This window comes from Rhizophagus irregularis, chromosome 3 (genome assembly GCF_026210795.1).
Source record: "Rhizophagus irregularis chromosome 3, complete sequence".
NCBI classification, from domain to species: Eukaryota; Fungi; Glomeromycota; class Glomeromycetes; order Glomerales; family Glomeraceae; genus Rhizophagus; species Rhizophagus irregularis.
The window spans coordinates 2,331,010-2,439,316 of NC_089431.1; the positions used below are offsets into that span (position 1 = coordinate 2,331,010).

Here is a 108,307-nt window from a genome sequence, read left to right on the forward strand (position 1 = left end):
ATGCTTTCTTAAGAAACGCAATTTTCTGCGTTCGGAAACGACACTCTTTTTATTTTTATGTAAAGAGGGCATTATGTAAGAGTGTTTTTTATAATTTTTTATAACAAAAAATTATAAAGTATACGAAGAAAGATAAAAATCGAGGGTATTTATATTAAATATCGACCCTGTTATTAGATATTTAGTTGGTATCATAATTTATTATTGAATTGATGAACCAATGGATTATTAAGCGCTAAGCTAATTACGTTCTTTTAGATTTGACATACTTGTATTAATCAAATTAATAAAATGCAAGGGTTTTATTTGTTTATACATTATAATTTAAGTAAATGGTTTAAATGAATTAAACCATTTTTTCCTATTTTTTCTATAAAAAGTGCTAATGTCAAATATCCATATTAAGGTCTTCAGGTTACATTTTAATTTATTTCAATTTTTGTTTGAATGAAGATTTAGTGCGCGTGTTAAAATCATGATTTCTTAGAATCTTGCATTTGATGTCAATCAAAGTTTGTGTAACATAATTATGATGTTTAAATACATAAATATAATAATACTTATAATACCAGATTTAAACGAAAAATCATCAATAATCAAATAATTGACCACTGTCTCTATAAAAATGCTAATATACATTTGAAAGCGTTACATATTATTGTATAAAACGCACAAATTTAATATATTGAAAGGAAATTAAATTAACTGTGTGACAGATCACAGTAAACCAAGCTAAAAATGTTCTTATACAAGAAAAAAACCTGTTTCTTTTACCCCTAAAAAATAAATTACCTAATTTGTTATCAACGTGCTCATATAAGTACCTCTAGATTTCGTATATTTGAAACGGGGGAGAAAATTAATAAAAATCAAATAAAATTTGTGTACTTTTTATGATTGTAATGTTTAAACTTAAATGAAAAATTCTTCGTTAAATGATAAATTCGTGCGGAATAAAGTAATTTCATCTATTTTTAAAATGAACATGTTGAATCATATTACGTAAATATTTTAAACAAACGATAATAGAATAATAGATGTACATTGCATCTGACATCGGAGAAAAATGTTTATGCATTTTAAAAAATTATTTATTGCACTTTACGCCCAGACCCTTACCGTTAAGTGGTGCTTTTTTAAATTATTGTATTACAAATTATAAATAATTACCAAAAAAAAAAATTTATATCCAAGAATGCAAATTTTGGATAATTTTTATGTGACATTCAAAATTATTCTTTTAATTTAATTATAATAATATTACATTCTCATTCTCCGTTAAACAAGAAATCAACAATTTTTTTATGATTTCTTATTTAATATTGAAATCTAAATTTACTTTATTTCATTGGACCACATGGATTTTTATTTCTATAGAAAATTCCTTTTTTTTTTTACAAATTTTAAGATTCCCGAAAAATAAAAATAAAAAAAAATATATAATATATACTATACACCATACACCAACGCCAAGAAAAATTGTACAACGATGATTGTATTACTTTCGACTTTCAAGATGCTTTAATATACAGCGCATACAAATTCGGTGAGTAAACCGATTGGTTTACAAAATAAATCATTCACTAATTTTATTTTCATTGAAGTTTAAAAAACGAAAATATAACAAAATTTTTATTAGCCTAAAGAATTAATATTCTATTTCGAGTGTCAGGGTCTTTACACAAAATTAGTGATGAAATTATTATTTTACATAAATGAACATGTTTTTCTCCTTAAAATTAATTGGTTAATTCAGCTCAAACAATAATGCGGTATTATTATTATTATTATTATTATATCTGTAAATCCTAGATTTATCTCTATAGAACTTTAAGCATTTTGTAAGCATTTTTTGTTATGCTTATTGATTTGTGTGACACCTGTCAAACTGCTGTCAAATACTGTACATTATACTGCATATCTCTTACATAAATTTTTGATTTTTTTTTAAAAAAAAATCTATTATAGAAATAATAGAATCTTGAGTTATACTAAAAATTCATTACACGAAGAATCAAAACAGTTCCTTTAAAAAATTTACAAAACTGAATATAGCACTTATACATAAAAATAGAAAATGTACAAACATTTAAAACTATGATAAAGATAGGTGTTAATATTGTTCCTATTCCTAATAGTAAATATTTCATTATTGCCAATATAAAAACATTAGTATATATGATTCATTAATCTTATATTATTGCTCGGTTTAATTTGCGTAAGCTTTTAAAATGAATTTATAAAATTTATTCCCTTATTTTCAAAAAAAACAAAAAATCTTTCATTTATAATTCACAATAAATATATTTGTTTCTTAATGATATTGTTTGAATATTTATAACAACATTACCATAACCAGAATTTATACCTTACAATAATAGTTTTTTTTTAAATGTTTGGAAAGCTTCAAACTAGGAAATTTCGATCCAAATTTTGATATAAGTAAAATATGTTTAAGGATATATATATCATATGCTATTACAATAAATCGTTTCAATCAACAATTTATATGATAAATATAGTTAGATTATGAGGTTTTATAGAATATGAATTCTGGTCGATGATAATTATGTTTCAGATCCAAAGATGCTTATGAAAATACCTCAAAAATGAAAACCCTGTAAAAAAAAGGTCGATCCGTTTTTTTATATTTCATCCTTTTTTCCGTAAAAGGCTCATATATCCGGAATTAATAACCTTATATCACGGAATTTTTCGAGTTATTTTCATTTTCCGTGGGTGGATCCATTTTTACGGAAATTACGGATAAGATTTTTTATAGCAATCTTTTATCCTTTTTCTTCTTCCAAGCGTCAATTACGACACCTTTAACTTTTTCTTCAACTTCTAACCAATTTTGCTTAGCCAATCTAACCATTAAATCAATTTGATCAGGAGTGTAAATAAAATTAGCGAAAGAAGCAAATTTAGCGGTACTAGGTACAAATTTTTATCAACTTTGTCTATGATAAACTGCAGGAGTCGTGTATCTATCAGTAATCATAAACTTGCGAAGTGATGATTATTTGAACTAATGAACATTTGGACTATTGGACTATTGTTATTATTCAACTCAAGTCCAAATTTCTAATTGGATAATATCTCTCTATTACAATGATAATGTCGCAAAATGGTTGACTCCGTTTTGGTGGATTTCTAACAAAATTCTAAAATTTATTGTATTTTGATATATGAAGTTTCGAAATGTTTGAAAATTATAAGAAGGAAGCTTGGAATTCAGAATGTAAATTGGATCGAAATTGAATTCCTTTTTTTAAAAAAGTGTAAAACATAAATTTATAATTCCAGCTAAAAATTATGCATAATGCAGGCCAATATGTGCTGATATTTGGATATTTGAGCTTATATGCCGATTATCCAAAATTCCAAATGTCACAATAGTGCGATTGCAGGAATTAGACAATGTCAATACAGTATCATCAATTGTAAATGCATGGATAATATATTGATTAATTTTACGAATGATTTTTATCATACTATTTAAAAGTAAGGAAAAAGAAAAAAATAATAATACAAAAATTTTCTCAAAACTAGAATTAAAACACGATTTAAACAGATTAAATGCTATTATAATATTATTATAATCTAGTTAATACTGACATACAAATATTATAAAGGAATTCTAATTGATATTCAAAATGTAAATAACTTGATTTGAAATAATATATATATAGTTAATAAAGAAATCGAAAACTGAAAGAAATATTCAATATATAGTCATATGCCGATCATCGATGAAGCTTTGGGCTAAGCCACAGATGTTCGGGTGAAACTTGAAACTTTTATAATATATTATTTAAGTATTCAAGAATTTATGACTAAAATAAACCAGGATAATTTTTAATAAACCAGTAGTTATCATTAAATAAATACTTGCAATTATTATAAGATAATAAAGCTAATTTTTGGCAACATTTTGAACTGTTTTAAGAATTAATTCATTAACAATAAAAAAATAAATAATCAATATGAAACTCAATACAACATATGGTTAAACTATAATAATATGTAACTAATAGATAAAGTCCTTTATTTTATATAAAAATGCTTAATTTTTTATTAAATTATAAAAAGTATCATTAGTAAAGTTGGTTAATAATATTCCGATTTAAGGTAAAAATTAATATACTATAATTCCGAAGTTAAATGAAGCTATTATTAAAATTTTAGTATACGTTAATATGTAAATTTTGCAAAAAAATCACTGATAACGGTATTTTTCTTATGTGATAAGATTGACAAAAATGATTGGAAAATCGTGATAAAATAGCGTTATCCAAATTTAGCTATGAATCGGTCATCTTCCGATAAAGTAGACTAGTAGTAGTAATTTATTATCCAATAGATATTCACACAAAACAATTCTTGTATCCAACTATAACTAAGTTTCTTCCAGAGAACTATTTTATTTTATTAAAGTACCAATTAGAGTCAAAGAGTTGTAAATTCATGAAATAAGTAATCAGCGATCAGATATAATAAGGTTTTTTTTTGTCTTGTGTATTTTATTATACACATTTAAATATGAAACATGGTTTATTAAAATTTTTAAATTTAAGATATCTATTATAATCGGTATAAATCCGATAAAATAAAAGTTTCTTTATTATAAAAATAAATTGGGTTAACAAAAGAATAGAAAATTTAGGCTTTGAAATTTTTTTTTTTTCTTTCATTTTAAATTTAATGCATTCAGTTATTTAGTTTATACCTTTTATGCATTGTTTTGAACTCATTCATATAATGAATAAAATGTAGAAACAGAACTTGACCACAAAAAAAAACAATGACTTCACAAAAAATAAAAATGGTAATAAAGAAAAAAGTTTAATTATTAAATATCACTGCTGGTGATTGTCACCACCTTACCAGAATTAGAGTAGAATTTTGGGCAGAATTAAAAATGACATGAAACTCTGCCCGTTAACATTTGTTAATGCTGGATCACCTGCAGTGATACCCTTAATTATTAAAATTGATATACTAATATTTGTTAAAACGATGCTTTTATGACACTAATATAAATGTTATTTATATTATCGACTTATATAATTTATTAATAAAAAGTTAATGTAAAATTTATTTGTAATAAATAAAAGTTTCTTAGTTTATTGGTTCATAGGTTCGTAATATCTTTACTTATTATGAAACATTTACTTACAATGGGGGGAAAATTTTACTTACAAAATGTCAAAGGTAACCAATAATAGGAATAAATAAATATAAAATTCGAAGATCTTTAAAATGTACACGTTAATTGGGTGTAATATCAGGGTATATTTTTTAAAAAAAGGAAGAGAATCAACGAAAAAAAGAATTTTATGATTAGAAAAGTAGTCCTATGCGAATAAACGAGATTCGAACTTAAATAAATGAAGAACATTGTAAAGCGGAAAGTAAATTTTAGTTTTAAAATGATTAAATCTGAAGAAAAAGTGCGAAATTTTGCAAAAAAAATAACCATTAAAAGTATTGTTTTCCTAATAAAAGGAAGAGCCACAAAATAATTGGATTACAAATTCATCTTGTGAATTTTGTGGAGCCATTTGACGAATTCTCCTCAATGTGTCGATATGAGGTGATAATCGAATATTTCGAAATTGTCGTCTTCTGTTACGTTGAATTAATCGTCTCCTATTAATATTTTGATTGAACATTTGTATAACTTTTTTTTTTTAATACAAAATTATGTCGAATTTAAAAAAAAAATTAACGAATATTTATAGTGTTGACGACTAAAGTATTCGCTTCTTTCACATGCCCAAAATAATCAGTTCTTACAAATAAAAAATTGTTTTCATTCATTTTAAGATTTTCTTAGTACAACAATCAATATGTAAACATTGTTCTCTAAAAATTTTTGTACTAATAATCGAAAAACGGTTACTTATTATAAATCCAATATCCTATTTGTAGTTAGGAAGCAGGTCGGATGATATTTTAACCCCCCTGCCCAATAGACAGTCACTTGATTTTACCACTTAATATATCTAATATATCAATATTTTTCCACCTACGGTTAGCATAGTAATAATTGTATTTTATTCCTCTTTCGTTTGTTGATAGTTCTGTGATTTATTTATTTGATCGTTCTAGAAATGAATTTTGCAAATCAGTAAATCCAGTGCTTATAAGGCATACAAGGAATTACAAATAAAGTAATTTATGAAAGTAACAAATTTTTTCGGTAGCATATTTGTGATAGTAATGATAGTAATACTAAATAATTCACTTTGAAAGTAAGCTGTCGGATTCTATAGTTCATTCAAGTATTGAATTTTGTCGGCCGTAAACCTTTTTTTAAAAAATCGGGTTTGTCGGCCGAAATGTATCAATCTAACATTTTTTCCGATTAAAGAGGCAAATATTTTGTTTCAATACCTTTCTTAAAAAGATTAATTCACATAACAATTAATACACAACAATTAATAACAATGTTAATTGACTAATTCCTTTACTTCCGGAAACCGTGATTGTTTTTTTTCATTCTTAAACAAATTTATTTCGCTAAATATATTTATTTCAATGAAAAATAATAAAAATGGGAGCATCCTTAACTTACGCATCATGTGTACGATATTAACGTACGCACTGGCCGGAGTTAAGTTTAACACTATCATCTGCAAGTGCATAACTCCTAAACTCTGTTAGGATATACGTACGCACGGTGCGTACGTTAAGGAACTTCAATAAAATGGTGAGTTTGATATTTAAAAATATTATTAAATCATAGTATTGTTAAAAACATACTCTTCAGCTGCAGTCTTACTTAATCTTATAATTTGATCAGTACAGCATAATCTTGCATAATTCCATCAGACCGAATTATTTCAATAACTCAGTTAAAAACAGGGGGGAGTTATTCAATGATTACATAAGAATGTAATACCAATTTAAATAATGTAATAAAAATACTGTACTAAAGAAAGGTATAATTAACTATTATAAAATTAATTTTAAAAATAATTACTATATTCAATTTTGAAAAAGGTTTCCGCGATAATGAATAACCGCCGGTACAATAAGTCAATAACTCAATAACTTCCAAATTAGAATCGCGTGAATCAAATGAAAAGGATAGATTGGTAAAACAATTGTTAAATAACAAAAATTATTACCAATCATTATTCTAAATGGTGAAAATGGTGATAAACGAGTTAAATGACAGATTTGGCGATATGGCGAAATACATATGATACAATATAATCATCGTACGACATCGAGTAACTGTTACCAAAACAAAAATAAATAAGTAAATAAATATTCGGTAACGTGACTTTGTATTCACAAAGGTATTCGATAAAAATAGTAACAATAGTTCGCAATAAAATAATATTTTTTTTAACAAATTCTTTATTTCAGTAGTATTTTTTTTTTTTGAAAAGTACATTATTGTTGTGTTCTAATTTGTTTTGAAAATGAAAACGCGTTTTTTTCTATAATAAACATAAATATAATGAAAGTTTTCTTTTTATAAATCTAGGAGTTTTAAAGGTGAACTATCAAGTTTTGAAAAGACTTTTTTTTATTTAATATAGCATAATAGTTATTATCATTCTAATACAATTAATTATTCATAATTTATTCAACACAATAAAAGAATCATGAAAAATATTAGAAATATTTATATAAATACTTCTTTGCATTTTTTATACTAAAACTACAAATATTTTTAGTATAAAATGTTCCTTCTCTTTAGAAAAAAAAACCAACTAGTTCAATTCACGTGATTGAAACAACTGTGCAGTTCCGGACTGCATCGGAACGCCCGTTTGATCAATAATTACACAAATCGTCGATCATCGGCATCAAATCGTAACTACTTTTATACATGAATATATTATACATGAATATATAAACATGAATATAATATACGTAATGTATCACTCTTTCACATATTGCTTTTACTGTAATAAGTAAGATATATGTAAAAATATAGACATATCTATTGTCGTTTTTAAACCAATCGAAATTCGTCAAAACGGAGATGTAAAATCTCGAATATAATTTAAAATTCTTCGATAATGTTGATAACGATGATCGGGTATCGACGCTTTTTTACTTGTTATTTCGACTATTTTCCTTTTTCGACGTAAAAAAATAAACCGATTTTTTTTTTTAAATATATTTCTTCGGAGATACGATTTTTAAGATTTGCCAATTTTTTTTCTTTTTTTTTTGTCCCGATTTTTAAACCGAAAATGCCAATATTTCTTTTACTTTCCACAAATACGAGTCATGAACCAAAAAGTAACTTTTCATCATTTGAACAATTATCCTATCACCCAAAAACACTCCACAACACCGAAAAGGTCATAAATAATAATTTTTTAATTTAATAAAAAGAAGAACCTCCAAACAGCTGAGTTGCAAAAGTTCCTTGAGCATTTTGCAGTGGTAACTGTCTCATAGATGCAACAAAACTTAAGTGGCTCCTATCATACTGAGCCTTCAAGGACCTTCTTCTTCTTCTCTTAGACACAATATTATTTTTGTTATGAACCATCATGGACAAAAAACAATATAATATAGAAGTGTGGAAATAAAAGATAAGAATAAAATTATTTTTTTTTTGAGGGGGGGGAAGACTGTATTTATTACTTTTTTTTAGATTACATAAATTCGGGTATCAATATTTTTTTTTCAGAATCTAACAACCGTTAATTTAATTGTTGTCTAATTATCTTTTTAATATTTTCTTTAAAGAACAGATAATTATAGATCAAAATGAAGTTCTTAGTGGAAAAATACACAGAATAGTCTTTTTTTTCTTCACAGAAACTCGTCCTTAAATAACAAATTATATGATAATAATCAAAACTAGTTAGTTATTTAATCGTAATTGTAACTGTAACTCTAACCGATAAATCAAACAGATAAAATAGAAAAAACGCATAGAATTTACTATAAATAAACATAAGAATCAAAAGAAGTATTTGTTTGTCCTTATTTAACAAATAAATTAAACAGCATATTAACCGACAAACAGATAATTTCAACAGTTAAGGAGGTTACATCACAGCGCAGTGTTACACAAAAGTCATTAGTCTATCTGTAATTTGGCCCACTTTAGTAACACATTATTATGATTTCATTGTTTTCATCCCTGTTGATCAAAAAAAAAACGAACGGTCATTCCCGGTTAATAACGGATAAAATGATTTCACTATATTCATGGTTTGCAAGGATATTTAAATTTTTTTTTTTTCATTATTAACCGTAAAACAAACGTAAAAAAAATTTTTTAGAAGTGATTAATAATAATGATAAAAAAAAACACAAAATGATGTACCAAAAATTTAATAATTAAATACATTTGGATAACTATAGCATATAAACTGAGTAATTGAAATTTTTATCAAAATACAATTAAGGGACTTACTGATAAAAAAAAAAAAAGATTGACATTATGCAATACCAAATTTTTTTTTTTTCACACGTACAAAGAAAAAAGTCGGATTGTACATATCAGTTTATCAGCTTATCATCTAATCACATGCAGTTACAAGCTACAACGCGGGTCTTACAAATAAAATAATAATCTTGCATTTTTTCAAGAAACCTACTACTACATATTTTATTGTATTATAATATTGTACTTCAATGCGTATTCTTTAGACTTCTCACGTGGAAATATTGATTTATTATATAAAAAAACATTTATGTAAAGAAAAATAAAAAAGAAAATTCCACCAAACATTTTTTATCCATTTTTATATAACTTATAGAAAAACTGATTGTTAAATATTAATAGAAAATGGAAAATATAACGAATAAATCAAGTAAAAAATGAATTAAACATAATCATAGTACTTGTGACGTAAATTCTATTGCGATTATTGCGATTTAAATGATAAAAATTATTGATCCAAGAAAATGGGTAAAGAAATAAACGAATTTAAATAATATTTCATAATAGAAATAATAAAAGGATGGGAATGGGAATTGAAAATTTTTTATCTATAGTAGAAATCGATTAATAAAAACCCGTTATTTTATGAAAATGCTAATAATTACTAAACTACCTTAAATAAAAGGAAATAGGTATTTATGCTTATAATGCTTACATAATTAACTTATTATAAATTTTAGAAATATTGCCGTATTTACAGATTACAGTATTTTATTTGTAAATCGAAAAAGTGATTGACGGTTATATACTGTATATATATATATAGGCGCTGACGATAAAGGATTTGCCGAATGATTTTACCAATTTAAAGTTCTCATGATAGAAGATGAAGGATAATTTAATAAAAAGAAGAACCATTTATGATAAAGTTCATAAATTCTTCTTGTGAATTTTGCGGCAATCGTTGCCTTCTTCTTGGTGAATTGTTACTATTGCATTGTGCCAATAGAAATCTTTTGTTCCTCCTTCGGGTAATAATATTATTCTTGCGATCTGATATCATTTCTTTAATCATTAAACGTTTGAAAACCGGGAATAAAGGATTAAAGATGAGATTTTTGATTTGAATCGGAGCTTTGGTTGAAAACTGCATATTTATAAATAAAAAATTTAACCGTAGTTTTTTTATCAGATATTTATTTCGGAGTTTAAGTGCAATAATATCTTCTTTATGGAACGTCACAACAAAATTAATTTTCCAAAGGTCATTGTAATTTCTTTAACGTGTAAAATACAAATAAAGGCATACAATTATTACTGTGCCCCTCGAAGTTATGCATTAAAAATGTTTATCTAGTTAGGAAGTTTTAATTATAATTTCGCTTTATATGTAAATATAAAATAGTAATGTTATCAAGATAACGAAGATTCGGTTATTCCAATAAAAGAACGGTGAAATACTAGAATCTCATGACCATATTATTTGTTTCCCTTGATCCCCATTTTTGATTATATACCTTTGTATTGAAATAAATAAACAATTAATTTTTTTTATCTTTAAAAACAATTCTTTAATCGCATATTTTATTTTTAATAATTTTATTTTATGTATATTATAAATTTTTATATGCTCTTGAATTTTATTTTAGTAAAATGTTAACATAATTATAATAAGTAAGAAGACAGTTATAAAAAAAGTTGTGTAAATTATGATTTTTTTACCTAGGGTAAAAAAATATTTTTTTTTTAGTTTTTAGTCAAAATTCAAAATTTGTATTTTTAGAAAAAAGGAATTTTTTTCTAGTGTTTTTAGTATTTTTAGTATTTTTTACTTTTTAGAAATCTTTTTTTGTATTTTTTACTTTTTAGGAAAAAAAAAGAAAAATCTTTTGTTACATTTTTTACTTTCTAGAAAAAAAAGAAAAAAAAAGAATTTTTTTTTTTTGCTTTTCGTTTTGCTAGTGGTGATTAACAATCGAAACCTTTCACAATCATTTTATTTATATGATTGATTACCGAAATAGGAAACCGTTAAAAAGAGGATTTTCAATTTGCTGTGATTTGAATGTATAAATATTTTTTTAATCTTTATAATCGGTAATATATATAATCTTAATAATCAGGATATAATCTTTATAATCTTTGTTGTTATCCGCAAATATCAGAAGTGATTATATTTATGCTATATCTGAAGTTTCTTTTCTTGTTTTCCTTTTTTTTTAATCATTGCAATTTTTCAATGTAATAAACAATTATAAATCTTTCTTAAAAAAAAGATAATTGGTATAAACAAGAATTTAAAGTGATTTTACATGAGATTTAAACAAGAATTTAAAATTATAAAATAATAATAATAATAATAATAAGCGAAACATATTAGTTGTATTACAAAGATATTCAATTGTTCATTGTTCGATTTCCAATATGAGAGCATAAAAAAAAAATTTTGGTTGGTCAATAATTATGAAATTATCAATTGACAATTCCAAGTAGTACTAGCATGATTCTAGTACAATAATGATTAATTCAATAACCAAATGCGTGTGGCTGAATTGCACACACGAAAAACTTGTTTTTAATTAATGTACATTTTAATTAATGTACATTTTCATTAAAAAAAAAAAGATTGATAATAAATTTATAATAAATTTCAGAAAAGACGTATTTCTATAAGCGAATATCTTAAAGTAACTTTTATCATGGATAAAATTTATATATTTATAATTATAATTATAGAGATAATAACTAGTAACTGTTACCTGTTTAAATTAATTTACCTTTTTTACCTTTTTTTTCCTTTTTCAATTTCATTATTTAATAACCAATGAATGAATAATTTATATAAAACGCCACATTTCTTGATTGTTTATCTGTATTGACGGATATGCACAGACAGATAATTGATGTTTATCTTTTATCTGTCTCATGTATTCATTTAGACAGATAAAATCATCCCGTACCTGTCCGTATGTTTAATCTGATAATCTGAATTTACCCATACGTTAAAAGAGAACAATATAAATAAAACCCAGAAATTACGTCAACATTTTAATACCAAATTTTCGAGTTTTCTTATTTTCGATATTTACTTGATAAAATTATTATTATTATTACATATATATATACATATATTTACATATATGTATGTATTTTTTTTATTTAAGAAATTTTTTACCTTTTTTTACCTCTTTACCTTTTTCAAAAAATTTTTGTTAATTTAACCATTAAAATATGTAGTGTTATTGTATGACAATATGTAGACCCCTGACTGGTGCTTAAGTCATCCGATCACAGTAACGATAAGCCTTGGCATGAACCCTCACCAACTTTTCTTTTTGTATTCCGGAATAATTAAGTTACAAAGTCGATGTTATTCAACAAAACATGAACATGATCTTTTTCTTTTTGAATTCATTGGTTTAAAATTTAATGTTGAAATCTTGATATTCAGCCTGAACATTTGAAATGGAAGAAAGAAAAAAAGCATTTATTTTCTCTCATGAAATTTATGGAATTTGTTTCACAGACTTATAGTATTGATGAAAGTACGATAATCGATAACAGTTGAAAGAAAAAAGTTGTTGTTGTTGATAAGGTTGATTGACTGAGTTGAGAAAAAAAATTTTTTTTTTTTCCTACCGTTGAAATAAATGCGTTGTCGTGCGTTAAAAAAAAAGATAATGCATTTATTATATTAAGTCATTTTTTATTTTTACTTTTTATTAAGTCATTTTTTAAAAAATACAAGTTACTTATCAGATTTGAAATTAGGTCATATGCCGAAAATTACCGAATCACATGATACATAATTTCGTTATTTTCAAAGGATTTTCATTAAATGAATAAACCGAAAAAATCTTTAGTAGACTACAAAATGATTCAGTAATAATATTATTTAATAAATTCAAAATGGTAACAACCGAAAGAAGAATAATAATAATAAAAAAAATAATAATAATAAATCTAACCAAAAAATCATTTAAATATAAATTTTAAATGATTTTTTAATTCAAAGGAAATTTGTTTACATTCTGATAAATGGAAATTTTCGATAGAAATTAAAAATTTGATCTACAATAATAGAGTTATCAAGGTTCTTTGATCTAATCCTTGATTAATTTTCGAAACTGCATGTAAAAAATTTCCTTTCTTGATTTAACATTTGGTTTCTATAACTGTATATAATATACTATATATGTATTTACTTTAATATTTCTCTTTCAAAAAAATAAATATATTTGATGCCTGAAATCTTGATAAGTTTGTTCAGCCCTAACATTTAGAATGAAAATTAAAGTTCTTTTTATTTGAAAAAAAAGGAAAGAAAGACAATCGGTTAAACAATTGCTTTTTTCTCATGAAATGATTGATGTTTGTTTCACAAACTTATTATGTACATCTTCCCAGCAATCATAATTTTATCGATAAACGTATCATATCGATAATGTTTGAAAGAAAAAATATTACCGTTGATTGTGCGGAATTAAAATCCCACGCACCAATATCGTAATTTATTAATTCATTTAAGTCATTTTAAAGTATTAGATTGTATCACAGATTTTTCGAAATTCCATATTCAAATTTATACGTTATTATGTTGTTATATATAAAAAATACGTATTTGAAACTTGAATTCAATGAAAATGATTTTATTTATTAATATAAAAAATTTACAATAAAAATGAAAAAAATACTTAATTATAATTAAAAAAAAAAAGGATCATTTTTATCTTGATAATCTTTATAGAAAATGAATTTGAGATAAAAAGATCTATAGATAACAATGTTAAAATGAATAAACTGAAAATTCTTTGATTCATTAAATTTTATTAAATGAATCAAAAGATATTAATAGAAATTTCTAAAAGAAATAAAAAAGAATATTTCATCATGATTATCAGAAATACATCGAATTTATTGATTGTGATACATCAAAAGGGAAGGGAACCATTGAAAAATTGGTCTACAATAGGGTTTTCCGATATTTGTAGTGGAAATTCCGTTAAAGAATCGAACATTTGTTGTGATCCATAATACTTATCATTATTATCGATTAATAATTTCGTATTACGTCGTCTTCGACGGCCTTTATTTCGACTTAAAGTATCGCGTGTAGTAAGATTTAATGTAGTTTCCCTTCCTCGATTAATTCTTGAATTTGAAACCATAATATCTGAAATTTATTTATTTTTTATTTATTTTACTTATTTAATTATTTATTTAATTTCTAAAAAACGATATTTTGAAGAATATAATAAAATAGTTATTATGAAAGAATTTTTTGAGAAGTTGATAATATTCTTTATTAATAGTATATTTATTTTTGAGAAGTCGATAATATTATTTATTAGTTGTATATTTATAAATTTCATTTTCTTTGTTTTAAATTTTTAAATTCAAAAATTTAAAAAAATTTTTTTTTAAAAAAAAAATAATTAAACTTTAAATTCTTCATTGCAATATTTATAAAAAAAGTCCCTTTGTTTATAATGAGGAAAAAATAAAAATTTATCAAAGTGATCGACTATAATGTAACGTAATAAATAATGAGCATATATTTCACTGTATTAAATCGTATTGATTTTTATCACAGATTAATTACACAAAGTTTAGTACATATAAATAAATATAAAGTTTTAACCACGGACATTAAAAAAATTTTTATCTGATTTCATCAAATCTATACATAATTTCAAAATATTTTTTTTTCTTATTAAAAACTATTCGAATATTTATTTTAATTTTTAAAGTATACTTAATTTTAACAAACTATATAAGTGATAATCAAAGTGATCATCACTCATCAGTTGATTGATAATTTTAATGTTATCATCTCCATAAATGCTGCTTAATAACATTCAGGAAGTATAAATATTGTGTGATGGGGGAATATCGTGAATTATTAGGTGTAAGCAACATTATACGGTAGCGGAAATTTCGAAATAGGTGAATTTATTAGATATTTTCGACTAATGTGAAACGAGGTTATATTCTATCTCAAGTAGACTCAATGCAATGAAATATGTGTATGTAATAATTAAATTAACTAAAGCAATTAGATAATATCCAGAATATGAATTATTTCTAAAAAAAACAATATCTTAAAAAGATATTGTGAAAGAATTTTTGGAGAATTTGACAAATTCGAAAATATTCATTATATTTATAGATTTCATCTTTTGTTAAAAAAAAAAAATTATCAAAGTGATCATCTATAATAATATACATCTCACTAATTTTAAACGTATTGATTTGTTGATTATTTGTTATCCCTAATTTATTACACAAAAGTACATATAAATAAATATAAAGCACATCAAAGGTTAGATACGAACATTAAAAAAAATTTTTATATGATTTTGTCAAGTCCAATAATTTCAAATATTTTTTATTAAACTTATACGAATATTTATTTTTTTTTAATAATACATAACAAAAATTACTACTATATAGTAGGTGATAATCAAGTGTCCATCACCCAGTTTATCGTCATCCTTGCGAAGACAAAACAGAGCACCCTTCGTCAGATGTTTTCTTGATATTACTTAATATTACGAGAATTTTGAGTAATATATCATTTATTATTTTAAGAGGATTCGATCTCCGTATAACGCTGCATAACAACATTCAGGAAGTAAAAATATTGTATGATGAGGGAATATTGTGAGTTATTAGGTATTGTTCTTAGATAAGAGATTACTGTAAGTACGATGTTAAGCAGCATTATACGGCAGCGGAAATTTTGAAATAGATGAATTTATTAGATATACTTAACAAATGGTTATGTTCTATTTCAATGCAATGAAATATGTATACTTAATAAATAAATTAACTAAAGTAATTAGATAATTCTCAGAACATGAATCATTTCTAAAAAATAATATCTTGAAGAATATAAAAAAAAAGGTATTGTGAAAGAATTTTTGGAGAATTTGACAAATGTCGATAATATATATATTCTTTAATATATTTATAAATTTTCATCTTTTTATTTAAAAAAGTTTCATGTGAGAAAAAAATTATTAATTTGAATAAAGTTCAAAATTTTAAAAGATCAAAATTTTAATTCTTCATGCATTCATATTTATAAGAAAATAAAATGTTTAAAAATAAAAAAAAAAGTCCCTTTGTTTTGTAATGAGAAGAAAAATTATCAAAGTGATCAACTATAATAATGATTTATTTATACATTCGAGTACATTTATTTCACTAGTTTTAAACATATTGATTTGTTGATTATTTGTTATCACTAATTTATTAATTTATTACACAAGAGTGCATATAAATAAATATAAAGCACATCAAATATTATATACGAACATTAAAAAAATTTTTATATGATTTTGTCAAGTCCATACATAATTTCAAATATTTTTTATTAAAACTTATATGAATATTTATTTTAATTTTAAACATACTAATTTTCTAATAATACATAAAAATTACTACTATATAGGTGATAATCAATGATCATCACTCACAGATGATATAATATACCATGTAAAGTTTTTTTTAAAGAGAATTTGATCTCCGTATAGCGCTGCTTAACAGATAAGAGACTACTGTAAGTACGATGTTAAGCAGTATTATACGGTAGCGGAAATTTTGAAATAGATGAATTTATTAGATATACTTAACTAATGCGAAACGAGGTTATGTTCTATCTCAAGTGGATTCAATGCAATGGATTATGTGTACGTAATAAATAAATTAACTAAAGCAATTAGACAATTCCCAGAACATGAATCAAGTGGTTGTAAATCAAATTAAAAATAAAATATTTTTGTTTTTGTCTTGACAACATGTAAATGATGATAGTATTTTCCCTGCATTCAACATTCGAGAAAATAAGTTTCAAAGTAGCTGCAGTTTCTAACATAAACTATAAACACATTTAAAGGACTAATCTAAATTATGAATAAAGAACTAAATATGGATTTATCCCATTCATTCGTGTAAAGTTTGAGCCCATTCATATTTCTTGAATAAGTTCGACTATAATAAGGGCGTATACTCAGCCGATAATATTCACATGATTTATTATAAATTGGAATATGTCCTTCATGTGAATGACGACATATTCAAAAAATAAGTTCAATCTGGTTCCAGGGAAGGGAAATTTTTCGTAAAGACTGATAGTAACATCATCAAAAATTTTGCAACTGTTTTAATAAACATTGATAATGGTTTAATTAAAAAAAAAAATGATGATAATTTATTATTAGTATAGGAGCTTTGGACTTTTATTATTGTTTTATTTATATGGCTTACCTTTTTTGATCTACAACCTCTTGACTCATGTTCGAAGATCACCTAACCACTTTAATATAATTGTTAAAATCTTAAATTTTAGTTTGATCGTCCGTACTGCGAGGTTGTGTCCTCCTCGTTTATTTAGTTTCTAGACCCATCCACTTAAGATAGTACATAACTTCGTTTGGCAATTAGTCAAGTATATCTAATGAAATTCATCGTATTCAGAATTCCGCTAGTCAAAACTTTTTAATATTTACAAGTTGTAATACCACAATTTTTGCATTATGACGTAGAAGTTCAGGAGTTTCATTGTTTAAAAAATTACGCTTGTACTTAAAAGGGGACAGATTGGCGGTTTTTAGCGTTACAAAAAGAAAATTTGGATAAATTTAATAAGCTTAGGGTTTAAATCGATTTATTATCACGAATAAAGTAAACATTGTGTTTCAAGAAAAATCCAAAGTCTGATATCGTACGAAAGTAATGTAATAAGGTAAAAAGAATATATGAGAATTTTAAATAAATGTCATTAAAAATTCGTTAAATTCATTAATTTTCAAGAAAAAAAAAAATGAGGAAATAGGGAAAAAAATGTTTAAATAAAAGAAAGTTATGTATATTATCATTTTTTTTTTTTTTTTTTTTGCAAGGAAATTATTTTTCTTCAATGTATTGATTGAAAGAAAACAAAAAAGAAAAGAATCCTTTGGAGGGTTTATATAATCATGATTAACGTAAATTCGGAATAAAAAATTAAAATATAGATAAGAACAATAAGGATATAAATCGATCTTTTGTTAAATAAAAATAAAAATATTTGTTTACAAGTTAACATGTGAATAATGAAATCAGGAGGCCCTATTCGTATGTTATATTTGCATAATGTTTATTATATAATCTATCTTATATAATCCAAAAGATGGAAAGGTTAACATTTGAATGAGGTTACCGAACAGGAAAATATTAAATATTTTTCAAACAATGTACAATTATGAAAGTTCATATGATTAATATATTCATTATAATGACAATAAAAATAATACTTTGATGTCATTAACTTAAAATTTCCGAAATTTAGTGTGATATCGAATAACAGTAAAACCGACTATTATTGAAAAAAGAAAAAGAGAAAAAAGTTCATTATCACGTGACTATTAGTCAAATTTTGAAAAATTCAAAGGGACATGAATGGATATTGATCATGGTGTTACGTACGGCGTAAAGTATATCAGATTTTTAACTGGGGCTCCATAAAATTTAAAATGTCCATTGTTAATTCTTGCATATGTGATAAACTTTGATGCTTATCACAATATACAGTAATCAGTTCTTTGTATTCTTTCAAACACTATCAAGATTACGCATTCCCCTATAATTATTATACTTGTAAATAATAAATTAAAAAAGAAATGTAAATGACTAATATCAATGAGGTAAATGGGTAAAAATACTTGAACATCTTTTCACTATTTAAGAATAGTTGTAAATCCAAATATTTTGGGCGTAAAGAAGTAGAAGGCGTTATTCTATACATTTATTAGATAAACAAATCTGTCGTCGTTTTCTCTCCACTACGATTCATTTTTATTATTTACAGTATGTCCGATCTCATATTTATTTATACATTTAAAAGTATTCTATTCAATTGCCGTGCGTATCCCATTTTCTACATATCAGTTCATTTATTAATAAAAAGTTGGTCCTAAATTATAATTTTCCAATTTTTTTTATATCAAAAAAAAAGAAGACCTTTTAAAGCTACCTTTTTTTTTTTGACGTCTTTTGGTGATATGCATACATTATAATGAGCCTGCATCGACGTTTGTTCCTGTAAATCATTACCAAATAATCGGGTAATAATTTTAGTTGATCCACTCGATCGGTTGAATAATTTAAACCTTAAAAGGCTAAGTATTTCCGCAGTCTGTGGTAAAGCTACCAAATTATGAACAATGTATATTAGGCGTAAGGGGGTAGGAAAAAAAAAGAAAAAAGAAAGAGATAATATAGTTTTGGGTGAAATTTTCTTTATTTTGCATCAAATCTATTCATAATAATATTATAAAAAAATCTAACCAACCATATCAATAAAGTAATAAAGTTTTCGAACAAAAAAAAAGTGATATAAGAATATAGATGATAAATAAATAACTAGTGATTCTTTAATAAAATTTTTCTTGAAAAGTTTTATAACAAGTTTGATAAATAGAAGAATTTTCCGATGAATGGATTGCCTGTTTTGATTATAAGGTCTGTGTTCTGAACTTGTAATGAAAATATTAATTAATTAAGGAAATTTGGAGAAATTTTAATTATTAGTTATTAAATAGCTGAACATGTGTATAGTAAATATAAATATTTACTAGTAATCTGCAACCGACATATCCCAAAGATGTCACGCATTTCCATAGTATAGGTAGTATTAATTGTGATAAACATTTCAATATTGTGATTAAAAAAAAACAAAAAATTCTTTAAAATTTAAAAAAAAGTTGTCCCATTAAACAATTGTTCGGCAAATTCATCATCTATGTTCTGCTGTGGGGGTAATTCTCGCATCCTCCTTAGCGTATTATTATTATTTAAAATGTTAATCGATGATGGAACAAGTAATAATCGAATTCTTCGATTTAATTGTATTCTGTTGAATTGAAGTCTCCTCCTTCTTCGATTAATAGAATTATTATTCTGATTTGAAGAAAGCATTTTATTCCTAATTATTTATTTTTACAAAAATTTATAAATACATGTAATCACAGTGTAGAAAATTTCAAAGATTATATATAGTTTAGTTTCTAGGAGACATTCATTTAAAGATTTTGACAATATAGTGAGAACAATATGACCTTTAATCATTTTATTTATTTGACCTTTTTTTTTTGGTCTTTAAAAATAATAAGGTTTTTTTGAAATTTTTTTCATGTGAAATAATGATAATTTTTACGATTAACATTGGATTTTAACTTGACAAGAAAATAATAATGTACTGTACAATAAAAGTACACAATACAATACACATATATTATTTACTTATTGAATAAAATTAAAAAAATTTATCAATAGGTGAAAGAATTACCAAATATAGGGTTTTAACTATGAATCTATGATTATAAAGCATGGATGGGGTCATTGTGTGGAGATATGGCAGGTTAGAAATTTAAAGTTTCAAACAATAATCCCCCACTTATCCACTCGTGATTCTTATAAACTTGTCAAAGTTGACTTACCTTTTTACATTAATTTGTGGCGCAAGGTAACGATCTCATGTGTTTACATATTACATATTCTAGAATAATGTTGTAAATATGTGCATCATTTAATTTTAATTGGGTATAAGTAGATCTGTGATTATCATCACTTTTGTTTCAATTGTACATGAAGAAAAATTTTTTCGGCGTATTCGGTAAACGAAAACCCGTTCGCCCTAGCCGTCCATTATAACTTTGGTTCTATCCGACTTTTAGTCGTTTCCGAAACCTTAAATTCATTGATTACTAATAATAAGTCACAAACCATATGATAATATGATAAAAACATTATTACGGCACTTTAAAAAAATCCTTTTGAAAAATTGAATCATATGTGCATACTTGCGTTAGTTTGCGTATTATATTATATTTTGTAAAAAAGATGTTATAATATTTAAACCTCCGACGATATTTAATTTTAATTTATGATCGTCTTTATTGTGAACCATTTTTTTTACCGGTAGATCCCAATGATCCCAATCGACCTATTTTTTTTTTTTACCATGAACTCCACACGTGTATATAGAGTGAACTGCTGCCATATTACAAGTATATCTGTCATGTTAAGTGACTTTATTTTAATTATTAAAAATATATTAAAAATATATTAACTTCGAGAAAATATGGACTTCTTAATATATTATATACAGTATATGCATACTTATTATACGCATAATTATATTGTACTGAACTTTTATACAGTACATACATAACAATTAAAGATTTCTAAATAAAAAAAAAATTAAAGAAAAAAAAATGAATGAACAATATTAAATTCTACAATGATAATATTTTCTTTAAAAAATGTTATTAAATAAATATATATATATATAAGCAATAATGTACGTAACTTGCAGCAAAATGCATTAAAATGAACACTTTTTGTTTCCCCATTATAAGTAATATCAAGTGAATTATTTCTTTTGACATGTGAATTAATGAAATTATATAATAATATATGGCAAATTAATTTTCATAGCCCATCATAAAAAAAAAAAATACAAAATTATAAATAATTTATATAGAGGATTAAAAGAATTCATTGCTAACCGAACAGGAAAAAATTCAATGAAAAAAAAAATCTCATTTTCACGAGAGAAATTTTCTTTTTTTTTTTTAAAGTTTACCGGAACGACAAAAAATAAATATCCCTAAAGAAGAAAATGTATAATCAAAAACAATTTTTAAAAATATTTTTATTGTACGTTTGAAATCAATGAATTTCAATTTATAAATTACATATTCAAACAGCATTTTTCCCCTTTATTGTTTTGCAGAAGTACTAACAAAAGTTTTTACATGCCCATTGTATGATTGTATCATACGAATATATCTATTAGAAATTTTGATCCGAATATTTTTATCTGAATTATAAAGTATAGGCTGTAAGATAAGGTTCAGATTGTGCAGATTTAATGAATATTTTTGGAGTTATACCACTAAAATTAATCACATGCTGAAGTGGTTGATACTTCTGGCCGATAACACTGGAAATTGGCATAAAGTTATTGTGAGTAAATTTTATTATCTGATGTTGCAGTACATGGATATATTATAAAGTTTCAGAAGATGATACGAGAGGTTCGGTTCGTTGATAACTCAATAAAGTGGTGGATAATTCTGGCCGACAGCACTGGAAATTAGCATAAAGTTATTGTGGGGGAAATTTAATATTATCTGATGTTACAGTATTTAGTTTCAGAAAATGATACGAAAGGTTGAGTTCATTGTTAAAAAGGTACGTAGATTCACGGAATTATGGAGACATAGTAATGGAAATACGGAATTATTCAGTCAGAAAAGACTTTCAAAATAATTTTAATAAATTTCAAATTTCTTTTTAAAAGAAAATACATATTAGAAATGGATTAAGTGACAGTTAAATGATTAGAAAAACAGACAATAATAAAAGTAACTACAAATAATAAAAATATACTAAAATATACATATATGATATGATAATATGATATACTAACAAATATGAATAACAAATGATATGATGTTATACGTGAATGATGATTTGGACTATGTAATAAAAACTAATTAATAGATCTTAAAGCTACAAAAAAAAAATATATATATATTTCGAGCCAAATATCTAAAATTAGAATTTGGCGTTTGACATATTGTGACTTAATATGCGGTGATCCAAACATGCTTGGTAAAAGCGAGCAACATGCAGAAGCGATAAAACTAAAATAGTTAGCCTATTTTAATATAAAAGTAATGTTTGAAATTGCTATGAAACATGAAATTTGATAAGAAAAAAAAATTTTTTTTTTGATAGATCATATGACAAATTATATACATTGCGTTAGAGTAAAAAAAAAAGCTGCAATCTGCGGATTGATAGCCGAATTAATCTTTAATAGGTAAAAAATATTTCGATGTTAAGGAAAGGAACAACCTCCAAACAGAATTTTTGCATTTTCGTTATCTGTATTTTGAGGAGGCATCTGCTGCATACTCCTTAAAGTTACATCATTATTTATCAAATTTACTAGTCCTCTACTTCGTCGGATCAACCTTCTCCTTCTTGTATTATTAATTCTACGATTCGAAGATACAGAAACCATTTCTCGTTATCTTTTATTGTATAATGATGTACAGTATATAGTAAATGATTTGTATCGTTTGAGGGAAGAATAAAAAAGTATATGATTTCTGCTGTATATATTTATATATATATATATATATATTGGAAAAAAAAAGAAGAGATAGAATTCTCTGTTTATATATATCTTCCAATTAATATAAGTTGCGTCATCATTAAAATTTGAGAATAAACTTGATTTGAGAATAAGAGAATAAAACAATTTGTCATTTCTTTCAATACCATACGTATTATTTTTATCAGATTAACCATACAGGGAAATAAAACAAACCCCAACAGTTACTGCGTATTATTTAAACAGGAAATCGTAGGCGGGAATTTCAATATGCGCATTTGTTTTTTTTTTACTCCGCAATTTTGAGTAAGATATATTGAGTGATCTTATCAAAAATATCCGACATTTTTTTATTAAAAAAAAAAGCATTACTATTAACATTTTATTTATTTTACAATAAATTAAAAATGTTACACAGATGGACATTTAAGTTTTCATTCATTATTCGGATTTCCGCCACTATATCCAAAACTTGTTCTAATAAAATAGAGGAAAAGTTTTTATTGTTTTTATTTATATAGATGTATTTTAAATATTTTATCCTACTTTTTTTATTTATTTATTTGTTAGACTCATGATGATTATTGTTTAAAACAATAAACATGACCAATATATTGTCGGGACGTATTCGTATGGCAATGATGTGTATGGAGAGAAATTAAACTGGTAAATCTAATAAAGTCAATCACAAAGTATCTGTATGCAAGAATAGAAAACGTTGCTAATTAAATTTCCTATTGAGGTTGATTTTTGAGCCGCCTTCTGAGTCAAAAAGCGCGCTTAAATTCGGCATGATATATGAATGAGCGAAAAAAGCATACATCTGGCTCAGTATAACTTATGAAAATCAAAAGCGACTTTTCGCGATAAAAATTAGTACGCCTTATAAGTATTTTTTATTTAAAGAATTTTTATTTTTTACAATAAAATTATATATACAATAATGTCCTCTTAATATTTAATCGAAGATGATCAATTTCAATTATGATTTTCGACCATCATTAGATAAATTTTTTCTTAAATGCTCATATAATTCTTACTAAAAAAGAAAAGAAGAAAAAAAACGGTTATAAGGTCCGATTGAAGAGATCAGCACATAGCATCATGTTGTGTTAGGAGTTTAAAAATCAATTAATAATCACTCTTTTATTGTAAGGTTCCCTTCTTTACCTATTTTTTCTTTTTGTACCATTGTGTAATGATCATCCTAACAAATCATTTTGTTTATACCGAATTTAAACTCTACTTTTAAGAACTAAAAATGTCATTATTAAGACTTATGTAATAATCATACTATCTCTAGTTATTCATTCCTATTGAAGTAGATTTACAACGAAAGATTGTCACAATAAGTTGGTCTATGTATTATTGTACGTCAGACATGAATAAATGGTTACATTTTAAAAACTTTCAATTTCCCCATTATTTTTTCACTCATTACGAGATTTTTTGTTCCTAAAAAGTTCAAGAAGAAATGCTTATAAATTATTATTAACGCATTTGTACAAGATGTACATGAATAGTAATAAATTCGCTTAACTACGGATTATTGAGCGATTACAAAGATTGAGATCGCAGCTTGTTATTTTTTACCTCAATGAAGTCGTGTTTAACAATATATAAGCTTAAATAAATTGAAAACAATATGTTAAAACATTTTCATTATTTAATCTTTTGTTCTCGTGTTTATATTATAGTAAAATATTTATTTGTATAATGTTTTATCGCTTTCTCTATTTATTAAATTATGATCATTAATAACATCATAATTTTATTTTTAACAATCAAAGTTTTTATGAATATTATCTAAATTAACAAAGAGGTATAATTATATAATTGGTTAAGAAAAAACTTGATTTTCGGCGAGCTTTTCTTGTAACACTTTTGAACAATGACTTAAAGAGAACATGTTACACGACAATTCGAGTAGGATAATCTAAATCAGTTTTGGTCGATCATTACATATTACAAATTTTAAATCGAACGAATTAATCTTATTTTTAGTAAAATAGGTAAATTAAAATCTAGGTTTTTAATTGTACTACATATACTCTATATTTAGTTCTGCTTAAAAATATTAAGTTTTCTTACACTGAATTTCTTTTATTTTTAAAATGAATGAATGCTCTGAAATTTTGTAATAAATAACTTTGTAATAAATATTCGAATAAAGTATATAAACATATGTCAATTCTGTTGTGGATTCACTCGATTGAATTATTGGTCACTTATTAAACCTACATGATGTTTTTCAAATCACCGACAAATATTTTACTTAAATAAAAATAATTTTATTTAATTTGTAATGCAAATAATATAATTCAATTTTATCAATTAATCAATTATAAATATTGTTGAAATACAATATGCTCTGATTGAAAACAACTGAATTTTTTGAATCATTAAAAATGAATTATATAGTTTATAAAGAAATCCTGCTAATGTTTATAAAAGTCAAAAATTAATTTGTGCGTTTACTCGATCATAAAATAATAATATATCATATAAATAACGATGATTTGATTGTAAGTGAAACGTACCTGTCGGCTAAATAATTCAGTTGTTGCTAATTTGATTGCTGATAAATTGAACAAAACCCCTAGAGACGATAGATAATACTTAAATTGATTTCCGTGAGAATGAAATGACACGACAAAGAACCTAACTTTAATACTATAATAGTCACGTGACAAAATTATGAATGGATTACATTGTTGAACGCATATGATATATCAGTAATACACCTATTTTTTCAAACATTGTTAAATCGAAGGGCGAGGTCCTCTCTTGGGAGGATGACGACTACCGAATTTTGGTTATTAAATGTAATAAACCCTGGTTACTACTATTTTAGAAATAAAATAAAATAAAATAAATATATCAATACACCATATATTTTAATCATAAATAGCCTAGTTGTTAAGTAGGCAATTGCTCGGAGATATTATTGGTGATAATTTGTGTCAAGATTAACCAATCATAAGCTATAATTAGGGATCAAATTATCACGTTGCCTAATAATTTTCTCCGATATTATGAATGTATATACCACTAAAATTATATAGGTAATATTTTTTCAAGAACATTAACCATATTAACCCAGCATGCAATGGAGACAAAGCATGCTAAGTTAATCATCATCGACGAATCCAACAAACTATGTTTGTCTTTCTACATCCACTACATGATGAGTTACATGGTTCAACGTTCCTAAAAAAGTTATTTCCAGTTAATTTGGATATTATTTTTTACTTTCAATGTAAGATTTCTATTATACAAATTAAATTATTTTAAGTTAAAATAACCATCAAACCATCAAATTTCCATATGGTAGCCGTAGACGATCATTGAACGGCATATAGTTATCCCCTATTTATAAGACCCAGGTACTTTACTACTCCTTAATTCTGGTAAAGTTGTATTGTGCTCCCCTCCTATAATACCCGGTATCTCCCAAAATACCCCGGGTATTATTCAATTTTTGTGCCAGGTTTTTGTATAAGACCCGGGGTACTAGTATATGCAGTGCTAGATTATTCTGGAGCGGAGCGAAGGACCTATATTATCTAGAAAGCCCTGTAAAAAACAAAAACTTTATCTGTAATTTTTGTGAATATGATGAATAAAGAACACGAACTCAATTTTTTTAGGAAAGAGTAACACAATGTCTTATACGTGATTTGTGACTCGTGTTGTTGATTTATTAAACTTTTATTTACCGCTCCGGACTCAATAACGGTTTCCGAATAAGGTTGCAATACAGACATTTACTAATTGGTGATTTATGTTGGTACAACCAGTTACTAAGTTGTATAAAAAATACCTATTACGTAAGCCTGATAAAACAGTTACTCGGCACAACGTCACCTCGTAACTGCGGTACTATTGTGCATTACATGTATTTGCAATAAGAATATGATCAGTGAAATTTGCTGAGCTGCGCTCAGTAAATCCCACAAATCATATTGCTTATTGCAAATACAACAGTTACTCGGCACAAAGTGCCGAGTAACTATTAAATATTTCGAGTTACAATCTAGGTGGGTTGTAATATTATAAACATAAGTTGTAAATTTGTTGCTAATTCTGATTTACACCTATTTACGGCAAATATATATGGCGGTTCTTTGAATGAGAAAACATTTTGTTAATTATTATTCATCTTTCTTTATTTTGACATGTTTGATTTAAATGTAAGTAAAACTATGGCTATATAATCGTAAAAAGTTTTTTGAATTTTGACTAAAATATTGGCGTTAAAAGGTTAAACGGCTGTATTTCAGATAATTTCATGATTAAAAATTTAATTTTATTTTTTTGCGTTTTTTTATAAATTCCTAATTATATTTACTTTTTATTTCGTATACAGTATTTCGAGTATTTCGTTATTATTTATGAATCACCGGTAGTGATAATTAACACTATTCCTTTTTTCGTACATTTGTAGTTATTATCGCACCATTCGATTAAAAAATTTTAATTTATTAAAGTGATATTAATTTTACGTAATCACGATTATGTACTGATTGCGTTGTACAAATTGATTAATAATGTTTGCATAACGATAATATTTAATTGAAAGAATTAAAGCCACGTTACGTTTGTCAATTATTAGACGCTGTGTTGTTCTTACATCTAACTAAACTATTAAAAGAGGGGAACATATTGCCATGGCTTTGGGAAAATAGTTAGATTTGATTTCGCCGTAATGTCGAAAAATTGCCCAGATTCGCCTTGCCAGAGATTTAGCATAATGCCGGGAAATACGAAAAATTGTCAGATTTGCCAGAGATTTAACATAATGCTAGAAATTGAGATGTCGAAAAATTGCCAGATTTTTCTTGCCAGAGATTTCCAGGAAATACGAAAAATTGCCAAATTTGCAAGAGATTTAACATAACGCCAGAAATTGGGATGTCGAAAAATTGCCAGATTTTCTTGCCAGAGATTTGGAAATATTAGATGTCGAAAAATTGCCAGAAGGTTCAAAAAACAGAACCTTGAAAGAGTTGTAATTCAAATTGGGTTGTCACATTTTGTGGACCCAAATTTGCGATCATATTTAAATTATTAATCGGACGTATCGGATGTCCGAAATTAATTGGACTTTTGCGAAGAATTCTTTCTTTTCTTCTTTTACTTATATTAGATAAGGAGGCCATTATTGAAATTATTATTATAGAAAAGAGAGAGGAATTTTTTTTTTTCGTAAAAAAAATTGACTGATGAAAGACAAAATATTCGCAATTAAATATTTATGTTCAGTCTAGGCACATAACATATTAGTCATCCAGTACTTATATAGATCACTCGATCATAATTCGATTCTTACTTTATAAGGGGGTTTGCACAGAGCACGCGTTAATAATTGTTACTATATATGACGATAAAAAGTCATGTTACCGAAAACAAATAATAAATTTGTTGACATGAAGTTAGCGTACAATAAAAATGATAAAGGAATTTTTTTTCCATTTACGAATAAAAATCTGATAATTGGCTCGTTTGAGTAAATGTGGCAAAGCATTATCAATAATGGCGCTAAATTTTTTTTCTAAAGGCTGCATTTAATTTAAAGTGCATATTAAATCCGCGCGAAAAAAACTTTTCCTCACATTAAACCTTAATTTAACAATCAAAAATAAACTATTCCAGAATAAGATTGGAAAATCTCCGTAGAAAAGCTTTTTTCTATTTTTAAATTTTTTTTTTTTTTTTATTAAAACATAATAAAACATTGATTGATTTGTTTACGTATAATTTTAGAATCAATCATTTCAAAGTTTAAAACGATTCGAACTTTCCAAAGCATCCAAGATGGGAGGACTACTATATCCTAAAGAAAAAAAATGCGGTTCAGTAATTTTTTTTTCATATTTGTCAATAATAATTTTTACTTTAATGATGATAAGTGAGCTTTTAGAGAGACAAACAAAAATCAGAATGAAATAATAATTTTGGAAACAATAATGGACAATATCGTAATCATTTGCTATTATATTTTTCTTCTGCATTTAATTTATTTTGCATTAAAGGTTTTCAACCGCGTGGTAATAGTTCACGTCGATTTTACCGAGAAATCCCGAAAGAATTTCTATCTTTTTTTCACGATTTCCGTCTAGATAAGATAAAGCAAGGGTCTCCGCATACATGTGGCCCGTTAACCAAACTAGATTACTTTTACTTTGGGAAATTTTAATTAATGGTAAACTACATACATTTCCTAAAAAAATCACAAAGTGAAAAATTTTTTTATATTCTATCACGATATTCATGCAGATGGTAAGTCACATTGAGCATTTTTAGTGTTACCGATTGAACAATAGGCTACCAAAATCTTTCCAAATATGATGTAATGAATAAATAACAAATGAAGAAATTTTTGAATGAAAAAAAAAAATTCTGCATACAATTATTAAAAAAAGAAATATTTCTTTGTCTAAGTTGGATTCGTATTTATTAGTTTAGACTACGGTACCCCTAAAATAGGAATCCCTTCAGCTATAATTAAATTTTTTTTTTTGGAAAAGGAAGTTCTAGTCATTATACACCGGTCTAGACTTAAGTTGGGGCGTCAAATACTTATTTCATACTAATCGTAGTTCCTAATAGTCTTAAAAAAAAGGACCCGCTGAAAATAAATTATTCTTCCTCCTCTCTTCATTTATATTCTTTAAATCTTAAAGATTATAATTCACATTGAAAAGTACTTTCTGGCCAAGTTCAAAGAGGAGTATGCAGACCTCACTGAGAAGACCAAATGTGAATCTTGAGATGTTTGCTTGGCATAAAAGAATTATTTAAATGTAATTCATCCATTTTTTAAGTTAAATTCAAATCTTTTAAATATTCAAATGATGTAAAATCAGTGCAGAATTTCAAAATCAGAATAAATACCTTAATAGATTAAAACCGATATACTATCTATAGGAAACCTAAAAATTAATATTTCCCAAGTAACTACAAAGATAAACTTTTAAATAACAATAATTTCTAAAATTTTTCATTATAATATAGCACTATCTACAGTATTACTGAAAAACATTTTAAATTAAGAGGTATTTAATATATAATATTATTATACTTTGTATTTTCAAAGACTTTTTTTTTTTGAAACTCTTTAAGCTCTTCAGTTAAAAATGAAACTTTATTATTTTATTAGGCAAATATAACTAAAATAATTTAAATTACTTTGTCTATATTTTTTAAAATAACTACAGTCAGACCTCCATAATTGCATACTCCTTAGAATTATATGCATAATTTTCAAAGTAGTGCATTTAGAAGGGGTGTACATTTATAAAGGTAAAATATAAAACCAGAAGGTGCATTTAGAAAGGGTATACATAGTGGATGCAATTATAGAGAGTGCAATTATGAAGGTCTGACTGTATTATATGAAATTTTTAATATTAGCCATTTATAAATTAAACTTTTATTAGTACAAAAATTATAGATTATTATTAATCTTATTAATATAATAAGTAATATTGCTAAAACTTTTTATATATCATACTGTATTATTTAAAGTATTTTAGGTTTAAAATAAAATAAACTTATATAAGACCAAGTAAATAAAATTATTTGTTTTTTATAACTGGATGGGTCATATAAATGTTACAAAAAGATAAAAAAATTTATTTTAATCATGTAATTTTAGTTTTGACCAATCATAATCATAAAAAAGTAATTTCTTTTTCCACCTGATAATTTGGACAAAAAATTTATTAAATTAACCAATCATCTTCTAGGAATCAGCTAAATTTTTTTGAAAAATAAATTTTTTTTTGGACAGTTGGATAGAACTTGGACTCAAGTTAGGATGAGTTAATTTGAGTAAAACGAATCAAGAATTTTTTTGACTCAAAGAGTACTCAAGTCTAAAATTCAAATCAGAACTCGAGTTAACTCAAGTTAATTTGAGTCAAAGTTAAAGTGCAGGCTAAAAAACTTATTCATAATTTTATCTAGACCGTTATAGCATAGTGTTAGCAGGAATTACAAATAGAATTCAGCTGGCACTATCAACCATGTGATTCTGGTTGATTCGAGTCAAGAAATTTTTAACTCAAGTGCGAGTTCAACTTGAATCAACTCGAGTTACACGAGTGCTCTATAGTTGGGTCAAATCTGGCAATTTTTTTCATAAAAAATAAATAATTTTATTATAAACTTTATTTTTTTTTTAGTAAAAATATGTCTTTATTTCTTTATTTTATTTAATATTTATATTATTTCCTTTATATTATAAATTAAAATAATTACATGATATCAAGTAAATTGGAATTTCTTTTTAAAAAAATTAATTTTTTTACTTTTTCTGGTTTTAAACTCTTTAATATTGTTATTATATTCTGTTTCTTGATCTTCTTTTATAATAAATTTATAATAGTCAAAAAAAAAAATTAGTTAAATATTGTCTATTAAAGAATTTTTTTTATCAATGATCAGTCTATTTATTTTATACACAAATAGACGTCAAATTAATGAAATCATGTGACAAATTTGAATAAATTCAAATTTTATAAAACATTTAAATTTCATGACATTCAAATATCAAATAATATTTGAATTTAATAACATATTTGAATCTATTTATAGATTCAAATTTTAATATTTCAGTTTCAAATATAGATTTAATTATGATTTACAAACAAATGTTTGAATATTTTAATTTCAAATGAAAGCTCTATATACTACTGATTAATATGATATACTAATTCATTATAAATCTATAATGCAGTCCTTCTATATTAATTCCTATACTTTTACACTATTATTGGTAGTGATGTTTACAGTAAAATTCTTTTAATTTTTAAGGCTATATTAAGAAATACCACCTTAATAACTGCATTAAGGGTAATCAATCTTCAATAATATTTTATTAATATTATTTAAATGAAAATACTGACTACCCTAAATTTTTTTTATTAGTTTAAATGAACTTTATTAATTATTAAAATATTACTTTAATAATATATATTAATTAATATTAGTTTTATAAAAAATCTTATTTTAAATAAGATTTTTTTTAATTAATAATATTCAATTATATATATAATACTAATTTTAACCAATATGAATGTTTAATTTTATATTATATAAGATTTTACTTAATCCCTCACTTCTTAAAATATTAGATTAATTAAACTAAATAAATTTTAAATTTGTAAGTATTATTTATTTTATAAGATTTTTTATTTTTTTTATTTTTAAATAAATAAAATAAATGGATATTAGAATTCTGATAAATTTAATTATTAATATTTTTTTTAAAAAATTATAATAAGTTTCTTCTTTTTGTTTAGAGGGTAGTGAAAGCACATACTGAAGCTATAGAATAATAATAATCCTATATAATCTGATAGCTACTATAGGAGGATATAAGTAAATTTTATATTGGTGATATCGATGGTAGGGCATGAAAGTAATCTATAAGATGGAAACCCGGTTTAGAGTTTTAATAGATTAGTTATGCTTATCCTATGAAAAAAAATTTCTTTAAAATATACTTAAAATGTACTTATATATTTTAAAATATATCTAAAATGTACTTAAAATTTTTAAATGTACTTATAATATACTTAAAATTGCAATTTTAAGATATTTAAAGTATAAAATTTTATACTTAAATTACATTTAAAATATACTAATCTTGCAATTTAAATATAATTTAAGTACTTATAAGTAAAATTTTATACTTTAAATTGTAAATTTTAAGTATATTTAAAGTATAAATTTTATACTTAAAAAATCACATTTAAAATATACTTAATTGCAATTTAAATATAATTTAAGTATAATTTAAGTGCAAAATTTTATACTTTAAATATATTTAAAATTGCAATTTTAAGTATATTTTAAGTATATTTTAAAATGTTAAGTATATTTTAGGTATATTTTAAAATATATAAGTATATTTTAAGTATATTTTAAAAAAATACATAAGTATATTTTAAGTACATTTTAAAGAATTTTTTTTTTATAGGGTTATAGCAGAAATATCTGTAATTCCATATAACTAATAAACTTATGAATTGCACTACTTTGCAAAAAAAAAGAAATTATAATAAGTTTATTAAAAATTAATTTTATTATATTATTTATGGATGATCTTAACGCTCACCAGGGGTAAAATTCACCACAGGTAAAATTCACCAGAAATAAAATATTACGTAATTTAAATTTTTATTTTTAAAAAAATAAAAAAACAAAACAAAAACAAAACAAAACAAAAATTTTAAAAATTCCAATTTTTAACATGGCATTATATCATCAAAAATATAATAAAAAGTATAATTTAAATGAATAAAAACGTGTAGAATTTTCTCCTCTTTCTAATGAATATTTTATTATGATTATTGAGTAAAAAATGATTAAGTTTCATTAGAAGCAATGAATTAAAAAAAAAAATTTTTGGAAAAGACTTTATTTTTTTTCCCAAACCTCCCAAACCTCCCATCCACCTGTGAACAGCAGTTCTTTATATAGATTTTTCTCTTCCCCCTAAAAAACGTATCGCAACATTGTACAATTTCACGTTCGCTCTAATTAAGTAATACGTAACGCAATTAAATTATTAATTAGTATAATGCGCATATATATATTACTTTATCAACTATTAGATAATCAAATGATCTAACGAACCTATATATATCATGCACTGCATCTTATCGTTACATTAACATCACACTTGCTGTCTTACTCTCTTATACTTGGACATTTCTTTTGATAATGTCCCGGTTTTTTGCATAACAAACATTTTCGTTGCGACTTTGATGTTCCTCCACTATCATCAGTCTCTTGTACATTAACATGATTTAAAGTTTCATGCATTACCTTTTTTCTTCCCATCACTTCAATACTACTCTTCATTCTTTTTTTACAAGGAGCTCCCCGAATTTTAGTAACATAAGGATCTGCTGTTATATCAATTAGTTGTTGTTGTAAAGGAAGTATATTATTTTGATTTTCGTCATGTTCAATATTTTCTACTTCCATATTATTTTCTAAATCAACTGCATTTCGACTTCTTTGTTTAGTTGAAATAAAATCTCTTAACAATTTTACTAATTCGTTATCACATCCAGTTTCTAATGCAATATTAATTGCAGTCTTTGCAGTTGAAAATGCTACTCCAAATTTATTTCTTTTAGGAATAATTTGTTGAATAATTTCGTTATTATAAGATCCTTGAAAATGCTTTTTCAAACTTTGAAGAGTAAAATCTACTGTATGTAGCATTGCTGTATTAGATGATTCTACTGCTGTAAGAACAGGTGAATTTTCAAGTATACTACTACTTAATTTCGTTAAAATATCATCTTTGTACCATCTAATAGGAATAATACTAATATGAAATTTTGCTGTATTAGAATAAAGCATAACTCTCCAAAAATGGCGGCAAATTATTCCTTTTGTAATTGTTTCCAAACAAGTACAAATATGTGATCCATCATTAAAAAGAACTACTAAATTTTCTTTTTGAGAAATACCTCCTACTCGACGAATTTTCCAAGTTTCAACAACATTTGATATATCCATATCATTTAATATAGATTTTAACATTACTTGTGGTTCATCTACTATATCTTCTACGAAATTATCATCTGGAGTATTAGAAGGTGAGTTCTGTAATGAAAAATAATGTTTTTTATTTATAAATGTCAATTAATATCAATAGTTTTATTTTTTAAGAAATAATACATACATTAAATGAACAAGATATTAATTGCCCTTCATAAGTAAATGATTGTGAAATTTGAAAACGTTGTAAAGATAATATAAGAGGAGTTAAAAATTCAACAATAACTGTATCAACATCTGAAAAAAATTGAGAAGAAAGATGTGGAAGTCCAACTGTTGTATACTTTACTTTAAGATCTGTTAATTGACAATATCTAATTTCTTCTTCATATCTCTTATTTATAGCTTCTTCCACCTCACAAAGAGTACTTCGTACTATTTAAAGACCTTTTAATAATATTATTAAACGATTCTACACTTTGGGTACTTTGTATACCACCATTAAACTGGAATGGCATATATGCTTTAGCCCAACTAATTCTATTATTATATAATGTTCTAGTCATATAACGTTCACAGTTTGGAAATGATTTTATCATAAATTCCCAACGTTGTTCAAAAATCTCTATACATAATGCATTTCTACATGCATAGAAAGCTTTACTAAAATTACTAAAGTTTTCGCCTAATTTGGATTTAAGATGCTTTATAATATTCTGCCATATATGAAATATACAATAAAAATGTGGTGTATTTGGAAAAACTTGAGCAACAGCATTAATTAATCCAGGTTCAGAATCAGTCCAAAATGATTTTGGAATTATATTGTCAGTTGCTTTTACCAAACATTGTAAAATCCAAGTGTATGTTGAAGAAAGTTCATCTTCTATTAAAGCATTTGCCACATTGCGAAATCTTCCATAGTTATCTTTTATCGCCAAATCTGCTTAAGTACTATTATACTTGTTAGTTTTACAAGTATTGTCATTTAATACTATATCAGAAAATCACCTATACAATTCTAGTTGACTAGGAGACATCCAAAATATACCTGATAGGTGATTTTCACTATCAGTATGACGAACAAAAACTTTCCAACGTGAGTCTTGAGTCATTTTTTCAAATAAGATATCAAGAAATAATAAAGAGTCAGGTCTTTCATTTTTATTATTCTGGCATAAATTATAAATAGCATTATAAATGTCTTGTTTATGAAATACATGTTCTGGATACTTTCTTTTAAGAATTTCTAGTTGTATAATAGGTGCAACTTTGCAATCCAAAAAAAATTTCAAGTCTTTTATCATTTCGTTATCAAAACGTCTATATCTAGCAATGATATGAGGTAATTGGGTAGGGGTTTACTTCATGATTATGTATATCTTTTAATGATGTACATTTTACTTGATTTGCCGTTTTTGGAAATGAGAAGTTGCAGCTGCCACTCACAATTTGTCTTTATAGTACCACGTAAACGATGCAATTTCTGATCTATTACTTTTCTGGATTCATATTTTCCATTTGAAGAACAACGAAATGATTTACGTCGTATAATAGTAAAATCATTTGGATCTTTATCATTTCGATAAACTTGATATCCAAACCCTCTTTCTAAACAATATTGATGCATAAATGTATCAACTGATTGCCAATCATCAAAATAATCTCCTATAGTAAGATTATACTGATAAATCTGTTCAGATAATGATTCAAAATGTTCTTCAAAAGGTAGTTCAAAAGGAGTTTCACAAGAAGGTTCAGAAGAAAGTTCAGAAGAAGGTTCAGGGAGATAACTCTAAAGAAGAAATTTCGAAAGTAAGCTTCTAAAGAAAGGTTAATAGATGGTTTAGAAGGTGTTTTAAGAGAAAAACTATCTATGTTTGTAAAATTATGATTAAAATCTGGTTCAACAACTGGTAAAAAATTTATAGCAAAATTATCATTAAATGGTGATAATAAAAAGTCTAAAGTTTCAGAATATGGCGAAAAAAATGCATTTGTCTTATATATATCTTTATTATAATCATTAGAATCCTCCATATTGTTTATATTCTTTAAAGAAAATTATAAAAACAAAAAAAGAAAAATGGCGTTTTAAAAGGTTTAAAAGTTTGTTTATACATTATGTAAATTAGGGTAAAATTCACCGAAGGTGAATTTCACCATAAAATTTTAAAAATTTAATGTAACACATGTATGTAATACATGTAAATCAAGGTGAAATTCACCATTAAATTACTAAAATTTGGTATTTTAATAAAAATTTATAAAAATTGAAGTGAAATTCACCACTGGTGAATTAATTTTAAATTAACCACTGGTGAATATAAAATTAATCCATTATTTATATATATAGTGAAATTTAATAAATTAGATCTTTAACAAATTAAATTTAAACTTAAACTGGATTTTTTTACTAAAATCAAATTACATATATTGAAATAATTTTAATGTATCAAAGTTTATTAGTAAAGTCATAATATTTGCTATAATAAATTATATTTTTAATAAGTTATAATAAAAAATATCATAATATATAATTATAAAGTATAAATTAATAATAAAATTAAAGTAATATACTAATATAGGTATAATATAATAAATTTTAATTTTAACTAGAATTATTATAAAAATTTAATTTTAACTGAAGTTATATTATCTCTATAATTTAAAAAATTTAAAACTAAAATGAAAAAATTAAAATATAGTATATATTAATTTTATTAATATAAAAAAAATTTTAAAATTTAGTTTAATAGATTTTTAATATATCAAAATTTTTTCATTATACTAGATATTCCAATAAATCAGATATTTTTTAATAAAATTAATAAATTTGGTTTATCAAATTTTACTGTGTATATTAGTAAATTAATACAATAAAAAATATAAAATATTATTTTTTATTATTATAGTTAAATCTTTCATAATAATCAAATTAGTTTAGTTAAAAATGATAATTATACAAAAGTGTAATTATAATCATAAACCTTTAAACAATTATTTGATTAGTTAGTTTGTATTATTAAAAAAAAAAAAAGAAATTATTTTTTATTACTATATATATTATATTATAATTTATGAAAAATAATTGTAAAAAAGATTAAAATTAGTTTGTAATAGTAGTAAGATTTTTATTACTGGTATATTTTAAATCAGTTATAGGATATGACTATATAAAGTATAACTATATAGAAATCTAACTGTATATTTTAAATTTTAATAATTTTAAAAACATTTTTAAATTAATAAATTTTATTTGCAAATAATTTGCTTATATTTATATATATTATTAGTTTAAAACCATTTGTACTATTTATTTTTGAATAGTATTTGCTTTTAATTTAAATAAATAATTTTATTTATTTAATATATAATTATATTAAAAATAGAGTATTACAGGGGAATAATTTCTCTCTTAAGAATTAAAAAAAAAAATAAACTTTTATGAAATATATAAAATAATATAATTGGATATTAATCACATAAAAATTTGGCAATTCTTGGTTTTAAAAAAATTTTTATTATAAAAAATACAATTTAATTATAAATATCAAAATTATGTAATTTTCTCAAAAACCATCTGAATAACTACTTTTTTTAATTTAATAAACCTTTTCTTCTCATAAATTTACATATAATTTTATTTTTAGATTACTATACAAATCAATATTTTAATTAAAAATTGAAATAAAAGGAGAGGGAAGGAAAATTCCTTCTGGTTAAGTTTAGTAATTCTCTTAAAAATATTATATAACTTTTATTTAATAAACTTCCAAATGCATTGTGGAAAAAAAAAAAAATTAAAAATATTAGTTTATATTATCATAGATATTAAAGAATTAATATATTCAACAATTTAGTTTAATACTAATTAAATTATAATTATGTTTATATTTGAAATGGCAAAAAATTTGTTTTATGAAAAATAGAGGTATGATATATAGAAGTAAAGATTTTCCTAAATTCTTTAATTTGATGATTATTCTCTTTAATTTAATAGCTGATACCAGAAATAAATTCTAGAAAAAGAACCAAATTGATGAAATATTTTAGTATAGTAATCAATTAATGACAAATTGAATATTTAATCTGAATAAGGGCTATGACATATATATGGGTTAAGCAAAATCTTATGTGACACAAAATTAAACATTTTTATTGGTTAAAATTAGTATTATATAAATAATTGAATATTTGATTAAAAAAAATCTTACCTGAAGGTAGGGGTAAGGTTCCTTATAAATTAATATATATCATTGCCCTAAGGTACCATTTAAGCATTTTTGCCATATGTAATTAACTGGCCAAATTGTAATTTTTTGGCCAAAATCAAATGTGGGTATAAAAAAATTTTTATAGTCTTACCATGCCGTTTGCCATAAAGTAACTAGGATCCCGGCTTTTAGGTTATTGTACTATAAAATTTATTGTGTCAAATACAGAACTTAGTAGTAAATTAAAATTTTAAATGACAAGAAGGTTATATTTTTGTCTATCAAAACTATCCGGTCAGCCAATGAAACCTTTTTACACATTCTGAACTCAAATTTGTGATTATCACAATGGCTTTCTAATACTCAAGTACAAATTGTACACTCTTCAGCCATCATTAGGATAAATTTGGTTTGATTTCTTTGGTGAATATAAAAAAAAACCTTTCCTGTTACTATACATTCCTCGGATAAGCACAAAAAAATATATCGCGTTAACCGTATCAAAATGTTCCGTCTGTTTATTTGATAAACAAATAATTAACCGAGATTGCCATAATGAGTATGATCTGTTTACGAGCTTTGTAATAAATCCATAAATGAATAAATGATTTAGAAAAAAAACTAAAATCGATTTAGATATATTAATTTAAACAAATCGAATTTTCTAGGTCTATTACCATCATTATGATATAGTGCGACCTGTAAAAATGTAAAAAGTAATAGACATAGGGCTATTTATTTGTTTATTTAGTTGAAGGATGTACAGCATATACAAAAATTGCTATTACAGCTATTACAGCTTATATTAATACAAAAATAATCCTCCTAAAAATGACGCTCCTGAATAAATCAATGTGAAATTTTATTTGTCTAGTCTTACATTTTTAAACTAAAAGAAATTACTTATAAATTTAATAGAAATTGCTTTCTAATAAAAAAAATGTTGAATAATTTGAATAATTAAACAAAAATAAAATTTATGAAGGTCTATATTCAATTACAGCCTTACAGGCTTATAACCCAATTTCAGATGGCTCTATGTTTTCGACTTTAGATTTTCGCCATGATGTCGAAAAATTGCCAGAAATTTTTATTAAAAGGAGAACTAATTTAATAAAAAGAAGAACCATTAAACAACTGGATAGAAAATATTTCTATATGATCCTGTAAAGGAAGTTGTTTTAAAAATGTATTATTATTACTGATCAGTAAATGTTGAGTTCTTCGATTTAGAAATTGAATTGAGTGACTCAAAATTCTTCTTTTTTTTCTTTTTATAATATTTTGATTTGAGGTTAATATTGTTTTATATTTTAGAGACATTTTCAGTTATAATTTTAGAAAAAGGATAAAAGGGACTAAAAAAAATTATTTTTTCAAACTAAGGAAAGATTTATTATTTTATATCATTGCATGTTGTACAAAAATAAAATTTTCTTCGTGTGATTAAGCATCAGTAAACACAAACAAAACGGCAACATATGACAATTTCATTTATACAAAATAAGACGACGGAGTTTTAAATGTATTATCGCATCCGGGAAAAATAATCTGTGGAAAGCTGTGTGGCAACTATAAGCCAATTTTAGCAAGACAAATAAACTACCAAATAAAGGATGAGAATCTATTATCTCCCCATTTGAATTATTTTGAAAGAGTTTTGGCGTACCGAGATTATTGACATTAATACGCGTCCAAAAAAAATCAATCTAAAAAATATATCAATATATTTAGTTAGCTCAGTATTGATATAATTAGATGTAATTTTAACATAAAAGAATAATTCTTTAATAATTAGCCGACATATTGGACATAACAATCGTTAGATAAACTATTTACGAAAGAGCTTGCTATTATTCCTCGTCACAACAAATATGTAAAGTTAACATCATACATACATACGTACACATTCACAGCATAAATCTCAATATATCTATCGTGATAACCTGATAGAACAAAAAGATTATGTGAAAAAAAAAAAGATCTAATTTTTTTTTTGTTTGTTGCTTTGTTCAATATTTTGACATATGCAATATGGCGCATATGGTGTACGTCATAATTTTCCTTTTAAAAAAAATGCACACGTGTACATTGTATACATTGAGTTTACGTATGTAATTTTGATTTGTTATTTGATAATCCTGTTCAACTATGATACCATTATTATCATATTTACCATATAACACATAACAAATATTTACATAAGTTAATTTTAAAGTTAATTTTAACATTGTAATTGTTTTACATAACAATATATTTATGGCGTAGATTTTAATCTTAGATCGTGTTTCATATTTAAAGTTTGTATTTATTTAAAGTTTGCGGTATTACGAGTATAGTTGAAATAATTTTATATAATAATTATTGCGCCAGTCAGTTAAGATCATGTTGATAGTTTGCAAATTTAATATTAAAGCTTAATTTATAGTCTATATAATTACAAATATATTTGATTGGCAGTTAGAAGTCCATCAAAAATCAGCATGTTCCTAATAGATTGACCAATAAAAACTTTATAAACTCCAGATATAGAAATCTAGTATTTTATGCCGAATTTCGTAAATTTGTACTTAATTTCACGTAACAAGTAAGAAAAATCTGTGCGATTATGTAACATGACGTGACGATTATATTAAAAATTACAAGATAAAATTTATGTATTGTTTAACTTTGATTTTCCCATTATTACATATCAGATTCTGCGAAAATGTTCTAGATTTTATCAAATAGCTTGTTTTTCCAAAGAAACAAACCGAACGGATTTGGTTCAAAGTTTAGAAACTCTTAATCCCGAAGGTACAGTTACAATTCTTAAGAATCAAAAACTGAAATAAAAATCCCGAAAGGTCAATTATGAAGAGTTTATTGGGAAATAATTTATTATTAAGATTTTTTTTAATTTTGAAAATTTTCTTAATTATATATTATTGGATGATTTAAATCAAATAATAGTCTAATGCGGCAATACGTGTCGTTATTAGGCTATTATTTAGTTTAATCATCCAATAATAATATTACAATTTTTATAGTAAACTTCCGTTATTATTGTTATTATCCAAAATAACAATTATGTAAAATCTGCATGAACTTATAAGGATAATGCTATGTGCATTTTATCAGTCACGTGATGTAACTTGTCAGAATAATCAAATCACGAAAATTAGCCGGCATTATGCCATTCGGTCGACATTAAGAAATTTAACATGTTACAAACGCGTCCTCTGTAATTTGTGATTTCGTGAAATTTTTTGGTGGAAATCGGACGCAGGTCACGGGTTAACAGGGTATTTACCGCTGATACCATCGAAATCATTATCCAGCCATACCCCTATTGTGATAGTCTCGCTCTCGCATTTTTTGGTCGGTTGTGGTTTAATTTGATGATTCTAGTAAGAAAACTTTAGTATATATGTGTGGTTCGTGAAATCTCGTATTCAAATCATTTCCGGTTTAAAAAAATTAATCTATAATTATTGCAAGTCAGTTAATTTTTTTTCTGCAACATAGTTATTTTTAAAATATATTTTCATATGTATAGTTCCTTTAAACCTTACCAAAGTGTTTTAGAATCATGTTGCTTTATATAACTAATAAACAAGTTAAGCAAGTGACTAACAAGTGATTGACAGGATATGAGATGATCAGTGGAATGATGCCGGTTTCAACGATGTTTCCTAATTGAATCAGAATTGCACCATTTCATCGAAAGGATGTTTTGCCAAAGGGTGGTGGAAATTTCTCTGAATGGATATTTTGCCGAATACTTTTCTCTAAATCATCCATTTCGCCGACACCAAATAATTGACATTTCATCATTAAATTCAATCTAATACTCTATTTTTTATTAATAAATATTAATTAAATTTTCGTAAATATTTTGGAAAAATATTATTTGGAATTTTTTAGCGAAATGGCTTATGTAAAAAGTCCTTCAGTGAAATGCCCATTCGGTGAAATGGCTTTGACGAAATGTGCTTCAGTGAAATAGACTTCGGCGAAAAGTCAGGAATATATAATTGAGTCGTACAGTATTTTTCTTTTTACGATAAAAAAACTTTATAATCAGAATACCATACATTTTTACGGGCGTTTTATTACATTACCTCTTATGCTTTTTTTGTGCAATCTTTATTTTTAAAGATAAATAGATACTTTAATATTTTGTAAAATGATCAAGAAAAATAAGCGATATAAAGGAAATATATATGACATGCTTTCAATGCGGATCTTAAAGCTATTTAACGCAACGCATTTTCTTTATGCTAAAATTCTGGTTACGGTTCTGCTTCAATCGAAATAAATCATATTTATGTGGGTATTTCTATGGATAATATAAAGGAAGATAAGTGATTATAGATACTGGGAATAATTATACTAATTGAACTAAATTAGATATAAGCGAAGAAACAGTATAACACAGAGATTTGCAGTTTCAATACTTCATTTCATCTACAATTTCAAAGCAAACATTATTAGTAATGGAGCCAGGTTTCATAAACGAAAATCAAACGCTCCATTTACTAGTATGCTTTTCACCTTTACATTTCCTTACATCCGAGAAATTACTGTAAAACCACAGAAAAAATCAAAATGATTAGTGTATATACTGTATATATATAACCGCTTTTGATTGATGATTCGATATAGTAGTAAGATCGATTCTATTTTATTAGATTCGCTTGATTTTGCTTTAATTGTATGAGGTAGATAAAAAGAAATACCTGTTTTATATGGTTTGCAATAGGTCTAAGAATCAAATTTGAATCCTTCATCAGTAATCACAGGTTTGTATCTAGTACTTACAACAAAAATAATTACTTTGCAAACATTAGAAGTTATATAATAAATAATTTAAATATAAAAGAAACTTTACATATACCATTTTTTTTAATAAAATGTACGCATGCCAATTTTATCTTTTTTTGGTGTTAACTTCAATTATGAGAGTAGTTAAGACTACTAGTTGAATATTTTATAAAACATAGTTTAAAATCTTTATTAGGCTGACTAGTAAAGCTTTGAACGTACATATCTAGTAAGAATTTTTTTGTAATTTCATATGTTAATGCACAAATCATGCATGTGTCATGTAATAAAATTTTTTTCTATGCAAATCAGCCTTCAGTTTTCTCCCAGCCGAGGTCACCTCTTCAATTCTTACAGTTTAATTAAACATAAGCATGCGAAAATATGTGACTCTCTTTGGACGTACCGGATGTGGCAAGTCTTCTATTGCTAACATGCTGGTTCAAGGAGACATACAGTATATCGGAATAATAATAAGTTCACAATTGGACACGGTGCTGACGGAGAAACTGTTCGTGTAAGGAGTTACTTTACAGAAAAGTATCAAGTGTTTGATATGGTCGGATTGGGTGAACCATCATCTCATCTTGTTTCACATAAAAAGGCTGTTAAAACGGTAAGAAATTATTTTTCGGATCATCAGTTACTCCTTAACTATATATTTTATGTTCGGAGAAAAGGAAGAATTACTGAGGAAGATGTTAAGATGTTCAAATTATTCAAAGAGACCTTTAAAGGAGGAGAAAAGAATTTTATTATCATCATTACTCATAGTAAGCCGGGATGGATTACGGATAATTTGGAAATAATAAGGAAAAATTTTGGAAATTATCCAATTATTTCGGTTGATTTTCCTTTGACTGATGAAGATGAAGATGACATTATCGCTAGCGATAAGAGAAAAAGGGTACAAAGTTTACAGCGTTTAGAAGACAGATTATCAGAACTAAATATAGTGCTGTTGAATTAGAGGTTCTCAGCTCGACCCAGATAATTGAGAAAAAAGTATCAGAAATTGTTAGCATTATTCCAATTGCTGGTTCACTGTATCAGCTGATTGCTTCCGGTGTTTATTATAAATTAGGAAAACCAAAACACGCACTTATAGGTGGAATTATTGGCGTTACTTTAGATGTTGTAGGCATGGCAGTCGCTAGACCTTGTAAAAAAAGTCGATCCATTTTTATATTCCATCTTTTTTCCTTATATCGTGGAATTTATCGAATTATTTACATTTCCGTGAATAGATCCGTGAAAGACTCATTTTTACGGAGTTTTTACAGAAATAACGGATAAAATTTTTTATAGGGAGAGCTGGTAAATGTGCACCAAAGCCGTTAATTAAAGACGCAGCTGAACAGCGCATTTAAGAAAATAAAAGGATAAAAGGATATATAACAAAGTCAGAATAAAATAATAATTTTTTTTTTCACTTTAAATTTTAGTATATAAAGTATTTTTTGTAGTTTTGTAGTTTTTAAAGTCCTAATAAGCCAAATTTAAGCCTTTGTATAGGACAAATTATTTTGTATTAAAAAAAGTTGTGCGATTAAACTTGTATATGATCTAAACTAATCAAACAAACAAATAAACCAACATAAGAATAAGATTACGATGTTTTATGACATCTCCCATTTATGATTCGCAAGCCAGTTTATCATGTATCATTTTTCTACTCATGACCAAGAAGTCCGATTTTTTTTTCCAAAATCTGTTAATGAACCATCGATCTGTGAGTGTATACTTCTATACTTCTGACTTTAATGCTAAAAAATTCTTATGAACCAATAGAGCTTTATATTTGAGCCAAATAACTTATAGTGCGTTAATATAAGGTAAATAGCTAAACTGTACTGTACGAAAATATTTTAGCCAATCATAACTCATTGTATACTTTTCAAATTTTTTTTATTTATCGTACAATGAAATCTGGTTGGTGAGTTCTCACTTCGTACAGTACAGTTTATATGTATACTCTTAATATAACATTAAAAAAGTTTTTTTTTATAACAATATTTTATAACTTTGAACTCGTGGTACAAATCCTCTTGACAATTCCGATGAAAATTTATTTCTTAACTAAGAACATTGACATTTCATTTACCATTTCTATAAATCGTGAATTTATTCCACGAAAAAAGGTACTTGGATAAAATAACTGAAATCGTAGATTCTATTATTTATTTTATTGATTTTCTGCTAGCAGCAAAAGTCAACGGTGCCAATTACAAGGATAATCGAATTCTATAAAAATATTCCGGTAAAAGATGAGTTGTTGGTAATAATTTTCAAAAAAATAAACATTTCGAGCTATAATGAAGCCTTGGCTATTGTATACAAAGACTAATCTCGAAAAAGCTCTTTAGTTGCACATAAATGAAGGTACTGTGCTAAGTACCATAAAACTTCAGCCTCATATCTACGTTTCGATTACAATTAGACCAAATATTAGTTTCTTAAAAAAAGAGATTTTTTTTACCTGGGTCACAATTTTTTTTTTAGTAATAAAGTCGGAAAGTCGGCACTATATGATCAAAGAATTTAGTGATTCTGTGTGAACCCTCAGTTTGACACTCGGCTGGTCCATATTTTTTTGGACATTTGGTCACGGCTGAATGGCTGAGTCGATGCCCGATGATGACAACATATATATTATCAGACCTTCAAAAGCGAATAGATTTCTAAGAATCACTGCTGGACAATTAGAATGTGTCAAAATATTATTAACAATTATTCTTATTGACTTCCAAACAAATGTACGACAGGTCGACAACAGGTGAATGAGTATTAATGATTTAGTTCATTTTAAGCAATATAATATTTATTGTGAGAACTTATATAGTAAAAGCACTAAGTGGAATTGAATGACTTTTATTGAAGTTGCTCACGTGGCAGTCAATATATTATACCTTTAAGTGAATACTTTTTTGTTCTTATTGACTCATTTAATCATGTGGGGAATATAAGTTTGTAGGGTCCCCACAAATATTTGCCCCACATTTATAAACCCCACAATATGTTAAATGAATTCTTTCACCAAAGATTAGATTTTATCTTTTATCATTGAATAGTCATCGATTTCACATGGTAACAACTGACCTGACCGTGTAAAACAAATTACAGGGTTTTTATTGTTTTTACTATATTTGTCATTATTGACAAGTCATTCTTTAATCGCGTTTCATACAGTATATCGATCTAATCTTTTTAGATACTTAAACAAGTAATAAATTAATAATATCATCAACAAATGAAGGGTTCCCTTTATTTATTACCAAATGGAAAATATTGACAATGACAGTCCACTGTAAGCGTATTGTGTGCGATGATCCGGACATATAGATAAATAAATAATAGACAACGCGTTATTTATTGAAGTTCTTCCTGTATTTAAAATAAGTCGATTGTGACAAGTTCCAATTTGTAGATTATTCTTTTCCTTTTTTTTACAAAAATGCATTCCTTCGAACAACAAAAATTTGCTAAATATTTCCAATACAATAATAGTTTTTTTTGGAGAAAGAAAAAGTTCAAAAATTGGTCATTTAAACGACACTTTGAATATATTCGCACAATCCATTTGCAAAATAATTGTTTAATACAGTACTTTCTTCAAAATTGTATTTTATTCATGTCTGATATTTTAACGTAAAATACAAGAATCTCAAAAATTTAACGTTTTGATATTTAATATGCAACAACGAACGATTTTTCAAATTATTATTTTTTTACAACCACAAGAAATTTTTTTTTTGCTTTCTAAAGATTCAAATTTGCTAAGGAATCATTTTCTATATAGAAGTCACAAATTTGATATTCGAAAGTATATTTTCTCAATTATCAATGTGAATTTTTTTCAAGACCTAGTATTAAGATTAAATTAATGTATTATACATTTATGTATTATTCTTTATTATTTTTTTTTTATTATTATTTTTAGCTTGAAATATTTATTATCTAATGCCCTCCAATTTTTTTCAACTGTAGTAATAAGTTCATTATTACGTATAAGTAAAAATAATTTTGTATGTATGTTTATAAAATTGATGTAGTATTATTACCTTACTGAAATGTCAATTTACTTTAAAATTGTACTTACCTGTTACAGTAGTTTATATAAAAATTAAATATATGCTTCACATATTTCTTATAATTGTTATTCCTGTTTCTATTATTGGTGTATTACTGGTATATTGATTCCATTCCAATTAATTATAAGTTATCAAAAAACAAATAAATGAACTATTCCAAATATACTATAAAAAAAAATACATGTAAATTTCAAACAAATTCTTAAAAATAGCTATAATAATTTAGTAAACCAAATAAACAAAATGAAATAAAATATATATATATATATATATATAAAATATGCCAATCTGAAATTTTTAGCTTTTTGATATAAATATTAATTATTCAGTTAGTTATAAAATTTTCAGTTATAATTATATCAAAACTTTTTTTATATTAACAAGTTAAAAATTATCATATTTATTAGTTATTATTTTTATTAGAATTCCATTTACTTTTAATAGATAGTTATAGAAATCACAATAAAATTTTCAGCATTTATATGTAAATTTACTTTACTTTTTATTGCATTCATAATAATACAATATATACAATATAATATTTCTTTTTTTATATTATACATATTGCCAAAGTATTTTAGAATACTGTGATTATAATTTGGGATGCTATAATTCATTTAGTTTATATGTAATTTACTATATAAAGTGCCAAAATAATTTGGGATGCTATAATTGAATTTTGGATTTTACTTACAATTATGACAGTTCAAAATAAAATAATTTATATTTTATATATATAGTAAAATCTTTAAAATATTTTATATATAAATTCTAAAGATGTTAGCCTTAATTATTTTTTAAAAAATTTTGAATTACGGCTATAAGATTTTTATAGCCTTAATTAATTACGGCATATAAAAATTTTGTATTACGACACTTTTTTGAATTACGGCTAACATCTTTAATAAATTCTAACTATCCTTTAAACTATAAGGGTTAAAATTAATTTTAAAAATTTTTGAATTTTTAAAATATCTTAAGATCTAATGATCATAGAAAGATGAAATTATATTTGTTAGATTTCTTTTATTAAGATGCATTTAATGGTAATAAAATCATAACTCTAAGATTGATAAATAAAAAGCTATATTGATTTATATAAATTATCCTGTCACATAATATTTGTAGAAGGACAATTTTATTTCTATTAGATTCTTCTCATTAAGATACATCAAATGGTAGTGATTTTATATTTTTAAGATTAATAAATAAAAAGATATTTTAATTTAAAAATTTACTATTTGTTATAATTTGTCAATCATTTACTTTTAAAAAATTATTAATCAAATTGAACTTTTTTTTTAATTTTTACTTAAAAAATACTATAGAATTTATTACAAAAATATTGGTTTATGTAATAAAATATTTTAAGGTATTTAAAAGCGTCTTTAATTAAAAAACAAATAGCAGGTAAATTTGGCTGCAAAACCTTTTAAGGGTTAACTTTTATTAAAGTAAGTAGAATTCTATTTTTATTATTATAATTCAATTTATAAACTGAACTATAATTTAGCTAGTTAAAATTATTTGCTAAAACTAAAAGATTAGTATAATAGTAAAAAGGTAATAAATTATAATAAATTATATTAAAGTCTTGTTAAATTGTTAGTTAATTAAAAAATATAGATATATTATTTAAAATATTTTTAAAATAAGCAATTTTTAAAAATTTTATATGATTAATAAGTAAATTTCAAGTGTAATTTATTTATATATAATAAAATCTTTAAAATGTTTTATATAAATTTTACTTTATATTTAATATAACTTTTATTAAAAGTAAATAGAACTTTTATTTTTATTATTACCATACTATTCTTAAATTAAACAACCATTTTTTGAACTTAATTCCAGCCAAAGTAGTTATAATTCTGGATAAAATCACTATAATGTGAGCCAAAGTTGCTTATTTTTAGGAGTTGTTTAATTTCAAAATGGTATGATACAATTCAATTTATAAATTAAATTGTAATTTAGTTAGTTAAAGTTGTTTGCTAAAATAAAAAATTGGTATAATAGCAAAAAAGTAATAAATTATAGTAAAGCTATATTAAAGTTTTATTAAATTATTAGTTGATTAAAAAATATAAATATATACTTTAAAAAATATTTCTAAAATAAGCAATTTTTTAAAATTTTATATAATTAATAAGTAAATTTCAAATATAATTTATATATAAATTATTTGGATTTTAATAAAATTTATTATAAATGATGAAACTGCTAAAACTTTACTGAAACTATAATAGAACTATAATAAAATCTAGATAACCAGTTTTATAAGATCTCATAAATCTTTAAAATCACATTTTTAGCAAGTTGTTACCTTTTTTTAAAGTTAAAATAAAGGTTATGCAATTTTTTTAATTCTTTGTGATTGAATTTATAATTTAAAAAAAGGTATCAAAATAATTAGACTTACTGGATGCTGAGAAAATTGTAAAAAATGATTTTTTAAGTTTTAGTAAAAAGGGTTGATTTTAGCTAAAAGTACTTTATGATTCTATATATTAAATTTCTGGGGTTCTGTAACTTATTTTATAAATAGATAGATTGTTTTACTGTATGTAACCTATTTTATAAGTATATGAATTGTATTTTTAATTAAATTTAAAAAAAAAGAGGTAATATAATAAATTAATACTAAATTTAATTACCCCTTAATTAACTAATTACATCAAAATGGGTTTATTATGGACCGATCTACTGATCAGAAATGATTTACTTTTCCATTATACGAAACAAAAAGAATTCTTAATTTAATATTCAACTGATTTTTATTGCATTTGAATTTAAAAAGTAAATAATTCTAAGTCTGAAGATCAAACAAGATCTGAAAATTATTTTAAATATAATATTATTACATTTAAAGTAAAGTAAATTAAGGAATTTATAATTCTAAATGCGAACAGCGAAACCTGCCAAAATTGTTAAATATGTTTGTGAAAAAAATTAAATATTACTAGTCAGTAGTCACTACCCAAAATTAGGGTGAGTTTCACGCAGAGTGGCCTGAAATTTAGTCCAAATGCTGGTATGGTAATGATCACCAGATTTACAAATCATGTGCATTATCTGTTCAGTTGCCCAAAACGCCAAAACTCAAAAAATTGCTGACCTGTATTGCGTATGAACATCAGAACATCAGCATGTGACCGTGTGACCACGTTATACTTTTAATACTTTTAACCTTCATTATAATTATCCGTCTAGGGTAATAAACAGTAAACAAACAAAAAAGAAATCATTTTCGTTAATATATACAAAATAGTAGAACAAATATGAAAAATAAGTTAAATTTGGGAACGTTTCACCCAATCAAAAAAAATTAAAATCATGCAATGAATGAAGGTAAATTATTATTCGATAATCAGGAAAGAATCCTACATGATTGAGATTGTTGTTTGTGGTAGGTCTTTTTGAAAGTCAATGCAACAAAAGACTTTTGTACAAGAGTGGGATTGTGAATGAAGAAAGAATTGAAATACAAATCTAAAATCCAGATTCATATAAAGATAATCCGCTGCAAGTATATGCTAATTACAAGGTTTTGCATTACATTATGAGAACTTCTATATAAACAATCCAAGTTCGATGTTTGAATGACAGAATTTTATAAAAAAAAAAAAATTCTAAAAATATGACGACCCCGACGGATAGAGAATTATCAGATGTTACTCTTGCTTTAGAAAAACTTTGGGAATTAGATGAGAATAGATTACAACCTGGTGTCGATGTATGTAATTTAAAACATAAAAGTGAAGCTTAAAAAGTTATAAAGTGTTGAAAAAAAAAAATATTTTTTTTTTTGTAGTATGCTCTTAATTTAGTTTTAGCTCGTGGAAGAAGTAAAGTATCCTCTTTCAAAATTTTTCATTAATCAATTTAAAAAATCAGGGATAAATCTTATTTCTATTTACAGGTGATAATACATCAAAAAAGTTATTCGAATTTGTAGACGGTAAAGTTGGTAAAATACCAACCTTTCAATTATTCTATCATTTACTTGATAATTACATTCCACAAACCGGAATTCCGGAAGAAGTTGATACTCATGAATTGGAAGAAAATCGAGCTTTTATTAAAGCATGTTTAGAAACTTCTCCAATGATTTATACCTACAATTACTTAAAAGCCAAGAATAAAATTAAGGGAAGTATGGCAGATTTTGAAAAACAACTTCACAAAATATGGTTTGATTTATATAGAAGAGAGGGTGAAGATGATTCTTCTGCATTTGAACATGTTTTTGTTGGTGAAGTTAGAGATGGTGAAGCAAAAGGTATATAATATTATGATTTCGGGTTAAAGATTTTTTTTTAGAAAATTAATATTCTTTTGGGATATTTTTTGTAGCATTTCATAATTGGATTACGTTTTATTTCAACGAGAAAGTTGGTAAAATTGATTATGAAGGTTTCGTATCAAATAAAAAGAACAGAAATGAAGAAGTAAGTACCCTTTTAGAATTTTCTTCTTGTAATTTATTAAAATCGAATCACTATAAGACATTTCATCTCAAACATAATTTTTAGCCCGATCCAAACTCTCATGTAATTGAGATAAGATTTTCATTTGAAGGAGCCAAAAAACCATTTTCAACTTCATTTGTTGGTACTTCTCCAGAATTTGAATTATCGATGTATACTCTACTTTATTATATTGGTAAAGAAAATACCAAAGTAACATTTGATGATGTTAACCTAAATATCAAAGTTTTTCCTTTCTTTGAGAAAGGTGGACATGGTGAAAGATTAATAGGTTCTGCTTTTCCTATGGTTGTTTACAATTAATGTATGATATAATATTATTTAATGTTTGTTATAATCAAAATAAAGAATCACTATGCGTTAAACTACACTAACCTTTATTAGATAATTAATTGATAATTTGAAGTCCGGTTGAGCCTAACCATTATCATTATCACCATTGTTATACAGTTTCATTCAATTTAGACTAATATGAGAAATTTCTTGAAATTTATCATTTAAATAAATATTTTAATACAAACAAGGTTTTACTAAATATTTATGTATTATGTACGTATATGCGGAAGTTCCGTCAATATATATCATTACAAGCTTTCTAAAAGAAAATTAACTTCCTCTTTTACTTTTCGCATTTGATATTCCCATGGTAATATTTAAAGGACAACGCCAACAGGAAATTAGCTTGAAAAAAAATAGATTAGTCATTTTTCACAGAATTAGCGCAAATACAGTACATTTGAAACAATAAAAACAATTAATAACAATAAAATTTTGAATTATATTAAAATAGTTATTTAAATTTATAAATTTCGAATTGAGAATATTCGCTAGCAATTAAATACAATTAATAATAAATTAATAGTGTGAGAAAAAATAAAAAATAAACATTCAAGTGGCTAAAATATATTGTGTTTAAGCATTAAAAAATTTCCAGCCGTTACGGTAAGACAAGCTAAAAATGGTTAATAGAAGGCCAAATTCCACAATACCAAAGAATATTTTTGCTATTTTACTATCCACCAAAATTTCAACAAGCAACATAATAATCGCTATTCCTAAATAGAACCAAGTTATAATTTCAACTGAAATAGCTGATCCACGTGCGAATGTATTCATAACTAAAGCCGAAAGTAATCCCAATAAAAGATCACGTGCTAATCTTGCTGCTCGTTTTGCACCATTTCCACCATTCACCTAATAATTGTTCATTGCGTTCATTGCGTTAGCAAAAATTTAGAAAAAGAATGTATTCAAAAAGGATTAATTACTTACGAAACGAGAGAATCCTTTGTTTCTGGGGTTATTATTATTACGGTCACCACTTTCAACACCGTCACCACCACGAGTATAATTTCTATCTCTCGTGGTGTAATCTAATAATCTGTATAATTTAAATTTTATGCACAAAATAATTAATTAATAATTAATATACAAACGATAATTATTTTAATTTTTTTGAATTTTTCATGATGCCACTTACGAAATAAGTGCCCAAATAATCCAAAGAATCCAAAAGGCAATCCATGTATTACGGACGGCTCTTCTCGAAATAAAAGATTCCAATGACTCAGAATTCCCACCTGCATTTCCTCCTGCTTGAGCAAGAACAGGAAGAATGTCGTTAAATAATTTTGCAACTACAAGAGCGGTTGCTATACGAGTTGAAGTTGAAACTTGCATTATTAAAAATTAAAAAAATTGGTTGTGTTGAGGAAGGAGAATATTGATTCTATTTATTTAAAAAAATTTTTTTTTTAATGATGTAGAATTGAGTTCATTTTTAAAATTGTTACATTACAAATTATTTATTTTATAACACGAGCATTTTTTCATTTTTCCATTCTCTGAAATTATATTGTGATATTTATGACGCGATTTGAATTTTGTTATATGTTAAATATATCAACTGATTGGACCAAAATGTACTAGTGATTTACATACACTAATTCAATAATGACGCGAGAATAAAAAAAAAAAGCATAGTTTCGGTTTCGGCTAAAAATTATTTAAATTTATTTTTGATTTTTCAAGGAATTATAATTTAACCGAGCAATAAATTTCGTGACGTATATGAGAATTACCTAGTTTTTACTTTTGTGATATGAAATACTCCCACCCTTCATTATTATTAATTAATTGATGTATAAAAATGTATGATTAGACTTTTATGGTTTTATGACTATTGAAAGAAATCATATGAATGAAGGATAATAATGGATGGGTCATTCATTAATGATAATGATTATTAATTAGATTTTTCAGAAAGTGATTAATAATAACGTTATTATCTAATCCAATGTACTGTATGAACCAATCAGTTATGATAGAACAATTTAAACAATGAATTTCGTCAGAAGCACTTTTTTTTTTTTGATAATCTTTCAACAAATTCTTTATCCGGATTTTTATTTATAAAAATTGATTAGACGCAGCAATGAGTAAAGCAACTTCCAATTAGGGTTAAGAAAGCGGCAAAATAGATTAAAGAGTCGAGTCCATATAAAGAATAATTTATCTGATAGAAGATGAATTCTGAAAAGTATTGAATGTGAAAGTTAAACGGGATGCTAATATTATTTACTTAATTTAGAAATGGGTTAAAACAAATTTGGATTGTGTACTGTCTCCTGTTACTGAAAATTTTTTACCGCTTGAAAAAATAAAATTTACGAGCTTTCTTTGGGCTGAAATCACTGAAATCATCATCCATTAAGTTGTACAATTAGCAAGCTTAAATTAAAATTACCTTTTTTTTTTTATTAAACGAACTTTCTATATTAATTTGTGGTACAGTGTAAATAATTTAATTTTTTTTTGTGTTATATACTATATTAATCTATAAACCGAATCCTATTTTTTGTTTTATCAACTGATTCTATATAATACAATGAATGATATTGTTCTCTTAAAATAATTGTCTTTTTTTAATTTGATCTTAAGCATTTAAAAATTAAAGATTGGCCGGACAATGTACGTATCTTTGTTGGAAAAACCATAAAGAAGCCTTATAATGTTCATAAATTCCGATACATACACAAACGTGCCATAGTGAATGACTATGAATTCCGAATCGATCCAATTTTCCAGGCCATTTTCTTTCAGGATATCTATTGGCATAAATCCAAACACCTGTGAGATAGGCAAAAATACTGGAAATTATAGGTTGAATAAAATTAAATGTATGATCGAATCCGTGAAGTAGGATCTTATGTGCTAAAGGAAATAGTCCGGAACAACCAAGCATTATGAAAAGTACAACACGGAATAAACGGAATTGTTTTGTGTCAAACCACGGGAACATTGAGCATGCAATTGGAACAAGACCGGATAGCGATGTAAAGGTAATATAAAATACACTTAAAGATGTTGAACAATAAAAACTGTAATATTCGGTGATCAAGATAGAGGCTGTGATCAAGAGAGATATCCCAATATAATCAAATGTAGCTGCACATTTCATTACTGGAATGTGTGCACAATGGATAAATGTATGATACATGACCGAACAAACCAAGCTAAAATTCATAAAATGATTTCATTTAATAAAAGTTCTAGTAATTCGAAAAAGAAAAAAAAGGAAATTACAAAAATACCATTTTGCTGCAGCCGTAAAAAAGATTGCAAAAAAAAGTTTATCGAACATAGTTGCATTTTCTAAATGAGTCAAGATTGAATATACACCTAGACACAAAAAGAACACAAACCCCAAAAGATGTGTCCAAATATTACAGGTTTCATTGTGAAGCCAAAAGATAGATTGGAGACATTGTTTTTTAGTTGACAAGAAACGATATCCGGAACGAATATATCTAAATAATAAAAAAAAAGGTTGAATTAATTTCTATTCTTTGCATAATAATGAAATTAGTGGTTCATGAAAAATAACTTTGAAACGTATCATCATAATCAACCGATTTATTATGTACTTACGGATTTTCTTGCCACTCTTTGGGCAGCTCCTCAAAGTGCAGTAAGCGATATGCGCCTAATTTTGCGGCTATACTTATAGCATTGTAGGTATCAACTACATGCTGGTCCACACATTTGAGGATCCCAGTAGAGTCAATATCTTCCATCTCTTTTATTGTTTCTCGAAGGAAAGAAGTTGGCTCATCAACTTCAATATATTTTTCTTCTTTTTGATACATTTTGAAAGAATAAAAGTATATTAACTATATTAAAAGAAGGAATACGGTTATAGAAGGTATATTTTTATTATGTGAGAGGAATTGAAATGGATTGAAGGAGATTTAAAGAGGGAAATATGTGTTATATTCTCGCCTATTTATAGTTGTTTATAAATATGCACCTCGGTATTTTATGGTATTTATGGGACGAACCGGGTTTACGAGAAATCAGGTAAAATAAAGAAAACACTGCAAAAGAAAAAAAAAGGGAAGGATATCGTAAACGAGACTATCTTTTGTGGTTTTTGTGGTTTTTGTGGTCAAATTTTGGGGTTACAACCACGACCCTGCATTCGTAATTGATCAAATACATATATATACTACATGATCACTTCTATTCCAAAAAAAAAAACCGAGTTTTTTAAAAAATTCGATGGACTTTTCCGAATTTTAAGATTTTCAAATTAAATTAACCAAGTCTTAATTTGGAGTATAAAAACCACTTTACCATTCCTTTTCCGTATCTACTACCATTTTTTTAATACATTGTTATTCTGAAAGTTGATCATCTAATTCGTAGCCTTTAATTTGTTTTGTAACACGGCCGATTTCTAAGAACCCAAGATCACGTTTGTGCAAATCCGGACAATGATATTAATTCTGGTCAAATATGATTAAGTAATATTATGTTTGTGCCGATTTTCTTAGTACAAAATCTAGATATTCCTTTAAAAGGTAAGTTTATGAGAATAAACTATAAAAATAAGCCAAAAGGCCAAATAATGATTGGTTTATCAAAAGAAAACCTTCCATAATTTATGATTTGGCAAAAATGAAAAAAACTGGTATTTTAAATTACGGCTGAACTGATAAGCCATAAACTAACACTAATTTAAAAAGAACTTTGCCAATCAGAATCAAAATTAATAATATCATTTATTATACAGATTTATTTGTTTCATTATACTATCTCAAGTTGATAAAATTTAAATCAACATATACATGCATTATTAGCATTTAATAATTAGGAATATTATTTTGAGTTTTAAATTTACTCAAAATAGTTTTATAATTATTGTTCAGACAAGTTAGTTTCTATTAGATTAATATCATATATATTTGGTAATAATTATAATAAATTATATGATAAAAAACAAGTTTGAACTTGAATCAATATATTCATAATAATAATTATCTAATCCATATAAAGATATAGATATTAAATAAAATAATTTCTTGGAATTCTTTAGTTATTGTTTGTATTTTCATCATCATCATCATCATCATCATCATCATCTTCTTCATCATCTTCATCTTTTTCATCATCATCATCATCATCTTCTTCTTCTTCTTGATCCCAAAACTCATGATTTGGATTTCTAGCTAATAAATCGACATCTTCATTATCTATGAATTTTTACAATCAGAATTTTTAAAAATAAAAATTTTTTTTTTAAATATCATATATTAAGTTTTCTCGCACCTTTTTCGCGAGCTTGAGTATACTCTGCTTGCAGATCTTTTAACCAATCATTTTGAACTTTAACAACTTCTGTACTATCTTCACATTGTACATATTTTGATAATAATTCACTAAACATTAAAGAAAAAACGTGTTAATGCATTTTGTGGAAAAAAAAAAAATCATGTATGCGATAACTTATTTCTACCCGTTAAGTGTAAGAAATGAATGACCCCATTTAAATTTTGATAATATTTCTTGAGCGTACTCTTTGAACCCTATAAAGGTAAAATAAGAAATAAATATGAAATTTTTTAAATTCATATGATTTTTGTATTTTTTTTCTACCGGTTATGTAAAAACAAGCGGCATATGCTTCAACACAATTTAATTTCCAAGGACGGCCATAATTTACGGGGTTTGTTGCTACTAAATATGGTACTACGTGGGAAAAAATGAATTTAACTACGGAGCTTTTAATGGATGAAAGAATTAATAAAAAAAAAAGGAATAATTTACATAATCGATCATTTCCAGTTCTCAATTTACTGAATGGAACATTATCTAATTTAGACCAAGAGCAATCAATAACAGCTATTCCATATTCCTGTACGATTTCTCGATCTGCTGGTGAAACTGCTTTTTTTCCTTCTGGGCTAATAAAATATTAAAATAGACATGTATATTTAAGAATTTTAAAAGAATGAATAGAAAATCAAATAATTTTATACCTTAAAACGATTCCCCGAAATCTAGTTGACACTTTTAATTCTTTCACTATACCAAATCTAACCAATTTTTTACCTGAACATTTTTTTGGATCACAATGTTCAAAATCCTATACACATTAGAAAATATATAAATTAATTAAAATATAAGTAAACATTTGTATTATAAGAATGAAACTTACCCACATTCCTAATGGCATAGGAATGTTATTACCTTTATGTAAAAAGTCGTTTATGGTGACGGTGATGAAGATAAATTAGAAAGAAATTTTGATAAAATGATTCAGAGAATCAAAAGAACAAAGGTAGATCTAAACCTTTATGATCTAAGTCAATCATATCTGTCTCTCCACGGCCAAGAAAATTCTCTTCACTATTAAAATTCATTTAAATATAAATCATAACAGATATTAAGTGTCAACAACATATATATCACACCTTATATCATTATTAATTGAGACATTCTGCTTATACCGATTATGTACATTTTTAGACTTTTTATTAGAAACAAAATTACGTCGTTGACTATTGACTTTTCCTTTATTTTTACCCATTTTCCTTATAGATTATAATTTCAATATCCGATTTTTTCATGATCTCATCATAAAATACGCCTAAATATTTATTCCCACAAAGATCGACAATTCAATTCATAATCATGTCTTCAGATAAAGATGTTAAAACTAAAGTTTTAAGTCTCCTTGAAGATAGTAGACCAGATAAAGATGTTAAAACTGAAGTTTTAACTCTTGACGCAGGTCTCCTTGAAGGTGGTGGGCAAGGTAAAATATTTACTATAAAAAATAAATATCGGTGATCATATATGAATAAAATTGTAAATGAGAATTTTCTTCAGTTATTCGAAATTGTATAGGCTTGAGGTAATTCTTCAACCGCTTTTGGATTTTTGTACTATTGTGTGTTGTGAAAATCATATTTCTAAATTTTAAAGCTATATTATTAGCTGTTTGTTAAATAAACCGGTAAAATTATTAAATGCTAGAGCTAAACGCAAAGATCCTGGTTAGTATTTAGTAGATATTTAGATTTGTATCAGAATTTATTATTTCTTTGAAGCGTGTACTTGTATTTTAATTTGATCAAATTGATAATTAGGTTTAAAACCTCAGCATGCATCTGGACTTAAACTTATGCAAGATCTTTATCAAGCAGAATTGCAAGGAGGCAACGTAAGCATTCTGATGTCTGATCTTCGAATTATTTTCATCGTTTCATATTAGAATTACTTTATAAATAGATCGGATCCCAAGAAATATATTTTAAACCAAATGGAGTAAACACTAGTGACACTTTCATAGCTGATACCCAAACAGCAGGGTGATTAGTCATTTAATTAAATAGTTTGACATATATGATCTCTTTTTATTTTCGATCTGAATAATTATTTTTGTATGTTGTTAGGAGTATTACATTATTGATTCAAATTTCCCTACCAGCCTTATTATTTTCGGCTCCACCACCAAAAAAAAAATTGTTTCTTCCACCAAGATCCAAAAAGGTTATACTCAAAGGTGGAACAACCGTTATTGCTTCTCCACCAATTGATTTTTTGATAGAGGTATTAACTAAATGTCATTATCTTAATATTCTAATTAATATTTTAAAGTTTATTAAATCTTGCCGGTTTGTATAAAGGTATTTAAACCTATCGTAGAACGTGAATTTGGATTGCATTTTAATATTAACGTAGTAGGAAGAGGGTAGGATTAACTTTATTATTGTTAAATTTCGATGGATCAAATTATATTTTTATTTCGATAGATATTATCCTCAAGGTAAAGGAGAAGTAGTGTTACGGGTTGATCCAATCGTTGAAAGAACTCTAAAACCATTAAATTTGGTCGATCGTGGAGAAATCACTAAAGTTAGAGGGTAAAAATATATTTATTTGTATTAATTATTATTTTTCTTTTTTTTTTTGATATATAAAAAAATTTAACCCTTTTCAATCAACTTTTAAGACGCGTTACTATTGCGAACAAGTCGAAACAAGTAATTAATATATGATATATATTTTTATTGCCGATGATTTAAATACTTAAATATTTTATATAATTAATTGAGATTGGAAAACGAATGGCTACTGCCGCGTCTGAAGTATTAACAGAAGCAGCTTTACCTGAACTTGAAAATATTCAATTCGATATAGAAATTAATTCTGAAAAGATCAATGCTGGAAAAGGGTCTGAAATTTTGTAGGATGGTGAAAATTAATTTTATGTTTGGAATCTATGTCAAATAAATTTTTTTACGCGTTACAGTTTAATTAGATTATGGGCAGAGACAAGTACTGGATGTATTATAAGTGGAAATGATATAAGTAATAAAAGTGTGTAAATAAAAACGTTTTTAGAATGGCGAAAAAAAATAATAACTGATTTTTTTAATAACACAGAAGAAACACCTGAAGAAGTAGGGAAAAATGCGGCCGAAAAATTTATACGAAATATTAAACATGGAGGATGCGTAGACGAGTAAGTAAATTAAAGATTTCTTTGTATAAATAAACTTCAACTATTTTAACGCTTTTTTTAAAAAATATTATAGACATCTACAAGATCAATTAATCATTTTTATGGCATTAGCTGAAAGTAGATCAAAATTAGTTTCAGGTCCTATAACTTTACATACTCGTACAGCCATACATTTTATTGAAACTATGTCAGGTGCAAAATTTCATATTAAAAAACTCGATTCATCTGAATCATTAGTAAATATACAAGATAATTCGCTAGATTGGGATGAAGGCATGTATTTGATAGAGTGTGAAGGAATTGGTTTAATGGTCTCAGAATAATAATGAGATTTATTTAAATATAAAAATTGAAGAAACAAAAATGTCATTTATCGTGTCATAATTTATAATCCACCCATACTAACATATTTTAAATCAATAAAATCGTCAATACCATATTTGGAACCTATCAAAAAATAATGAGAGTTTATATATATAATATGATGATAATTAATATAGGAAAATTTCTTACCTTCACGTCCCAATCCTGATTCTTTAATCTATCATCAAGACAATAACAAAAGAATCAGTAAATTAAGTTTATAAGCATTTGAACAACATTAATAAAAATATCACTTACCCCACCAAATGGTGCTTCGCAATTGTGTATAATCCCAGTATTGACACCAACCATACCAACTTCTAAAGCATTAGCTACACGCCAACATCTTCCGATGTCTCTACTATAAAAATATCCCGCCAACCCATACGGACTATCATTTGCTAGTTTCATAACTTCATCTTCCGTTTCAAATTTATATAAAGCAGCTATTGGGCCAAATGTCTCCTCGGATGTAATAACCATTTCTTTAGTCATATTAGTGAGAACTGTAGGATAAAAAAAATTTCCTGTATGTTTTGTACCCCCTATAAGTATTTCAGCACCTTTTGCTACAGCATCTTCAACATGTCTCGTCACCTTATTTACAGCTCTTTGATTAATCAAAGGACCATGAGTTGTTTTTGGATCGAATCCATTTCCTACTTGAAATCCACTAACTTTATCCGCTAATCTAGATGCAAATTCTGCATAAATTGATGATTGTACATAAATACGATTTGCAGCAATGCAAGCTTGACCCATTGCACGGAACTTGCATGCAATAGCACCTGAAAATAAAATAAATCATATTACTTTCCAACATTTTTGATAGAAATCCATTTTTAAATTAGAAAATCAGACCTTCAACAGCTGAATCTATATCAGCGTCATCAAATATAATGAATGGCGCGTTTCCTCCTAATTCTAAAGAGATGTTCTTTAATGTACTAGAACTTTGTTCCATCAAAAGTTTACCCACTGCAGACTGTTAAAATGAAAATAAAATTTAACTCAATTAAAATAGATCTGTTTCACATTTAAAATAAAATTAAATACCGAGCCGGTGAAAGATATTTTCTTCACATCCAAATTAGTACAAAGTTCCAAACCAACTTCTTTAATATGCTTATCAGTTGTTACCACATTAATAACTCCTTTTGGAAACCCTGATCTTACAGCCAATTCGGCTAAAGCTAAAGCTGAATATGGTGTTTCTGGTGCAGGTTTTATTACGACAGTACATCCAGCCGCTAATGCTGCGCTTACTTTACGTGTAATCATGGCGCTTGGAAAATTCCAAGGAGTAATTAATCCAACAACTCCAATAGGTTGTTTTTCCACTATGATTTTATGATTTTTAAAAGGTGATGGTATTACATCACCATAAACACGTCTAGACTCTTGTGCAAACCACTCAACAAAAGTGGCACCATATCTTATTTCACCTAAGGATTCATTATATGATTTACCATTTTCAAGAGTAAGAATAGTGGCAAGATCGTTTTGATTTTCCAAAATTTGAGAGTGCAAAGCTAAAAGAAAATCATGTCGATTCTAAATAGAGAATATAAGAAGTTTTTTTTGTTTCCCTTACTTAAATCCTATTCAGCTGAATAAAAACATATTTCGAATTATAATAAGATAGGCAGATACCTTTGCAGTTAAATTTGCCCATTCTTTAAAAGCACTTTTAGCCGCCTTTATAGCTTCCCTGATATCTTCAACATTCATCTCAGGAACCTTTCCAATTTCATTTTCAGTTGCAGGGTCTGATTAAATAACAATTGGATTGGTCTTAATGTGAATTTCCTATCAAAGCAATTATTTTTACTTATAACTTTATCTTACCTATTACTGAATATGTTTCTCCCGATTTTGCGTTTACCCATTCATTATTTATAAAAGCACTTTTACAAAACAATGAAGGGTCTTTAAACTAAATATTTTTCGATGGTTTAATGTAAAAAATTTATTTTTTTAAAAAAATTTATTTCATTTTGCTTTTTTTACAAAAAAGAATTAATAAATAGACGACTATAATACCAAATTATGTTAAAAAACGAACCTTCGGTGATTTAATTTCTGTAGCGAAGTTACGACTCATTTTTAGAGAGGTGAAAGTATGCGTTCGAAATATCTTCGAGCTATGTTTCAATAAAGTCATGATTGTGAGAAAAAAAAGGACCAAAGGATTATAACTAAATAAAAAATTTATCGTCCAATAATATTTGATAATATAAAAGATAAGAGATGTTGTAAATATGATTTCATCGTTCACGTGATTTATTTAGCATTGAAATAACGGATTTCTACGTAATTCCAAGTTATTTCAATCTGACCAAATATTAGAACATCTGTTGTTTCATACTAGCCAATTTTTTTTTTAAATTAAATAAAAATAGAAATCTTTGATTAAATTATTTGTGAACAAAAACTATTTTTGTTTATTTACTTTATAATTATTCTTTTCTCCGAATTTAAATTATGTTGTTTGTTTATTAAACATTGTTACGCAATGATGATACAAATTTATAAATAATTAAACATCAAATCCTTGTTTAATTAACGACTTTATTATTTTCTTATTGTTGCTTTTTTTCGCGGAAAATGTTTTTTATAAGTATTCTTAAAATATGCAATTAATTTATGATATACGGTAGGACAAAACGGAAAGATTCTTATAAAATAACAAGAAATGAAAATCATGGTTTCACGACAGTGGGGTATATCATGATACTGCAGAAAAAATTTTCGAAAAAGTGAAACCGGGTGATAAACCTGAAATTAAAATTTTTTATTATTCATTGTTTGGGAAATTTATTAGAACTATTCCATTGTTTTTCCATGAGGATTTTTTGTTTTCCTAAACTGAAAAAAAATAAAATATTTACAACAAACCACAAATACAAGTAAACGACAAATCACATAATAAACATGTTGGTAAATTTTTCTTAGAACGGAAATTTTTTCTTCCAATTAAGAGAAAAAAACTGCCATGTCTTGGATTTTTAAAACCAAGATGTAATTAATAAGAGAAACATCTCAATTTGAGATTGCATGATTTGCACTTGATAAAATTTATTAAATTTATGCTTATAACTGAGAGTCCAATTATATTAAATTAAAAATTTAAAATATACATAAAAAAAAATAAAATAAAATTGTAAAAATTCCAATTAGTTCAAAAGTAACACGAAAAAAATTGTTTTTAATTCTTGTGAAACATTTTGATCCCCATTTTCGATGAATAGACCTGTGTTGCTGCGTATAGAACGCGTGAACGCCCCCTTTTTCATAATAAATTTTGATCCCTAGAAGTTATACCTAAAAATTTTTACCTAATATAGCCTGGTTACTGAATAACATATCCATACATTTCGATACATTCGATAGGCTTCAGCCCAGCCCATCTTGTTTGTATTTTTTCCCATACATGTGTTCACAAAGTTCCATAAGAATTTTTTTAAAAACCCCAATATTTTTGGAACTTTCTCGTTAACGCTGTGTGTTGTGTTTTCTTAAATTTCCGAATCTCAAACACAAAGGCACAGTTCCTGTGTGCTTGAGCAGCTTCTTTCACTCCACACATCTTTTCTGCTTCTTATTACTACTAAATTGTAGTCTAAAATTTAATTTAACTTCTCATTTCAAAGAAAACCCCAATCTTTTCTTAGTCTTGAATTTCATTCATTATTCTCTTTCGCCATCCCTTTGACTGAAAGCTCGATAGACCACACGAGCTCTCAAAGATTTTCATTTGAAAGACCAATATCCGCCTTCTTTGCGGTTTTCCCTCGCAAATCGTTACATTATTCACATCAGGAACTATGGGTAAAGTAACCGTTGGTGGACATTGGTTAGTCGAAGAAAAAATCGGCGAGGGATCCTTCGGCGAGGTCTTTCGAGGTAAATATCTATTTATCATTACTATTGCTCATGTAAGCAATTGAAGAGTTCGAGAAAACGAAAAATGTACATATATAAGCTTAAAGAGTTCAGCTTATCATGATACAACTTTTTAGTTTTTTTTTTTTTACTTCTATTATTATATTAATCGATTAAAAGTAAAGATACTAATATTCTGTTTTCTGTTTTATGATTTTAGCCGTTCACGTAAAAACAAAAGAACAATGCGCTATTAAACGAGAGCTTATAACCGAGGAGCATCCACAATTACCACAGGAAGCCGAATTTTTAAAGATGTTAGAAGGCCCAAGTAAGTTTTTAAGTTAAAACCTTTTTTTTTTTATTTACCACATTTTTAACTTAAAAATCGTTATTAATATTTAATAATTAAAAGATTTTATTCCGAAAGTCCATTGGTTTGGACAAGAAAAATTATATAACGCGCTCGTCATGGATTTACTTGGCCCAAACATGAGATTGATACGTCAAGCATATGATAAGTTACCAGTCTCCTTTGTGAGTGATATCGCCATTCAAATGGTAAGTTAATAATTATATAAATCATGAAAACTAAATTATTAAATTTAGAATATGTGCTAAAAAATCAATTACGTTTTCGACATACTTAGGTGACTATATTAGAGCACGTACATAAAAAAGGAATTGTATACCGGGATGTAAAGCCAGATAATTTTCTTCTCGAGCGAGATTTTGGAATCTCGATTAAGGAACTTGAGAAATGGGATTCCGAAAATTCGCCTAAACCATTAGAAGACTATCGTCCTCTTCTTGGTAGAACACATAAGATAAGCCTTGTTGATTTTGGTAAGTTTAAGATCAATTAATTATTATTATTATTTAAATTAAATTAATTATTAACTAGTTTTACTCAAATATTAAATTAGGCTTATCTACGTTCTACATTGACAAAAGGACGAAAAGACATGTACCAAGAAAGCAACCTCCAACAAAGTACAAAACAGGGACTGCTCGTTATGCCGCAATTGGAGTTCATCATGGATTACGTAAGTGTCAATGATCTTTTTAACGTTTCGTGTGGAATTAAACATCTAAATTACCTTATTTATTACTAGCACATGCACGTCGTGACGATTTGGAGTCTCTTGGATATGTTATTTTAGAAATGCTTCGTGGAACACTCCCATGGGCTGGCGTAACAGCTCGCAATGCGATAGAAGGCTGGGCCAAGATGTTGAAAATGAAGTCGAACATACCATTGGAAGATTTATTTGAAGGGGTTCCTCGAGGATTCATGGATTATCTTCAATACGCGCGAGGTCTAGATTTTGAACAGGAACCAGATTATAATTATGCGCGTAATTTGTTAATGTCGTACGTAATGAGGACATGAATATTTTTTTTCTTTTTTTTTATTTTAAAATAAAGTCATTCTTTTGATATTTAACTTAATTTTTTAATTAAATTACAGTGCAGCATGTAATGACGGGTACGATTCTGAACTAGTATATGCCGATGGGATCGAAGATTGTTTTTCATCTCGCCCGATGTCTCCATCTCCATCGACTCCAGCAAACGAATTATGCTTTTGGAATGATGCTGATAATGCTTTCCGAGATTTTGATGGCGGATACCATTCAGATGAATGGATAAATCATAATGATGATAATGCTGTAATGGCTGAGGTTTCTGCGTGGGACGGGAATGTAAAGGTTCCTTGGTTGGAAGAAAATTTTCCAACGAGAAATTGGCATCACCGTTGTGTTGAGGAACAGCGTACTCGGTCTCTAAATACTCGCGAATTGCGAGATTTACAAAGTAGGCGACCATCTGTTCCTTCTCCATTATCGATATCCATTCCACCAAGGCCTAATTCGGCAATGAATACTTCTCGTGGGGTAGCATCGCCGAATAATAAGTTCGATTCACCATATTATCCAGGTGTTAATGAAAATATACCTTTAGCACCAAGACGAAGCATTCCCAATATCCGCAACACAAACTCCTTAGCGACAAGGTTTCTCAAGCGAAGCGTACCCAATCTTCGAGACCAAGCTCGTCATAACATCGTTCCTCAATCGTCGAAGAGAATCATGCCACATATGCAAGATAAAAAGGGTAATAACAGCTCTCGTTGTTATTCATTTAAAGATAATTTACCTTACTCATCTAGTCAACCCACGACTCCTCGAGAAGAAATTAATAATCCGATGTTGACTCAAAATGTTAAATATTCCCCTCAAGACGCCCGTTTCTCTCTTAAAGATTCTCGATATTCACCCCAAGATGCTAGATTCAGTCGTGAAAATTTCCGAGGTCGTGAACGTGCTAGCACATTTAGCCAATTCGGTAACATCTCCAGACATCCCCCATTACCTTCTTCTCCTTCTACACCATCTCGTCAAGGTAGCAAGTCATATAAAGATTGGGATCGATCACATACATTCACTAACGGACATGATTCACCGGTTAGTCCTGGTATACAAAATAATTCACCAAATAGTCCTTATTCTTCTACCAATAATTGGTTATATAAGCGAGATAGGTCACATACCTTTGCTAATGGTGGCAGACCTAAGGACAATAATTATGGTGGGAAAAATCGTCCAGCACCACTTGGACAGTTGCCTTCTCGAAATTACGTGAATTGTCAACCGCAAAATAATTTACAACAAAATTCAGGATATAACAGAAATGGAACAAACAATGTTCAAAAAATTCGACAAAATAATCAAGAAGAGAATTATCCTCCACGTTCAGTCTCTACAACTCCAACTTGTGGTCATAGACGTTCAAATTCTCAAGAAAAGGTTGATCTAAAAAAACAAATTTACGAGTCTTCAAAAGCTAATGATGAACAGACGGTGACCTCTCCGTCCGTAGCTAAAGCATCCCATCCTCCTTTTTTTGATCAAAAAATCATCAATGATAAGAATCAAAATAGTATGAATAAGGAGATGTCAAACAATTCCCAAAATGAAAATGGAAACTCAAAAGATGCGAATACTTCAAATGACGGATCTGCAAATAAACAGGCGAACCAGCAACACAATCATGTAACTTTTGCGAATGTCGAAGATAATTATTCTTATTATCCTGATAGACCCTCAAATTGTTATCGCAGACAGAGTTTTTCAGCTGTTAATGTTGAAGAAAAACCGTTTAGGACAAGGAGTCTGACGCTACAAGATTTAAGACAAGATAAGGATCATACAACTGTTAGCGGGAAAAGTCCACGATCAGTTTTGAAGAACAATAATCAAAGCGTTACTAACGTAACTCCTAAAGATAACTTTCACTTTCAAGATACTGAAAAAAAGAAAAAGAAGAAGAAGTGGGGGTATTACTACAAAAATTACAACTAATTGGGGCGCAGGTGTCGTCCTTTTGCGATTCGAACAAAACTATATATACCTGTTTTATACACTAATTTTATGTTTTTCATACAAAAATTGTAAAGGAACTTTTTTTTCAATCGCAAAGGCGAGATTTCTCTCTTTGCGATATATTTTTATTCACTTAAAATAGTTTTTAAATATATTTGTACAAAAGCTTGGATACAAGGTAGCCGGGAGAATTTTTCTTATAAATACTATATATTTTTTAAATATATAACTTTTTATATATACATATTTATCAGGGTTTTAAATGATCAAAACGAAGGGAATCAACAGAGGAAGCATTTTTTTTTCCTTTGTAATATATACCGCAAAAACTTTAATATTTTTTTCTTTATTATACTTTTAAGCAGGACTTTTTTGTAACCTTTTAAGCAGTGCTTTTTTTCTTGTACTTTTTTTTTCTTTTTTTTTTTAATTCTTATATTACTTCCTCTTGTTTTTAATTTTCCTTCAAAAAAATTTTTTGTTTGTATCATAGACTTTTCCCCTTTTTATTATAAATTTTTCGTTTTTTTTTCTCATGTTTTATAAATTCCCCAATCATCAATAATATTTTCATTATTTGAACAAAAATCATTTAAATTTGTTCTTTTTTTCTTTCATTGGATTTATAAAAAAATTAGTAAGATTAAATTTTGTACCAATGAATGAAATCAAAGTAATTATTTTTTAATTTTTCATAATTTTTTTTTATTCTTATTTATTTATTTGTCTGTAATTTTTATATAGTTTTTTTTGTACTTTTAATAAACTGGCTTTAGAGTTAGTTTATAAAAAGAAAAAAAATATACTCAAAAAATATAATTCATAAAATATTATTAATTTTAAAAATGTATAAAGATATACACTGACACGTGGATTGAAATCTTAGCCACGTGAAATTATTACTATTTTTAACAAAACGCGTTTAGCGTTCGTTCAGTCGTTCGCAAACTTTTGTAGGAAATTTCTCTGTGAAAAAAATAAAAATAAACTTGTATTATTACGGCGAAAATGTTATCAACAATTCGACCATTAACGAGACAAAAAACACACGTACATTATCAACATTATTATTTGAATAATTCAATATTAACAGTAGGAACATTAATACAACAGGCTACGCGTTTCAATGTATATTTTCCAGGAAGGGAAATTTCTTATTTGTTCCCAAATTCCAAAATAAGAAAAAATGAAGATTATGCGCCGTCATCTATTACTGGTACTACTATTGATAATAAAAATGGTCCAGTTAATAATGAAATAAAATTCGAGACTAAGGTATCTCAAAACAAGGACGATAAAAATATAACCGCTAAATCTGGACCGAATGATTTAAATAAAAGTATCACTGACGTATTAAGAGGTGATCATATCAACACACAATATTTTCTTATAATAAATACGATTTACAAAAAGGAATAACCAATAATCTTTATTTCAGAACTTGCTAAGCAAGAAAGAGCGGCTGGTGATAATTTTAGGGAACGTGCATATTATGCTGCAATAAAGTCTATTGAAGCATACCCAAAGAAAATAGAATCAGGAAAAGAAGCTCGTGAACTTAAATTTATTGGACCAAGTATTGAAATGAAAATCGATGAAATATTGAAAACGGTGAGTAGAAAATATAGACAATATATTTTGTTTTACGCGTTTCAACTATTTAATTAAATGATTCATTTCATTCAGGGTACATGCTCTCATGTAACAGGATATCCTGATAGTGCTGAAAGACAACTATTTAATGAGTTGAACAAAGTACCGCGAATTGGGTATAAACAACTTAAAAAAAGTAATCGATTAAAATTTTTATGTCAAAATCTATAATATCATATTAATAATTTTATATTATAAGAAGGATCAGAGCGTTAAAATATTTGAGCAAAGGTTACAAGACTTTGGAAGAAATTAGCAATTGTTCAAACTTACAACCCGATCAAAAATATATTATCAAGCATATAAATGAATTAGGTGAGACAATTCCAAGATGGGAGATGAACTTATTGCTGGTAATATATGTGTAGACGACTTTTAACTTAGAAAGAAAAATGATCCTAAATTTTTTTTTTTTTGTAGGAATATATTATGAAACAATTGGATAATCGGGATAATCGATATCTTATTGAAGCATGCGGAAGTTTGTATGTTTAATTATAACAAAAGTGTTTACTATATCTGGTCTTTTTCTATAAATAATTTCAATGTATATTTTACGATTAGTCGACGCGGAGCAAAATATTCTGAATCATTGAATATTGTAATTTCACATCCTGAATTCAAAGAAGATACCACTGAAAGTATTAATGATTTTTTGGAGAAGTTTATTAATGATTTAAAGATCCAAGGATTCTGTACTGAATATTTTCCAAAAGGATCTTCTAAATACCTTGTAAGGATCTTTAAAATAAAACTATATTCTTTTTTTTTTGGAGGTTAAAAAAAGCGATGAATTATTATATATTTCCTTAGACGATTTGTCGAATTCCTCAAACAAATAAAAAAGCAAAACCATATTTACGTCGTAAAATTGAATTAAGGTAAGAATTAATATAAAGAAAAAAAATTTTAATTTATATAATATATAAATATTGTTCTCTCTTAATTTCAGAGCTGTACCGTATAAGAATTATTGGCTTACAGTTTTAGCAAAAACAGGAGATGAAGTATTTTATAAAAAATTACAAAGAAAATCACTTGAAAATGGTTTTCGATTAAGTGAAACTATATTAGCACCAATAGATCCAAATAGTGGTATGGTTGGAGAACCGTTAATAGTTAATAGTGAAAATGATATTTTTAAAAATTTGAATATAAAATATTTAGCACCAGAGTCTCGAGCTTGGAAAGGTTCATAACAAATAAACATTAGATCTAGTTGTTATTGATTAAAGAAATGAATAGGGAAAAAAACCAACCTAAAAATATTAATTTTTACTACAACAATTATTATTAATCAACTTCTAAATTATTTTTTCTTAAATAATTTATTTTATTTTCTAACTCATTTACTTTATTTTCCATCTCTTCTCGGAGTTCGATAAAAGCTAATTTATACCACATAACTTGTAAACTGATATAAGTTATCGAACCGATTAAAAAACAATTAACTAACGGAGGCCCATATACATTCCAAACTGTTATATTTTCGTCAATACGTGATTGTGAAAATGAAGTGTTTGTAGACGTAGTCGAAGTTGATTTTTGTCGAAGACGAAGAAAAACTTGAGTACAAGTTGTAGATGAGGGAAATTGGATTTTACGAGATAATGATTTTGAATTGATTATTATTCTTAGGGAATTCATTGTTGTTTTTTTTTGGATATCATACTGATAGCCTTAAATCCTTAACCGTTGATCACGTGACTTTATGATTTTCTATGTGTCTAGCAAAATATTTAATAAAAAATATCCTCCCCTAGTCCCTGCTTGAGGACTCCATAATAACTCTCCGACTGTAGTGTAGTCACATTTGTCAATAGGAGAATTAACTTCTCTATATATGAAATCTATCATGTTACAATTCTTAGGATATATTAAAAATGTACTGATTATGGCACACAGATTAAATGCATGTTTAAAACTCCTAAATCTGTAAATATAAAAATTTTATTAGAGATACATTTCAGATGTTAACACCAGGCATACATCTCATTTAAAATCCATTCCACATCATCTTTACTAGAACTAGAACTTTTATTATTATACCAAGCTAACGAAGGGAGAGATTTTGTTCTTTCAATTAATTCACCTCCCTCAATAAAAACAGTTTCTGTGAATAATTTTAAATCAGGGTTCCAAACTGTAATTTTTTTGAAATTATAATAACTAGCATACAATTTTGCCTGTCGGATTAATAATTTAGTTGTATTTGTATCTGGAGATCGAATCCTTAATATTTGGAGAGTGTTATCGCTAAAGTTATAAGTCCAAAGAACAAATCCAATAACTTTATCTTCCTTATTTGTTACTTTAGCTCCCCAAATATTAGGTTCTTTGAAGCCTTTAACTTTTGCATAAAATTCGCTTCTCGCGAATGTCCATTCAAAACATTCGAACGTTGGTAATGAAACGACTTTATATTTGGTAGAGTTAAAATCGATTTCTTTTTCAATTAAAGAACAATCATACTTAGTAATTTCTTCGATATCCGAATAAGATAGTTGTGTTACATTAATGGCTTCGGATGTAATACTATCAAAGTTTTCGTTTTCAATATTAAATTGAATTTCTTTGTGCTCAAAAACTTTCCATCCATGTCGACTATAAAACACTGGACCTACGTCACTATATAAAAAACTAAACCCAACTTCTTGGAAATTCTCTTTTAATTTCTTTCCCAACAATTCCATCATGTAAGATGCATATCCATTTTTCCTATGTTCTTGTGGTGTAAATACTGAAGCTATACTATAACAATTTTGTTTTTGTAAGGAAGAAGATATAATGAGTGCTGGACGTAAGAATGTTTCACATGCTGAAAGAATATTTGTCGTTGTTTCAGGTGTTGAGCGAGGAACTAAGACCCAAACTGTAAAATTCTCAGAAGTAAATGGAAGAGATGCAAGTGAAGTTTCTCGAGAAAGATATTGTTCTAATGACAAATGAGTTCCCCATTCACCAAAAGAATTCTTGTTTGTTCTAAAGATATCAAGGAAGTCAGTTTAAAGAATAACAACAAATTTACGGAAAAATGACAAATTTACATGATGGCTTGTTCTGGAGTTGCTTTAACTAACGTTAATTCTGACAGACTGTAAGTGGACGCCATAATTATTTTTAAAGGGTTTATCCGTTTATATAAAAAAAATTTTTCCTTTTATATTATTACTTTAATTATCAGATTAGATAACTTTTGTGCAACATCAAAAAAATTATTAATCACAGTCGATTATTAATTAATGTCAAAAGGATCGGTTTTCTTTTTCTTCTTCCTTGACAAAATGCAATACAATCCCGTCGTAGTTGAACAACTTATGTAAATAAGATCAAAAACTCTCTTTCATCCATTCCTAGAATTATTTAAACTAACTAAAATTTATATAATTAATTTTACAGTCTTTGCTGTGAATGTGGGACAGCTATTACTCCAAACCCTTCAAATAAGTGTATCAATTGCATTCGTAATGAGGTTGACATTACTGAAGGCATTCCAAAACAAGCTACTTTACATTATTGTCGAAATTGTGAAAGATACTTGCAACCACCAAATATCTGGGTTTTAGCGGGGCTAGAAAGTCGTGAATTGTTGGCGTTATGCCTTAAAAAATTAAAAGGACTAAATAAAGTACGATTAATAGACGCTGGTTTTATTTGGACTGAACCTCATTCAAGAAGAATTAAAGTTAAATTAACAATCCAAAAAGAGGTTTGTATATTACTCATTTACTTCTATTTTTCTTCATATAAATATTTTTGTAATATATATTTCATGTTATTAGGTTTTTGTATCAACAATTTTGCAACAAATTTTTGAAGTAGAATTTGTTGTGAACTATCAACAATGTGGTGATTGCGCACGTATAATGGCAAAAAATACGTGGCAATCAATGGTACAAGTTAGACAAAAAGTCAACCACAAAAGAACTTTTTTGTTCTTGGAACAAATTATTCTTAAGCATAATGCACACAAAGAGACTATAAATATCAAAGAGGTCAAGGATGGTCTCGATTTTTTTTATTCCAACAGATCTCATGCTGTTAAAATGGTGGAGTTTTTAAATGCTGTTGCTCCTGTCAGGTATATTGTGTTTTGGGCATTTTTTTTTCTTTCTTTTTTTTATGATCTCGATTATTATAATTAATTTCTAAAATTTGCACTAATCTATTTAAGAACAAAGACGTCCGAACAACTAATATCAACAGATATTCACAGCAATACATCAAATTATAAGTTTACTTATTCTGTTGAAATAGTACCTATATGTAGAGATGACCTAATTTGTTTGCCACTTAAAGTTGCGCGTTCATTAGGAAACATAAGGTCTGATGAGTTTGTATTCCTCATAAATCATAATATAAAATTCTAAATGTAATAAATTATTATTTTGTTAGTCCTTTGGTGATATGTTATCGTGTCGGTAATTCCATTCACGTAATGGATCCAAATACTTTAGCAGGTAATTAACTATTCTACTTCAACAAATCCAATTGTTAATTACTTTATTATTAATAACAAATATTTGTTTTCTTTGTTTAGTTTCAGAAATTACAACTTCAACATATTGGAGGAATCCATTCACTTCATTGTCAACAATAAAGAATTTGGTAGAATATTATGTCTTAGATGTTGAACCATTGGGCCCAAAACGTGGAAAGGTAATTAAATATGTAAATTCAATATAATTAAATAGTTTCTGTGGCATAAATATATAATATTTTTTCATTTTCCATTTAGTATGTTCTTGCCGACATTCAAGTTGCACGATCTTCAGATTTTGGAAAGAATGATACCACATTTTTTGCACGTTCTCATCTTGGTGCAATTCTGAATCCTGGAGATACGGCTTTAGGATATGATCTTACATCTTCCAATTTTAACGACTATACTTTTGATACTCTCAATAGAAATTCTCTTCCTGATGTTATACTTATCAAAAAATCTTATCCACAAAGACGCAGGAAAAATAAGTCTCGTAAATGGAAGTTAAAATCATTATCTAAAGAAAAGGAGGAAATGACTCCTAGAAAACAAGATGCTGATAAAATGGAAGAAGATTATGAGTTGTTTTTACAGGATTTGGAAGAAGATTCAGAATTAAGACAGAACATTAATCTTTATAAATCTAGTAATGCAATGGATGTGGATACTGCAGCTGAAGAAAGTGCAGCCGAAGAGGAGGAAAGTTTTCCTGAAGTAGGAATAGAAGAGCTGTTAGAAGATCTCACGCTAAATGATAAAGATGAATAATAATAGTTAGATAAAATAAATATATATTAAATTTTGATTATAATAGAATCGTTGGAATCAATCTCCATTTCGTTATTAGGAATGAAATAGTTTAGAATAGGTAATTCCTGATCATGTAAAGTAATTTAAGATGATGATATTTAATGTTATCTTGTTAAAGCCAGTACTTGATATATCATGTGAAAGTATATTAACCCTAAGAAGTAAGAAGTGTATAATGACTTTTTATTAATAATAAATTTAGTTTATTGTTATCGTTATGAAGAAATTAGATTGTCTGTGTTACTGTGTTACCAAGTGATTATATTGTAGGATGGCGTAACGCAAAATTTTTTTTTTTAAATTTGGTCGGTGGCTCCTTTTTAATCTCAAAATATAGAATTGTTCGTTTGCCCAAGTTTATAGATCACTTATCTGAATTCATAATAAATTGCATAATAAATTGCAACGGCTTGCTTCGGGTATGTTTACGCGATTATACTTTTTTTTAATTTAATGAAAAAAATATTGATCTATTTGAAATGACGTGATTTAAAACAAAATTCTTTTTTCGCAAACGTTGGTTAATCAAATGGGGTTTACGTTTTAGATATGTCAACCACTGCTTCTTCTTTAGTTCCATCCGATGTTGTTTCTCAACTGAATCAAGTTTTATCGAGCTTGGTCTCTAATAATAACGATCTTCGTTCAAGTGCAGAAAGACAATTGAACGAACAGTGGATCACTCAGCAGCCAGAATTACTACTACTTTCATTAGCACAGCTTGGAAGAGCACATGAAGAAACTCACGTGAGAAAGCTGTTTAATAGTTTTAATGGTTCTTGGATATAAAATGACTAGGACGTGTTTTATCTTATTTACGCGTTTTTTATAGGGTCGTTCCTTTTCATTCGTTCTATTACGGAGAATCGCATTCAAACAGGCACCAAATCAAGCCTCAAAACTTGATGATATAACTATTTGGGACCGTCTTCAAGAACAAAGTAGGCAAGCTATCAAAACTGAATTATTAATGTCTTTATCGATAGAACGGGAGAATACAGTACGTCACAAAGTCTGCGACGCTGTCTCTGAGGTAGCTAAAAATTCATTCCTAAAAGGACGTAAGTATTAATTAAACTTCAATTCTATTTAAGATAAAATGTTTATATGCTTATACATGTTTTGCTTACTTATCATATAGAAAAGTGGAATGAACTTCTTCCAGCACTTATTGAAGCAAGCGAATCACCTAATGCAGAACATCGCGAAGCTGCTTTACGTATATTTTCTGCGGTTCCTAATCTTCTCACCGACTTACCAATAAATGAAGTTAAACAAGTATTTTTAGTCAATTTACAAGATGCTAATAACGCGGCTGTATGTATAAAGTATATGTTTATTTTGTTGCGATTGCAACATATTGTGCCTTCCTTACTTATAGCTTATCATCTATTTTTATCCTTATCCTAACTCTTTAACTAAAAATAAAAAATAACGCATACATAACAATTATATGAACTGAGAGAATTATATGATTTTCTGTTTAGATACGTATGGCCTCTTTGAAAGCTGCAGTCGCTTTCATGTTAGAAACAGATCATCAAAACAGAAGCTCTTTTGCCGAATTGATGCCACAGATGTTAGAGGTACAATTATTCCACATAGTGATTACGCAGAACTTATATATAGAAACATATGTGCATTAATGAACAAAAGACCGATAGTTATACTTAGAGCTTGACGAAGTGATTTTATAATTTGAATGCATCAAAGGTGCTTTCTCCACTTATAGCGCAACGCGATGAAGATGGCTTAGCAGATGGCATTATGGTGTTCATAGAACTCGCGGGAAATTTACCAAGGATATTTAAGCAAGTACTCCCTAACGTCATGCCTTTTACTATCAATATTGTGAAAGACAAAACTTTTGAAGACGGTACTCGTCAAACAGCTCTTGAACTCCTACTCACATTATCCGAGGCCTCTCCATCCATGATGCGCAAGACTCAAGACTTTTGCGCGCAAATCATTCCCATTTCCTTGGAGATGATGACAGAATTAGATGACTCTGAGGATTGGTATACAACGGATGATGTAAGAATTTTATTTTGGTGAATTGCGTAATCCAAATCATAACAACTTCTTCTAAATATTATCTCGCATTACATATTGTTCTAGCTTGAAGATGATGATAATGATGAAAATTATGTTATCGGTGAACATGCGATGGACAGATTGGCACGTAATCTTGGTAACCCATTATTTTTTATAATTTTTCTAATTTATTAAAAATTTCAATTTCAGACATTACTTAATACATATTTGCACGTAGGTGGAAAGGCTATTCTTCCAATTACTTTCAATTATATTCCTTCAATGTTGGGTTCTGAAAGATGGGAACAGCGACACGCTGCTCTTATGGCAATTTCCGCGATCGGCGAAGGATGTGTTAAGATTATGGAAGCTGAGTTAGGAAAAATATTAGAGTAGGTGTTTATAAATGTTAATTATTTTAGTTTTAAAATGGATTTAATTCATTATTTTTTCTTTTAGATTGATATTGCCGTATCTTAGAGATCCACATCCTCGTGTAAGATACGCCGCATGTAATGCTATTGGTCAAATGTCAACAGACTTTCAAGATACTCTTCAGAGGAAGTTTCATCAAATGGTCCTTACTAACTTAATTCCTGTTATGGATGCTCCTGAACCAAGGTACTTTTATTTTTCTTAAAATTTAAATTATGAATATTTCATCTTATTATAACAACATTTATAATTAAAGAGTACAAGCTCACGCTGCTGCCGCTTTAGTAAATTTCTGTGAGGCTGCTGATAAATCAATTCTTGAGCCATATTTGGATACTATTTTTGAAAGACTTTTGGTCCTTCTCAATTCAGGAAGAACTTACGTACAAGAGCAGGCTATTACATCTATAGCTACCGTTGCTGACAGCGCTGAAGAAAGATTCGTTAAAGTAATGGATTATTTTAAATTAATTTTTTGTATTTCATAATTTAATATTCTTTAAATTCAACAGTATTATAGCTCCATTATGCCTTTGTTGATAAATGTACTAAGAAATGCAACTCTAAAAGAATATCGATTGTTACGTGGTAAAGCTATGGAATGTGCTAGTCTCATTGGTAAATTTCAATCATTTGCTTGTTAGTTCGATTGAAAGAAACGATAACGAAGTTTATTCATGGTCGAATTTTTTACGGGATTCAGCTTTGGCAGTTGGCAAAGAAATTTTCACTCCAAATTCTGAAGAATTTATTGCATTATTGGCCCAGACCCAACGTATGTTTAGATTTCATTGTTTTTCGAAAGAAATATTTATAAAAATTTTGGCATTACGATAATTTACGATAATTAATTGTTCAAATTTAATTAGAATCGGTTACTGAATCTGACGACCCTCAAATATCATATCTTATCGCTTCTTGGGCTAGAGTGTGTAAAGTACTTGGCGAGGGCTTTGTACCTTATTTGTCAATAGTTATGCCTCCCTTGCTACAATCTGCACAATTGAAACCAGACTTTGCTGTTATAGATCGTAAATATGAATTTATATTTTTTTAATTCTTATAGAAGATTAATCGATAAAAACTAAATTATGTTAAAAAAAAAAAAATAGCTGATGATGATATCGAATCCAAATATTCAGCCGAAGACGGTTGGGATTTTATTGGAGTAGAAGGACAGGTAATAATAGATAAGAGATTTTTGTATCAAAATATATATATATATACATCCGCACATGTTTACCGAATTATTTATTTTTATATCTTGCATTAGCAAATCGGTATTAAAACTACTGTATTAGAAGAAAAGTGTACAGCAGTGGAAATGCTTATTTGCTACGCACGAGAACTCGGTCCTGCATTTCGGCCATACGTTGACGAGGTTATGAAAATTGTTTTACCTTTATTGAAGTTTTATTTTCACGAAGGTGTACGAAATGCAGCAGCCGCGACTATTCCGCACCTTATTAACGCTATCAAGAAATCACCTGATGCTAATCAGGATACTATATTAAATATGTGGCATTCGATCGCAGAAAAAATAATTGAAGTTATGAATGGTGAAGCTGATCCGGGCTTTTTGTGGCATATTTATGTCACTTTCTATGAGTCTTTGGAAATAGTTGGTGATAATAGTCTTAACGCTTCTTTGTTAGAAGAGTTTACAACAGCTACTGAATCTCAATTGCAAGAATTCTATCAGAGACTAAAGCAACGCGAACAAGCTAGGCAAAGTGGTGATTATGATGCTGAAGATGAAGAGATTATAAATGAAGAAGAAGAAACTGAAGAAAGTGTTCTTGGTGAACTCTCAAAAACTTTGCACGTTGTATTGAAGACTCACGGAACATCTTATCTTCCGTCATTTGATAAGTTGCTGCCAATTGTGACTTTATTTTTGGCTGATGCCAATCCAGCCGCTCGTCAATGGGCTTTATGTGTTTTAGATGATATTGTTGAATTTACTGGTCCAGCATCATGGAATTATCATACTCATTTTTTGGAAAAAATGATCGCATCTTTGTTAGATATAGGTATATTTTTTATCCATTTATATAAACAAACCTCTTTTCCGCAAATATTGAGTAAGAATGTTGTCTAACTATTTAATAAATGTTCAGCTTCCGATGTTAGGCAAGCTGCTGCTTATGGCATTGGTGTATGTGCACAATTCGGTGGTGAAAATTATGCAGACGCTGTCGCAGGTAGTTCAAATATTTAATCATTATTTTGTCTGAAAAAAAGGCACTAAATAATTATTTATTTAAAAAAAACAGCTGCATTAACACCTTTATTCCAAGTCATAAACTCCGAGGATTCACGGAAAGAAGAAAACGTTTATGCGACAGAAAATGCAATATCTGCAATTACCAAAATTCTGAAATTCAATAATAGTAAATTTGATGTTAATGCAGTAATTCCTATATGGCTTAACAGTTTACCCATACGTTATGATGAAGTGGAGGCAGCATTGACTTATACTTATTTGTTAGATTTATTAGAATCGTAAGTTTATTATTTGTATAATAACGTGTCTATTAATTTTATTATTTCTAAATTTTTATTTTTTCTTTTTCTAGTCAACATCCCGCAATTTTGGGCAATAATAATGAAAATTTTCATAATATCATCTTAATCTTCATAGATGTACTTGCTTCGGCGATATTACCCGAAGCAGTTTCCACAAGAATGGTTTCTGCAGTAAAAATTATGCTAAGTAACCTTCCAGAAAATACCAAAACATCATTATGGAATTCTATCGATCCTGAAAAACGGAATGCCTTACAGGTAATCTGAAACATATAATTGTTTGAATTAACATCATTTATATCGATTAATTATTAATTGCAAACATTTCTTTTAGGAGATGAACTACTTTTAAAGATCTTATCATTGTTAGTCATAAAATTTTATTATATATTGAGTATATTGAGTATACTGTATGTACGTTTTTTTCTTTACCTTATTTTTTTTACATTCGATAGAAACTTAATGAACAACTTTGTAGAAATTAATTGTATGAATAACATAAATTTATGATTTTTAGTCTTATCAAAAATCTCTATGCATATATATTTAATTACAGAAAAAATTTCTATTTATTATGTTTTTTTTAATTAAAAGTATTATTGTAAAAACATTTGAATTCGTTCATAAAAAATATTACGATTTAGTAAAATTTCTTATTCGCTTATTTATTCAAAAAAAGAAATAATATAGAGTCAATTTCAGATACTTATTATAAAAAATATCCATTTTATCTTAAATTCTTCGTTCAAGATTGGACACCGAATTCTTTCATTATTTCGATTTTTAAAGAACAAGATATCCCCCGCTAGCAGGTATCAACTCTCACTCCGAAGGATCTGTAGACCTAGCTATCTATCTTCAGTCTACACCTTGCTGGTATCTCTTCTATACTAGGTGCCAGGGGTATCGACTATTCTGTCGCCAGTGAGGCTAGTTAGAGAACAATGTCATAGCACTCATATGTAATACATTGTTAATTATTAACTTATATGACGAGTGTACACTAAAATGAATCAAAGTCACTGGTCAATACCAGAAACAGTATACCCTTCATCGATATTCGCTAGAGGTTTCCTACTGGTTGGAAATACTCCGTTGGTTAGCCAAAATAATTAGTAATAAAAAAATAATCTGTCAGCATCAAGGAACTAGCAAACGTTCCGCAACTTCAAGCTAAGACTGATTGATTTGGTACAGAAAAAATCGATTAGCATATTTGGTGTGAACAACTTGGTTTTCCAAAAAATATCGTATATTAGTTAAGTTCTTCTGTGTAGTGTTGCACATAAAAATAATTTTTTTTTTTTTCGAGAAAGCTGAACGTAAAATATGTTGGCTTATGAGGTAGGCGGTTCAAAAATTTACGTATGTTAAGCTTTTTATCTAAATAACGATAGAGATAAATAGGTCAGGACATTACTTGATTTTGACACAAATGTTTATATATTCACTTGCTTTCGAACAATAATTTGTTATATCATCTAAAAAGATATCTCATTTCGACAAATAAGTATTTTTATTCAGCCATTTTTTCTGATATCAGTCTTTGTCTGAAGAACATTTCCATTTTTTAATTTCATATTATTTAACATCGTGATTATAATAATAAACTTGCTAACCATTAAGAAAATTATATAATTTCTCTTAAAATAAGAACACATTCAATACGTTCAAGTCTTTACGAATCTATTCTGAATTCTTTTTATCATTCCATACACAAATGTTACTGTCCAAAATAATAATGGACAACATCCATCCACTTCAACTACTTCTACAAATAATCAGTATGGAAGTTTCTATTCCAAAAAAGAAATCAATATGTTCATTGCGAAAATAATAACGAATAGGTATCATCACGAAAGAGGCTATTTGACCTTGGATAAAATCTGTAAACTATTGAGTAATATATGATAAACTGATAATATATAATACATATTTTCATATTTAAATTATAACAGCAAGTTAATAGTGTTTTTTTTAACTTATAACGCGATTTTAATATGAATTCTGAAATCTAAATTTTTCCTGTGTGATAAAGAAATTAGTATGAAAATGATATGTTTATATGATAGTTGTAATATAACTAATCAGTATAACTTGAACCTTTTTATCCTTATTTATAGGATATAAAGATTTAATGTAATGAAACCGGTTGTTACAATGATTTCACCATTTCAATCTTTTAAATATTGTAAAATTTGCGAGAGGAAAAATATTTAATAAGTATGCATATTCAAAAAGAAATTACTAAAGCTTAAAAGTTACATACAAGTGCTTGCAAAAATGAGAAATCGAATCTGAAATAAATATTTTAATATTAAAATATTATATTAAATTCAATTACATATTAAATTTGAAATGTTTTTTTTTTCTTCGTGATAATTCCAATGTCTAATGTCTATTTTTTTTTTAGTTTTTTTTTTTAAAAAAAAAAAATATTTGGTGCGTTTTTTTTTTCCAAAAATAAGATTTGGTGGAGGGTTTTTAAAGATTTTCTTTCAACTTTTGGGTAATTTCACTATGAACACATGAACAGGTGAACAGCATATTACTAATAAGAAAAACACTGAACTTTAAAATTATTTAAATTCCATTTGGATAATTATTTATTTAATCAAAGTTACCTATAGATTCAATAAAGCAATTATTAGATGGTACAAACAAAAGATGAAAAAAATACTATGAATACGAACAAAGTATTATTTAAAAGAAAAGATAAGAGTAAGTAAAAATGAAATTATTACATAGATGTAAATTTTTTTTATGGATCTCGGGAAACCTTGGTTTAATATAGAAGTAAGAGAAGTTTTAAAGAGTTATTGCTCAAAAAAAAATTTTACTTCTGTATTTGTCTCAGCACTTTGCATCTACAATATGGGAGAACATTCATCCTAATTTTTCACGATAATAACATTTTATTTACTCAATTGGCAGGTACACAACCGACATGGGCATCAATCGATAATGATACAAACGAGTCTTTCTCAAAGTTGGAATTCCAGTGACATTTATATTATCTTTTTTTCAATGTACATTTGGATGTGACAGTTTAGATGTTCGAGCTTATTAAAATCTTTAGAGCAAACTTTGATTCCCGAAGAGAATCGGATCTTTCCTTTTTTTTTACATATCATGTAACTCATTGATGTATTATTTGTCTTATTGTGAAAGTAGTATGATTTTTTTTGGTAAGATTGTATTTGTTGTTATTTTCAGTTTAATCTTCTAAATGTGTAAACATAATTATCTTATTTTGTAACGGAAACATTCGGTAAAATAAGTTACATTATCAGTATTTGATTAATTAAGTAAATGATAAGACGGGGTAAAAACATTACGGTCCGATCATTTTTAGATTATCAAGATTTGACAGTTTATTATGTATTATGTAATTTTCTCCACAAATTCAAATGATTAGAAGAATCTAACGATAAATAATATTTATATGGCAACTGGTCAAAATGCTGTGTTTAATTAATTTTTCCAAAATAGTATAATCTTAATATATGACCGCGTCTCTTATCTTAAAAATAATCTTAGTACGCCGGAGATCAAAAAGCTTTGATGCATTGGGATAATCAAGGCTAAAAATCTTATCAATGCTTAGACAAGGGGAAAAAAAGGTGTTATCAAAATCCAGGTGAAAAAAAAAGAATTTGATAAGAGCTTTTTCCTTGGATAATTCATAGGTCAGGTAAATTGAGATGAAATCTAGTTTACTAAAGATAGAAAAATTTCGGTTCTAATTAAAAAGTCACACTTATCTATTCTAAATTATTTCAAAGCTGAAAATACCGGAATAATCCGGAATAATTAAAAATTCCGGATTTGCTTAAAAAAAAAGTGATATATTCCGGTACTAATAAAATTTCCCGGAAATCTAATATGTCATATCCAAAAAAAATTCTGGATCTAAAAAATCTTTCCGGTTTTACAAGGAATCTTTCGGATCCGGCAAATTTAGAATAGATTTTATATGCTATTTCAAAGAGAATAAGAAAAAATTATTTATGTATAAAAATAATATTGTTCAGAAAAACCTTATTCTAATGTCTAATTAAGTCACATCACTCACATGTGCTGGTAAATGACTATGTAAAAAAAACTTATATAAAGCAACTCACGCGTCCTCTATCAAAGAAAAAAAAAACTAATTTTATGAAATAAAATATCTCATTAATCAAAAAGTAAAATTTTCTTATATTTTAATAAACAAATTATCATCACAAATGTCTTACCCTAATGAACACGAATATGAATATTTTGATGAACCTTTGAAGCAAACTTATTATGAAAACGAGTTGAACTCCACTAGCGATTACGTTCAAAATAATGATGGGCAGCAATCCACTTCCACTCCTACTACACAATATTATAACTCACAACGTGAACATATTGACTTCGTAACACCTGCACCACCACTATATAAAACTAATACGGAATTTTCCAATCCAAAGATTTCAAAGACACTTGATTCTTCTCAGAATCAAATCTTTAAAATTGAACTGGAAATTGTTGTCAGAATACAAAACGATCAGAACCAACATAGAACTAAATGTAATTATTCTTCAACCTTGAAAAATCGTGTTGTAAATAGAATGAATCCATACCGGAAACCGACTGATCAAAATTTCAGAAGTGACAGCCATTCTTATTCTTCCTCATCAGTACCACCTGCTATTTATATGCAGAATGCTGATAACATTCGTACGTCATTTCAATCAAATAAAGATTTGAATGAATCTTTTAGCAATAATTTTAAAAATAACTTTAGCGATTAATATATAAAACAGCAAAAATATATGAACTTATAATATTATTTCTTTTATAATAAAGTTGTTGTTTATACAAAAATTGTTTAAAATAATGTTTTAATTGAATCAAAGGTTGATTGGTTTTGGTAATCCAATTTTTAAACTTAATAATGTGATTTTAACATGAATTCTGCCAATAACTATATTTATGTAACTTATATCAAGTTTTGAATGCTATATTTTCTAAAGTAAGTTTATATCACATAACATTTGAATAAAATTTAAAGGAAATTGCTAAAGTCAAAAAGTATATAATCAGAGAAAAAAAAATAATAATTTTTTTGCATTTAATTTTTTCCTTTTTTTTTCCTTAATGTAATAAAAGCTTTTGAAAAATCTGTACTTTTTAAACCTTGAACTCTCTTTTTTAAAAATGTTGCAATTATTATTTTTTTTTTAAAAAAAAAGAAGAAATTTTTATTATATACAGCAGGTACAAAGAATATTATAATGTAAACAATTTTTTTAATTTGTTAAACTTATGAAAAAAAAATTTCGCTCAATTCTAAATTCTAATAAGATGATTCGGCCTCAACAAATATTGTATTATCACTGGTGTCAGGCTCGACAGAAGAACAATAAAAATTTGATAGCACTTAATAGTGACAATCGCGAGAAACTGCAAAATAATTCTTTGTTTTAAAACGCGTAATCGCGAGAATCACGAATCCATTCCAGATACATTTGTATAGTATTTCTTCAGTATGGCGTTCGGATATGATAGCTTAGACGTTCTAAATATCTTAAATATTATTTAAACACTATTATAAAATGTTTACTATTTATATCATATTAATTAACAAATCTTTCCCACACCAAGATTAAAATTTTCCGTTTCGATATAGGCGTAGCACGCATTATTAGTATCACGTTATCTGACAGGTGATATATAATTGTTTTCTATCATATATACAAATCGATGAATTTTATGCAGCCAAATAGGATCCTGTCGTCTTTAATAGAATATGAAAATGGGGGTTTCTTAATGTACTGTACAGTGGTATTAACGTGCAAACTGGCTGGAGTTAACATTAACGCTATCACGTGCAAGCGCATAACTCCTAAACTCTGGTAGGAATTTTGCTAAATCCTTTGCGCTGTAATCAAAACTATATCAAGTTATAATAATTAAGGAATTTTTTTTATAATAATAAACAATGAGTTAAAAATTTTAATGTTACAATAATGAATTTATTGATGCGAATATATACAAATTAAATCATTTATTTAAAAAGATTTGAAGCGATATCAGGCCCAAATATCTGAGGCTGTTATTTCCTGAAGTGATCTTCTTGACGTTTTCGCACTTTCTTTAACTTGGCCAAATTTTCTTTTGAAATTTTATCTAATGACAAGATGACAAACAGAGTTTTGACTGTTTCGTTCCTTTAATTGAAAACGAGGTTATATGATTTATAAATACCATTGTATTATATTTCACATCCAATTAGATGTGTGGCTTTAACTATTCTGTACTTAAAAAAAGCATATTAAGATTAAGAACATGACTTTATTAGCAAAGTTACGAGGCCATTTTGTGTGTTAATAATAAAATACCTAATATTTAAACCAAAAATCTTCTTTATTACAGTACTGTTTAATAGTTATTTTATTTTTTAATATACTGTATATTGGGTTATTATCATATTCTCTATTAACTATAAGCAAATATATTGTTATATTAAAATTTAAAATGAATTTTATTGTCGGCTATGAATACGTTTTATATCCAACTGGGCTAATTCAAACCTTAAATTTATATTAAAAATTATGCTATTTCTATTAAAAAATATTAATTTATATTGTGTGACGCCATTTAAAATAGCATAATAACCAACTTACTAGCGAATTTATTCCGTACTTGTTGTAAATTGTAATATATTTTTTATTTTAAAATCCCTTGTAAATAAAATATATGTTAGCGAAGTTAGCGAAAGATAAATTTAATGGATGATTAGATGATTAGAGTTCACTCATTTTGAGCATCTCCCTGCGGCACGCCCCTACTTTGTTCGATTTTTTAGTATTCACTTTTCGGATAACTAAAAAAAAAATATATCTGATATATATTCTTTTTACTGTTAAATTATATTTACAAAATCATTAATTATGAAAAAAAGTTTTTAGATTTATAGACAGGGATTTTCCTCCTGTTTAATTAAATTAAAAATATTTTTTTATTTTTTTTTTTGCGTATTAAGAAAAATCTATAATTTTTTCGGTGATTAAAAATAAAAATAAAAAGTAAGCCATAAGTTTATTTGTATCGTGGGAAATATATAACTGAAATATATTATTTACGCGCAAGGACAACGCTATATTATTAACCAATCTTTTTTTTTGTAACTTACGATATTGTATTGTTTATTAATAAAAAAAGGTTATATATAAAATCGTGACATCTGATTGGTTGACTTTTAAAAGGGTAAAGAATTTATATACTTACCAATAAAATTACGTCCTGATCACGTGATAAACTTTTTATATATAAACTTTTTTTTAATGAAAATTTAATCAAATCATCACATGATAATTAATAAGCCAATTATAATTGAGAATTTGGGACTATGTATTTTAAACATCTCATTATAAATGCTATCTTCATTTTCAGAGAAATCAAAATCTGATTGAGAAAAATCTGATTCAAAAACATTATTATCCAGTTTTAATGTTTTGAGCAAGTCCCTGCAGTTTTTTTCTTGTTGTTTTGACAACTATCAGAGATCTATTAATATAGAAATTGTATCATTGTACAAATTTTTCATAGTCACAATTTTTAATTTTATAGTAAAATTGAATCGATATAACTTTTTAAATATTTATTTATATAAAAAATTATCTGGTAGTTATCATTTTTATTGGATAAAATTTTAAATTTAGTTTGAATTTTTTTATGTTTTAATAAATTTTTGTCACTTGTCGATTATAGAAGTTACGCACTGTATAATTAAACATCTGATAATTGAAGAATTAGTTCGATAAATTCATAATTTTTTAATTTTTTGTCCCGCGGCTCATCATACACGAGTCAAAGTGAAAAAGAAGTCATGATTACGTAAAAACTCACATAATGAAGTTATAATTCTACTCGATGCTATGTAATTCGCATCGACCGAAATTAGACTTAAATCGAGCCGATGACATTTGGTACTGGCACGTCGATCACTTACGAAAAGTGATTATCACGAGCATAGTAAATGACCTCAAGTTTAACTTCAAAGCGAGGTGGAGTGCACGCAAACGTTAATGGCTGTGCCCACTCATTGTGCCTGATGGCTGATACTAGACCTTCTGAACTACGTTAAAATGAAATTTTTTAGGATCTACTATGTACGATTTTTTGTAATCTGTAAAATAAAAAGAGGACATGTAACCGAATAACCGATCTGTTTTTAGTCGTTTCGATCGATTTCGTAAAATCCAATTTGACATACCTTATACAATATCATAGTAGGATTTATGTATTTATGTTTCATCTACTGTATAAAATATTTTAAATATAAATTTAAAAATTTTATTCATGGAGTTTATATTGACGAATAGAAAATGTTCGATTATATCACACAATGCATTGTTCTAATTAAAGTTTATCGTTATTCGTTAATGCGAATAAAATTGTAATATTTTACATACATTTAAAACAGACATAAATATATAATATTTACTAAAATATTGTATAAGGTATGTCAAATCGAGTAATAAATCATCCTAATTAAAAAGAAAATTGGTTACTATCGCTATATATGATAACAGACAATAGAGTTCTAATAAATAAATATACAGCATATCAAAATAAATAAAAAATAAAAAAATCAAACTATAATATTATCAACTTCCTTAACTCACTATCTTTTAAAAAAAAGGATTTAGTTAATAATTTGAACTTTCACTTGATCCTGAATGCTATCATTAATCGTTTTTCTGCTCTTTATAAAAAAATAAAATGTGAAACTATTACAATAACCTAGATTATCTATATAGCACCTCCCTAACAACCATTATGACTTTATGACATGATTGTCGCCTCGAAAAAAAAATATAAAAAAAGGTATAAAAAAATCACCAATACTACATACAGGAGTAGAAAAACAGCATCATATTATCCTATTTTCACCTTTGCTGGATTAACATACCCATCTATCCCTATAATACCAGAATCTTTAATATGTAATTCCTTTAATTTAGTTAATTTTTTCAAAGATACAAATGAACCTGTAAAGTTATTGGAAAAATTTTCATTATAATTCCCTAAAGATAGAACCTCTAAGTTTACAAAATCTTTCAAAAACTCTAAGCCATTATTTTGGATATTATTGTTGGAAATATCCAAATGAACAAGCTTTCGAGGATAAGGAATATTTTTTAAAAAACTAATGGCATTTAAATGATTATAAGCTAGGGTTATTTTTTTTAGGTTTTTGTTATTCATTAATTTCAAGGAAATCAACTTATTTTCTATACAATGCAATAATTCCAAATTAGAACAACCACTCACATTCAACTCAGTCAATTTGCTTTTCAAATATTCACCATCAATTATCAGTCTCTTTAAATTAGGATATTTTTGTAAATTCAATTTCCCTCCGACAATGCCTTCAATAGGATTTTCATAAAAATCAATTGCAATCTCTTCTACTCTTCTTTTATTTTCCTCGGTTGGATATAATTGGTCCAAATATTGTTGTATACTTAAATATTTTGATGATGGTGATTTTTTCCGTTCATATACTTGATTCTTCAATTTGATAATTTCTTCATTTTTATTTAAAATGTTAACCAACCTATTAAAACCACCTTTTGCCTTCAATTTTTGTTGCAAATCTTTTTTTTCTTGCATAGCTCCAACATTACCAACCTTTGAAACCTTTTCCTGAGTACTTAATAGCATTTCCAATAAAATTTGGGCTTCGTTATCAAAACTTATATTCTCCTTTAACTGTTTCAACTTAAGAGTTTTTTCTCCAATCCTCATAGTCAAATCAATCTTATTCCATTCTTTAAAACTTATAGAATTATCATCACCCTCCACAGATGAAATGGAATCATCATCATTTTTAAGTTTGAATTTCTTTAATAGCTGCTCCTCGCGTAATAATTCCTCTACACTACTTTTACTTCTAATATCGATATCTTTTAATCCAATAATTGTAGAGTATTTAATAATCTCTTGTTGAAGTTGTTTTCTTTCATTTATTTCTAGTTCTCCAGATAAAATTAGTGATCTTGTAATCCATTCCTTTTCTTCTAATAAATTATTGATTTCAATTTTAGATAATTGGCCCGCTAGTTTCCTTTTTAAAGTTCCTAATTCATTTTTTAATTTTTTTAATTCTGATTCCTCTTCACTCGAATAACCTCCCAAATCAGCCTTGGAAATTTCCTTCTGAACATTAAGCAACCTATCCAAATATTCTTTTTCTTCATCATCTAGTCTATCCTTAAATTTACTAATAGACTCAGATAATTTCGAATCCCTTTCTTCTAAATCCTTATTTACTAGTTTTCCCGCCTCTATTTTTTCCTTCAACTCAATTAATTCCTCCAATTTCTTTGAAAGCAATTGTTTCTCATCAGGTGAATTAGATGAAAAAAATCCATTGAAATAATTCTTAATACTGTAGCCAATTTTAGTTAAGCCAAGTTTAGTTAATAACGAACCAATTTCTTTTTTCAGCGAGTTGAATTTATTCTTTATGCTTTTTGAAGTCATTGGCTTATAATTATTCATCATGCATTCTTTTTCCAACATGTATTCAAACAACTTATTTCGACTCTTTTCAGCATGAGAATTATCTACATGAATAATTCTTCCTTCTGATAGCATTTTCTCAATATCTTTATATTTATCTTTACTGGATTTAATTAATGCTTCAGTATCACTTTTACACGCATTACCATCTTCAAAATCAGGAAAATGTGTCCGTACAATAGTAGTATAATCAAAAACTTTATCATCAAAAAGATAGGAACTAAACCACCTAAAATCATCTATTTCGTTCTTAGTAAATCTTTTATCTACTACAAGTAGAATTTGTAATATGCCTTCACAAATATAATTGTCAACCTCCTTTCTGAATTCAGCTAATAATTCTTCCTTTTCATCCAGTGTTGTGTCTTGAAAACCGACAGTATCTATTACTCGATAATTTATTTGATTTCTTGTAAATTCTTTTGCTTTTGCTTCTTTAGTTACACTAACACTACTTGCACTTGCCTCAAAATACTTTGTTCCACTTATCACATTAGCCAAGGTTGATTTGCCAGCACCTGTTCTGCCAACCAATAGAATATTTTTGATTTCTTTTGCCATGATATAGTGTAATAAAAAAAAAAATTTTTTTTTTTATTTAAGTGAATTTAACAATTTAACAAAAATTTTCTTTTTTATAAATAATTTATTGCTATGACTGCGCGACATAGCCTGTTATTCAGCAAGATTTCTATCTAAAAATTTTATTAGAATTAAAGTTATTCAAGTGCAGAATCACGAGCAATTTTTTTATTTAGAAGTTCCTATTACAGAAAAGAAATTACGCCAAATTATCAGTGTCACAATGATTAGACTCATTACATAATATTTATGATTGCCTTGTTCTGTCGTACATAATGGGTTTCTTTGTTTGTCGAACACACCGAACACACGAACACACTATGAACACATAAAAAATTATGAGAACTTGAAGTATACACGCATAATTTTACATTAAAACTATTTTTGTCATTTTTAGATATGAAAAATATTTGAAAAATGCCGATATTTATATCGAACACACAACCGAACACACCGATTAAATTATTAATACTCATTAGATAAATTAAATTGTTTGTTAATAATATACATATAGTTAATAAATACAGACTATATGTAAATATTGTATTTAATACTGTATGATTAAGAAATATTTCAAATGAGGTTTAATTGTTCGAATCGCCCCAATAAAAAAAATAGCCAAAGCAAATTTAGAGAATACAACGAAATTGATTATGCATATTATACGGTAAGTTAGTAATATTCTGATTATCATCACGGCTGGCGGTATAATATGCATAATCAATTTCGTTGTATTATCTAAATTTGTTTTAGCTATTTTTTTTATTGGGGCGATTCGAACAATTAAATCTCATTTGAAATATTTCTTAATCATATAGTTAGGGATGGTTAGGTCGGTCCTGGTCCGGTCCTGGTCCCGGGACCTATAAGTCCTATTGAACGGACCTAGTCCCAGGACCTGATCCTGAACCAAGTTATTTATAGAATTTATGGATCTAGTGATAACTAAATATAAAAAAAGGGAGTTGGAGTATTGGGATTCACTTTTTTATATTGATTCTATATAAAAAAGTGAGTTGCGGTATTGGAATTCACTTTTTTATATTGATTTTATATAAAAAAAAAGTGAGTTGCAGATATATATATATATATTATTGCGATTCACTTTTTTATATTGATTTTATATAAAAAAAAGTGAGTTGCAGATATATATATATATATTATTGCGATTCACCTTTTTATATTGATTTTTATATAAAAAAAGTGAATTGCAGTATTGCGATTCACCTTTTTATATGATTTTAATATAAAAATATGAATCGCAATATCGTAACTCACTTTTTTTATATGATTTTAATTATATAATTTTATATAGATCTCTTATGACCTGTATATTTAATGTTTGATTTCTATCTAATATATATTGATACTTTATTGGCTAGGATTTTTTAGGAACTGGTCCCAAAATTTGGACAAAGATCTGCAGACTAGGTCCTGGGACCAGGTCTTTAGGTCCAGGACCTAGGACTTTACCATCCCTAATTATACATGACACAAACCAAATATAGAGATTACAACGAAATTTATTATTTTACACGACACACTGGAAAATTTGCGCCCGCCAGTCACTACGTAAAATTCATAGCCCACTTGCCTTCAAACTTTTATGCGATGCAATGTTAGTATGTTACTGCATGTAAAAAATTTTTTCATGTGCTGTAGATAAAATTTTGGGAGATTCCTTACTCTTCAATAATACCAAAATATAATTATTGTTTAGAAATATCCCAATAGAATAATATGTTTTAAATATAATTTATGAACTTAATAATATGAATAAAATGACCTAGATTTAATTATTATTTACTTTAAAATGAATTCATTTTGTTTTCATGTTCAAATATCACAAACAATTGTATAAATAAATTATTTTATCCTGCATGTACAACTATTAAGTGCAAAGAAACTAACAAGCATTATCATAAATTATGCAAGAAATGCTTAGAAATAATGAAGATTAAAGTCATAAAAATTTTATAATTAAAAGCTTTAAAATGATTTAAAGGGTCATTTTGCTGAAATTAGAACTACTATATTAGAAATTTAAAAACGAGTTAATAGATTATGATTTAAATTTACATAAAGAGTTTATGAAACTAGAATACGAGATTAGAACGACTGAATGAATTAGAAAATTATTTTAAAAAGTATAATGAAATAATTTTAAGATAGAATTACAAAATAGAACTATTATTTTGTGTGAAATCTCGTAATGTAGTTTATTATACATAATCATAGTGAACATAATAACCAATCAATTACTGATATTATCACATGATAATTATACATCGCGTAATGATATTTAATTTCAAATTTACGGTATATTAAAATTTTATACAAAAAAAAGAGATTTATAATATTATTGTTAAAAAATATTTAGAGACATTTAAATATAATAAAATTTAAATACTAAACATTAATGTACTTGGTTAAATAACTTTCTTAGTTCTTAAGACCAGTTCTTATTAAAAAAAAAAATAATCTATGTATTGATTTAATACCTGTAATTAAAATTTTGCTATTCAATCTGATGCTAATGAACAGGAAAAAGTGAACAAATAGTGAAATTGCAAATACAGTATTATGAAAACAATAATTATAATTGCATACTCATACAATACCGATGCTTCGCTGTAAATTGTTATCCCTGAGTAAATGGAATATAGAGAACAAGCTTAGTAAAAGCTGAAAAATAATTTAATCCTCTGTCAAATATTTCAAGCGATTTAGTAAGATTCTCACATTCTTCAATTTTACACTTTTCTTTTTCAGTTATAGAAAGATTTCTTTAATAAGAATCGACAAAATTAATTTTTATTTCAATTAAGACTTTAAACATTACTTCATTATCTAGTTTTTAAGATCCAATTCACTATTTTCTCCAAGATTATTCCAGTAAGATTCCATATCCTTCCATAGTTTAATAGTGTATTCAATAACTTTCTCATAAAAGCTAGGATGCGATTCTGATAGATCAGTTGTCTGAAATCTTTTTTTGATCAAAAATCGGCAAAATTTATGCCTCATTACATCAAAAAAATGTGTCATCACGCCGTTTCATCTTTCCATGAACAATCCGTTCACGTTCAACCACCCATTCAATCATCTTTCTTCGAACCAACCGCTCAACACATTATCGATTTGTGGAATCAACCTTAAAAGTCGTTTATTTATATTTAAACCTATTACGGAAATGATTGGGTGCCATCACGTGTAAATATTTAAAATTTATGTATTATTTATTTTATTTTTCAAAAAAAAAAAAATTGTAACATGTTTGTCACAAAAGTTTTTCACCCTCCCATTTTAGAATAATAAATTTCACCTAACTTTATAATCAAATAATGATAAGATTTTATTTAAATTTTTTTTTTTTTAAATTGTGGTATAAACAAAAGTTCAATTTCTTACAACTATATTGTCACGTTAAAAACTTAGAAATCAAGACCCATTAGACTTCATAATGATTTCGCTCAGAATGTAATTTTTTTTTTTTTTTTTGATATAGTTCCATTTTATCGGTTGTAACAAAGATGATCATGTAACGCAATTGAGATAATAAACAAATGGGGTAAAATTGTTGTTTTTTTACCATAAATTTAGCGGTAAGACGAAATGGTGTAGAGTAGCCGTAGTGTGTAAAATCTATGTGCACAAGGTGCATATGTGCATATTAGTTTTTAAGTGTGCACAGTTACACAACAAAAAATGTGCACAAATTATTACTAAAAATAGATAAATTATATATAAAAAAGGCAATTTTAGATAAGGATTTGTTATGATTTCTTAATTTAGTAATAAATCTATCAACTTGTGCACATGACTTTTGGTTCAGATCTTACACACTGAGAGTAGGGCCCCCGTGGTGAGTAGAGTATTGTGACATTTGGCAGTGTGTAACATAAAGGGTGAGAAACATACGCAAGTGATGAATAGACACCCAGCCAAACCGCTGGGCCGAGGTGTTTATTTATCACTTGAGTATAATGTCACATCCTCGTTATACTCTACTCACCACGGGGCACTACTCTACACCTTTTCGTAGCACTCTCAAGGCATTTTTAATCGGGTTGTCTATTTATTTCACGTATTTTCTCAGAGAATTGAAGGATGGTAAGCTACAAAACGATCAAAACCAACAAAAGAGCTGGTTACGATCAAGTTGTCAAATAGCAAGTACCATGGGTAACAATCGACATCTGACCGAACTTGTTCATAGCATTAATGGCAGAGATTATAAATAGTTGTCAATTTTCGTTTTTCTTTTTCTTTTTTATTTAAAAAAAAAAAAATTTATATAAGGTTGTCACTAAAATTCTAAAAAAAATTTATACATTTGTACACTAACGATACGCATTTAAAATGACGAAAAAACCTTACTATCCTGGTTTTTTTTATTTTATTTGTTGATTTTTTTTTTAAAAACACTTAAAATCAGAAAATATATATTTTAATAATATATATATACATATATATTAATTATATATATGTATTTTTCAGAGAGCTGCTATTAAATTTTTTACCTTTTTTTAAGAAAAAAAAATTCCTAGATTATTGAAATTGTCCCTAATTGTTCTCTCTTTTTTTTTTTAAAAAAAAAAAGAATAAAAGCATTCAGGTTTCAAAATTTTTCATCCATAAAAATTATAAATATAAAAAAATAAAAGAAAAAAAACCATAAAAAAAATACATAAAAATTGATAATGATATAATGTGAAATAGATAAGATATGATAAAAATAAAATGGAAAAAAGGAAAAATAAATGCTTAATTATTAAACAAAAACTGAAAAATATTCCAACAAAAAAAAAAATGCAAAAGGAATATGCAAAAGGAATATGCAAAAGTATCATGAAAAATTGAAAAGAATATTACAATTGGAAAATAATGAAAAAAAATGCAAATTTTCAGTGTTTTGTAAGAAAGAAAAACAAATAAAATGTATATTTCGAGTAAAAAATAAAAGGGGGGTGAAAATCCCGTATGCAAAATAAATTGTAAATTAATAGTGGCAGTAATAATTAGAAACATAAAAAAATACTTTTTTTTTTTTTAATTAAAGTTCATTTTTTGTTTTGCTATTTCTTTTTATAAAAGAAAAGTTTTAAACAATAAAAACAATTTGGGAAGAACACGAAAACTAAACTAAAATATCTTTTTTTTTTTTTGTGAAAATTGAATTAAAGGTGATCTAAAAAATTCATGTTCATTCTCTTAAATCATAAAAAGTTTTTTTTTTTTTTTTAATACCTAAAATACATTGTTAAAAAATTTTTAAAAAAATTAAATTATTTCTTAACCTTTGAAACTTTGGTTGTTGACGCTTTCTTTGGTTTATCTTTGCTTGCAGCAGTTGGTTTACGAGTGGGAGCTTTTGATGTGGAAGATGATTTGGTTGTTGATGTTGATTTTTTCTCACGATTTTCTGCTGTTGCTGCAGCTTCCATCTCTTTGACCATTGAAGTAGCAACTTGTGGTCTTGATTTTCTACGGTTCTTTGTGCAACCACTTTCATCTAAAAGATGTGACTTCCAACCTTGTTCTGTCGCGGGCTTAACAACTGTTTTACAAAGAGGACAACGAACAATATCTTGTCGAATAACCATACAAGCTTGTTTTGCCATGTGTTCAAGGTAATCATCAGCTTCGATGACTTCGCGACAGCGAGGACATTGTTTAACGAATTTACTCTTATCACAATCATTCAACATATGGTCATCAAGAGTGGAAATTTCAAGAATCTACAAAATAAATTAATTCAGATAAGTTTCTGTTATTTTAACACAGAGTAATTTTTCATTTCAACTTACAATATTACATAAACGACAATTGGTCAATACAGGACAGTCGTTCCAATAATGAGTAACTAAATTGTCTTCAGTGAATCTATCATCGTGTTCATCGCAGAAAATACAATGTCTAAAGATAAAAAAAATAATATATATTAGAATAAAATAGATATCGTAAAGTCCGTTATCAATATCACGAACAATACTTACCTATCACCTTTTGATTCATCAGTCTCGTCAGTTATTTTTTCAGGCTCTGCTGTTATTTTATTTTGCGCTGTAAAGGAAAAAAAACAATTAATAAATTAACAATATAAATAAATCTTTTCCGGTCTATAAAAGCGGTAGAAAATATGACTTTTTTTATTAAAAAAAAACTTACTCGCATTAACAGAATTTTTTCTTCCACCTTTTGTTGCTGATTTATCATCTGTTGACCCTCTTCGGGATTCTGGTTTAGCTTTAGAACTAGCGGCGGATGATTTTGATGCCGAAGTTTTCTTACTTGATGCAGCTTTACTATCATCTTTAGATTTCTTCGCTGGAGCAGATTTGCTAGGAGCTGCTGATTTACTTCCACGAGCTGCTGGGGTTTTCTTAGTAGGAGCAGCAGCAGCCTTATCTTTTTGAGCTAATTCTTCTTTACGGAGTTGTTCTTCCTCTGCTTCAAGTTCCGCAGCTAATCGTTCTTCTTCAGCTGCTAATGCTAATTCCTCTTCATCGAGTTCTTGATGGTATGCTTTTGTAGCATTAACATGGTAATCATCGTATTCATCCTTCATTTTATGATTGGTATTATTCATCATATGTCGTACTTCCATTAATTGCTGTTCTAATCTATTAACTGTTCCACGTTTTGCTAATGGTTTTTGTAGTAATTCCTCATCTACTTCGAAATTTTCTTCTGCATTGGGGTTTTGTTTTGGTGAGGTAGGTGGTGAAGGCTCTCCTATAAAATAGTGAGGGTGACAAAATAAATAAATATATGAATACAAAAAAGTTTCATTTAACATAATAATTATATATATATATATATATTTTCAAATAATTTACCTGCAACTTTTCCTGTTGCTTCCCATTCTTTAAGGAGATTCAAAATACTTTCTAATGACGAAGGTTGAACATCTGTAAGGTATTGTGCAACTTCTACTCTACCAATACGTTTAATAACTTCAAATACAAGTTTTACAGCAGAATCTTGAACATCGGTATGACTATTATTTAAATAAGATACTGCTAAATCCATAACAGCCTAATTAAAATTAAATTAATTTATATAATTATTAATAAGTGCTTCATTCAAAATTATTGTTATTTTTTTTTTTAAAAAAAAAAAGTTTAAGATATTGTTATTAAATACTCACGTCAAGACTTAATTTGTTATCTTTATCAAATTTTCCTTTTGGAATTACAACAACTCCAAATTCTTCTACCAATCGAATTATAAGCTCAACTGTAGGTTTTGCTCTTTTTAATGATTGTGAAGATGTTTTTGCTGGTTTGAGAACTATTGATAATACTGATTGAGTCGGTGTTCGATAAGTCTTGGCTAATAAGATAAACAATTCAGTAGAATTTTGTTTTACGCGTTCATTTGGATCCGCTACTTTGCTGAACAATAATTCATAGAGATTTTCAACAAATTTCCATGTTGACATATTGGGAATTTGATAATGAGTGCCAAATCCTATAATAAAATTAATTATATAAATAAAATAAAATAAATATACAAATTCAAATAACATATGAAATATATGAAATATATGTATTTATATTTTAAACTTACTGAGTATTTTCTTCCAAAGGATTAAAACTTGTAATGATAACTCTTCATTGTTATCATCCAAAGCCTCTTGCATAATTTGATAAGTTGCTTTAACTAATGAAACCTAATAAAAAAAAAAATATACATAAATATAAATATTTTATTCAACAATAAATATTTATTAAATCAAACATTATTAATTCAACAAACATTAACTTACTTTATCAAGACCTTCAACATGCAAACCTTCGCCATCAATATCAATTCTTTTAATAACATCTGCTATAGCAGATTCTTTTAGTATAGAGTCCTTGGACAATAGGCGCACAATAACATTATCTCCAAAGTATGGAATTGATAATGCAAAGGCGGATCTTGCTAGATCTGATAATATAGGACCGTTTTCGGTAAATTCATCTTTTGGTGGATATTCTGGATATTCTTCTTCTCTTGAGATATAAGCCGTCATAGGTCTATCATCTACAAACGGTGTCCAAGGTAAAGGGGTTGTTGAATGAGTAGGTGTAGTAGGTGCTGAAAATTCTTGTTGTTGATCATACGTGTAATTGTTATAACTACCTAAAAATCGGTTTACTGATGCATCACTGCTTGTTCGGCTTTTTTGCATTGACGGAAACATTGGTTCTGGAGCACGCGCACCAGATCGGTCTAATGATGCATTGCTGCTTGTTCGGCTTTTTGAAACATATGCAGTGGTTGCAAATAAATAATTTTGCTGAAGCTGGTGTTCATTTCCAGAAAGTACACCAGTTACGTCAGATGATCCATTCTAAAAAAACAAGAAACTATTACTACACTTAACCTTTACAATAAAAATAAATTTCTATATAAACCATACTCGATATAACAAAGTATTTATCATATTTTAAATAATTTAAGTAAGCCGTCGAATACATATCGAACACAAAAAAGAAAAAAAAAACTATTCTACAACTAATGTTCTAATATTCTACAGTTATATAATTGATACATTTTTAGTTTGACCCTATAAATTCGATATAAACTATTTTACAAATTTACATACTAAATATATACTAGTTATATATTACAATAACCCCGTTCAACAGGACAATACAAGATTTTTGACCAGTCAAATATCCGTATCATTCCGAAAGATTTATAAGGTCAACCTCTTTTTTTTTTGAATTTCTATATATTTACACGTCTTCCAAATTTTACTTTTCGCGGAAAGCGACATCTGCGACTCACCTCAACATCATCCGCTAATCCTATAATGTCTTGTAATGATGGATCAGATATAATGACCTCTCCCGATTCATCCAAATCTAAACCTTCGTCAGATAAAATTACGCGAACTTCTCCTCTAATTTCTTCTATTTCACGCTATTGTTTAGTAAAATAATAATAATGTTAATGGTGTTGAAATATAAATAATAAAAAATATAAATCATATATTGAATAACTTGCCTTATATTTGTCAGCATTGTCAAAGTCTTCCTCTTCAACGGCTTTCTTTTTTAATTCTTCAAAATTGCAAACTTCTTCAGAAGTCTTGAAAACAAAGCAAATTTTATAATAAATTAGTATTTATTAGAATAATTTTATTTAAAAATTTATTTATTCATACGAATTTTACCTTTTTAACTAATTCTGTACAATATTTCAAAACTTTTGCCAAGTTGAAATCTTCCACTATAAAAATAGTAAAAAAAAGGTTAGTATAGAATAATTATTTTAAGCTGCACTTTTAAAATATTCAAATAGCTTGCCTTTCACCGCAGCCTGTTTTGCTCTGCCAAACGCAGCTAGCAATTTTTCCGTCTCCTCGCCATTTGACAAAAAATCATTGGCGGTTACCGGATTGTTGTTTTTGATCGTTTGGTTATTATTGGGTGATGGGGTGGTAGTATTGTTATTTGGCACTGATAATGATGAGTTGGGAAGAATAGAATACAATGATGTGAAATTTCTTTGATCATTGGGTGCAATATCTTGGACGAAGGGGACGATACATGTCTCGGGCGAAGCTACACGTGACAGACCTTCGTCAGCATGCTAAAAAAAAAGATATTTAAGATACATAAAAGTTAATATCAAGTTTTAATTGAGAATTATATTATTAAAGTAGTAACATACCTCGATAGGGATTTTTTGACTTTCACCTGCAAGTAAATAATCCGCTGGTTCACCCATGACGGCTATTCCTACTATACCAACCTATAATTAAGAAATAAAATAATTTTTTCCTTAGGGATTTTTTTATAACCAAAAATCAATTTACTTAATTATTTACCTGATTGTATTGATTTAAATGATTTGAATAACAACGACGAGCGACCAATCTTATATATTCGCATTCAGTATCAAGACGAACGGATTTTAATTCTCGAGCTTTATAATTTGCTCGTTCGTTGCTATCAAGGGCACAATATCTATAAATTCAATAATAATAACATTTTAAAAAAAATTTCTTCCTATTATGTTACGACATTTTTTCACATGATAAATTTAAAGCGCGTACCCTAGTCGTTTAAATAGGATATAAGGTCTATTATCGGGTTTCACTATTTCATATTCATTGTCTTCTGAAGATATTGATGACTCTTCATCATCATCTGGATTTATACCATCATTATCTATCATTTTTGGAAGTTTATCCCAGGATAACTTGGATAATGTCCTATTTTCATTATTGCTACCTCCAGTATATATGTCTTCCATTCCCACCATTTCTTTTCTTTGCTGTACAGACCCAACATATATATCTAATTTTGTTGCAATTTTATAATGATGCGATAATATTTGTAATTTTCGAATTCTAGCTGCTCCACATGATACTTGCAATATTATTTCTTGTGGGTATTTACAATATCTTTATAATATATTAATTTTTTAATAAAAAAAATATAAAATAATATAATCACATGATCAAGTTGGATCGGAATGATTAAAAAAGTTCGGATAAAAAAAAGAGAGAAAATTAGTTAATAATAAAATTTTAAAATTCCCCTAAATTCTCTAAATTCAAATATAAAAATGTAACATTTCTTCGATGGTAATCACGTGTCTTAAATAACTTTGTGTACTTGTGAACCCGTGTTACATGACTTGTTACACGAACAATAATAATCACAAAATTTAAATATTTTACCTTTCCGATTGCCATCCCTTTCCATGTTTAATACTTCCTTCTTTTGATAAATTTTTATTGTCTTTTGGTAAAAGTTGATGTGGTGGATAATTATCATCCCATCCTGTTACATGTACAATTTCATATTCTAAATGTTGTAATGACATAGTAGCCGTTCCTTCTTGTGAAGGTATTGATGTTTGTGCTAAGGAATCCAGTTTGTTATCGGCAACGTAAGTTAATAAAGGTGAAGCTTCTTTTGTCTCTTGATTATCTTCAATATTTGTAGTGTTATTTAGAATATTAGAAATTTCAAGTTGAGCAGATTCAATATTAAGAGGTTCTTCAATATTGTCGTCCGTAACACTACTATATTCAGTTTCTTTATTATTTACACCTTTTTCTTCTTGTTGTTCGTTATTTATATTATTTACTATTACTTGTTCTGATTCAGAAATTCCTTCGGCTACTTGTTCAGATTCAAAAGTTTTTTCAGTTACTTTTTCCGGTTCAGAAGTATCTTCAACTACTATTTCCGATTTAGAAGTTTCTTCAGTTACTTTTTCCGATTCGGAAGTTTCTTCAATTACTTTTTCCGATTCAGAAGTTTCTTCAACAACAGGTGAAACTATTTCTTCTGTTTCTGTCTCTGTAATATCAGTTGTTGAAATAACTTCAGTTGTTTCGGAAGGGGATGACTCGTATTCTTCTTGGGACGGTTTTTCTTGGCTCGGAGGAATTTGCGATGAAAGTGGAACACTACTTGTCTGTTGTTGTTGTTCAACCATGTTTCAAAAGTTCGAAATTGAAATAAAACGTAAAGAATTTTGAGTTTTTTTTTTAAAAAAAATAATAAATAAATAAAAAAATGATTTTTAATTGAGGAATTGATAATTTTTTTTTTTTTTTAAAAGAAAAATAATAATTTTTTTTTTGATTGTTTTTATGTTTTCTTATCGCTCTATATATAATCATTTTTTTTCTCACAAGTTATAAACCTTTTTTTTTTCTAAAAGGTCCTTGATTTGATGGACTACAACATCATACAGCATCATCATACATGGAGAAGAACGGTTGAAAGACACGCCACTAAACCTTTTAATTTAGCCAATCCATATGTGCATATATCCATAATTGATAAGACATATATGCAGATCAATCTAAGAGAGAGATGTTCCCTGCCGGATGTTGTATCAAATTGATTATTTAAGTATAGACTGCAGATGATTCTGCTTTATTCTTATGATACTCTTGTGAATCATACTTTTCATAATTTAAATGATCGAAGAGCGAAAAAAAAAATCATAAAGAAAAAGTGTACAAAAAAAAAAAAATATTGTACACGAAAGCAATTGAAAAATAAAAAAGGAAACAAAAAAAAAAAATTAAAGTTTGAAAAATATGTACATATGAAACTTTACCTGTGAAAATAGTTATAAAAGTAGTAGAGCAACTACTTTTTTTAAAAGTGTGCGTGCGTTATATTGTGGGTAGTGTGAAGTTTTCGAAATAGAGGGTGCTTAAGTTTGTTTGAGACCGTCTGATAAAAATAAAATAAAATATTATATATATATATATTTTTTTTTCCGAAAGGTATATAATAAAATTATAAAAGGGGAAAGGAAAAAAAAAATTTATAAAATGTGACTTAAAAAGAAAAAAAATTGTTCGTTTTTCTATGTTTAAAAAAAAAATAATGATTTTTTTTCCCTTAGTTATTATTAAAAAATATATTACTTTTTAGAGGTTTATCGAGAAAGAAATATATATATACGATTTTTTTTTTATATTATTAACTTTTTTTAGTCTTATTGTTGGGAAAAAGGTTTTGGGAATGAGGGATAAAGAAAAAAAAATAAAAAAATAAAAAAATAAAATAAATAATAGAATAAACGGTGGAGAGAGTCAAAACAAAATATAAAATAACGAGTTCCCAGCAAGCTTTCTTTTTAACTGACTGAAAACTCAAATAATGAGGGAACGAATTGACAATCTCTCAGGGGAAAAGGTGTAAAGGGGAAGAAAGGTAAAAAAAAAAGTATAAAAAAAAAATAAATAAATAAAAAATTAAACACGCAGTCACGTACCTTTTTTGATTTTTTTTTATTAGTCAATTTTTTCCTTTAGTATAACCTTTAGTATAAAAATTTGGAGGAATATTATTAGCGGAAAATTAGTTATAATAATAAATTTTTTTGGCGGGATAGATTTACTATACACAGAAAAGTGTCAAACGAAACACGAAGCAACGGTTTCTGTAAAGCAATAAATTATTATTGGTCTATTAACCGAAATCGGGCATTTAAATTTTAACGTGGGTTTATTGAACGTATATTTTGTAAAATGTTACCTAATTTATGCAAACATGTTTGACAGTAATTTATTCACAATATTTACTTGTAAAACTTGTAAAAAAAAATTCTATTGTACTAAAAATATAACTTTATTTTATTTGCTCACCTTTTTAATATAAATATATATAATATAATATTTTTAAGATTTTTGAAGATCAAAGGAAGAAAGAAAAAAAAAATGCCAGAAGTCCAGCTGGATTAAAAGCTAAAAGGTCGAATATAAATAAGAAAATCTTACTTTTAGATAATTATAATTGGGAATTGCTGCGAGGTAAAGCAGAAATTTACTTTTTTGGCAAAAAAAAACTGTCAGAACGGTGAGCAGCAGACAGTTTGCATGAAGTGGGGAAATTGAGGCGGCAAAAGAAAAAGGGAAAAAATGAAAGCATATATTTATACTTATTTTTTATTTTATACAATAATTTATAGGTAATAAAATGATAACACAAATAGACAAATATAGTACATTGTGTCATTAATATAGTCCATCTCTTTCATAAACAAATGAATGCAAAAGCGAGGAAGGACCGAAAGTTTAAATTACAATAAAGTATCTTTTGAGTTTATTGATGGTAACTAGAATAGTTATCGGTTAGACTAATCTAAAATGAACGGAGGAAGAATTGGGTTTCGTCATTTGATGAACATTCCATTCTATCTTTGTAATAACCATGATTAAATTATATAAACTATAAAATCTGGTTATAAAGCAGGTAAATCTTGCCACAGCCGGAAATAAATAAATATAATTGGTTATTTGAAAGTTAATATTAGTAAAACTAAATGGGGACGGCGTATTCCGCGCACGCATTTAAATGAAAATAAATATGTAAATACGTAAATATGTAAATATGGGGCGCAAAAATATTTTTTCTATAATAACGCTTTGGGCGCTTTGGTAATTGGAATTTTTTTTTTTAACGTTGTACAAGAACAGTTCTTCCCCAGATTATTAGTTAATTAATAGGCGCGGAAAAGAACGAAGATCACTTTGTTACTAAACTTTTAATCTGCATAAAATCTTTACCAAAAATGTTAATTAAAGTTAAGGGAATATCTAGTATAAAAAACAATGTTACAAAATTACAGTATAAATAAGATCGTAAATAAAAAGTTGTGACGTTAATTTTGACATTTTTCTAATATGGAAAATCATTTGTTGAAAATCAAATGATCACAACAAATAATCAAGTGTAAAAAAAAAATATTTTAGTATCACAAGTAATATACCACGTTCTATGTCAAGTATATAACAGGTGTGATGGCTATGCTTATATGCTGTCTATGCTTTTGTCTAGCGTCACCCCAATTTTTTAACTTGTAAAATATGTTACTCTTGTTACTCTTTACTATATTTGCTATATATTTATTTTTTTAAATTGTTTTCATTCCTATTGTTCTTTATTTTCTCCTGAATTGTCCTTTTTTTTTATCACACAAAAGAAAAAAAGAATTTTTTAATGAAAGAACATTTTTTATAATATTTGATAAAACAAAAATCTTTCTTTCTTTGAAAAATATTGCTGAAATTTAACCGATGAAAACATTACATCACATGCTTGTTATTTATGTAACAAAGTAAAATGTGAGTAATGTATACTATGTACATATGGAATTTTTTCTTTTTTTCGTTAAAAAAAAAAAAGTAACAAAGTGAGGTTTTTTTTTCTTTGTTGAATGATAATCAGGTAATTGTTCAAATGTCTTTCTTCTTTATCATTTCCACTATGTAATGCTCTGTAAGGAAAATTGAAATTCACGCTTCAAACTCATGTAAATAAACGGGTTTTATATTAGTTTTGTACTTTTTGTTAACTAATAATGTATTAGTTAATGTTCATTATATCAAGTATTTAATCAAGAAATATAATAATCGTAAAATTATTACCGATTGTTATTGTTACAACGCGTTCTTCACTGAAATTTTTATTTTTGTCGATTATTTTCGCGATTCATCACAAAAAAAGTATTTTTATGTCACCTTTTCGAATTTTATTTATTTTATTTATACAAATAAAAAATATATATATACAGTCCTCTTGAAAATAATGCAACAAATTACATATTGTCCCTTACTCTCACATGACAAAACAATGATCTTTGTAAATGTCACGTGAATTTTCACAATAGTTTCATATTGTCCATTTTACAATTCTTTGCTGCGTATGTATGTATAAATCTATATTCAGTCATCAGTGTCATCAAGAAAACTGATAATATTATTCATGACACACATACGGACAATATGAAACACTAATTATTTTCAAATCAGATAGCATACATACATACACAGTAATGGACAATATTTAAAACTTTTAAAGACACTGAATATTTTTAAGTCAGACTGCACACATACGTAGTAAGAATAGCATACAGTATAAATGACATTGAATATTTTTAAGTCAGACTGCACACATACGTAGTAAGAATAGCATACAGTATAAATGACATTGAATATTTTTAAGTCAGATTGCACACATATGTAGTAAGAATAGCATACAGTATAAATGACATTGAATATTTTTAAGTCAGACTGCACACATACGTAGTAAGAATGGCATACAGTGTAAAATGACAGTGCATCTACGAACTACAGTTATAATAGCAATTATAAATGCTGCTAAAAGATCACTCGCCATAAATTCCTGTCAAGAAATTTACACATTTCTAATTAATTGTTAATTTTTTTAAAATTCTGCCAATATGTCCTTTTTTCGATTCTCTCCGATTTCTTCCGATTTGGTGAAAAAACTAAAAATTACAATCTTCTCACATCATTATAAACATCAAGAATACAATATTTTAGGGTAATGAATATCAAGAGGAAAATCGCGTCCGATCGACAATCAAATGCGCGTATTATCATGGCACGTGGTACTCCTGGTACTCCGCCGGTTGTTTATTCTTAAGATATTCACTAAACTTCTCGGAAAACAGAAAACACTTACCTGACAAACTGGCATATATTTGTATTACATTTATATGTACACTGTAAAGAAAGTTAGGTGATACTGGTCAAGAAGGTAAACTTTTGCGGGTTTGCCTACTTTGACTGTTGATAAACATTTAAACATTG

At 26.8% G+C, this 108,307-nt stretch overlaps 21 protein-coding genes across 21 annotated transcripts; 9 read left to right on the forward strand and 12 right to left on the reverse strand.

The window, feature by feature from the left end:
- Window positions 1-14,304: 14,304 nt before the first annotated feature.
- Window positions 14,305-14,541, reverse strand: OCT59_020566 (uncharacterized protein; the record flags this gene model as incomplete). Its single annotated transcript, XM_066149273.1, has 1 exon — window positions 14,305-14,541. One exon carries the CDS (start codon window positions 14,539-14,541, stop codon window positions 14,305-14,307), a length of 237 nt encoding a protein of 78 aa, XP_065990199.1.
- A 5,569-nt stretch (window positions 14,542-20,110) lies between these two features.
- Window positions 20,111-20,335, reverse strand: OCT59_020567 (uncharacterized protein; the record flags this gene model as incomplete). The annotated part of the gene is made up of 1 exon (XM_066149274.1): window positions 20,111-20,335. One exon carries the CDS (start codon window positions 20,333-20,335, stop codon window positions 20,111-20,113), a length of 225 nt encoding a protein of 74 aa, XP_065990200.1.
- Window positions 20,336-34,247: 13,912 nt separating this feature from the next.
- On the reverse strand, window positions 34,248-34,790 carry OCT59_020568 (uncharacterized protein; the record flags this gene model as incomplete). Its single annotated transcript, XM_066149275.1, has 1 exon — window positions 34,248-34,790. The coding sequence occupies one exon, from the start codon at window positions 34,788-34,790 to the stop codon at window positions 34,248-34,250; it is 543 nt and encodes a 180-aa protein (XP_065990201.1).
- Window positions 34,791-36,444: 1,654 nt separating this feature from the next.
- Window positions 36,445-37,112, reverse strand: OCT59_020569 (uncharacterized protein; the record flags this gene model as incomplete). The annotated part of the gene is made up of 2 exons (XM_066149276.1): window positions 36,445-36,867; window positions 36,987-37,112. 2 exons carry the CDS (start codon window positions 37,110-37,112, stop codon window positions 36,445-36,447), a joined length of 549 nt encoding a protein of 182 aa, XP_065990202.1.
- Window positions 37,113-44,651: 7,539 nt separating this feature from the next.
- OCT59_020570 (uncharacterized protein) lies at window positions 44,652-45,065 on the forward strand (the record flags this gene model as incomplete). The annotated part of the gene is made up of 1 exon (XM_025332473.2): window positions 44,652-45,065. The coding sequence occupies one exon, from the start codon at window positions 44,652-44,654 to the stop codon at window positions 45,063-45,065; it is 414 nt and encodes a 137-aa protein (XP_025171467.2).
- A 6,576-nt stretch (window positions 45,066-51,641) lies between these two features.
- OCT59_020571 (uncharacterized protein) lies at window positions 51,642-53,055 on the forward strand. The gene is made up of 5 exons (XM_025320389.2): window positions 51,642-51,922; window positions 52,001-52,034; window positions 52,109-52,468; window positions 52,543-52,637; window positions 52,722-53,055. Exons 1-5 carry the CDS (start codon window positions 51,827-51,829, stop codon window positions 52,977-52,979), a joined length of 843 nt encoding a protein of 280 aa, XP_025171466.1. The 5' UTR covers window positions 51,642-51,826; the 3' UTR covers window positions 52,980-53,055.
- A 375-nt stretch (window positions 53,056-53,430) lies between these two features.
- On the reverse strand, window positions 53,431-54,534 carry OCT59_020572 (uncharacterized protein). The gene is made up of 3 exons (XM_025320388.2): window positions 54,157-54,534; window positions 53,949-54,057; window positions 53,431-53,870 (listed from the first exon to the last, which is right to left on the reverse strand). Exons 1-3 carry the CDS (start codon window positions 54,354-54,356, stop codon window positions 53,589-53,591), a joined length of 591 nt encoding a protein of 196 aa, XP_025171465.1. The 5' UTR covers window positions 54,357-54,534; the 3' UTR covers window positions 53,431-53,588.
- A 903-nt stretch (window positions 54,535-55,437) lies between these two features.
- On the reverse strand, window positions 55,438-56,824 carry OCT59_020573 (uncharacterized protein; the record flags this gene model as incomplete). The annotated part of the gene is made up of 3 exons (XM_025309491.2): window positions 55,438-56,191; window positions 56,270-56,485; window positions 56,607-56,824. 3 exons carry the CDS (start codon window positions 56,822-56,824, stop codon window positions 55,627-55,629), a joined length of 999 nt encoding a protein of 332 aa, XP_025171464.2. The 3' UTR covers window positions 55,438-55,626.
- Window positions 56,825-58,049: 1,225 nt separating this feature from the next.
- Window positions 58,050-59,554, reverse strand: OCT59_020574 (uncharacterized protein; the record flags this gene model as incomplete). The annotated part of the gene is made up of 9 exons (XM_025320387.2): window positions 59,432-59,554; window positions 59,311-59,366; window positions 59,176-59,207; window positions 58,997-59,103; window positions 58,785-58,921; window positions 58,614-58,706; window positions 58,474-58,543; window positions 58,287-58,396; window positions 58,050-58,210 (listed from the first exon to the last, which is right to left on the reverse strand). The coding sequence occupies exons 1-9, from the start codon at window positions 59,545-59,547 to the stop codon at window positions 58,050-58,052; spliced, it is 882 nt and encodes a 293-aa protein (XP_025171463.1). The 5' UTR covers window positions 59,548-59,554.
- A 97-nt stretch (window positions 59,555-59,651) lies between these two features.
- OCT59_020575 (uncharacterized protein) lies at window positions 59,652-61,818 on the forward strand (the record flags this gene model as incomplete). The annotated part of the gene is made up of 13 exons (XM_066149279.1): window positions 59,652-59,775; window positions 59,850-59,874; window positions 59,958-60,016; window positions 60,110-60,183; window positions 60,252-60,331; window positions 60,416-60,572; window positions 60,650-60,714; window positions 60,776-60,886; window positions 60,976-61,006; window positions 61,079-61,209; window positions 61,285-61,343; window positions 61,410-61,488; window positions 61,562-61,818. 13 exons carry the CDS (start codon window positions 59,652-59,654, stop codon window positions 61,809-61,811), a joined length of 1,245 nt encoding a protein of 414 aa, XP_065990203.1. The 3' UTR covers window positions 61,812-61,818.
- OCT59_020576 (uncharacterized protein) lies at window positions 61,621-63,975 on the reverse strand. Its single transcript, XM_025327405.2, has 8 exons — window positions 63,917-63,975; window positions 63,700-63,787; window positions 63,505-63,620; window positions 62,908-63,405; window positions 62,713-62,836; window positions 62,110-62,639; window positions 62,002-62,029; window positions 61,621-61,935 (listed from the first exon to the last, which is right to left on the reverse strand). Exons 1-8 carry the CDS (start codon window positions 63,953-63,955, stop codon window positions 61,874-61,876), a joined length of 1,485 nt encoding a protein of 494 aa, XP_025171461.1. The 5' UTR covers window positions 63,956-63,975; the 3' UTR covers window positions 61,621-61,873.
- A 1,703-nt stretch (window positions 63,976-65,678) lies between these two features.
- On the forward strand, window positions 65,679-69,384 carry OCT59_020577 (uncharacterized protein; the record flags this gene model as incomplete). The annotated part of the gene is made up of 9 exons (XM_066149280.1): window positions 65,679-65,757; window positions 65,957-66,067; window positions 66,152-66,297; window positions 66,387-66,582; window positions 66,663-66,782; window positions 66,852-67,110; window positions 67,208-69,076; window positions 69,197-69,300; window positions 69,377-69,384. 9 exons carry the CDS (start codon window positions 65,679-65,681, stop codon window positions 69,382-69,384), a joined length of 2,892 nt encoding a protein of 963 aa, XP_065990204.1.
- Window positions 69,385-70,130: 746 nt separating this feature from the next.
- On the forward strand, window positions 70,131-72,057 carry OCT59_020578 (uncharacterized protein; the record flags this gene model as incomplete). Its single annotated transcript, XM_025320386.2, has 8 exons — window positions 70,131-70,482; window positions 70,561-70,733; window positions 70,809-70,891; window positions 70,975-71,128; window positions 71,196-71,260; window positions 71,340-71,508; window positions 71,589-71,656; window positions 71,728-72,057. The coding sequence occupies 8 exons, from the start codon at window positions 70,131-70,133 to the stop codon at window positions 71,972-71,974; spliced, it is 1,311 nt and encodes a 436-aa protein (XP_025171459.1). The 3' UTR covers window positions 71,975-72,057.
- Window positions 71,649-72,425, reverse strand: OCT59_020579 (uncharacterized protein). Its single transcript, XM_025327404.2, has 2 exons — window positions 72,035-72,425; window positions 71,649-71,957 (listed from the first exon to the last, which is right to left on the reverse strand). Exon 1 carries the CDS (start codon window positions 72,420-72,422, stop codon window positions 72,069-72,071), a length of 354 nt encoding a protein of 117 aa, XP_025171458.1. The 5' UTR covers window positions 72,423-72,425; the 3' UTR covers window positions 71,649-71,957; window positions 72,035-72,068.
- A 270-nt stretch (window positions 72,426-72,695) lies between these two features.
- Window positions 72,696-73,887, reverse strand: OCT59_020580 (uncharacterized protein; the record flags this gene model as incomplete). Its single annotated transcript, XM_025311461.2, has 2 exons — window positions 72,696-73,757; window positions 73,823-73,887. The coding sequence occupies 2 exons, from the start codon at window positions 73,885-73,887 to the stop codon at window positions 72,749-72,751; spliced, it is 1,074 nt and encodes a 357-aa protein (XP_025171457.1). The 3' UTR covers window positions 72,696-72,748.
- A 141-nt stretch (window positions 73,888-74,028) lies between these two features.
- On the forward strand, window positions 74,029-76,288 carry OCT59_020581 (uncharacterized protein). Its single transcript, XM_025327403.2, has 7 exons — window positions 74,029-74,094; window positions 74,175-74,484; window positions 74,558-74,856; window positions 74,950-75,099; window positions 75,171-75,235; window positions 75,316-75,434; window positions 75,514-76,288. Exons 1-7 carry the CDS (start codon window positions 74,060-74,062, stop codon window positions 76,024-76,026), a joined length of 1,491 nt encoding a protein of 496 aa, XP_025171456.1. The 5' UTR covers window positions 74,029-74,059; the 3' UTR covers window positions 76,027-76,288.
- Window positions 76,289-76,617: 329 nt separating this feature from the next.
- On the forward strand, window positions 76,618-81,674 carry OCT59_020582 (uncharacterized protein; the record flags this gene model as incomplete). Its single annotated transcript, XM_025320385.2, has 18 exons — window positions 76,618-76,815; window positions 76,901-77,129; window positions 77,210-77,385; window positions 77,556-77,654; window positions 77,782-78,102; window positions 78,187-78,259; window positions 78,341-78,494; window positions 78,562-78,723; window positions 78,794-78,986; window positions 79,050-79,155; window positions 79,241-79,312; window positions 79,407-79,568; window positions 79,650-79,717; window positions 79,811-80,570; window positions 80,658-80,741; window positions 80,814-81,042; window positions 81,117-81,324; window positions 81,401-81,674. The coding sequence occupies 18 exons, from the start codon at window positions 76,618-76,620 to the stop codon at window positions 81,416-81,418; spliced, it is 3,312 nt and encodes a 1,103-aa protein (XP_025171455.1). The 3' UTR covers window positions 81,419-81,674.
- Window positions 81,675-85,295: 3,621 nt separating this feature from the next.
- On the forward strand, window positions 85,296-85,847 carry OCT59_020583 (uncharacterized protein; the record flags this gene model as incomplete). Its single annotated transcript, XM_025329370.1, has 1 exon — window positions 85,296-85,847. One exon carries the CDS (start codon window positions 85,296-85,298, stop codon window positions 85,845-85,847), a length of 552 nt encoding a protein of 183 aa, XP_025171454.1.
- A 4,132-nt stretch (window positions 85,848-89,979) lies between these two features.
- Window positions 89,980-92,190, reverse strand: OCT59_020584 (uncharacterized protein; the record flags this gene model as incomplete). The annotated part of the gene is made up of 1 exon (XM_066149282.1): window positions 89,980-92,190. One exon carries the CDS (start codon window positions 92,188-92,190, stop codon window positions 89,980-89,982), a length of 2,211 nt encoding a protein of 736 aa, XP_065990205.1.
- A 4,380-nt stretch (window positions 92,191-96,570) lies between these two features.
- OCT59_020585 (uncharacterized protein) lies at window positions 96,571-104,726 on the reverse strand. The gene is made up of 19 exons (XM_066149283.1): window positions 104,615-104,726; window positions 104,299-104,417; window positions 102,899-103,644; window positions 102,269-102,619; window positions 102,041-102,179; window positions 101,884-101,964; window positions 101,517-101,802; window positions 101,384-101,439; window positions 101,215-101,298; window positions 100,996-101,130; window positions 100,345-100,555; window positions 99,986-100,245; window positions 99,787-99,889; window positions 99,365-99,687; window positions 99,054-99,252; window positions 98,383-98,949; window positions 98,211-98,277; window positions 98,022-98,130; window positions 96,571-97,952 (listed from the first exon to the last, which is right to left on the reverse strand). Exons 3-19 carry the CDS (start codon window positions 103,042-103,044, stop codon window positions 97,500-97,502), a joined length of 3,570 nt encoding a protein of 1,189 aa, XP_065990206.1. The 5' UTR covers window positions 103,045-103,644; window positions 104,299-104,417; window positions 104,615-104,726; the 3' UTR covers window positions 96,571-97,499.
- A 494-nt stretch (window positions 104,727-105,220) lies between these two features.
- OCT59_020586 (uncharacterized protein) lies at window positions 105,221-105,835 on the forward strand (the record flags this gene model as incomplete). Its single annotated transcript, XM_066149284.1, has 3 exons — window positions 105,221-105,244; window positions 105,376-105,502; window positions 105,661-105,835. The coding sequence occupies 3 exons, from the start codon at window positions 105,221-105,223 to the stop codon at window positions 105,708-105,710; spliced, it is 201 nt and encodes a 66-aa protein (XP_065990207.1). The 3' UTR covers window positions 105,711-105,835.
- Window positions 105,836-108,307: the final 2,472 nt, after the last annotated feature.

What these genes read in the sequence shown, in the direction of transcription:
- OCT59_020571 (XM_025320389.2), top strand. Translation starts at nt 51,827, where the DNA reads ATGACGACCCCGACGGATAGAGAATTATCAGATGTTACTCTTGCTTTA. An exon ending in GATTACAACCTGGTGTCGAT is followed by an intron (nt 51,923 to 52,000) that starts GTATGTAATTTA and finishes TTTTTTTTGTAG; the next exon opens with TATGCTCTTAATTTAGTTTT. An exon ending in AGTTTTAGCTCGTGGAAGAA is followed by an intron (nt 52,035 to 52,108) that starts GTAAAGTATCCT and finishes TTCTATTTACAG; the next exon opens with GTGATAATACATCAAAAAAG.
- OCT59_020572 (XM_025320388.2), bottom strand. Translation starts at nt 54,356, where the DNA reads ATGCAAGTTTCAACTTCAACTCGTATAGCAACCGCTCTTGTAGTTGCA. An exon ending in ATTATTTGGGCACTTATTTC is followed by an intron (nt 54,058 to 54,156) that starts GTAAGTGGCATC and finishes TAAATTATACAG; the next exon opens with ATTATTAGATTACACCACGA. An exon ending in ACAAAGGATTCTCTCGTTTC is followed by an intron (nt 53,871 to 53,948) that starts GTAAGTAATTAA and finishes AACAATTATTAG; the next exon opens with GTGAATGGTGGAAATGGTGC.
- OCT59_020576 (XM_025327405.2), bottom strand. Translation starts at nt 63,955, where the DNA reads ATGAGTCGTAACTTCGCTACAGAAATTAAATCACCGAAG. An exon ending in AGAAACATATTCAGTAATAG is followed by an intron (nt 63,621 to 63,699) that starts GTAAGATAAAGT and finishes TTATTTAATCAG; the next exon opens with ACCCTGCAACTGAAAATGAA. An exon ending in ATCAGGATTGGGACGTGAAG is followed by an intron (nt 61,936 to 62,001) that starts GTAAGAAATTTT and finishes ATTTTTTGATAG; the next exon opens with GTTCCAAATATGGTATTGAC.
- OCT59_020579 (XM_025327404.2), bottom strand. Translation starts at nt 72,422, where the DNA reads ATGAATTCCCTAAGAATAATAATCAATTCAAAATCATTATCTCGTAAA.
- OCT59_020581 (XM_025327403.2), top strand. Translation starts at nt 74,060, where the DNA reads ATGCAATACAATCCCGTCGTAGTTGAACAACTTAT. An exon ending in GTCGTAGTTGAACAACTTAT is followed by an intron (nt 74,095 to 74,174) that starts GTAAATAAGATC and finishes TTAATTTTACAG; the next exon opens with TCTTTGCTGTGAATGTGGGA. An exon ending in CGTTCATTAGGAAACATAAG is followed by an intron (nt 75,100 to 75,170) that starts GTCTGATGAGTT and finishes TTATTTTGTTAG; the next exon opens with TCCTTTGGTGATATGTTATC.
- OCT59_020585 (XM_066149283.1), bottom strand. Translation starts at nt 103,044, where the DNA reads ATGTCATTACAACATTTAGAATATGAAATTGTACATGTAACAGGATGG. An exon ending in ATTTAAATCAATACAATCAG is followed by an intron (nt 101,965 to 102,040) that starts GTAAATAATTAA and finishes TCTTAATTATAG; the next exon opens with GTTGGTATAGTAGGAATAGC. An exon ending in CCTTTGGAAGAAAATACTCA is followed by an intron (nt 99,688 to 99,786) that starts GTAAGTTTAAAA and finishes ATTTTATTATAG; the next exon opens with GATTTGGCACTCATTATCAA.